Source organism: Colletes latitarsis, chromosome 7 (assembly GCF_051014445.1).
Source record: "Colletes latitarsis isolate SP2378_abdomen chromosome 7, iyColLati1, whole genome shotgun sequence".
Classification (NCBI taxonomy): domain Eukaryota; kingdom Metazoa; phylum Arthropoda; class Insecta; order Hymenoptera; family Colletidae; genus Colletes; species Colletes latitarsis.
The window spans coordinates 7,660,137-7,782,032 of record NC_135140.1 but is presented as its reverse complement, the minus strand read 5'-3'; the positions used below and the strand labels follow the sequence as shown (position 1 = coordinate 7,782,032).

General features: G+C 43.0%; 1 protein-coding gene across 4 annotated transcripts; it reads left to right on the top strand.

Moving 5' to 3' along the window:
* Nucleotides 1–260: 260 nt before the first annotated feature.
* On the top strand, nucleotides 261–113,485 carry Dll (homeotic protein distal-less). 4 transcript variants are annotated; one of them, XM_076767649.1, is made up of 5 exons: nucleotides 261–1,851; nucleotides 11,907–12,130; nucleotides 105,989–106,160; nucleotides 108,222–108,534; nucleotides 109,838–113,485. In XM_076767649.1, the coding sequence occupies exons 1-5, from the start codon at nucleotides 1,371–1,373 to the stop codon at nucleotides 109,854–109,856; spliced, it is 1,209 nt and encodes a 402-aa protein (XP_076623764.1). In that variant the 5' UTR covers nucleotides 261–1,370; the 3' UTR covers nucleotides 109,857–113,485. The 4 variants fall into 4 exon arrangements, with proteins under 4 accessions (XP_076623764.1, XP_076623761.1, XP_076623762.1 ...); XM_076767646.1 differs by having other exon boundaries at nucleotides 11,889–12,130; XM_076767647.1 differs by having other exon boundaries at nucleotides 261–1,866.
* Nucleotides 113,486–121,896: the final 8,411 nt, after the last annotated feature.

Below are 121,896 nucleotides of genomic sequence, written 5' to 3'. Positions count from 1 at the left end.
CCGAGGGCGTCAGGAAAACGTGGGCGTGGTCGTAAACGGTGACCGCCCACGCGGACACCATAATGGCCTCCGCACGACCAATGAGTCGGCTCGACGTCACGGGCGCGCGGTGGGGATAAGCGAGGCGCGCCAATCGGACGGCGTTGTAACGGCCGCGAGAGGCGTGGTCTCCTGTGGCGCCACCGCGGCGATTTTCAGAAACCGCGCACCGGGCTCCGGGGAGAGGCTCTGGCTTCATTATGTATCATTATACCGGTCCGCGCCGCGCGGTGTGCACTGCAGTTACTGGGCCAGGCGCGCGTGTGTGCTCTTCTCTCTTCCTCGTCGTCCGATCTCGTCCGTTCTTCTTTGCTTCTTCTTCTTCTTCTTTCTCTCTACGCTGGCCGGGCGCATCGTCGCGGCCGTTCTCGTCGTCACCAGGTCGGGCATCCACGATGCTCCATCGCGAATAATCACCGCGACGCGCGTGTAAAAAGCACTTGCTGGTTGCTGATCGAGCGTGCGCGCGCGCGCACGCGTGTGTCATCGGCGACGTGCAATTAAATCAGGGCTACGCAGTTCTCGCGAGTGTGCTGTCACCAGTGGCCACCGACAGATTATCGGTTCCCGTCGGAGAAGCTGGACCGACTCCGATTGTCCAGGATCGATCAGCCGCGTACCAACGGTCAGTGCCGCGACCGTGGCGCGTATCCGTCGACGGGACGTCATCCGCGGGCCAAAACAGTGACGGCGACGTTCCCATCGGGGATCGGGAAGAAGACCGGTCAGTGAAAAGAACCGGTACGCGTCGATGGACAGTTCGATATCGTCCAGCGACGTACGAAGCTACTCGTGGCTGACTATTCTGTGCGGTTGTCGAGCAACGATCCTTGGATTCCCGTCGCGAACAGCTACGCGGGTGAAGTGCTTAGTGATCTGACAATAGCAAACTCGAACTCGAACGAGAAGGAATTCAGAAACAGTGAACACGTGTGATCGTGTGGATGATCGTACGTCTATCCCGACAGTGATACATCCAGGACGAACGAGAGGACTAGTCCCGCAACGATCGGACAAATCTTCGTGAATCAAATGTCGACCGTTCGCATCTCCAAGTCCAGGACGCCGTGCCCGTAGTCAGTATCCACGGTCGACCAGCGTGAAATAGAGGCCCCAAGATTCGGGCCCCGTACGGTATTCGCGCGACGGCGGCGGCGGCGACGACGTCGTCGGCGAGTTTGTCCGCGAGAACCGTGGGCTGTGGCGGCGGCATCGACGTCGCGACTAAGGTGGAGCGTCCGGGCAGCACGACGACGCTCAACTTCACGGACCTGGGGAGCCCATTCGGGGCGGGCGACCCCTGTCCGTCCAGCACCCCGACCCCGAACAGCATGTCGGGCGGCGGTGGACCGTCGGGCGGCGGCGGTGGTGGTGCTGGCGGCGGTGGAGGCGGCGGCGGCGGTTCCGACATGGAGCAGCATCTTCATCACACGGGCCTGGGCTCGGTGACACCAGGACCCCAGGGTGGAAACGGCGGCGACAGCACCGCGTCCAGCACCCCGGTATCCCAGAGCGGCAAGTCTGCGTTCATCGAGCTGCAGCACAATAACCTGTACAATCCCGCCAGCCTGCGCGGCGGTTACCCCGGCGGCCACAACGTCCCCGGTGCCCATCAGTTCTCGCACCAGGTCGGCGCGCTGGGCCATCAGACGTCCGGGCCCGGCAGCGGGAACCAGCAGCACGCAGAGGCAGGATTCCCCAGTCCCAGGTCCGCGCTAGCCGGATATCCGTTCGCGCCCATGCACCAGCACAACGCCTACGGATATCACTTGGGATCGTACGCGCCCCAGTGCCCCTCGCCGCCCAAGGACGGTGAGTACCCTAACTGTATGTATTCGCAGCCTTTTTTATTCCTATTCTATTATAGACGATAATTAACCTAGATCCCGGGATCGAAATCGCCAGTTCGCCGCTTCCGTTCGGCCGTCTTTTACGGCTCGATAAGTTCGATAAGCAAAGACCAACGATCGGACTTGGAACGACCTTCCCTCTAGCCGACGTTTCGATCCCCTGCTTTGGATCGTCTTTTACATAAGTCGCTCTAGGTTCGAGAACAAGTTTAATAAGATCGTCCGGGGTTAATTGCTTTCGCGCGGGGAAGATGATAAGAATGAGTCCAGGCGATCGAAGTGTATAGCTTGACTGGCTTGTGTCATCCGATATCGGTTAAACGTAATTAGACTGTGGAAGGACGATCGACTTTAATCGAGTCCAAGGATCTTATTTGGCTCGAGCGAAGGATCGAGAAATTCGGAGTATATCGAGTGGAAGCAGTGTTCAGTGATTTCGAGGGCCCGGGAATCGTCGAAGAGTCTACGATGAAGTTCTGTGTGACTTTTGTTTACGGATATCGTAAATGACGTGAAATTTTTGACAATGTTTCGGTTCCTCTATGTTGTGCGTGTTTTTCAACGATGGGGATTCACCCTAGGCTCTTCGAAACATTAGTTTGTAAGGCGAAAAAAAATCGAGAAACCGTCGTGCCAGCTCTACTTTCGCGTACCGCTCGAAGTTACGAAGAATGCACTTAAGCAATGTTCGCTATGCGGTAGAAATTTATCTTCTCATTCATAAAATGCATTTTTATGATAGTAATAGCGTTAGTCATTAGTTTATGCAACATGGAATCCTGACCAACGATGAACTAATCTTTTGCAAATATTCTGATCAGTAAATACTCGTAGAGGTCTTCGACAATATTCTTAATTTACTTTTAAACATTCTGCCAGATATTGACAGAATTTGTGCAATTCACCTTGTAGTGCTGGTTATACCTAATCAAACGTCTCCGTTCGCCAGTGAATTTTAATCCAAATGGTCAGTTCTTCCACAACTTCTTCAATCAAAGAATCCTTTGTAATCAGAAATAAATCCAAAACTCTCAAGACTCTTTTCTAAAATTCCGAGACCATACTTGCAATGTTTCGTGGATCGAAATAATTTGTAAAAATAATCTGACGTTCGTACAGCGTCAAGCAACAAATACGTAGCAGTTATTTAATGGAGACACGATAGAGAAGTTGCTGTAAATAAGCATAAACATTGAAATGTCATAGGGAGTACAACTCGCGTAATCAACGTGTTTCATCCTTGTCTTCTTCGAACGACGATCTGTTTCACAAGTAATTATTCAGGAAGTCGTTTTTAAAGCCTGTGGAAAGTGTAGTAGAACCGAGTTACCATAAAACTGTTGCTACAGAGTAGGAACAACTAAATAGTATCTCGTTTGCCAAGGATGCGTCCGCGCACAATGGTGGAAAATGACTGTTTTAGGTACTCTCGCAGAAAGGAAAATTGTTACGGAACGCGTTAGCTGGTGTTCCCTTGTAGAAACAGTTTTACGATTTCTTCCTTTTCCTAGGTTTTGCTCGTATTTTTTGATCGATTTCTCGAATAATTCCGAAACGGGTAGTGGTTCGAAAAAGATAGAATTGCTCTTGATGTTCAGAACTTTGGTCGTGTTTATTATAACTCTCATATCGCATCTAAACTGAATAACATGGCGAAGTATTAGGGGGTAACATATTTTTAGATTTAAATAAAATTGTTTAATATTTTTATGTGCAAGTTTAGGGTCTCTCAGAAATCTATCTACAAACTTTCTTAGGGATTGTGTGGCCCAGGTTGAGAACCACTAGAATTTTGTTATATTTTGAAATGGATTAAAGAAGTAATGTATCTTTTAGTATTATCCTATGCTATGTTAACAATTTTTCAAGTGTATAGTGAGACAGAATTCCCAAGGAGTAGCTGAGATGTGTAATTATGAAATTGTAAAAGTAAATTTGATCATAACTGACGGTGAGATTAAATATTTGAGAGCTTATTTATGCTCGTTTAAAATGAGCTCCGTGCCAGTGAATAACATCAGTGATTGCTTGGACAATTTGCTCCACGCGTTTCCGCCATCTTGTAAGAATACCGCATTTTCATGGTTACTCTTACCAACGTTTAGTTTCCTTTAAAATTCCAATGTGCTTTGGTAGTACGTATAAATAAATATGATCCAACATTTTCATTTATTTTGAATTTCCCTGATGCAAAAAGTTTCTCAAAACCATTGAAATTCTTGAGCAGCAAAGAGTTAGTCTGAAGGAACGATTAGCGAAGAAGAAGAAATAAATTCTGTTATCTCTGAAGAAAGAATTAATGCAGGCGAAACTAATTATGACAGTGATTATGGAGATGTAAGCATTATTCATGCTTCTCTTACACTATTTTACATGGTAATGGACTACTTTTCGTAATAATTCATTACGTTCGTTATCAGAATATGATTCAAAGTAAATAATGATTTATATAACAGTGATGTTTGTAATTTATTACGAGTATTTGGACACTATATGCCAGACGCTATAAGATAATAACGCGATTCTATTGTAATTCACGCGCAAGTAATTACATCTCTCTACTGTATGTATACAATTCAACATTTTCTCTGTAATTTTTTATTATCAAATCTCAATGTTTGGAAGATGGTCACCGAAAACGTTCGATACGGTTCCCTTTGCTCGACTGTTTCTCGCAATTTTGTCAACATCGATCGCGTAAGAAACCGTCGGTGTTGTCTTGTGGTGGAATTCGTCAAGTGACACGCGGCCTTCCAATGCCAAAAGGTTCTCCACCCCTGGTCTATGCTGATTCCTTACCGCGGCTGTTCTAGAAAAAAAGGAACGAAAACGGAAGAGGGAATCTAGAGTAGCAGGTAGTGGTCGGTCGACGGCCTGCCCGCGGACGGGCACAATAACGCCGGGAAGCGGAATAAGATATACGGGCTAGGAAAGAGAATCCTCTCAGGGACCCGAAAAAGTCCCGCAAAGCGGCTAACGAACGAAACAAAAAGCCCCCGGCTGAACGAGAACAGTCGCGGGCTGGCCGTGTCCTCGAGAGGCGCTTCCAGATACATTCAGTCCGCCAGATACGCGACTGTTCTTCTTTTCTTCCGTTGCTTCTTCCAACCTACTCTTGGAATCGCATTAGCGCGACGGATCGCGACTTTTCTTTCGTGCGTGAAATCGCTAGTCAGGCTAATTATCGTTTCTCGTTTACCAGGCGGTCTTCCTTCGCGTCGATCATCCAGCCTCGAGGATGTATCCCTCCGCAATACATATTATTTTGTTTTGGAATCAGTTTAATTTTTTCAAACATATACCAGAATTCTAACACCTTGCACTGCCTTCAGAGGGTTGGTTTTTAGTTTCTAAATTGTTTTACGTACGAACAAATTAAGGTAGCGTCAGACTAATTATCGTTATCCCTTGGCGTAAAATTTCCCTTCTCAATACGAATTATTTTATTAAAAATAAATGCCTCGATTCTTTCCAAAATATAACGGAATTCTAACGCCTTGTACTGCCTTCAGAAGGTTGGTTTTTAGTTTCTAAATTGTTTTACGTACGAACAAATTAAGGTAGCGTCAGACTAATTATCGTTATCCCTTGGCGTAAAATTTCCCTTCTCAATACGAATTATTTTATTAAAAATAAATGCCTCGATTCTTTCCAAAATATAACGGAATTCTAACGCCTTGTACTGCCTTCAGAAGGTTGGTTTTTAGTTTCTAAATTGTTTTACGTACGAACAAATTAAGGTAGCGTCAGACTAATTATCGTTATCCCTTGGCGTAAAATTTCCCTTCTCAATACGAATTATTTTATTAAAAATAAATGCCTCGATTCTTTCCAAAATATAACGGAATTCTAACGCCTTGTACTGCCTTCAGAAGGTTGGTTTTTAGTTTCTAAATTGTTTTACGTACGAACAAATTAAGGTAGCGTCAGACTAATTATCGTTATCCCTTGGCGTAAAATTTCCCTTCTCAATACGAATTATTTTGTTAAAAATAAATGCCTCGATTTTGTTCAAAATATAATGGAATTCTAACGCCTTACACTGTCTTCGTTGGTGTTCAGTTTCAAAATTGTTTCGAAGAAATTAAGGTAACGAGTTACCAGTCAGGCTGATAAACGTTTCTCGGGTTGCTACAGACTTTTGCCTAGCGTTGAACTTCCAGAACGAAGCATCGATCGGGTTCAAGACTTGCTGACCTTAACAGAAAAAGAGTATCGCTTCTCGATGTCCGATTAAAATCAGTGACTCGAGCGTTTTCCGTCGACATTATGACTCCCGTCGTTGATATCGCGCCGGTTTCCTTGATCGGGCCGTCATCCTCGACACGGTCGCGTAGATGAACGGGATTCGCGATACGAAAGAGCAGCGAGGAAAGAACAAATTGATCCGTATTTGCATGTTTCGAAGGATCCTCCGTCGGCTGGCGACAGTCCCGCGAACCCTTAGCGTCGCGTAAATTAATAATGAACGCGGAGTTTTTCTTCCTCTCCACCTGTCTCCTGCTCTTGGGAACGTCTAGGGTCCGGCGTCTTTGCATTATGAAAACCATTTGCTGGACGGAACCACCCCCTTGCGCGGTTAGAACCGCAAGAGCATCGGTTATAGGCAATCCCGAGGCCAGCAAGCTTGTCGAAATTACCAAGGAAAAAGGAAGAGAATGTCGAGCACGGGAAAGGGTTCGTCCTTACGCGAACGGTTCTCCCTTCGTCGAAGAATCTTGCAAACGGTCGTGTCCCCTCTGCACTCTCGGTGATATTTTCTTTTTCTCCCGTACGGCGATTTGAAAAGTTCTCTCGCCGTTTGAACAATCATGTGCTATCGAAGGGTTGCGATCGCGTTTTGATGCGTTCGTGATCGTCGGGACACGGTCCTCCGGATAGATTACAGGTCATTTTCTTTAACCGATATAACAATTTATCCGCGTTCGGTTTTCATAAATCATCGCGCGGACCAGGAAAGGGTTCTTGAAACATTGAACTGTGAAGAAAAGAACATCCTCGGGCGCCATTTTGGTATTGATATTGTACATATCCTACAGACTGGAATTCTGGGATATTATAAAATCATAATAATTCATAGAAATTACCATTTCGTCCAAATTGTAAGCATCCATTTTATTTTAACGTTGTCGTTTTCTATCGTTAGGAAATTTAATTGTAAAGTTATAACTCGGGTCATTTGAATCGGACGATGGTGCAACTATTACAATTTTAATTTTTTTGTGATTTTAAAACATTCGTTGTCAAATATATTTCGTGAATAATTGTCTATAAAACTTTAGACAAATCTAATGCAGTTTTCCCATCGCATGTCAATTTAGAACGTATTTCTTCCCCTCGTGACACAACGCCAACGACTCTTTTAATCTTCTTCGCGTTTCCCAGAGAGCTTTCAATACCAAACAATCGTGGTGTGGACACGTGTCACAACTTGACCTGGGAAAGTTTAAGTAATTTAACACTTGAATATTTGACAGGTGCACGAACGCTAGGTACACAAACTTACTCGTATATTTATTTTATTCTAAGATAACGTTGTGCAATAATAAACAACTGTTTATCCGATCAAATAAACGAATCAGATTTTGCCCGTCTCTGATTTCCATTTGCTATTGTTTCTCCGTTATCGTTTCAATTAATCGTAACATTGTTAATAATAAATTCATGCAATGGTTTCGCGCGGGCAATAAATTGCAAGAATCCAACAACGACACGATTCAATTAGATCCAATTAGCGTGTCGAGGTTCGGCGCTGTTGTTTCTGGGTGACGGCGACACGCTGATGAAGGCGATTGGATTAATTAAATAATAAATATCGTTTTGGAATCACGATCGAGCTAATTACCAAGGAGCACGCTATTGTTTGCACATCCTCCTCGCGGTATGGGCATCGGCTGTTCCGTTATTCGTGACTTTGTGAATTTCCAACGTGCCTAGAAGAGTTTATAAATGTTTCGATTAAAATTATACTTTTTCTTCGCGGAGTACCCAGTGGCTTGGTCTCAGTTTTCGAAGACAAAACGGCGCGTAGAAGTCGTTATTTAGTCGGGTCTGAAAGCACAAATGACACGGTCTACTGTGTAATGAGCTTCACGCGTGTTTCGAATTATATTTGCTGAAAAATTCAAGCAGTCCAAACGTGTTCGGTGCTACCGAGATCCATTCCAGGCGCTTCTCGGTCGACGATGCCCAAATACAGCGGTCTCCTCGATTGTTGAACGCGCATAGGCGACAAATGGACCAGCCATTAACATTGTTGCGTTTAGTCCAGCCTTGTTCCCGTCATCGGCCAAGAACGGTCCCTGACGTTTCAAGGAGCCACGAACCAGAATCCAATTAGCCAGGGGGTGCCTCGTACTTTTACCGAGTTCTACATTAGTCACCGACCTGCCGGCTACGGAACCAGAGAGGCCAAATTAATCCGGAACGGTTCAAAGACAATGGCGCCTTCTCGAGTCTCGGGGCAGCCGCCGGGTTAGGGTGATGGATTAGGTATTAAACGGTTGTTTTCACAAGGATTAGGAGCGCCGAGCCGTAGCACTCCCGTACCAGGGATCGGGCTAGATCCCGACGGGAGGGCCTTGGACCTCGGGGATGATGGTGACGACGACGACTAGAAGCCAGGGTTCTCGAGGATTTGCGCGGAAGTCGTGTTTTCTCCGGCGTAGATACATCCGTAGATATCGTGCGGTTCTCGCTGAACCGGATCCTGGGAATTCGTTCGTCCCCCAGCTGACAATGAGAAAAGTAGGGTTCGAACGCTCGTCACGCAAAGTGCACCGTGTGCTGCTCCGCAGGCCACGACGATAAACTGTTCGTCCGACTCTTGCTTTTTCCTCGCGTTTCGCGGAACTTCGCGTCCCCGCCGACGAATTCCTGCTTTTCTGGTCCTCCCCCTCCTCCTCTCCCCCCTCCTACGGGGCGAGTCGCGGAATCGCGGGAACGCTTCAGAAAAGTTTTTTCACCGACACCGAACGTTCGTAAAATTAGACTGGACCACGCGTACAGCGATGATTCTTTGAATGAACCCCAGACGTGATTCGTAAGTTGAACCTTTCTATCCCTCATGGAGTCAGTGAAGGACGACATTTAAAGAACGATACGAACTGGAAGGCGATGATTCGTGGAAGAGACAATGCTTGATTTCTCATATTGTACTCTTTTTTGGTTGTCGACTATGGTTGTCGGTAAAAGATAGAGGCGATTTCAAGAGTCAAGGATATCGTTGTGTTTAAATATCTGGCGTCGAATTTCGCCTGCGATGTACGATAGATGAATATGTCAACCCTGGAGCAGTGTTTACTTTAGGAATCATTACTGAATTAGATATATTTTTGTAACTACTTTCTACCGCAACAGTTAAACTTGAAATGTTTCATAACGAGTGCAAATGCGAATCTCCCCGATAGAGAAATTACAAGGTTTTCTAATGCGTAAACATGTTTATGAAATAATCTGTAAAGTATCGAAAATACGTATTACCGATTTACTAGTCGATCCATATGGTGTCCAGTGGTTGACCGCTTGCAAGAAGCGCCGTTTCACATTATATTTAAGGATTAAAACCTACAATTTAGCGAAGAAAGGAGCTTTCTTGATTTTTATTTCGTCATAAAGCGATCCCTTTGCGTCGCTGGTACCGTGATGTCGGCGGATATAGGTCAATAAATTGCTACCTGTCGGAGCGATTATTCGCGGGAATAATCGGTTGGATCGATTTCGTGCACGCGCGAATCGCGCGACTTCGAAAACAGGATGGTGAACGTACGACGCGCACAAAGGGAGCCCAAGAACGCACCGTCGTTCGCAAATGACCCGTGTGAATTACGGTAAAGTAGTAGGTTCAGGCGGTCGAGCTGTTTTCAGCGACTGCTTTGCATACTGTTGCTGCGTTCGACGACTATAACCTCTTACCAGTCGCGAACGGTGGCAAGAAAAATTGTATATCGTTAAACACGGCACCTTCTACCGGAGAACGCTGCTCGAGGGTTTATGTACTTCTGTCGGTCGGAGTTGCATCAAACGCTGTGATTAGGTGCGCTCGGACTGTTCGTAATCAATGGCAGCGCGGTAGTAAATTCATTGTATCGAGCGTGATTGGTGATAACAGGGCAATTCGCGTCAATCTAACGATACATATTTCTCTTCGTCGTTTCCTTCGTTCGCGATTTATAGGTGTAATGTCGATGCGCACGTTTTTCTCAAACGTCCAGTCGGAGACAGAGAAATATATTAACTTCTTTTGCTTATCGATCTATCCGATACATTTATTAATAGGGGTGAAAAAGACGTTTGAATTTTACTCGCGGCGTACGAGCATTCGTCATTCGAACAGTACCAGCCCTACTTTTTGCCAGATACCCAATGACATCACTTCGAAAAACGATAAACAAACGACGACCAACGTTTATCGCGGCCACCTAGAAAGCATCGTCACGCGACAGGTCTAATATATTCGACGATGCGATACGCGAGGAAAGGGTGAAATCGTTTCATCGACCCAGAGGACACCGGTAACCTTAACGATCAAAACGAAGCTAGGTCTCGTCCATTTTTAAGGGTATAAATGAAAATTCCACGGTGTCGGGTCGCGATCGATCTTGAAAATCGTTGATCTACGGGTCAGGCCTCCACGTCCCCCTTTTCCCCCACACTTGAATGCCGGTGACATGGGTAGCAATAAATCACGAGAATCATACGGCGTATGCACGTATGCATGTCCGGCCGTTCGCCATAAATTACGTTAATTAATAGTCACGCTTATTATCACACAGCGAAAGGTTCCGCGGGCAGAGGCGCAGCCCCGGTGTTACGTTACGCGGATAATTTCGAGTTTCGTCGTCGACATCTCACTCCTGCGGACCAACAAAATCCCCACCCACCCCTTATGCCACGCCTAGCGTCACGATTTATGGTGGATTTTCTCGCGTTTCCTTGAAAATAACAACGGGTCCCCGACCGTCGGGAAATGACAAGGCAGCCTGTTTGGATTTCTAAATGACTATGTTACGTTCAAGGATTCACACCGCACCGCGTTACGGCTACATTGTAATTAGGGTATAAACATAATGGCGCGATCGCGTCGACGATAGCGTCGCCGGCTGGCACGATGCGTTTACTCAGTCAGCGCGTAATTATTTTAACATTAATTTATAACAATTTCTTTTTTTTTCTTTTATTTGCTATTCTACTTTAATTAATTACGCCGTAGTTAGCGCCACGATATTGTTCGCGGCGATAGGGATCGGCCGGCGAATTACGCGGGTTCAACGATGATTTATCGCCTCGAACGTCTTGTCCTGGTGAGTTCGATGCTTCGCCGGTCCTGGCGTACGTTCCGCCCTTGCTTCGTTTAATTTTATTTATTTAGCAATTTATTTCGTTCGCGAAGAAAAAACTAGCACACGCAAGAATTAGTATTAATGCACGCGATTATAATTCAACGCGTCCCTCAACTTATATACTTCAGATTTCATTGTTTCATTGTACATTGTTGGCTTTTTCGAAAATACCAGTGTTTTTCGAACGATCTTAAATCCACAATAGATTTTAAATGGTCCAAACAGTGGCCATCTGGTGAGTGTTAGACACACGGAACACTTGCTTTGACCTTTCGAGTCCGATGACCGTACAATATCGATCTGAGAATCTTTGCGCTTGGTTGGCAGTTTCTAGTATATTTTTAGATTCATGGATCAAGCTTTAACGTTTAATACAGTAGTTATCTTTTCTGATATAACTTCTTTAAGAATAAGTAGAAATTAGTCAGAAAGTTGTACCCTGAAATTTGAGAGAGCTTAAAAACGAAAGAATATAAAAAATATTTCGACTAATTTTAGCGTGTAGATTCACTCTGATGTATTTGTAGATTCTGCGGCATCCGGTCTCCACGTCGATAGGTGAGGTTTCCGTTCGCGTCGCGCCGGTGGTCAGGTTTCAGTTGCATTTCTCTTTAGTTCGTACGCCACCGGTGACGAGGACTCTGAAAGTTGATGTTAGGGTGGTGCATGTTCGCAGACCTCTCGCCGCTGGGCGACAAGGGCGGCAGCCTCGTCGACGAGCTCGGCGGCGGCGGCGGTGGTTCCCTGAGGAACGGCAAGGGCAAGAAGATGAGGAAACCGCGAACGATCTACAGCAGTCTGCAGCTGCAGCAGCTCAACAGGCGGTTCCAGAGGACGCAGTACCTGGCGCTGCCAGAGAGAGCTGAGCTCGCGGCGAGCCTGGGACTCACGCAAACGCAGGTCAGTCTCGTTTCTTTCCGTTCTTTTCCTGTGATCGATTCGCGCGAACCGCTGGCCAACCCTCTCGAACGATGTTCTCACGTGCAACGAACGAAATTCATGCAACGCTCAGATATATACCGGACTCGTCACGCGAATCAATGCGAGCACGTCGTTCCGTGACTCCTTGCGCTCCGGAGTTTATTGTATTCGCGCGGTTATCGCGGTAATTAGGCTTTGTTCGCGGTGAAAATTTTATGCGGTTTATGGTAACGGGAGTATCGCTGAAAAATCGCTCGAGCGAACAGCGATCACTTCAGGGGTTGAGGAGTGTGGCGAAAAAGATCTCGCGATACTTTGCTGTAACTACGTGAAAATTGGAGTACAATGGAACTTTGTTTACTCCAATTTCTTTGTTACATTTACTTTGTTTACCATCTGTTTATCGCTCTCCTGTTGGTGGCTTTGCGTTGGGAAATTTAGATTTAAAAAATATTGAAATTATTTAAGTATATTATATTTAATCGTAGTTCGTCTCGTTGGAACGAGCGAGACATTTAACGCTCAGGTGGTCTGGTGATACGTCGATCACGTAACTGGTATCATCGGGTCATTACGACCTACAGGGAAAGCGACGAATAGTGCATATTATCGATGAACATAGAAATATCAACCACGAAGCAGTGGCATAAATTTTGATACCGCGTTGTAACTGTGATTCGTGCAACAGGACGAAAGTCTAGATAAATTATTTTTGCACGTTTTCTACTATTACGTGTTAATAAATGGAACATTATACATCTCCCAAGCGTATGAAATACTGTCGACTGGTCTCGATACTCTGGTCAGATACATATAAACTAACCTTAAGCAACTCAATTATTTTTGTACCGAAAACGTACTACGTATCACGAAGAATTACGTACCTCTCGAGCACACGACACGTACATGTAAATATAACTTTGATAAATTATTCTACATAGCCTGTAGATGCCACGATAGGACTTGATTCCTTTGGTTTGTAATACTGAATAGTGCGCGACAAAGTTTTAACAGTTACTGGACAGGCCTCCAAATCGGAAATAGAGGACGTTCGTAGGAAAAGGTCGCAACGAGGTTCGCGAAATGTTTGAAAGGTCACACGGAGTCTCGCGTTCACCCCTGTCGGGTGAACCCACGAGGAGATCCTGTTGCACGGACGGTCCGGCGTAACAGGACCCTCGATGGACGGCATCTGTCAGCATTATCGGCACAAATGACTTTACTAAATCACCGATCCGCCACGCCCTGGACATCGGGGATAGGGTTGCCGGTAGCGTCCAGCAGTGTACGAGGAAAGGAGAACCCAACGGGAGAGACTAACGAGACGCTCGTAAATATTCCGCGGACTGTTTCAGGCTTTTCACGACCGACGACTGGTTCGCGCGATCGTCGGAAGACTTTCCGCTAATTACCCCTGACTGGTTTCCAATTAACGATTTATTAGGCCGTGCGGGGGAACCGCGGTCAAAAGCTAATTGGGCACTGGTCGTCCAGGAGCCATGAATTTCTCGCGAATAGTCCCACGGTTTCCAATTAACGATTTATTAGACTGTAATCGTGCCTCTGAGTTAATTGGAGCGAACCTCAGCAGGACCGCGAATCCTCATCTCGGTCTCGTGCGTTGACGATTTATCGAGAAGCTCGGGGATCACGATCACCGAAGGGGCCAATTACGCGTTCGGTCGTCTTATTCAATTGTTCGTTGTCGACGAAGCACGAAATCTGGAGCACGACTTGGAAAAATATGATTTTTACAATAGGTCAGGGAACCCTTAGGGTGATCTTACGCGTTGGTGTGGATAGAATGGAATCGAATATTGTTAAGTTTATATTTAGACTACTTTGCTAACAGACGAGCTTGAATGCAAATAGACAAGCTGAAAAAAGTTCTTAGAAAAAGTTTACTGATCCTAGATGTTGTTAGAGAAAGGACTCTATGGAAAAAATGGCGCTAGTAGTGCCATCGATGGTGATGGAGATTGATTTAACCGCTCGCGACCCCTCGATCCCGAAGACGTCAAAAGGCTAAAGGCTTTCTCATAGGTACGCGCTTGGTGGTACGTAACCGAGTATCGCGTAATCACGGGATAACTGGCTGTCGTGGCTTGTTGATGTCGTCGCAGGGGGTCCCGGACCGGATAATTTCATTAGTCTGAGCACCGCGGGAGTCGGTCCCCCTTCTCCCCATTGAGAGAATCGAGTCGCAACGCAAGCTGATGAGTAATCGCACCATCGCGTCAGGTTGTTTGCAAAATAACCACGTTCTCTCGTTGATTTTGAAAAGAGCATCCGGGGCAACTGTGATAGATCTGCATACACTCCGTTCGCGAACGCTCGTTAACCCTAGGAGGGCGCCACAGCCTCGACACGATTATATCCTCAGCAACTCCTAGTCTACGTACACGAGATATTTCTCAAATTATCAATCCCACCGAGAGGTTACCAGCGTTTACATTATCTCTTCAATTAGTATTCGGGCCACAGTTTTCTCAGAATTAGTTGATTGATCCATTAATTGATCCATAGGGGTCCATCTTTTACTGACAATTGTCAATATCGTCGATATCCCTGAAAACAAGACGAACGTCCGCGTTTTTTTTTTCTTTTCACCGCGGGGTAGTTGTTGGGCAAACCCAGAATCCGTGGAGATTTCGCGCAACACGTTCGACGGTTATTCCCCGCGCGTATCGAAGGTCCGTGGTAACGCGGCGAGTCGCATGGAAGCTAGCGGCCGGCGCATCTCTCCAGGGTGCAGCGTGCATAATCTGTAATCGGCCAATCAAGGCGTTCGAGCAAGCGCCTCTGCCTGCACTGTTGGCCCAGCTACCGTCGCATCGGGTTTCTTGTCATCGCCAGCAACATGGCGCCTGCAGCCTTCAGACTCTTCCATCTTCCCTTTGGTCGGTGGGTCTCCTCCTCCCGCTTCGGTGGCCGTCGGTTCTTCGCTCTCTCTTTCCCTTTCTGTCTCTGTTTCGCCAGCGTCTTCTTACCCGTGAGCGTCCGCGTCCCTCTCTCTTCGTTACCCCTGGCGTTCAGACTTCTCCACGGAAAACGACGAAGACGAGGGTTGAAGGAACGAGAGTAGTGAGGCCACGCATCTCTTTTTCTTCGGGGCTTCAATTTGAGGACGCGGTGGCTTATAGCGTTTCGTGCCGCCGCTGTACGCGAACGAGGGGAACAGAGGGGGCGCAGGGTGGGACAGGGAACGGGGGTAGGGCAGCGGAAAAGGGGAGGGGGAGGGGACAAGAAAGACAGGGCGTACTTGTGCACGCGAAGTGCACACCGTTGCGAACCGTCTCGCGTGTACGTGCAAGGGGGATAGACACGTAGAACGCGGACACGTAGGTACCCAACAGAGACCGTCTGCGCGTTCCTGCCACGTACCTTGGGCGTGGTGGTTCCTTTTTCTTCGTCTTCGCCGACCAACGTGGCCGATCTCTCCTCATTGGCCCCGGGAATGCCAACGCGTCGAAACGAGATTCGAAAGTCGCGCAGGAGGGAAGCGGACACGCGAAGTGAATTCGAAATCTGAATCCTCGACCAACCACCGTCGCCCGAAACCGTTTCTCCGGGTCTCAGGCTCCGGGTTCTGCTCGGGTTAGGGTTAGGGTGAACGCTCCCCAAGGGTTCTGGATGTTGTGTCGCCAGGAGTCCGCTTGGAACTCGGTTCCTCGCTTAATTTCTATTTTTTACAATTCTCAAGACAGTCACTAGGGTTAAGACACCCGTTCACGAGCGTAATATTAAAATTTCAAAAAATTTACATGCAAGGATTTCCAAAGCTGACGGTGGATCCGACACTCTTTGACTTCCACCCTAATTTCACGTAAATGTAATTTAAAAAATTCTATTACATTTATCGAGCCCCAAATAACTCTAGGCGTCTGGAGAATATTTTCTTACCTGAATAGCATGGTGTATGAAGGGGTTAAGGATTAAAACCACTGTTCTGCTCTTGTTCCCCAACGTTGACGTCGTCGCGTAAATCGAAACAAACCCGGTCTCGGATTCTTCGTGTCTCGTTATTTATTATTGACAACGACGAAGGAGAAAGACCTACGCCTAACATCCCGTGTCGTCATTGGCGAACGATCGAATCGACCTATCCTCTTTGACATCGATCAGTTAACTCCTATGGTCCGGGAATAAGATAATGCTGTCACTCAAGGGGCGACACATAAAACCGTTCATCGATCGTGGTGCGACGCCTTTCGCTGCGTTTATCTGCAGGGCTCTATAACTGCAAACGCGAGAATACGAGCAAGATTTTTACCATCTTACTAAACGTTACTCTCGTACTCACTGGACACAAATATTTATAGAATTTCTCTAAATCAATTCTTAACGATTCCAAGTATAGACAACTTTTATTATTTAATAAGACGTTTCGGTCTCTTCGGGGTTCACAGTGTTCCTGATTCCGTTTGTTCATAAATTTTTGAAATCGTTTTACTAGGTCAGAACATTAGAATATGCTTCGGTGAACTTGTTCGCTCGGCCCTTCGAGGTCTGTATCGACGTAGAAACTCGGTGTTCAGGGACACGAATAAACCGTAACGGAACATCGTCTTATGCAATACTTTTTCTACCAGCATAGACATCTTCGGCGTCTCTCAAACGCGACTAATAAGTAGCTCGTATCACGCAGCGAATCGCGAATCAAGGTCTCGCTGATGAAGCACGCAATGGATCGTGCTCGATCCGTGGAAAAGCTAACCGTCGCGACGCGTCGTCCTCGTGGAAACTCACCATGCAGGGCAGATCAGCGCGTAGATTACCGAGTTAGGCAAATTTTATTCGCGAACAATGCACAAAAGTTTCAGATTCGTTCGTAAATTAGAAGCCATTTTTTCGAAGGAGACGTCTTTAGTTTCTGTTTTGTTAATTCTGTTTTCTTGGTCGTGAAAATAATTTTTTAATTTAATCCAATGGCCGTGATCTTCGCGCACGAACAGGGAAGAAGGTAAAAAAGGAAAGCGTTGACGAAAAACTACTAGCTAGAGAACAGTGGTAACGATCGACGGTGAGATCGAAGAGATCGATAGAATCGACCTCACTATGGGGAAAGAAACGAATTGGCCCAAATCACGTTCCGTTATGGTTCATTCGCATCCCTGAGTTGCGAGTTTTGACTACTTAGACCTAGAAAGGCAAATAGATTTATTAAAGAACGAAGTAACGTCTTGATCGATCTATTGGATCTGAAATCATTTAAACAATTTATAAACAATCGATACAAGGTTAAATTACAATGCGTGTATCTGAGTATCTTGATTCCAAGCATCGACGCGTAAACACATTAGAAACATAAAATGTCGTTTTTTTCTATCGTGCACTTTTTGCTGCAAGTGTCATTTAATGACAGTCGATGGCAAGAACTGACCCAAGACTATATTTTTCTCCTCGGACTGCTTACTAGTGACGTGTTGTTGACTACTGGTGAAGCTATCTTATTTACAAAATGGAATACTGTAGCCAAACTTTCGGGAAACATTCCTTACATCTAGATTATATTTTTTCCAGTCACTGCATCGATACTATTCTTTCGATTTTAATTTCTCAGTGTAAGAGAAACCTTTATACAAACCACATTCAGCGTCTAAGTTCCATGAACTCTGTCAGAGCTACCCCGTCTCTAACAAAGAGAACTATCAAACGAAACTTAGCACAAATTAAAAACCCTAGTGTATTTTATTTTTCCTACTTTTCGATTTTAAGGGGGAAAACTTCCCTCGTATCAGACTCAGTCATTTTATTTCCAATCATATCCGCAACTAAGCTACTCTACATTCTCCATATTCTTGTCGACGATATCGAATTTTTTTCAACCAAAACCTGTTTCTCTTCTCGAATTAGAATTAGAACACTTAGAGGGATGATTTCTCGAGAGCAACGGCGATATACGCCGTAATTCTCAGTATCAACGAATACAAAGTCCGATAGTGTGCAGTAGTCGCTTGTAAGTTACTCTTTGTACCGTGAAGCAAGAAACGGTTAGGAAAAATGTTATTGCCAGCATTATAGTATTTTTTCCCCTTTTCCTGGCTACCGCCACGTAACACCGGATCACTTGCGAAACGCTCGGTCGCGGCAGACGTCGATCCGCGTACAACCGTGCGTACGTACATACTTGTCCCTCCGCCCCGTATCTCCGCCATTCCCTAGCTTTCCGCTCGTTTATCTGCGTCCATTTATCTGACTATCGCTGGCGTCGCCCGTGCACATGCCGCCGGTGCTACTTCACCGAGCCTTTCGTCCCGCGATCGGACCAGATGAACTAGATAACGAAGTCAGTTTCTCGCCGCTGCGACAATGAATCGGCTAATTAACGCGCACAGGATCCAATTGAGGAAGCGGGAATTCAACGGGAGCAACTTCACGCTTGGAATAAGAAAAATTAAGACCTCGAGCATGTGCAGCATGTTCGACGATTTTTCAATGATTCGATCCATCCACTCTGATATAGGCGATATTTTTCGTGCTCGCCGCCAGAGAGCTACGCTCATTTTGTACTTATCTCGCAAGTGCTAGATCGTTCACCTGTTTTTATATATATGTACATTCTTCGAATAAGCATCGACTGTTCCGTTGTCTAAGGTCCAGGAAAATGCTCCCCTTTTCTTTAAATAAAGTATAAAAAAGAATTTACAGTATTGAAATAAAGCGAGGCTTCTATGTTGGGTATTAGAAGTAGAATGATGTTTTAAATATTTTCACAAATTTCCCAGAGCGATATACACAATGTAGAAATTAAAATTATGATTGGCGCGTAACAAAATGGCGGCCAATCCTCCTGCTCTCTCTCTTGCTTCTTCCTGCAATAGCAATCACAATACACACATATATTTAATATTTATTTATTTTGTGTGTTTGATAATATAGTTCGTAGCGTTGAATATTAGCGAAGTCCTGATCGAAACGTCGCGCGCGATTCGCATGGATTCTTGAATCGAGGGTGCGAACTTGGCTGGGGTGTGAATTTTTCATCCGATCGCGACCTTATCCGGCAAGCGTTGCCACCCTGACGGCGTTATCAGATTCAACGTGGATTCGAGTTGTGGCCGAGGCACTCCAACGTCGGGTACAGGTTTTGTAGGTTAGATGTATTAGATAATGGGCCCGGTCTCCAGTCGCGGAACAATGGCTCGAATATAATTGATGATTCTGGTGGATGGAGCTGTGTGTATGAATCATTAGGCGAACGCCGCTGGTTCGTGGCTGGGTTAGGCGACGGCCGCGCGTGAAAGTGGTACGCCAAGTTCGAGTGTCGGTCGCATTGTTCCGGGTATTAACGGCCATGTTAATATCGTGATTACTTTTCTCGGTGATGGGAATTAATATGCATTTGTTCGACGCAGAAAGAGGGAGTGAAAGGGTTCGTGAAACCGAAAAAATTAACAGAAACGCGCCTTCACGGAACAAGATTTAACTTTCTCATTATTAGAGAAGACGGAGAAAATGTAACTTCAGTTTTCTCGAAGATTTATTTATGTGGAACCAATTTATCGTCGGGTTTCGAACAAGGTACACAGAGGGCGGGTTTTGATACCCGGTTTACTGCACACACGTATCGGTAGTACTTAGAAAATATCAAATTCACAACAAAGTATAGAGGCTGACAGTAATCGACGCTAAGTGCTGAGTATTGAATTACAGTGACTTGACAGCAAGGACGTTTTTGATTGACTGAGGATCATAAAGTGTTTCTGTAGACTGATTGCTTCATTGCACCCTAGAAATAATAGCCTAATAGCGCAATACACGTGAATGCCAATTTACACGCCCTAAACTAAACTGTAACTAAACACTGTAGTGTACATAGCACTGGGAATATTATTCTTGGCGCATTCGTTTAATTTTAAGTACTCAGTACTTAGCACCAATTTGTTACGTTGTAATTCGGTCTAGTTTACCCCCGCTCGAATCTAATAATAAATGGGAATCTCGAAACGTGGTATAGAGTCTACAATCAACGATGAGGATTTTGAGGGACCGTGTAAAATAAAAATAAAAATATTCGCCGTGTGAAAGTCGTAAATATTATTTGCAAGAATCCGAACCGTCCAAGCTCAGAGTCGCTTGAAACGCAATGGAAGACGCGCGATTCGCTTCAAAGCACTGGAGTAGCACTCGATACGAAAAAGCCTTCTATCGCTGGTCGAAGTAGAGCGATTAGCCGGTTCTTTCTTTGCTTCCACGTTTCCACGTCCACTCTGATCTTTCTCTCTCTCTCCCTCTTTCCTATTCTGGCTTTCTCTCTCTCGAGTTCTCTAGTCGACCGAACCAGCATCGAACACCAGCTTATCGTACTATTATCTCATCGACGCGTTGGTCGGCGGTTTCGTGCGTGTCGAGATAGGGATGTGTCCGAGGCGGCTTTACTCCTGTCTCCGTGTGTCAGCGGAAACATCCGTGAGCTCGTCGCAGAGAAGGCTCTCCCGGTATTATCGACGCGGGGCCAATAAAACTAATAGACGTTCGACCGACATGTCGCTATCGGGTCGTATCTGTCCGAACGACGTCCACCCGGCTGCAAATGGGAAAGTTTCGTAGCACGCGAGCCGCGGCATGGCACGACTTATTATTCCGCGACCGTTCGTGAGCCCACGTGCGCGCCCTTGCGTATTTTCGTGCATCCAGAACCCGCGATCCTCGTAAATCCACCGCGATATTATTTTACTCAATTTTATTCCTCTCGTTAACCTTGTCAACCTTGTACGTACTTCCTTAACCCTTATCTCGTTTGATAAATTGGAGTCAACGATAACGAGGAGCGAGTTACATACACAGAGTGCATATATCCTACTGTAGGGAGATTGAAAGAAATTCCAGCGACGTCAAAGGAGAACGTCATTCGTATCTCAGATAGACCAGATTTTGCTCTGAGAAAAGACCCTCGTTGTACTGTATCGAGAGTAATTCCAGAAGTTCTTACGAGCCTATTCATCCGAATATATGACACCGCCATTGTTACGTTGACGTTAATAATAAACAGTATCACCTATTGGCCGGTGACTGGCTTGTTTCGCAGACACACGTTCGCTTTGACCGATAAGCGTCGTTTTCTGTGGGTCTTGCCTGACCGCGGGCGTCATGGGGGCGGCGCTAGTGTTTCACGTCATATTTCTCTTCCGAGGACCTTACAGTATCGGAAGAATACGAAAAACAAGATTAATTTTTGCATTTAAAAACGCAAAATACTGTAGTGTTTACATTTCTCAGAAAATAGTTTATATCGTTCATTTTTCTGTCAATCTGTACTCTATATATAATGTTTATCGAAAGCAAATAACCGTGATTTTTTTTTTTTACATTCAATTACTAGGTTCGATCTTTCGAGTCGCCGAGTCTATAGAGAATGTTTTATTTTCGTTCAGGGTGTTCTATCGCATGTCTGTAACGACACGACGAAACTTTCCCTCGGATTCGACGAAAGTTGTCGTGTACGATGCGACGTGCCAGAGGATTGATGCTTCCGTTGTCTAAATAGGCTGTGTTGTCGTAGCAATCATGCGTCCTTTGGTTCGGTGTGTGCTTTCCTTCGCTAGGGCACGTAAACGTTCCCGTTCGATCGATGCTCGATTTTGTTTATACGCTCCAGCTGTTCCGTCGAATAGTACTACCCTTGGCACAGTGACATCTAGCACGAAAGAGTCAATTAATATTCGACATTGAACCGACAAAATACTTTGAACCGGTGTTTTCAAACGAAACGTGGAATCGATTGTGAGTCTCAACCGGTGGTGAGCAATTAAAATTTATCTTGCATTATCCTCGTCGACGAAACTACTTTGAGCTAGTTAGTAGGTTGTTGTCGGTCGAGTGTTCGACGTTCCTAGGCTTTGATCCGCGAATTTCGCGCTTAGTTATCAGCCGGTATCGTACGGCGCGCCCGTTAATATTTTACGTCGCGTTTCGCCGACCATTTTTTTGCGATCGTACGCCGCGGAAACGCATTCAGCCGTTCGCTGATAAAAAAGTGTATCCAGTAATACTAGTTTTTCCCGTTGACTACGAAACTTTACGTCGGGCGCACTGTTTCTCCGAGTTATTTCACGCGTGTCTCACGCGCTTGACGTAATTACGTTGCGCGCTATGCGTTCTTCGCGGATGAAAAATAGAGAATGTAATTAACAGTGTCCAATGCGGCGAATAATAAAATCGCAGAAATATTATCGATTCCTACACAGGGCTCGCGTATCCATGGAATAATTGGTTACTCCTTTTTTTTAAACGTCGCCGGTAACCGCCGACTTTTATTAATCTTTTTAATCTTTTCTCATTCGACTTTCACGGTTCTATCAAAACTCTCGGCCGTAACCAGCGTTTTTGCGTCTCGGTGCAATTACCAACACGGCGAATTGCGGTGAATTTTTTTGAGCCAGTTTCCGCCGATAAGGAGAACTCCGGGAGGCTCGTGCTCGAAGCACGAATTATTCGATCATCAATGTTATGGATTTTGCGGTTTCCAGGCCCGTCACGGAGCCCACCGACGTTCGTGACGTCGGTAGTTTCGTCTAAATTGAGTAAACGCAACACGACGTTCAATTTAAATCTTCTTATCGTCACGGAGAACGCGGCCGGCGCGCGTAATTGGCGTTTTCAATCAGTCCGGCCCAATGGAAACTTCGTCGCCATCGAAATCTGTGGCTACGATTTCCTTCGAACGGAACGAAAATGTGTCAATTACGATCCCGATGAATGGTAAAATTTATCAAACCTTTCGGGGCTGAAATTTCTTTTATTTCTATAAAATAATTCTTGCAAAATAAAATTTTTCTTGGTTCGTATTGGGACGCTAATTGAAAATCTTTATTCGCTCTGATTTATCTCCTACCCGGAGTCTCTGTTACTTTCAGTCCCGGTCTCTCCTATCCGGTAAAAACAAAAAAGAAAAAGAAATCGTAGCGAACCGTCCAAGAGTTTTCCAAGCGAGAGAAAGGAAAAGGGAGGAAAAAGAACGGCGGGAACTCGTCTTTCCTTTATATCGAAGTCAGCCTAGGTGTCCTCCTAGCGGCTCTCTCTTTCGCTCCTTTCCGTTGGTCGGCGCTCGAAGAAACGGAGGAGACCGATAATTATTTTCACGCAACGGCGTGTGCATGTACCTGCATCGAGAGATCCTGGCGTGCCTCGCGGGACCTCCCACAGTGTCTCAAATGCCAATAATTACCGGCAGACGAGTTCGATGTTTGCAGAAACACCGTGGCCGTCGCGATTCTTCGCGTACACGACGCGAAAACACCGCCACCGTGTCGATGGAATAAGGGGGCGCCATCAAGACCCGGGAAGGAGGGGGTTCTTTTTATTGGTTCTCACGTGGCGTGTATACTCCGCGATCTCTCCGAGTCGACGCGCGTCTTCGAAGGATCGTTTTTTGCGCCGGACACGATATATTCACGATGCCGCCCGAACAACCCCGGAGGATCTCTTCTCGGAAGCGATGCAACGATTGCCGAAGACACACAAACGTTGAAAGTTCCACCGAAAGCTCGGTGCGTTCGCGAAGGAACGAAACAGAAGGATTCGATGGTTTCGTAATCAAAATAAAATAAAACAAATATAATTCAAAACTGGAATTCGAAGGATCTTCTTTTACTCGTCTTCGTATTTAGAAAAGGAACGGAGGAGACACTTGTACAAGTTTCAGAGGATCGGAGGTTCTCGGGGATCGGAGAAATTTTCAGGTACATTTGCCTGCGATAATCGAAGAGGTTCTATCCGTGGCAGGAGACGAAGGCTAAGGCAGTCCTTGAGTGGAGAACCACGGCAGAGACGAAAAGAATTCGCGCAAAACAGGCTCGAGGGGTTTCGACCGGCAGAAGCGCGCCCTCTTCCTTCCTCCCTCGTGCGAGGAATCCCTGCACCGAGAAGGGAACGAAAGCCTCCTCCCGTTCCCCGCCTTCTTCGAAGATCTTTCAGGAAGATCACCGGCGGCGCAATGCGTTTCGTCTGTGGCGCGCGCTTGCACCTGACCAACTTTATGGTAAGGGACTAAAGAAAGCTACGATACCGAGGATGATCACGGCCCGTAGTCTGTGGGGTACCATATAGTTCTGACAGGCATAGAGAAAGAGGAGAAAAGTGTAGGTGGCGGTGAACGTGGAAGGAGAGGAAGGAAAGAGAGAAAGAGAGAGAGAAAACGATAGAGTACCTTCCGCGATGGTAGGAATGGGTCAGCCATGGCTGAGCCAGGTTGGGGTACACACACATTATTTCAATGTTGGCAGTAATGCCTGTTATTAAGCGATGATAATGATTGGTATTATCGCGGGTTGGGAGCAGGACTGGTAGCAGCGGATATAAATCATCCTTACTTCCTTCTTGCTTGGCAGTGGCTGGGCTCCGCGAGAGAGCTCACCTCCATGCCAAGAAGCTGTAAATAACCTGGCGAGTTGCAGCGGCGTTGCTTGCCACCAGGAGGTAAAGGAAAGGCTTCCTCTACGAGCGCTTTGTGTCGGTGAATCGGTCTTAGATAGGTCGTAGTTAGGTCTCGACGTTCTCTTCCTACCGTGCTACCCTGCCTTGGACTTTCCCTCGTCGAAGCTATCGGGCCAGGAGACTTCCGTTCGCCTCTCTCGGCCGCGTTACGCATCTCGTTAGCGCTCCGCCTGTCGCGTTAACCACACGCCATCCAATGTTTGCCCGAATCTTTGGTTACACTTTTACTAGAAACGTAACATTGATTGCTCGTCGAAATGGAACAAAGCGTACAGCAATCATTCTTAAAATGAACACGTGATTCGTAAGTTGAACATTTCTATTCCTCCCAGTCGAGAGTAACCCCCTTGGAGCTAGTGCAAAGACATTTAAAACACAGTGTAGAATTTCACTTCTACTCCGTAAGAAAGATGAACTTACCAACCCCGGAGTGTCGTTCACTTTAAAAATTGTTACTGCATATAGAAACTATGAAAGGTACCTCCAGTCGCCTTAAGAATGTTTGAATTATTTTCACTACTGGAATCTGACGTAATTTCTTTGATATATTCGTTATTTGATCGCGCGAACTTCTTGCGTTTTGTTTCGAAAAATTGCCAACCAAAGATATAGATTAGCGTCGTGGATGAATTCTCGGCTTGTTACCGGGGGAAAATATCGGTCTTATAGCGAGTGACTACTGTAGTACGTTCCTGGTCTCGGTTCGAGGGGTTGAATCGCGTTTCCCACGAGCGTGGATGCAACCTTCGCAACGTCCCGCCTCGTCTCCGTCTCGCTTTCCCTTCGTGGGTCGATCTTTTTCTTCCTTCTCGCGTTTTCTTCCCCGTCCTGCTTCCACCGTTCGTCTTCCGCTTCGTTCGTCGTCTTTCTCGCTCTTCTCGTAAATCATCGTTCGGCGCCGACGATCGAATTCACGATACCCGCGACCCTCGATTCCTAGAACGACGCGCAACGTCCGGGCGTGTGGAGTTTCGAAGTTTCATCAAGCTCGCGTCTGCGATGGTCCACCTTCGATTCCCTCACGAACGACCCACGTGTGTTCGTGGCTCTCTTAATATTACGACTTAATAATTCCTCCGTGTATCGAGTTGCTGAAAGTTTGTTTCAAACTCTCTCGAACGTACAGTGTCTTTAGTTTGTGCAGCAAAGTTAGAAAATGAGAAATGCAGATTAGCTTCACGACTATTTTTAAAAATCTTGACTGAGGGCCGACCTACGCGTGTGCGTGGACGGCTCCTCGCTTGTCTAGGTTGGCTCAGATTGTACTGCGAGCTGGAAGAATCTCGTGCAACGTAGACTAACGGTAAGGTCGAAGGGGTGCAGAGGGGCCCGCGTCCAGGCACGCCCACGCGTATCTCGATCTAATAAATCCAACATTTCGCCGGTAAATCCGAACCCTCTGCCGTGGCAGTCGCGCACGATCGAGGTGAAATTGGAGAGGATCTAAGAATTCGAGGAAGAAGGAACCACCCAAATTCGACGGGCTATCGTGTCCTCAGAAAAGGGTGGATTTGTCTTGCTTATGAAACGACAGGAACTATCAAACAATACGATACGTTGCTATTTCAATTGTGGGAAAAATTCCAATTTGTCAAATTTTGGTGTTTTCGTTCTACAATCGTAGATGACGAAGTTAAGGTTTAAGATAAATGACATTTGTTGCAAACGAATGTTGTTTTTTTAAAACACGAGTTCAACGACCTACGACACGGTATTAAGATACGAGGCGAAGTGACCTGTTCAAGGTTCATCTCATCGATAAGTTGAAGGTCGGAACTCTGGTTACCTACTGCGAAGAATAATTGCACAGGATGTACTTTCAAGGTCACTTTATTGCGCGTTTAATACCTTGAATGGCATTGTTGCACTCGTTTGAAAGATGCTATTACCCTGCAGAATGACAAGTGTAATGTTCCATTCAAATGAACGAAGTCGACCTCGAAATTTTTTCGATCTTTTACCGCAGTCGTGAAAATTTGGAGCACAAAGATATAGATAACATAACGGGTGGATACTTTTTAAAAACTACTCTATTTTGTCAAAGTTAAAAGAAATGATTAATGGAAACGCTAAGAGGTTAGATTGTGAAAACTTTCATTAAACTTATCTTCTTAAACTATTACATGAATTTAGATATGAAAAGTGCAACTATTTACGAACGACGACTTTTACAATTTAATAATTATTATTAGATGCGTATGCACGTGTAAATTATGGAACTTGGACAAGGTAAAAATTACATGAAAATCTACCAAACTATAAAAATATCCATACCTGAGAAAATCTCTACCTTGTCCTAGTTCCATAATTTACACATATATTTACATCCATAATAATCGTGAAATAATAGCAATTACCTTTTATAGATAGAATCAACTGTCTGCAGAATGTTTTTTTTTATGCTACGCAATAGTCTAAGAAGATAATAATGTAGGCGATGTACATTCTGCGTCAGTGTCAACCGTGTAACTGATTCTCACAATTTTCATATCGATTATCAAATATTTAACGAAATATAAAAAATGTTTTGGACTCTAAAACATTTGATATTAAGGGGAGGAGGAGGGGTTGGTTTCCCTCGTCGTTAGTTTGTCTATGCCCGAAGCATTCGCGTCTCGTGCACGAACCCAGGAGACATCGGTGAAAGAAAGCTCGAGGGGCGACCGGATCTCGTGACGAGAGAACTATAATTTAGCGAGATTTCTTTCTACCCCGAAGCTCCGCGACCTACGTGCCCGAACCTCTCGGCTTCGTCTCGGTCTCGAGCTACCTCGCAACACTCTCTCGCCGAACGGATTCCGCGAAACCGGACGGCATCGCTCGACGGAAGAGGGGAAGTGGAGGATACTCTCGCGAGGACTCGCGCGTTTTGCGATCCGGTAACGAGGCGTCCCAGTTCGAAAACTCTCGCGATTCGCACGCGAGCGTGCGAGTATCGGTCCCAGTTGCTGGTATCACCACCGTTTTACGACTTCTCGGAAGTGCATCGCGCCGTGAAGAAAGAAGGAACGTCACGGTGGCGGCGAGCGAGGAAGGAAAAGGAGAAGATAGTTTCGTGCTGAGTCCGATGGGAATAGCCCAGGGAAGGTTTAACGATCAAATTATGAAGAAAACGCTTGTCTCTTGCGATCCCTCGCGACCCGCGGGCCTAGGCTCTGCGTTCTTCGTGAAATATCGACAAACGCAGCCGCCATTAAGGGGGGAAACCACTGTGACGGCTGAAAATAAAAGCAATTTTCAAGAATTTTTTGGGGGTAACTTTGAAACATTTTCTAATAAATGTTTAATGTTTTTGAAAAGTAAATTTCTTGAACTATTTTCTGTACAAATTTCGTATAAAAATAGTTATTATTATAGACGTAATAATAATATAAAAAATAATTTGGAAATAATCGGGGTCATTGGATTTAAAATACATTTGTAGCCTATAGTGGTATGTTTAAGGCTTAAAAACAGATCACTTTCCTCCAATAATAACAACAATGATAATGTTTTAAATGAGTCATCAGGTATCGTAATTAGTATACGTTTGCCAAGATTACAGTAATTTGTCTCAGCCTCTGTCGAAGTTGACTCTCGGATAATATAACGTCAACTGACCATTCGTTGTCACGATTTATTGCGTGCTCCGAAATTCTACGTTGTTGGACCACCCTGAGTCTCCATGGACTCCCAGAGCCACCGACGCCAACGGCTACGAAATTCCTATAACACACGCCGACCAACCGCGTCCAACATGAACGTCTACCGCATGGACGCATAATTCCGCGAGTGTTTGGTCTCAAAAGGTTTACAATACGTTAAATATAGCTTTTAATAAGGTTTATGAATGATTTAGCGTTAGTCAACGAGGGTTAAGTAGCTAAAGGGTGAACAGAGGTGTCCAAGTTTGTTTGACCGTGTGCACAATCTTTGCTCGAGGCAAGGAAAAGCGTTCCCCAGATTCGGAAAATTATCTCATCGGTTCCCAATTGTAAATGGCGTCCCGAACACCTAAGTGAGCAGGCGGGTTTCGAATAGCAACATCGGTGGTGCTCCAAAGTGACGGTGCAGTAGCCACGAAAAGGTTCGTGGCGCGCGGGGTTACCGAACTCCCGGGGACCTCGGGCAAAAACCCGGGAATTTGCAAAAATGAACAATTATAGGAATCCAGAGTAGTCGTCCCGGGTGCCCCTTCCCGTCCACCGTCGTCCTTTTCTCGGTCCCGCTGTCTCCCTCCATCAGCCGCGACCGTTCTACTCCCGCGGCAACCGCCAGGACGGGCGGGGGGAGGACGTATGCGCGGGTCGTTTGAAGTGGCACCGTCCCCGCGCTTTAGCTTTCTCGGTTTCTTACCGTCGCCTTCTTCTTCTTCTTCTTCTTCTTCTTCCTCCTCGACCTGCCGTCTCTCTGCCTCGCGCACCACGACAGCCGCGCACAGCTCACCGGTCAGCCCTTTCGGTATTCGTTTGTTTCATGGCGGCTCCCTTCGTGTCTCCCGTCCTTCTTCCTGCGATCCTTGCCCCCCTCACGCCCTCGTCGCTGAGCCACGATCCTCGGGGCCTTCGGTGCGCCTTCCTCCTATTGCATCGGGGCCCTATGTACCGCATAGTTGCGGCATTGCTCCTCGGGCAGGGCCTCGTTTTACAACCTTGTCCAGGCTTCTCGGGGAGGTACGGACCTCCGTAGGTGTTCACCCGCTCTGTGACAATGGGTATACGCCGCTGGATAGACCAGGGACGGGGTAGCTGAGAGGTCTCTTCACATATTTTGTCAATTACAATGCCCGACATGGGACGCAGTTGGCTCAAACGTACACGGTTGCGTAAAACGTCGCATTGGAACTGCTGAAAATGTCAATAAAGATGGTTAACGACATCTATTTTCTATCTAAATCGAAGCAAAGCTTCGTTAGCACATTGACTACCACGTGTGTAACACGATTTTTCACTGAGAAGCTAAAAAAAATAAATCCAGATAGGACTCTTGGATTTTAACGAAGCTGTACGAATGTTTTATGACAAATTGTGGTAGTTTCCAATTACGTTCAAAGTGTTAAGAAGAATACAAGGATGACACCAGTTCTGTTTACGCAAATAAAGTTAAGTCGTTTCGTTCGTCCCTGTTCACGTTTGGGAAAAGTTTCCGTCTCCATTCACGGCGGTAGCGCGTCGTCGAGGTTACGACAGGGTGGGATGAAGACGTTGTTTTGGAAGGGGTTGCATTTTTGTCGCGAAAACGTCCGCGATCGCAGCTGTCTCCGTCGCGGCCGCGTGCAGGTGCGTTATTATGTAATCCAGGTTACGTGACGTTTTATTTTTACTGTGAGAATTTCCGCGAGGCGAGGCACGACCTTGATTGACAAGCTATATCGATTCAATTTATCGGCTTAGGCACGCTGTTCTCTTTCGTCGCTTCGACGATAAGAAATAAATTAAGTCGAATACCGGAGGAAGTCCGCGTCGGCTGTTTCGCGTAAATTTATGCGTTTCCATTGAATTTATTCCTCGATCTTCCGATAGGCTCATCGGCCTCGAGTCTCTCCCGGAAGGAACGACGTTAATTGAACGAAAAAACGCGGTATTCATGAACGCGACCGCGAAGATGTCACGTTGTCGAGACGGAGGGGGGAAAAAGGGGAATCGCGAGGGAAAGACGCGCATCTGCGGTCGGACGATGAAGTTGCGTCGCGTACGGACATCTTCATTCGCTTTTTCGCCCACTTTTTCTCCTCTTCGTGGAGTCAAGGGTGGAATAACAACTACGGACGCGTCACAGGTTCACTGACTATCCGCTGCCGCGATTATAATCTCGACCGATGTCTGCCTCCATTGCGTCTTACACAATCGATGGAAGATCGAGATCGACGCTAGAAATCTGAAACTTATTTCTCGATGTTTCGTTAATTAATGATTCAGGAGTCGCTGGTTAAATTCCATTAAATTTTTAAACGTGCATCAAATTCGAGTTTATGAACAAGTATTACCAAATAGCCTCCAAAAAAATTGTTCTTGCGTGTTGTAAGCGTGGTTCGATGAAACTTTGTCTTCGGAATAACAAGTTCCGGGTTTGTAAACAGTAGAAATGAGGAAAACTCACCGAGGTGCAGAACCGTTCAGCATCGTATAAGTTTGTGTGATATAGACATCGAACAAAGTAAAAATAAGAAAAAAAGCCGAGGAACGTGTCGTTAGATTCCCGAATGGAGACGACAAATGCGTCGAGCGGCGCATTCAACCGTCACCCCGTCCCCCTGCATCGATTATTCATTCGCTACATTGTAAAAATCGTACGGATCTCGGATCGAGGCGGGCAAAGACACGTGGGTTCGTCCAGGCCGCCGTAGAAGCCGAACAGGCAACCGAACGACCGCTTCATTTCGTATTCAGGCTGCGCATGCGCCAGTTGTCACCGCTGACACATCGTTCGTCAATCCGTTTCTGCACACAAAGCTGCGGAAGAATAAAAAGGACGCGCGGCATGGGCGCACCCCGAACTACGTCTCAATCGGCATCGATCGAACCGATCGACGACGTCTTATTCTTTGCCCAACGACCAGCACGATTTCACGAGGATTGCCTTGAACGGAACTGGCCAAAATTTAAATTTAAATAGAAAATTCTAGACGCAGTATAACCTCGATTATTGCACGAAAATGAGACTCGGTATATGCAACGATCGATGTTCGCGTAATAATCTAGGTAGTCAACGATGGTGTGTAGCTTTTTTAGAATTAGGGTTCTAAAGACACAAATTCACAAACCTACCAGTGATTTGTAGGACTTGGGGGAGGCTACAGACGTGCACGATTTCGAGAGCTAGGCAAAATTCCTATTTAAATAGAAAATTCTAGATGCAGTATAACTTCGATTATTGCACGAAAATGGGGCTCGGTATATGCAACGATCGACGTTCGTGTAATAATCAAGTTTAACTATGGTCTGTAGCTTTTTTAGACTTGACGGGACCCCAAAGATACAAATTCACAGTGATCGATGAAAGAAAAGTAGAAACAATAAATCACATCTACGTTATTAGAGATGGAAGCGTGAGGAGATGGATATAAGAGACTTATAGGAGCCCAGAGACGTAACGATTTTTCATAGGATAATTTGTACAACTGTTGATACAACTCCTTGAACGATAATTGCAGTATGTGGGGTTGTTGTGCAACCTGTAGTACGACTCGCGTTGAATGGTAGTATGGTGCTGTTATACGATTACGACTGCAATTTGCTGTACTGCTCATCGTAGAATAAATCGTTGCTTCTACGCAGAGATTCTCATATCTTGATGATTAGAACAAAATATAAATTCTTTAATGTAGGGATTATACTTCAGTAAAATGAATAAATTTCTGGGGCATCGTTTTCATCGACGTAAATGTGAAACTTTAATCGAATAAGCCTACAATTGAAAGTTAGAACGATTTGAAAGACCGTAGATTGTGTACCACCCACGTTGGAGTTTACTCAACCTTTTTCGTATCAAAGTTCTAGGGTTAATCGCCTCAAAGAAAAAAGGGTACGGGTACTCTTAAGCGCTAGACGGAGTTAAAAGGAAAAGTCCTCGCCATTTTCTCGAATCATTCGTATTCTCTAGTCACGCGGAGAGCATCAATAAACGATCATTTCCGTGGACGACAGTCGACGAGCAGAAACGCCAAAGCAGACGAGCGTCGGTTAAAAACACAACTGGCAATAATGATCGTCCACCTGCCAAGACCTCTCGATCGTTTGCTATAGTTTCCTCGAATCTTCTTTGTCCCTGGTTGCTTCGTTATAGATATCGTTAACGATCATTTTCACTCGAGACGTTTGACGAGCGACCGTCGAGTCTGACGAGTGTCACTTAAGAACCCTGCTGGTCGCAATTATTGTCCGTCTGTTGCACCGTTCGATGGCGATGCAGCCACTCGTTTCGAACGGAGGTTGCTGCGACTGGAAGTGCCGAAAAAAAGAGTGATTTTAATGCGCTGTCGGAGTCGAGCAGCTTCGGTGCAGCGATGGTATCTCGAACAGCTGCCGTTTCGTTGCGTTGTTCTCGAACGACCGGTCACGGGGTCCCGCTGCTTTTTTATGCAATCTCTAACTCTCATTTGCCGTTTCATGAAAGATGTAACACGTTGATGCGCGCCTTACTATCTCTCTAAGTAAGAAGGTAGAGGTCGGAGTGGATCGCCTTGGAGCCAGAGAAGCGCCCCGCCCACCGTCTCGTCTTTGCTTCGAGCCCTTTGCCGTTTTGTACTCTTCCTCCAAAACCGTAGGATCGGGCCCCGCACGTTAAGCCAGCCTCACGCCACGAAAAAATCCTCCTGAATCGTCTCGTATAGCTCGCGAGGGCGTTAAGCAGTCTCTATCGAAAACACAACTTTCAAATTTTCCGTTTAAACTCCTCGATTTTGATTTTTCTATATAATCGAGAAGAATAGGGTTCAGAAATATATATTACCTGATGTGATATTGTAGGTTAAACACATTTTTTGTGGTTTAAAAGGGTTGAAATGTCGATTGTAATTGGAAATATCGGGTTTCACGATTGACAAATTGAACACCATTAGCATGGTTCTTAAGGAATGATCGATAAACACAGAAGCGATATCGCGGTAATGATACAAATTGCTTGAAAGTGGCGTACATTAAAATGGTACCGTTTGGCACGAAGGTGTTAATAGTTAGGGTGTAAAGACGATTTCTTTAACTTGGAACGCGATTCAATCGTTTCGCAGAAAAATTGTGTACGTACGACTCGACTGGAAAAAGTACCCGAGAGTGACTGTAGCGACTAATCGATTATAGGAATCGAGAAAAAGTGATTCAGCGAGGGGTAGTCTTCGGAAATATGCGGTCACCAATATACGAATGTTATTTATTTATTGTTCGTTATTCGAGATCTTTATCTACAGATTTTGTGGCGATAGTCGTTTGCCAGCGACATTGTCGACGATTCGATTTGCCTCCAAGTGTCGCGTGTAAGTCAGGCTTAATGCCTCGCCGCCTTTACACCCTCCGTATCATACCACTCGCGTTTCGGAGCGCGTAAACCACACCACGAACCGACCGTGATTCCATTCAATGCAAGATCCCGGCGGAGTCTATCAGATGTGCCCTTTGTCGATCGATCTCCTTTGTAGATCGCGGTGTGGTGGTATCGCGTTACCCCTCGAGAGCCATAACCGGACCGTAATGCTTGGAACACGTAGCCCTAATTTGTACGTTCAACTCGGTAGTCTAAATATCGCAAATTACAAACGATTTCTTCTTTTAATGATTCGATTCATACTTCGAATTAATAATGCAATAATCGACTCGCCCCAAATGTTTTAACGCGAGGCCGTTTCGATACATATAGCGGACCCTTTCCTAATAGAAAATATTTTAATACAATTATTTGATATGCTACTATTATAAATACACACCGTTAAGCATTTATCCGAAGGTGCTTTCATGATCAAAATTCTCATTCAAGTACAAATTTTTAACAACGAATGTAGTTATATATGTAGCACGTCTAAATTAAAATTGTTCATAAAAAAAATAATTTACTAATTGAATAAAAATAGAATATTCTACTACGAATTAACAAAGGTTTAATCGTTCTATTGAATAAACATCCCCAATAAATTATTATAAGGTCTTATAGATCGTGTATTATTCGAATAAAATTCGATAAATTTAACCTGTGCAGAATGTATTGTAGAGAAACGTGTACTTGGTTGAATTTACGGTATCGTGAGCGCAGATTCAATTAAGAGCCGGTACCGTTCAGTGTCTTTAAATAGCTCGTTGTTTTGTTAATAGTCGTTGACGGTGAAATTACGACACAATCCGCGACGCGCCGTGGAAACAAAAATCGTAATCGCGCATATTACGGTCGAGCATCGAGATCTCGGCATCGGTTTCACGGATCGTTAATTTCGTCGTTACGACACGAGACCGGTAATGGTCGCGTGCAAAAACATCTGACCGCGGGAACCGTTTAATTTGGAATAATTTTCCGGTGTCGCTTACTTTCATCGGGAAGTCGTGAAAAAAAGGGCGGGGAATTAAAACACAAAACGATTTCACAGATCCTTAACCCAGACCTAATTCAGGATCTCAGTCTACCGCGGTTCGCTCTGTTCTTCATTAGAGTGCACCGTTCTTTCAAATTGGGTATAGTTTACAGTCTAGAAAGATTCTTCATACTGTTCGATGCTTCTCTTTAGATTTAAAAAATTCTGCAGGTTTCTGGAAAGGTCAGAGTTTAACCTTAACTCTATGACTGCCACGTGTTTGAGAGGATTTTTTACTGTGGAACGAAAACAATTAATTTTCAAGTTGAAACGTTAAAGGGGTTAAATTTAATTTTCAAAAAACTACAGAATACACTTAATATGCAAAAACATAAAAAATTCTTAAGGTAAGATACAAATTATTATGTTTAGGGGTTGAGACAACCCTCTAGAAATTTCCATAAAGATCATCAATCTACTAATTATACGTTTCTGACTAGTTCCAAATATAAAGTTGACCAGTTTTCCCCTTTGTTTTGAAAAAATTCAAGGTGGAAAATATCTACCCTAATATCCGCCTTCTTCTCACGCATGCAACAGCAGAAAGGAGTAAAAACCACCCGTTGATAACGGATAAACGCGACGTTATCAAACGTCACGGAACAGTCACTTGAACTTCATCGAGCGGTAGCGTTATAGTCGCGGTACTTCCGTGACGGAAACGTCGAGAAAGGTGTTTCAACGGGCCTCGTACGTGTCTTTCTATCGACTCTGTTCGCACAGAGAACGTCGGGCGATGTCAGCGATAGGGGATGACGTCGAGGGTTCTAGTCTCGCTCGATTTGGATTCCGTACGACGATCAAACGTACGGCCAGCGGGGCGGTTATACGCGCGGCGAGCTGTCCGGCAATTTAAATCGCAAACTTTTTCTCGACAACGGCCGCGATAACAACGGGGATCGATGAGCCACTCTGCTGACGATTAGAACTTTCTTTCATTACAAACCCTTCTGCGAGCGACGCGAGCAACGACAGCGAAACGAGGGTCCCCGGATTCTTTGTTATTATTAACTCATGCCGTGCTAGGTAGGTCGATACACCTACCACTCCAGAGTTAAGTGCCGACCTCTCGGTGGCTGACGGTGGAAACTTATACGCGGGTGACATCAATCCGTGCAAACCCTCGCGAGTAATACAATCGAACATTCCTCGATAGTCGGGATTAGCCGTACGAGTCCTGTTTTTATGACTGCAAAGGACGTACAGCGGACGAAACGAATTTTTCATTACTCGATTTACGACGTAGACGTACCACAGGTGCATCGATCTTCCCCTACTTTGACGCGGCTATATGCACCACCGCGGGGTATAGTTATTGTTGTACCGGATCAAGTTTGAATCTTTGTTCGGTTGTTGCTTTATTTCGTACCTTCGACTGGTGTTGCCTCCACTATGCTCGTGGATACAGCTGTTTGGTTGCACACGGTTGGTGCGCGATGCAACAGTTACGGCGATAGTACCATGATAGAGAGAGAGCTAGAAAAACATTCACAAAGGCAGGATGCCGCTGCACCACGGTATGCCGACCACGAACCTACGAACCCCGGCGACCTAGCTTTCATATCTGGCCTCACCTGCATAATTCACATCGAGTCCTTACGGATATACGTAACAGACTACATATATAAAAGGAACTAGTAGCTTCTGGCCCGTGAACAATGGAATAGTCCAAGTTACCCTCCAGTTCTAATGCACTATTCGCTCATATAAAATTAATTTTTAGCCAACGCATTTGTTCATCTTTCCCTGACTTTTATTATATCTACTCTTTCTAAATTTTTAATTCTTCTATTTATTACACCTTCAGGCTTGTAGACTTCGTATCTTCCTCAATTTTGCGAATAACCTTTCCAAACACAGCCATTGGTGGCACCCGTGTACGCCTGGCATGATATGTCTGTGAGACAATATATTGCATTCATCGACGATGGTGTCTTCTATTACTATTGTTTCCCGTTTCTATCTCTTGGAGTCTCGTTAAAAAATAACGTTGTTGAACAAGTCTTTTCTTCGTATCGTCAACTCCGTAACCCCCTGGAGCAAACCACCATTGGTTTGCAACACATATAAGAGGTTAAGTCTGTCGTCTGGTGGTCTTGCTTTGTACAATACCGTCCATTACACCTGGGAATCGATACCATTGGACTGATTCCCTAGCCGTGAGAAATGACTATCAGCGAGTTTCACGAAATTCCTACTTTCTAACCAGTAGTTTCTTTCTGCGTTTGATAAAGAAGAATTTGCTCTTCTTGGCCGCGGTCGCCGCCGCCGTTATCCCCCAAGGCAATTTCGCTGTTTTGTCAAGGCGGGCACGACAGGTTGTACGCGGGGCCCCTCGAGGAATCCTTCCTTCCTCTCACAGTGGCTTGTGTCTCCCTCTCTCGTTTCGCCGCCCCTCTATCCTTCTATCGTTCTCTCTTCGAGTCACGGGATTAGCGTAGCGGAACCGTAGAAACATACGGCGGCTGTGGGAAATAATGACAAGGGGCCCCGCGCCTCGGTGCTCGCGCGCACTCGTTCGTTCGCTCGTTCGTCGGTCCCAACGGGCTCGACGAACAGATCCGGAAACGGACGGGAAAATTTTTCATCGCTAAATCGCCTCGGTGTCCTCGCGCGTTCGATCGTACTCACCCGGCCAGGCCCGACTTCCGGTCGGGTCAATCGAAAGATGGCTCCAAAACCGTGAAGGGTCCCCCGAACCGTGAAGCCTCGACCCAAAAACAGGTACGCGATTTCTGGGAAACGGAATGGGACCGGAAGGGCCCCGCTCTGTTTTATCGACCGACACTGAAACAATATTCGTTTCCGACGATATACAGTAATGATTCTTAAAATGAACACGCGTTTCGTAAGTTGAACATTTCTATCCCTTCCAACCGGTAGGATCCCCCTTGGAGCCAGCGAAGCGTCATGGTGTCACCTGAAGAATCATTGTTGTCGAGTGATTCGAAATCCCCTCGCGCGCGAAGAACTTTCGGCAATACGCGTTGCAGTGCGCGATATTGGATTACAGCGGGTATAAATATTCATAGGTGGTTGGGTCCAAGGTGTAGGTGAGCGCGGGAGAAGGCGAGGTTAGGAACTCTCGTGAAAGAGAGACGAAATCGGGGAAGAGAAGAGGGAATCGGATGGATGAATAAGATAAGCGTATAAGAACGAACGCGTCGAGGAAAGGGGAGAGAGAAGGGGGGGCAGGGCGGAGAAGAGGGCCTTGGAACAATGAGCTAAAGAGAAATAGCATGGGAGGAGGCAGAGAGGAAATGAGGGACAAAAAGAGAGAACGAGCGAGCAATATTAACGGGAAGTTTAATCGTCGGCTGGTCCGGGCTGTCAGCTCGGACGCACGCCGGGTCAGTCGGGCCCCTGAGGTCAATTAGTGCTGCTCAACACTCTTCTTTCGTTCTGACCTCCAAAAACAAAAGCAACTGCGTCGCGTCTCGTGCAGTTACATCCTCCTATTAAAAATCTGTCGATCCTCCTGTACTCGTTTCTAGCAGGTTACCTAGGTTTCGATCGTCTCGTCGAAAGTCACTTTCTGTCGATAGAAATTATCCAGTACTCTCAAACGTTCTCGGTGTTTCTTATTTTTTCCTGCAACACTATCAAGCTTAACAGTATCCTCAAAAACAGTACCTCCCTCGAAAACGTTCGCGAGCCCACGAACATTAACGAGGAGATCACTGTAAATCGATGTCCTTGCAAATACCTACGAGCTGCATATTTAGCGCAAGGATCGTTAACCGAGAACTTGGCACGAGTTACAAATAACTCGAAGTCGGTTATTAAGAGTCGTCTCGAGCGATTAGATCAGGTACCAAGTGCATCCTTCTCTTTCGATTGCTCCGAGAAACGAGCGCTGGCCTTTCCCTTCTAAACGGTGCTTTCTGCGCGCAGATTGAAAGCTGAATGTAAAAGTTATCGCGATCCAACCTGATGGAAAACCGAACGTAAGACGCACAGCAATTACGTCCGAGGCTGAACTATCGCGTTAATTGCGTTCACGCCTCGCGAGCATCTTTTCCTGGGATTCCCGTTCAGCCGGTACGGCACACCCTTCCAGTTGGACTCCGATCGTTCTCGCGACAGACAGTCGATCGCGAAGCATCGCGCGAGATTTTCCCTCCCCTCCCCGCGACCGTTATTAAATCCTCGAGTTGTCGTTTTGCGCGTTCGCCGGGCAAAGAAGCCAGAGGAGAAGACTGCGCGGGGAAAAGGGTCGTCGAGGATGAAAGAGAAGGAAAGAGTTTTCAGAGAAGTTGCGCGGCCGTCTGTTCCTCGCCGCGGTCGCGGGGAAAGGAAACGAGGATAATGGTTGCGTCTACCTGATTAAGAAAAAGGGAGACGAGAGACGACGAGTGAGAGAGATAGACCATTAGCGTGGAGTCAACGGCTTGGCGAGCGTGGAGAGAGATGGGGATTTTTTTCTCTCGGAACCTTTCCCGGTCTTCCGGTTACAAACGAGGGATCGCCGCGGCGGCGGAATCGAAGGCTGCGGCAGATCGAGAACCAACGGAGGAATAATGGGAAATCTCGCGGGTGAAAAAGGAAAGGTGGGAGTGGTAGCTAACCCAATTACACGTGGAAAGTAGCTGCGGTCGGCCGTGTTTCTTCTGTTACACGTGCAACTATGTTAACCACACTCCTTTGTAGTAGGCCTTCTTTCGATAAAGGTAAATCCTCGAAAACAGGGTGGTTATTCGAGTAATAGTCTCTCTTTCATAAGTATTTACTCAGAATTGAGTAAAACGTTCGTGGTCTCAAGAAAATCACACAAAAGGATTCTCTGACCACGCATGGGTAACCTTAGGTTGGGCTAAGTGTTGATCTTCAGAGACCTTCGCGTAAGGTGGTCACCTACTTGAGAATCCTAGAGGGTGAGTCAAATTGTCAGGGAACCTAAAGAAATTGGCCTACTAATTGTATACCTAAATATTGACCCATTAGAGGTATCTAGATTTCGTGAGTAAATAAGTGTTTGAATGGGTTCGTGGTACAAGCCATCTACCTCTTTTGGGCTACATTGATCATTCCATTTTCTCAAGGTATCTGAAAACATTTCTAGATATTCGATGCACCTCTCTTTCCTGTAACCTGAAGAAATTAGCTTACTAATTGCAATCCTAAACATTGACTCATTAGAGATAAATATATAGATTTTGTGAATATACAGGGCGTTCGGCCATACGCGGGAAAAATTTTAATGGGAAATCAAGAAAATTAATTTCTTGACTGAGGTTTCTTGACTTTTGTTAAAAAGTTATTAAAAAATTTAACTAAAAAATTTCAAATCATTCTGAAAAAATAACTTTGGTTGCAGGGATCAATTACAATAATTTTTGGTGAATACACATACCTCCTCAATCTTACCCACATGTCGAGAAAAAAAATTGGGTAAGTGCTGTTTCAGCGAAAAAAAAATTTTTCAAATCGTTCTAAAAAAATTATTCTCGGTTCCAGGGATCGATTACAATCATGTTTGGTCATTACACATACCCTCGAAATCGTAACCATTTTCGAGAAAAAAATTCCTTACCGAAAATCTAATTTCTGGCCAGAAATGTTACCCCGAAATATCATGCGAATCTTTAAAATGTCATAACTCCTGATCGGATTGGACGATTTTAATGTTTAAAAAAGCAAACTACTCGTATTTTGATGGAGAATATGTGGAAATTGCAAAAATATTCGAAAAGTTGATGCTTGACCCCGCAAAATGAGAAAAACCCCATAAAAATGGTCTATTTTTCAAACGACCATAACTCCTACAATAGTGAATATATTTCAATGAAACTTTTTTCTGAAGTAGTGCTCATGAGTACCTACAAAAAAGTATTAGACAACTTTTCTGTAGGGCGTCAAACAAAATTACTAAAAATGAAAAATGAATTTTTAAGAAAAATCGACAGGGGGTAGGTGCCTAATTTTTTCGGCGAAATTAAAAAATTTCATATCGTTCTAAAAAAATTATTTTTAGCTGCTTGGGTCAATTACAACCATTTTTGGTTAATAGACATACCCCTGAAATCCTATCCACTTTTGAGAAAAAAATTCGAGTAGATGTGAAATTTTTCGACGAAATTAAAAAATTTTAAATCGTTCTAAAAAAATTATTTTCAGTTTCAGGGGTCAATTTCAATCATTTTTGGTGAATAAACTTACCCCCGAATTCCTACGCACTTTCGAGAAAAAAAATTCCTGACCGAAAATATAATCTGGGGCCTGAAATGGTTCCTCGAAATTTCATGTGAATCTTTAAAACATCATAACTTCTGAACAGATTGAAGGATTTTAATGATTCTAAATTCAAACATACATCCACTTCTTTTGGGTTCCAATGGTCATTCTGTTTTTCGCAAATTATCCCAAGAAATTTCTAGATACGATGCACCCCTCTTTAATGAGTCTCGTCCTCCTCATCTTGGGGAACTCACAGGGTAATTATTGGGTGTCGGACGATGTTGTTCGAGAAACGCAAAAGTTTGGAAGGAACCGGACAACTTGACGTCGTGTTGCCAAAGAACGTAGACCTTGTGCCCGGAGTATTTGACGCGAGGGAGGGAAATATCTATTAAGTGGACACTTATCTCGTAACCAAGATGGCGGCGCGTGTCTTCCCGAATAATAAAAATCGAAAGACGTAAAACGAGCGTGTAACTGGCACTCGCGAGGCATCGTTGCGGGCGCGCGCGTGCACGTAACCACTGCAACTGCACACATGTTGCGGCACCTTCATGGCCTTCGGGCGTCATTCACTCGCAGCGGCCCGAGAGCCGCCGGTTGCCATCCACTTTCATTATACGTGTGCGAGCCCGCGCGAGCGCACGCCTTTAATTACATTTTTGCTACGCAACTGGCAAGACAGATAGATAGACGGAGAAAGATAGTGAAAGAAGCGGCGCGAGGGCACACAGGAAAGACCACAGAGATCCTGAGAATCGTCGGATGAAGAGACGGTTCAACGGAGGGCAGCGTAATGTCGTTATCATTAGAAAAATCGACGCCTCACCTCATTTATCATCCCGCTGGTGAAAATCGAACGATTCACCGGCTTCGTTCGAGCGAACGCCACCGGAGGATCCGAGTTATGAAAATTCGAGATTAATGCGGCGTAATTGAATATAGTTTGAGCGACAGTGTCGCTGAGATAATACGGATTCGCGAAAGATAAAGAATGATAAAAAGAAGACGAGCGGCAAAGGAATAGCGAATCGCGGAAGGCCAGTTAGCCTCGCAGCCGTCCGCGATGCTAATAGATTTCCCGAGACACTCATACAGCACTTAATGCATTCCCAGTCATTAATAATCGTTCGCATGGGCCCCGTTGTGTTAAACGCTCGTTAAGCCCGGCTAGAAGCCTTTAAAGAAACCGTCGAATTAATTCATGTAATTTACAATCCTAGCGTGCCACCGGCACGCAACTCCCGGCGACGATGCTACGAAGAGTTATAATCATTAAGGATTTCGCATTTTTGTCAAACCGTTACGCCCGTCTCTTTTCTCCCTTATCGTTCGTATATCCTCGCATTAGAGCCACTGTCGAATACGGGAATTCTATAATACGATTACCGATCGCCGTACCAAAAGTCACCGGACCGGAAACTCGGAAGTTTACGGTACGGGTTGGACGTAATCCGACGCGTTAATTACTCTTCCAACTTGCAGCGTTAATTCCGAGGTCGAAGGTGCAGCAAACGAGCGTGGACGATACGAGAAAACGAGTCGACCGAGCGACGATCGTGTCTGTTCTCGTTAGCGACCGAACGTATCGTCGGCGCTGCGATCTGCCGAGGACCGATACGATCGGGGCGTTGAATTCAACGTGTTTGTCGCTGCTCCAATTTTCTAGGTTAATTCTATGCAAAGAGGCGTGTATCCAACAGGTTCCAGGATCGGTGAATCGATATGTTTGCCTTTGCATCTATCGCTTAGTTCCGTATACGTAAAGTCGAAATTGTTCGATTAAAATATTTCGATCCGAAAATGTACGCTGAAGAATTTCAGCCGGGGATAGCGTTTGAAGCCGATCGAGTATCAATCGCGTGTCGATGTCGATTAAAGAATCAGTCGGTCGCCATAAATAATTAATCAACCTATCAGTCCAGGTTCCGCGTCACGAGCCGGTACACGCGCATCGCTGTGCCCACACAGAGTTCGATTTTGCGCCGTTTCAAGGCCAACGCTGTTCGCGAGGTGTTCTCGCGTTGGATCCCCGCGATCCTGGACTAATCGCGAGCGACCGTTGTCGCTCCATTGATTGCTGTTTACATGTGGCCGTAAACAAGCCATTACGCAATCCCCCGTGAGTACACTCTCATACATAATTTACAAGCACGCCACCACTGTCCTCCTCGTCTCCCTCCCCGTGGCTGCGGCGTTCTCCGTTTCGAGGATGAGCACAATGTGGCGTGCGTCGTTGTCTCCTCGAAGACCCCCGGTGCCCGATCGTTTGTCTTACCCTCGAGACGGGTTTATGGTACCGCGGGTGTTCCGCTGCCACCGTTTCGTCCCTTCGCGTGACTCTCGATTTTTCTCCGTTTCCTTTCAGCGGCTATTCCGAGCGCGGGAAAGCCGCTGCTTTCATGCTTTCTACGATTCTAACCGGTCGTTACACCTCCCGGGGCTTTCCAATTAGGATCGAACCGATCGAGTGCCACTCCAAACCGCTGTACCTATTTAGTTATATGTATATTTTTCTGCTCCTTGAGAAACTTCTTTTTTCTTATATTTCACGATCTATTATTATCATTACTTTAGTACAAATGGAATTAGTATGCAAGGAGAAAAAAAAGTAAAAATTATACAAGAGAAAATATTATCGCTTACAAAATTTAGTGTTTGCTTGCGTCTGTTTCGAGAATGGTTTCGAAAATTCCATAAAAGTGGCGAAAGACGAGACAGAATGTCGCGAATTGTTGGGCGCGAGCGGCACCGTTTGACCAGCGATCTGTTTCAGCGAAAAGTTGCAAAGGGGCCTCGCTCGCGCGGCCCTGAGGTGCTGCCCACCTGACGTCACGCACCTGTTCTCTCTTTCTCTCTTTCTCCTCGACTGCGTCCCGAGAACTCAGCCAGCATCGGGCCCATTATAAGGCCCCGTAGGTTTTCTCTCGTAGCGGCGATTTCATGCCGCGAGATTCGCGCCTCGTACGAGTTGCGGCGCCTCCTTTCGTCCCACTTTTTACCCCGTCCAACGCGTCGATCAATCAGAGTCATCGTTCGAACTTCCGTGGGACGCGAAACGTCCGATGCCGTTTTTTGGCATCGATATCCGACCCCCTGAATCTCGCGAGGGGGCATCGAGTCCCGCTTTCCAATGGTAATTTACTCCGATCGACCGCTTTGCAATCTTTTGCAAGTCAAAATGTCGCTCGTACGTAGTTGTGAGCTTTTCAGAAATAATTCTGTAGATGTACGTTTCTGCAAATAATCGAAATAGTTAATAGATTTTATTATTTTGGACGATGGAAAGAGTTGGTATGGATCCACTATGTTTACTGTTTGTATGACAGGTAGACAAGATTGTACTTGACACTAGAACTACCGAAGTAGTCAAAATTCGTAATTTCTCAAAAAAATTGTGTGCAATTTACTTGTCTAATTTTTGGATACAAGTAAATACATCATAATTGTCAGTAATTTTAGAGTTAATAGAGTAGATTAACCATACACAATAGGTGCCACAATTATTATTTCTTATCTTCTACTGCCACCATGTAATAATCGAGATTTCACTGTAATTAATATTTACCCAATACTAAACCTTTGTTACGAAAGATTGAAAGCACTCAAAACACCACAATTAGAATTGCCTTAGGTTATCGTAGATTCATGCCTATCGACGCGCGTCGTTTAAAAAATGGGTGCACACTAACAGATTAAGGAACTTAATCGTAATGAAAATGAGGTACCTCCCGCGCGAAAGAATAAACATAGACCTGAATAGCGTCAGGGACGATTCTTTCGCATGTGTCCGGGGCGAAAGGATTGCATATAGCCGGACACTACTGAGAATCGCTGGGCGAGATGCAACCGTTCCAAACGGAACGTCTCTGCCGCTCGAGGTCGTTCCCGAGCCGCGGGATGACGACATCGGCATTTCGAGCAAACGACAGAAACGAAGGCAACAATAACGTGGAACGAGAGGTGGCGCGTGTTACGTAAGATTCCGCTGCGGATGCGACGCGTCAGAGGCTCCCTCGAGCGTGGCCGTTCATCTTTCCTCCGCGCTCCGAGCTGCCACAGAAGCCAGAGAGGTTTCCTTCCCATCGACCAGATAGAACCGTCGTCCACGAGTAAGAATTTTCCTTTTTGGTCGTTCGCCAAACGGGCCCCGGCGATAGTCACGCTCATCTTCCCGCGGCGACCTTCGATCCGTCTTCCTGCTTCGTCGTTTCTTGTTCTTTCGCGTTGCCCGCGATGAAAAGGGCGCTCGCGGTCTTTCCAGTTACGCGAAAAATGCGGCTTTACGATGCTCCCGTGGCATTCGAACGATCCATCGGCCTCGCTCGCCGCGCTCTGGTCATTACGACGAGCACACCTATACACCACCGCGATCGAAGGAGGCGCGCGTCGGCATCTGGGCAGCGCAATCGCCGTGTACGACGCGTTCCTGGGCCTGCACGGAACAGCCGGGGAGGTTCTCGACGAACCGATGCTTGAAAATATAGTCATTTACGCGAGACGCACAAAGAACACCGGCTCCGGCGATCTCGTCGATCGCTGGTATCGGAAGATTGATGGGACTCTCGGTGGTTCGCTACGAAATGAGACTACGGTAATGATTCGTAAAATAAACAGCGCACCGGGGGTTGGCACGTTCATTTTTCGTAGAATTTAATTAAAGAAATGTTCAATTTACGAATCGTGTCGAACGGTAGAGGTTCATTTTACGAATCATTACTGTCAAGGTGTGCCTTTCATACTACAAATTGTTGTATCGTACGAATTGAATTGTCGTATAAACTTGACAAAACCAAAATCTCTAACGAATGATTTGTTGTTCCAAAGATGGAACCTTTGAACCAACATGTGCCATTCGAAAAGTACCATTATTTGCGGTGGCGTCGTCCAGGCGAAATACTTTATCACGCTCGGCGTAATTCCGAGCAATTATGCCTGGAGCGACGGTTGTTTCGCGCGGCGCTTCGAAACGCACACGCGCTTACGCGCCGCCTGCGACAAAAGGGGAAGAAAAGAGGCTAAAAGGGAGAGAAGCGGAGTAATAGCGATCGGTAGCTAGGAGGGGAGATGGAGAACGCAGAACCACCTGTAGCTGGTCTGTACTCTGGTGCCCTTTCACGGTTCCCCAGGAAACGCGAAGTCGTTAATAACGACGCGGACTTTCGCGCGTTACGCGTCCGTAAATTAGCCGAGTGATAATGATTCGATCTAATGTGTTTGCGTTATTCGGCCAACGCGAGGCCGCGAAAGAAGACAATTCTTTTCTTTTCCCGCAACGCATTCGTGCCAGGGACTTGGTACACGTTTCGTAACACGACTGAAAAACGTACTATTGTTATTTATTTGTTTTTCGTGAAGATAATAATAATTTATCGTACGGGTAACCCTGTCAGAGTACACAAATAATACAGTACAGAATAATAAATCGATAAGAATTATAAATCGTATGGTTTATATAATACGGTTAACGAGTCTTTTAAATTTTAAAGAAAGAATTTGTTGTGCAGATTCTGGTTAGTGGGTCAGAATTTACATATTTATAAGTATAAATCAGAGGTACATAGATATTTAGAGATTGATATCTTTATCTCCTCTGATTAAATAGTCGACTAATTTTTATTTTTATATCGTTACTTAACTCCTTATCCGACCATGTATGCGTAAAAGTAATTTAGACCTCAAAGCAGATGTGGATGCATATGCATGTTTTAATAGGGCAAGATTAAAATAATAGGACGTAGGTTATTTGTTTCGTCTTTTAAGAATTTTGCATATTTTACCAGTATCGTGACCATTTTTCATATATTTTGCATAAATGTGCATATATTTGCATGTATACATATATATTGCAACCGTGTATTATACACGTATCAATAAGTTTAGGTGGTATGTGTGGTATTTGCGTGATGTGTTTGGCATGTGTTACGCAGTGCGTGTGGTATTTCTGCCGTGGTATATGTGTATGGTATTTATACGAAGTGTGTCATAAAATGCTCGTTGCGTGATACGAGTTATAAATTATGTGATGGTGTATGATAAAAAAAGGCACAATAAAAGGAGATAAAAAGGGAAATCAGGAAAAGAAGGCTAACTTAATGCGCGGCAAATTCATTACGACTTAACAAGTTCGTACTTGCTTGTTTTTTTATTCTACGATCTATTGTATGTCTGTCGTTTTGCCTTCCTATTTCTCGGAGTCCCAACGTATCGCATCGTAAAATGCACAAATAGACAGAGACGTCGGTGATAACTAACAAAATCATGTTATAGAAATAAAAACAATAGCATCGCTATCATAAATCATAAATTGTATGGGTATTAGTATGGGTATAATAAATATAAATCATAAATTGTATGGGTATAAGAGACTAAAATAGTAATGGGGAATATAAAATGATTTCAATGTGACCAATAAATTGCAGATTTTATCGCACGATTCCTAGAACTTGTTATGCGGGTTGGTTGTTAAAATATAGGAATTATCTAATTATTTGGTTTACCAACCTTACCCTTTATGTAATTATACAGTGAGAAAGCAGTATAGTTGTTAGGAAACTATCATATTTATCACTCTATCGCCTCGTTCCTTTGCGCGGCTTTTCACAAAATATTGTAACTCGCTCGGTTTTAAAAACATTGTGAATTTAGAGATCGCGCGAAAACGCGGTCCGGAAAGGATTCGGTTGGCGACTCAATAGAGAATGAAGTCGGTTCGAGCAGCGCTGTGCAATGAAAAGCTTAGCGTGGAAAAATCGGCCAGTTTTTCTGCCCGCAAAAGAAGCTTGCTTTGGAATAATTGTGATTGAGGAACGTGGAACAATGCGGCAGCATTGTGTGCGGTATGAATTCCGCGATGACGGGAGTCCGGGAACGCTCAGAATTCATCGAATGATAGACAGCTAGAAGAACGGGTGCAGCCCGTTTCAGGGAGGATACAGAATGCCAGTCATACGCTGCTGACGTGACGATCAACGTCAACGACTTATTAGCGCGGTCGTTGCTACCACGAAAAGCAATTGGCCTCGTCGATGACGGAAAATCGTCGTTCTGTATCGTCCTGTGCACCTTTTTTATTTACTTTTGATCCGTGTAGTATACGAAAGCATTAAATTGAGAGGATTTTGAGGATTTTGTCCCACAATGCGTGATAAAGAATAAACCGTCAACAGCTCCAGGAGTTTACTCGACGAGGCTGACGCACCGTCCTCTTGAATTTTCATTTCACGCGGATCGTCTACATAAATGTGTTTTTCCAGCGCTAAAGAATCTCGACAAAAACGGGAGCGAACGTGTATCGCTAATGCCACCGCACGTGGGGGGAAAAAAGCGGAGTAACGATCATCGTTAAGGACAGGGTCTCGACGTCGGCGGATCTTAAAGCCACCGGCGCAGAAACGAGCCACGAAGGACAGGTTGCATTCGATTTTCTAAAATCTGAACGATCGTGCCACTCGGAATCATTCCGGAGCCGATGAATCAGCGGATTCTTCGGTCATTTGCGATTCAATTAAAGTCTTCGAGTCTCCGTCTGACGCTGGTGTCGCGCAGAATCTGCCAAGAAACGGAAAAAAATTTGAGAGAATAGTAGACGACACGTTGCTTTTAAATTAGTTTGATTTTTTAAATACTATTTTACTCGTGTAAAATTTCTCTGTAAAATCTAGTTAACATTCTTTTCTAAACGCGTATAAATGTCGAATATGTTCGGTAAATGGTGATACGAGGTATAGTTATGAGAATGTAAATAAGAAACACAGGATAAAGTTTCTTCGAGCGACGCTTTGTTTTCAAGAAAATTGATTTCGAAAATTCTTGGGATACGGATTGTTACTTCTGTCTGTGTTAGTATTCTTAGATATTAAACAAGGTATGGTATTATCTACTTTTCGTAATCCTACCGTCTGTTAGCTAGTTAGAACCAATTGAAACAAATAATACCGTGGCAACATCATCTGCGCTTACAAACGACCAACACAAGTAGAAATATCCAGTAATGGACAGACACGTTAGACGAGTCGTACTTGGTCGCGCGCTACCTGGTGAATTTTCATTGTTATTTATTAAGGAAGAAAGACTCGCATAAAATAGTTTATTCTACAGTTTCGATTCATTTTTTCGCGCAGAATAACTATATCGTTACTCGTACAATCGGAATAATCAATAAACGTAAAAGGATAATCATTTTTTTCAACGATTTAATCCTTAAATGAAAATATAAAATTTAAATACGAAGTTTCGTTGAAATCGTACAGACATACGCATTTGTATTTTTTTAATTTAATTTGACAATTAACCGGAACAAATTTTGCACACAACTTAGAATAAAAATTTAATAGTGGCGTAAAATACTTACTTTAATGTATTCTTGAAGGATTTCAAAGAAGGAATTAAAATTCTTGTAATAATTATTGGCAAAGGAAACAATACGATTAATTGGACCACGGGAGCCATACGTACTTTTATAAGTTAGACAGCGGAAAATTGGATTTCTCTTAAAGTATATATTATGAGGTGATTAATGATCTTAAAAAGAAAAATCAAATCTACTATTCTGCGTTCCTCCAGTGTTGTCATGTTAAGAACGTTGAATATCGGAATCTGGTCGAGATCTAAATTGAATATATTACTATATACTTCGTACGATGCAAATCTTGGAATTTTGTGTTGTACTCTCTCCAATGTTACTTCATGCTTAGAGTATGTAGGCCACCAAATAGAAGCGTACTCTAAACGAGAACTAACGTTTCATACGGTAGTTAAATAGCGTGGATATTTTCGATATCGTTTCTGAAACATTCCTGACCAAACGCAGGACCCGTCTAAGCGATACGTCCATAAATGCTTCGTGTTTTTATTCCAGGAAAATTTATATTTATTTGGTTCACACGATCTTTATCTTTACCCGTCTCTTCGTTATTTAATTCATGCACGTATCGTACGCGTTTACGGATTTTTATAATTGATTGAGAGGAAAGGAAGATAGAAAATTCCGAAAAGCAAGGGAAGAAAAATCCAGAAAACACAATCGCTAGTTCCGCTGCGTTGCCTCGGTCGACGGAGCACGAAAAACCGCGCTGTCCGCGTTAACGAACCGTCGACGACGATTCGTCAGATTTCCGCGAAACGATGGATACGCAACAGTCACGCGGCTTCCTTTTCCAATCTATTCACGCGTACCAGCGGTCGTCTCCTTTGTGTGCAAGTACGTACGCGGCACTGTTGCTCCAAGAAGAAGAAATTACGTAAGCGATTCCCCACTTACAACCGAGATGTCGACGTCTATCCTTCTGTCCTCCGTCGTTTCCATAGCGCTCACGTTCCTCTTTGCCTCTGTCGTCGAACACGCTGATGACGACGGTCCCGGCGACACGCAGCAGTACAGGTTGCGTAAGAACCGCGACCGACGAGGACGCTTCGGCGCATCCGGCCCTTTCAGACGGGACATAGGAAGGTCCGGAAGTCCTTTGACTATCCGTCGATCGTTCGAGCAAGTCGGTTGGTCAACGGGAATTAGTGCCATTCGAGCCACTGTTTCGCTTTTTGACCAAGTCTAGGTCTCTGGGTCTCGGGAACAGCCACTGAAAATTGTCTGCCATTTTTGTTTCGCGTAAACGCGCGCTCTATTTCATCCTCGCCCAAAGTCACGGCCATTTTTCTGCTCCGGTGATTCTTAATCGCAACGCGTTTAACACTAAATTTATGAAAGCCATATTTAATGTTGCAGAATTCACAAATATCATTTGTTAGCAATTTATATTGAAATTAATGTTGATTTTTATGTAAGTGATAAATCTTAATTTTGTTTAAACTTGCGGAGGGTAACAGCGGTCCCAATAATCGACTTAAGGGTTAACAAAAATATGTGCAACCAATGTTCGTAAATCTAGTGTTAAAAACGCAGACATCGAGTATAAAATTATTTAATATAAAATGAAACACATCCGTATCATTAATAATTAGTTTATAGGTTATTGTGCAAAGCTGGAAAGATACGTTTCCCATTTTTTCTCTGACATAGAATAGGTTTATTATTGGTTCGGTTAACAATAAACGTCCACCGAAAATGTGTCTGCGTATAGGTGCGAATAATCTACTGCGGCCAATCGAACCCGCGTTCCGTCCGCCATCCTTTCCGCTGCGCACAGTACGCGGAGGCCCCTGAGGCTGAGGCCTCATTAGCTTCGAGTTTCAGTTCGAGTAACGCCGGTTTTAATGTATATTTTCTTGGAAAAGAAAGTCTTAGAAAACTTCTCGAAAGGATAGTTCTTATCGTAGATCTCGCCGTGAGTTTTGCATGCAACGCGTTCGTCCATTGGTGTTCGCTGGCTCTCGAGCATCGTTGACAGAAAAAATCGAAACAACGTGAAAATACGTCACTCGAGGAGATCATTTAACACTCTGACTGCCACGTATGGACAGGATTTTCCACTATGGATCCAGAATAATTAATTCATAAGCTGAGACACTGAGGGAAATAAATTGGAATAGTTACAAAAATAAATATCGAAACAAATTTTAGTCTTTCAGAGAATTGTACGGTATGATGGAATTAGGTGGAATTGTTTCTATCGTAAAAGTTGGAGGGAGGAAGAAGATCTGGATTAATTAGGCATTTATCAGCTTCCACGCGCGAACAAACTCACGTGGACGGGATATCGGCTATGCAATTCCTTGCGCCAGGAAATTAATGCGATTCTGAACTCACGCGAACGCATCCGACGATCGATCCATGAACACGTATCGCCGATGGCGCAATCCTCGTCGATTCTGATTAATCACAGCATTACAATTAATGAGCGGCATTCCGACTTTTTCCCCATTTCCGCGCCTCTACCTCTCGACCGCGGACGTCCTTCTTTTTTTCCTAATCGTGTAACATAGTTTTACGATTTAATTATTCATGGACGTCGCGACGACGAGCGATCGTACTATTTTACCATACATGTTGATAATTAATCACGATGAGACGGATGCGACACGTGTTTCGACGTCGTTTGTCAGACGTAAGACTGGGGTAACATTTTTATTCGTTAAAGTTCTATTTTATTTTTATTTTTTTCGATCTTATTTGTTGAATTAAAGACGAAGAGAAAGTAGTTTAAGCAGAGTGAGAAGTCAATGTTCCAGCCTACGAGGTTGTTTTTCAGTCGTAAAATTATATGATTTCACTAAAAACAAGAAACGAAAATGTAGTATTGTTAATCGATGATCCGATTATGGATTACTATACTTGAATAGAATTTTGTTCATTCGTGTCAGGTGAAACTGTTTGCCAGTATTCGTTTGGTTCCTCCACGTGCTGCGATTTCGATCGAGCCGCGCGATTTCAAGGTTCTCCAAATAGATCGTTAGGGGGGGGGGGGGAGGTAAAGTGTGTTAAACAGTAGCAGCGTGCGGTTCGTTCCTCGGTCAGTGTGGTTAATTTTACGCCGATTAAAGTCGCGTGTAATTAATATGGAAAGGTAAACACGGCCCCAGGTATCTTCGAGTCTGATCGACAGAGCTTCCAATGATAATCGCACGAACACGGCGTGCGTTTTCAAGTGGAAAGTCGATTACAAGCGACTCCGTAAAACCGATTTCTCATTTAACCAGGATCCTACCAGAATGTAATTTTAAATTATATGGCCAGTCTGAAAATAAATTCATACATTATTATAATTTCATCGAGTCGTAAATTTCACTTGTTATTAAATTATAAAATACCAACATCTACTCTTCAATTATAATTTCTTAATGTTTAGAACTTTGGTTCGATAAAATAATTTTGCACAAATTTTCTGACGTGCAATTAAAAAAGTGTGGACGCTTGGACACGTAATCATTCTTCGATTTCTTCATTTCCGGGATTGTTCTAATTTATTTGATCGTCCGGATTAGTGGTTGCTTTTAATATTTGGTCCTTCCCGGAAAAAGTTCGCCGATCTTCGATGAAGACCTAAAGAGTAGGGTTAACAAGATCCCACAATAACGGATGAACGAAATTATGCTAACGAAAGCAACGAGGATTACGATACACTCGGCGTTGAGCAGCATCCTCTTCCTGGATGGTTTCGTGGTAGCGATTCTAGGATGATCCCTTTCTAGTCGACTCGATCGCTCGAACGAAACGGAAATTTCGTATCTGGCGGCGCGGCAGGCCAGCATAAATCGCGTTCACCGGCTAATTAAACCGTTGGCTATCGCGACGATTAATCGGTCGTCGTTTCCTCCTGGATGCTGCCGGGGCACCGGTTCCTTCCCTCCACACCTATCCACCCGTTTCTTTCGCTCGTGCAACCTTTTTTGCCTAGAAGAATCAGCTTTTATAATTACAAATATTTATTTACGGGTTACTGTCGCGCCGCGGGACTCGCGAAATGACTCAATTAATTTGCAAAAAGGATTCTTGTAAAATTCCACTTGACTCGATATTTCTCGCGTTAACACCGTGATACATCGATGCCCAAAGATAAAACATCGCGTCGCGCGTTATCAGATGTGCAAAACAACCATTACCGTTGCTCGTATCAATCGAACCGATACACGACTCGAGAGTGTAGATCGATAGATCTCCGTAATTCCATCGAACACGGGCGACACAAATTTCTTCCCCTCCCTCCCTCCCGTTCCCTCCGGTTCTCCACGAAGCAGTTCGATTGGCAACGGTGCATAGTGCAGTATGCAACGACGCAGACCGCGACGGTCGAGGGTAAAAAAAGGCCGGGCATTACACGCGTAGAAGGCGAGCAGAGATTAAAGATAAGAGCAGCAAGAGGTGAAACGCATAAATAACGACGCCTGGAACCGGCGATATCGATCTGTTTCGACGGATACCGATTGGTAACACAGGGTCGATTGAGCGGCACTGATCTAACCAATCCGCGGTGCCACGCGTATAAATCAGAACGGGCTGCAGCTTGGCGGCGTGTGTCGGTATCTTTTCCAGAATGCGGCGGATTTCTTCGCTGGCTCCGATGCTCGAGAGGTCGCGCATAAATATTCAGTCTCGACAAGCCCGGTACACATGTACGCGTCCAGAGCGCGGTAACCTGGCCAGAAGATCGCACCGCTTTTACCTCTTGGCCACTTCTGCGCCTCTATACGGACGAGCCACGTGTGCGGATGCACTTGTATGCACCTTAGGTTCCGCTCTGGTCGATACCGGCCGTTATGCGCGTCTGCTTTCGTCTCTTACGTTCGTTTTAGACGGAGAGAACGATTCGCTCGTATAATAGCCAACCAGCAAAACAAACACGCGCCAATTTTTATTCATCGAGTAGCCGGAAAAATCGTGCTCGTTCAAGTTTTTGATCTGAATAAGAATAAGAGACTCAAGAACATTTCGACGATCTCGTGAATGTTTATTTTATACTTCTGAGATGGATTCTACGCAAGAAAATAAGGATAGAAGTTCCTGCTTCACCTTGTTGAACTAATTCTACTCGACTGTTGATGAACCCAGTATCTGACATTTAATCTTGTATTTTGATTCTGTAAACGCTTCCTGTGAACGTTAACTAGGTGTCTGATTATTGAAATACAGTTACTCCCACACGTATTCGTACACTATAATGGTGATTCACGGTAAATGAAAGAAAACTTGTTTCTTGCGAATTGAATGTTTTTGAATCTTGTACGAGTCCATTTTTTCATACAGTGAGATATTTAAGGTTTTATGTTTGAATTTTAGAAAGGAAACTTGTTAATGGTTAAATATATTTCCTCGTCGCTAAATACACATGCTTCTCCATTTTCTTTCCAATTTAAAAATTAAATAAAATTAAATAAACTAAAATTTCTACTGTGAAATATTTAAGGACGATTGAATCACGTTGGACACATCGCTTCTCGTCTGATCATCGAAGTTAAGCTGCGTTGATCGCAACCAGTGCTAGAATAAGTACTTTTTTCAAATAAAGTAAAAAACAAAAGAAAACTACTTCGTAAATGGAGAAGTAATACAGTTATAATAAACAACATTTGGTAAAAATAAATCAGAAAAAATTTATAAGAAACAAGTTTCAGTTTCATTTATAGCGAATCACCATTATAGTGTATGAATACGATTAGAAGTAACTGTACGTCGTGTGTGAAAATGGGTAGTTTCTGTCTAGTGTTTATTATTATAAATAATATCTCGACAAGCAAAAATGTCAAGCCAATGATAGGACTTCAGGCTCACGTCATTTTGAAAACACATTGCGAAAGTAAATAAATATAATGTGTTCAAGAAGAAACTATAATTTGAATAGGGTCAAATAGGAACTTTGGTTATTGTTTTCCTTGTGTAGAATCCATCTCAGTGAACTGCATGTCGGAAGCCAGACAAAGATAGGTGGCAATTTTTCAGGGCGCATCTGCGTTGCGTAATTCGCGGGAAACTAGCCGTTAGTTTGGCACGTACTAGATCACTCGAGCGCGACGCTCTGATTTATATCCGCGGATCGAATCGATCGGCGGTGCTCAATCGGTTCGAGCCGTGTTCTAATCAGCTCCATCCAGGACCATATTAGATCGCTATCGAACGACCGCCGCGCCGGTGCAATTTACACGTTTTCCTCGCTGCCATTCTCTTTCTCTTTCCGTCCTCCCCGCTTGCGTATCGCTCGTACGATTCTTGTCTTTCGTCGAATTTGTAGAGACTCGATTTTCTACACACGGTGACCCGTGATCCGTTGTATAACCGGAGATAACTCGATACCATTTCCAAAAATGAGTCGAAATAGAATAGAATTCTTGAGATAATTGCGAATTCCAAGCGAACAAGAAAGGTTTCTTAATATAAAAATGTATGAAATAATACCAAAAGCGAACAATTGACGAAAAAGAATAAAAGAACTCTAATATTAAAAAGGGTTCTGAAAATTACAAAGCAAGATTAGAAGACGTCAAAGGAAAACTTGTCATAGTATTATGAAACTAGAATAAAAGGATTACTTTAATACAAACGTGAAAAATAAAAGTATTTAACATAGCATGATGTATTTACAAATCACTTTTTGAAAACGTGTGTTCAAAAGTGTCTTTTCTTTGCAGGTATGTTGGAAGCCAAGACATCTGTAATAGTACAACCGAGGGGAACCACCATCCAAGAACTAGTTCTTGAACAATTTCAAAGGTAGCGGTTGACTTTTAATTAGCATTCAGTTTCACTCTATATCCGAAGACTGAAATTATTATCCTGCGATTTTTCTTCGCGCTGCCCCGACACCAAAATTTGTTATACAAATCGTCAGATACTCGAACGAAATTTAAATTTATTCGCGAATTATAATCTTCCTCGTCCAAACACATTTCTGACGTACGTTAGTTTTCAGCCATAAAGCCAACTCTACTGCCGTCCCGTTCGATACAACGTCATCGAGACGTTAAATCGATACACTTCCGTCACTATAGTCATACTTTCTTCAACCTACTCGGTGCGAAGCGTGCTCGTAGAATTCATAAAAATAGATCACCTTGCGAACCGAGTCCTCGATTCACCGCGACCGGTGGAAACAGAACTCTCGACCGTCCGTCCGAAGCATAGAAATCGTATCGGAGGATCGTGAATCCGGCGAACTTCACCGTGGTACCGTTTTCCAAGCGGTGATTTTTACGGCGTTCCCGAGAAAATTGCGCGGGAACCCTTGGACCATTGTGATCCTCTTCCGTTGGTGAAAGCCACTTTGGTCCCGTCAAGTGGCGAAAGCCTTCGGTGTCCCGCCTACGTTCCGTTGGCTACACGGAAATTCCTTTTCTACTTCGTTGCAACTTCGGTTCGGGCTCGCGTTCGAACGCGTCCTCTATCGTGTTCCGATCAATTTTCTCCACCCTGCCGGCGCATCGTCGCGCGGAAACCATTTTGACCGTCTTACGAGCGCGTCCCGCGCGGTTAACTAGCCTTTTAAAACGATAATTACGTCAGAGAGGTACGGTTAACCGATAATTTCTCGCGATGGTCTTATTCCCGTTTCTAGAACGCTGATACCGGTCGTACGCGACGAAAGTAAAAGGTACTCTGGTTCTTCGGTACGATGTTTCCAAAGTGTCTTCAAACTATTAAATGGGATAATGCATCTATTTAACGCCTTGCAAACTTATCTGCTTTTATTAAATTTCTCAATCTATACCCAAATATCTAAATATGTTAAATATTTTGGCGAGTGTATCCTGTTAAAATTGCGGTCGAGACTCGACATTTTCACTCAAAGAGTTAGCAGAAGGAATAAAATTTTTCACCGTTCTATCCAAAAGATCGTACAAAATTTAATACGACTTGATTTTTCTTTTTTTTATTTATTTTTCCTTTAGAATTACAACAGGCTTAGAGGGAGCCTTCCAGTAATTTTGATAAATGAGGTAATGTCGTGAGCAGGTAAAACTCTCAGCAGAGTCTCTTTTCTTCCTCCGTTGACTTCCTTGTAGAGGTTATTGGTCAGTCATTAGATCGTTTGGTTTAGTTCTTTTAAGTCTTCTTGTATTATCACTGAGTAGTTCGTTTGTCAGTTCGTTGGGGTGTGATTGCAGTCTATTTTTGTGCGATTTGGCATACTGTTTTATGTAGTGCATAATTTATGTTTAGATCTTTGTGTAGACTTTCGTTGGTGACGGACCATGCAGCTGTAATTGTTCTAAAAGCTTTGTTGCGAAAGCGTTGAATTATATCTATGTGAAATTGTTTACGTCCAGATAGGTATTATTGCTGTTTTTAGTAACAGTTTATTGTTCAATGATAACGGAGATATATACCCGAGTAGTCAGGTCATTTTTCGTAATTTAATGTCCACTTGTTTCCTTTTGATTGTAAGGTGCAATTTCCAGGCTAATCTTCTATCTAGGTGCATTCCCAAGTATTTCTATATATTCTATTCATCTGTGAAGATAACATGTGCTGATTTATTTGAATTTTCGAGCCCAGGATGCTATTTCAGTTAGATTTTTCTGCAATAATTCCGTAGCTTAGGATGGTTCCATGTGTGTTGCCAAAAGGGCTGTTGCGAATGTTGCTAGTTGTACTCTGCTAAGTTCAGGGATATCGGCAGTATATATTACGTATAGTACGGGTCCCAGGACGCTGCCTCGGGGGACACCTGCTTGTATATTTTTTATGTTGGTCGTTGTATTTCATTCTAAAATGCCGTTCGTGAAGAATTTGAACAGTTTGTAGTAATTATGTGGTAGATTAGACTTGAGTGTATATAATAGCCCTATATGCCATACTTGATATTATGCTGTATGCTATATACGACTTGAGATGCACATATTCCCATCAGCCTCTTCCATCGAAAAAAGATAACACTGTGTTATTTTTAAAAAATATTCCGTCAAAGCAACGAAAGCGCTCAGATTACGGTGAAACTGTCGGCCTGGACGAGTGGCGACAGTGTAATCGGGAGGAGGCTCGGTACCTTGGACGCGATTAAGTAATAAAACGCTAAACAGCGGATCGACAGCGTGTTTAGCAGGAAATAAGTGCGTGCAAATTGCCTGGCGACTCGTTTCGCGCGAACGAGAAACGCGGTTTGCTTCGGGACGACCAGGAAGGTAACGGAGCCGAGTATTATGGAGATCCAACGTATAGCGGGCAGCGGTTTAACGAGCAGTTCACGGGTGCTCGGTTAATTATGCGCTGCCAATAACACGACGAGTTTACGTTTCTGATCAACGGCTCAATAGGCGAGAATTCCTTGCGCGTCGCCACGAAATCGCGAACCGCTGGACCAGTTTCTTAAGCACGTTTTCACGGAACACCGTGTGAACTGGGTTCAATTTCGCGGCGGTTAGAGTCGTCATTAGAATCCTTGAGCATAACCAGGATACAGTTCTTTGTTCGAAGATAAATATTTTACTATCTTTTGAGTTGGAAATATGTTCCATTTAGCTTCGATACTGTCAAACATACCGAAAGTTTGAGGAAAAAGGGCAGAAAATCGTAAATCATTCTCATAGACTTATTTCTGCGCATAGATTTTGGCGTTTACGACCATGGAAGTATGTTGAATCGTTTTTGAGGATTTGATATCGTCGAACGGACCCAAAATTATGGAAAGTTCGACGAAGAAGATTTATTTCTGCGTATAGATTTTGGCGATTACGTGCACGTAAGAATGCATAAAATAAGTTAAGAATTATAGGTACGCGTGCTCGGTGTTCCTGAACAGGTTAACGGGAGAGGAAAGTGTGGGCTGAAGTATATTCGCTCGAGTAAGTAAAATATGAAGAAAGGCACGTGACGTGCACGAGTTATTGTCTTCTGGGCGGAACAGGAACACGAAGTCTCCTTGAAAAGGGGCCGCGTGGACAGGAATCGATTCTCGTCACCTAATAATGGCGGTTTTTGCACATTTGCGCCCTAATAGAAAATTAGTATCGTCTTACCGCGGCGGTTTTTGGAAGCGGCGAGCCCGCAGGACTGCGCCTAAACACGAAAAGCGGATAGCAGTATATAACGTCTATAGGTATATGGGATGTGCTGAGCTACGCCCACGATGGTCCTGCCAGTGTTTCTCAATGCACCAGGATATCAACGACCCGGCGCCTCTCACGGCCCCAAGAAAACATTCTCACGGGACGGTGTATTCTTCCAAAATTAGTGAACTCACAATCCATGTTTTGGGAAAAATATTTCTCGTTACATTTCATTGCTTTCCAAACTCGTTTCATCATTTTAAAGGAATCGTGAATTTCGTAATTGCAGAGTCGAGGAGTTTGTTTCATTCTTCGAGAACAAAATGCTCATTTCAGTACCTTGAATTATTTTTTAGTCGTTGTACGGTCGAATATTCTTATTAATTCGCGTAGATCCACGTTGCAAGGATAGAATAATTCTTTCTTCGAGAATGAGGTACTGGGTATTTCTGGATCGCCAAGTCGAGAAGAAAATGAATAAATTGTTAATAACTTACTTCTTCGAGGGATACTAGATATTTGCGAAATTCGTAGCGTCCTTATTTATTCCAAAATTGAATATTAATTCGGTGGTTACGAGGTGACGCGAACCGGAGAGCGTTAAGTACCACTGTGCCGTCCATGAATTCTAAAGGAGGGAGGGGTGTAGCGGGGAGAAGCTTGATGCACAGCCTGATTTTTGGCAAGGAGGAACCTCCTCCTTCGTCATCGGTACGAGTTTTAATGCGTTTTACGGCCCAGGCTAAAAACCCATTAAGAGCCCGTCGGCGGATGGGAGGACAAATGTCCCCTCCCCCTCGTGGCGTGGACGCGCTGAAAATTATTTCCTCCTCGTTTCGCAACAATGAGACTTTGCGGTTCCGCGGTGCCGCGAGCGCACGCGGGTTCGCGGAGGTTCGTGCGTCCCGACGAATCGACGTCGCGTGTTAATCGTCGTTCGAGGAGTTAATTTCTGCCAAGGACTCCGACGAGCGCGGCCGCCGGAACCCGACGGTCGAATCAACGAGGATCGCAGTCGCGGACGAACGGAAACGCAATTTATCGACGACAAAAGCGGGGCAACCGAATATTTCGGCAACAGTTGGCGACTGACGAATTAGTGGCTCGCAACTGGCTGCGTGCCGGCTGGTGCCCGCACTTTTCGTCCTCCCCGTGGAAATCGTTGCGTGTCCACCTTTCGCTCAAGTTTACGGTCAAAGGTGGACGTAATTTTATTCCGTCGAACTCTGTTCGTTCGATGTTTATTCTTCAACGCGTTGACCAAAAACCGTAATATACATTCTACGAGACAAAATTTGTCTTAGTACTAATTTTTGTTGCTTCGAGGTTGTCGCTTGAGGATTAATTTTCTAGTCGTGTATGAATGGGCATGGCAGTCAAAGTATTAACGTATCCTCGTACTATATCTAAAACGATATTAGTTTTAGAATTGTATTTTATTGTTAGTAGACTGCGAACCTTTACACAAATTCGTATTTTTATTAATAGGATTAATGAAATGGGAGTTTTGTAGAGGGTTGTCTCAACCCCTAAATACAATAATTCGTATCGTACATGCAAGTGCATTCTGTAGCTTTGTTAGAATTAAAATTTCCCATAAATGCATAAACATCCATAGTCTAATTACAAGTAAATATGTGTTAGGAATCGCTAGTAGCTTTTAAACGAAAGTCAGTATTCGTTGTCGTTGAAGGTACCAAATTCAAAATGGCGAATATATCGCTAGAATGCATTTTTTTCGGTATCTCGAAACTCGATATCAACGAGGATGAAAAGAATCGATTCGCTGAAGTCGTTCGACGAGGAAAATTGATTCCTTGCTATCGACTGGACACGCTTGAAACGCTCGCGTTTGACCGTGGCGTGACCCACATAGTAATGCGCGATATTAAACGTAAAATTTTATCCTCCGTGACGCGTACTTACCGGCGATCCAGATACGTGGGAAGCTGTGCACGACACGCGTAGGAAGTGCGTGTTACCCACGCATATGACACGTATAATGTACTCTTGCGTCGCGCTAGAAGATAGATCTGCCATGCTCCTTCGCTCGAAGAAGCGTACCCAGCCATAGTTAACCCTCCTTTCCTTTTCATTTTGAAAATTTAAATCGTTTAAAAATCCACGAAACGATCAACTCTACGCTATTAATATTTTATTTAAATAAAATATATCTCGAGAGGGTTACGTTTAACCCTCTCGAAGACAAAAATAACGAAGTTTGTAATTTTCGTTTAGGCATTGTTTGTTCGTAAATACAAGAGATACGTTTCAGGCCATTCCGATCTAATTGCGACGTTTAAAAGCTGTTATCGTCGCGTCACGCGTTCCCTTTCGTACGTGCCGTTTTCCATTTTTTTTTTCTTTTCTCCTCATTTTTTGCTGCCAGCCATTTTGAAGTCGATTAACATCCAGCGATAACGCGAGCCCGCGAAAAGTGAAAACTCACGTGGCCGACAGACGGCCTCGAAACGCGCCTAAACGTTCGCTGAAACGTAATCGCGAGATAGAGGGAAACGGCGCGCGTTCGAAATTTTCACGCGATAATGAAGAACGTTTCGCGAAACGAAATGACCAGTCTATACGCGTTCGAGATGCAACAAATTAATAATTAGATGCACACGATCGAGTGGCACACTAAACGTATGCAAATTACAACGATTATGCATGTTAAGCCTGCACTTGCCTGCGCGGGCATAATCAATCTTCCAACGGCTAACGTTTCCGTATCTCGGTGGAATCAATCATCCCGCGACAGAACGAAAATTCGACAACCTCGAGGTTTAACTTTTGAATGGGTTTATTGAATAACCTCCGGTTAGGCATTTCAGACACTGGCGTATGGTCTACTGGATTTCGTGGATCTCTCGACCTACTTATCGTAAGCATTATTATTTGCTTCGATCTTTCGATAAGTTGCGAGGAAATATAAGTTTCTTGATGCGAATCATTTTGCTATAATTTCATAAACATAGCTATTCCACGAAATTGATATGCATTTATGATATTTAAATAACGTTAAAATTATGTTACTTAACATATCCAAGCGGTAAAATATTTATTTGAAATTTAAATGGAATATTTATTTTGCGGTAGTATCTGCGAAATTTATTGCTAAAATAATAATTTTGGATCATATTTATTGTCTATTTAATGTTTCGCATGATTTAGATTAAATGTAAACGTTTATTTGTCATTGCTTATGTGAAATACTTATTTGTTTCAATTTCCTATAATGGCGAGTGATAGTAATTAATTCGACCGTGTTTAATACGCGAAAGTGTATAAGAAATGGGAGTTATTACAATAATTAGACAGAAAAAGCGTTTCAATTACCGTTAATTTTCCAGTTAAATTACTTGAATATCTTTGAATAAATCTTTGTTTATATACTTATTTAATTCCAACCGTTACTCGCTATTCGCAGTGATCGTCTGTATCGAATAGGATATTATCTGATAATTATACAAAAGTAGGCAACCATTCGCGTTGTATGTCGTATAAGTATTTATTTATTATATAAAGGACGTAAATATTTTGACACAAGAATTTCTGTAAAGTCTAGCATTCCGTTTTGGGTCTAACAAATAACAATATTGTTTGATAGACATACCTCTGAATAAATATTATTTTATAAATTTTACATAAATATGAAATAATTTCTAATTCATGCATTTTAAACACTTGAATGTCGACCGTAAATTTTGAAAATTTTATTCATCTGGTTCTGCAAAGAAAATTTTATTTTGACCGCTTTGACAAATATAAAAAAAATATTTCCTTTGCATGTTACGTCCGGTTACGGGCCCTACTACAGGGGCCCTTGCTTGCATCTGTTTACGGGCCCCATCAAAGTAGATCCCTTGCGTTCTCCTATTTTTGCGGTATGGCAGTTACCAAACCGAACCGTAACTACTACAATTTTACTCGAATAATAATCAACAGAACAAACGTATAAAAGTTTAATCGCGTCGTTGACGATAAAATGTATCTTTCGTCGTCGTGAAATATTTCGTTCGTTGACTAAAATTTTAATTGTCGATCCACGCGAGAATTTTGTCCGCGGACTCGCGGATTGTCAGAATCGTAGGATCGCAGGATCTTCGGGGTCCCGGAGCGATCGAGGCCGCGATTTCTCCGCGTCGCAGGAGAGTCACCCATCGTCAGCGCGAACCCGAGCGGTTTTTTGTCGGTAGAAAAATGAACGAAAGGCAGCCACCGTTCGCCGCTAGTGTTGTCGGATGCTGTCGTCGTTCATTACGGGCAAAATCCGCGCTTTCTGCACGCGCGTACACCGCTGAACGCTCGTTGCACGTATTTACTAACCTGGCGTTTTCTCCGCGCGGGCACCGGTGTCCGTGTACCGTAAACAAGTTTTATCCATCCGCCGGGGTAAAATAAATAAATGGCGCTCGTGATGCAGTCCCGGGGCCCGGTTGCCTTCCTCTCGAGCGGCGCATACCGGGTGTTCACATCCGTGAAAACAGGCTTCGTAAATATGCACGTTTTATGCATCAATACCGGAGCGTTCGCCCATGCTCCTTCCCCTCCCCCCTTTTCCCCTCCCCCTCTCGCTCAGTTTTGTATAACTGTCTCGCTCCGACGTACTTTTCCTTCTCTGTTTTCCCCTCGCGTGCACAGCTTAAGGGAAAGAGATGCTCGTACGGGGTGGGAAGGGATTCAGCGTTCATGTATAATTCACGAGACGCGTATACGCGGTTTTCACGTTGTACAATCGATGAATGATAGCGCAGTTTTGTTTAAACAATCTCTCGAAAGCGACGATTCGAGACTGGAGCTTTTGGGGGCTTCCGACTAATCGTGGAATCTTTTTTGTTCTATCGAAATTGGTATTGTTGAAAATAATTTTGATACAAGTGACTTTTAGTTTGTTGGTCTCACGTATAAACAACGAAGGAGACTGAATAGTTGAAATAATTAATGAGTGCATGTTTTAGCAAATGAACGATGAATAACGCGTGGAAACAGCTCTGCTAACATAATTTAACCTTATTTCAGTTAATCGTTTCGGTGACCTGTATCATTTTGAAATGAGCAAGATTGAGTACGACAAATGGAGTACAAATGAACTAATGTAAGAAGAACGTCATTAAACAGTATAAACATTAGGCATAAGAAATGTAGGGATTAAGTAAAACAAAAAAGATATATTTTTATATTGCGTATGTTTAATATTCATACTACTTAATGATGTTCTTGCGTTAGTTTTACACTCCATTTGTCGTACTTAATCTTACTCGTGCCATAATTACAGGTTAATGTTACAGTAAATGATCCCGATCCAGGACCGAAACTTTTAACAAAAATAAAGTTTAATTATGATGGAACTATTTTGTCAAGTTATTTATCGTTCCCTGGGCAGTAATAATTTCGTTATAATAATTGATAACCAATCTAGTCTGAGCAAGATTTATTAAAACGTCCTCGTTTACTTTCCTGTCGGTCTATGAAGAAACCATAATTTAAAAGAGAATTAAGCTAAAATCATTTTGTGAATGAAATGAAGTATGTGCAAGTAAAGCATCGGAGTTTGAACTAACAATAGTCTATGCCATATATCTAAACAAACTTACGAAAACATAATAATTGTGTATCGATACAAAAATAAAATAATTGTTATGTGTACCTACATAGTATGTATTTCCTTTATTCCTATAAAGATAGCTCGAGCTACAATTACTGCGAATTATAATCATTACATAGTCTGCTATCAACTAAATAAGCATATTAATTTAGTAATAAGTAATTTAGTAATGCTAAACATGTTAACATAATCTTAAGTATTTGAACGCTTTGGTGATTCAAATATTCGGTGAACATAATTCGAATACAGTATGGCCTCGTTTAACTCCAAACCGTGTAAACGCTGTTTCATTATTGCATGCTTTTTACGCTTCTTAACTCAATAATTAGCCGATGACAAAATGTGTGGGATATTCAAATACATTATCAGGATCTTTATTATTCAAATAGCGCTAATACACCAATGTTTACTTATTCGAAGAAAAATATTTAAAGTTCGTTCGTAGCGTTTGTATACCTATTGACGTTAAAGCATCAAAACTTTTTTTGTCACAAATTACTTCTAAAAATAAACGAAGGGAACGCGATACAAATCACAAGAAAAATTTCCTTTATCGGGCGCGAAACGTTTTATTGCTTTCCAATAATGTACTAAAACGTTGACTAGCACGTCGCTCAAATGTGGATGACACGTAAAATCCACAGGGGACAGTGTCACAGGAATACGGATGACTCACATTTTACCATGTCACGAAATATATTATTAAGTATGATATTTCTGATAGGTTGTGGTTGCCATATTTACGTAGAATTTTTCGGAGAACATGGCATTATATACCCGGAGAAAATAAAAAAAACCGTCCCTCCGTCCAATTCGCTTGTTTTGCCCCTCTATCGCATTTTATTTTCGAAAAAATAAGGTTATTACTGCCAGATCAGTTGCTTTGGTCAAAACAATAACTGCTATCGATGGTCAAATCTGGACAGTTTTCATTCAGAACGGCCAGTCGAATGTTTCAACTTTAAGTCGACCTTCGACAGAGTCCAAGCAGAATAATCGACCCTTCCAAGTTCTAATTATCATCGATTTAGGGTTATGAGTGCCAGAGCAATTGCTTTGGTCGGAGCTGCTAACCAGAGTTTCACAAGTATAACGCGTAACAGTCGACCCAATCATGGAGCACTGGATAGATCTTTCGTCGATCTTAAACGGCTGCTTCACACTTCCTGTTTCTAATTATCGCGGAGTTAGCCTGGTAACTGTAGAAACAATTACATCAAGGTAATGGCTACTGTCCATCATCAGAGCCTCGCGAGCATAACAGCTGACGATCGAACTGAATTTAAAGTTGTTAGCAGGCCTCTGGTCTTAATTGGAGTACACTTTATTATCATTATTCATTTATTCGAAACCCTTTAATACAAAACACAAAATAAAAATTATGCAAGAGAAAATATAATCGCTTATAAAATTTAGTAAACTAATTACAATACGTTTAGTACAATAGATTCATAAGTTATTAGAAATATTTGTTCGTACGCGGTTGTTGCTCGAGTTAAACGGTTGAATATAAACGAATAATTCGTCCCGATGCCGCGAAAATTATTATCAGCCATCGAACGAATATATTCGCGCGGGACTTTCATTATCGCCGCCCTCAAATCTTCGTTTCCTCTTCTTCGCGTATTTTTTTTTTCCTTTTCGGTGTGTTACTACGGCCTCGCTCGATAACTATTCATAAGCGAAATTACGCTGGATGACGTTATATCAGTTTCGTGGTAACCGTGTTTCTGTCAAAGTGTCGACAAGCCACTTAAAACGGTCTCTCTCTCTCTCTCTTTTCGCCGGTCTCTCCTCCGAGAACCGGTGCGCAAAATGTGAGAGTAAACTAGATATTAATGCGGCGTCGTAGCACGTCGAGGGGGAGTGGACCATTATGAATTACTCGGGCATGTATATGTATGAGTAACGGCCTATGCATATTCATAAAATAATCTCTTGACCCCGCGAGATCGGAGGCAGATTGCGAGCCGGCGTGCGAAAAGGTATCGCGCGAGGAAAACCGCGACGTCGCCATATTGGCACCGAATCCCCAAACGCTGATCAAAGTTCTATTTTCAAACTTACACGATAAGCTGACAAACGGTTTTCGCTGGTCTCTGGACACAACATTTCTAGGTTTACAGTCGCCAATGAGCTTTCTCGTCTGGTCCGTTTACTCTAAAATTATATTTTCTGCTTTCAAAAGAATGTAAATTGCACGTTGCACATAAACTTATATACATATATTGCTTGACAAAGAAATTGATTATTAGTTTGCGATCTTCGGTATGATAAATTTCAAGCTTGATTGGATCATTGAAAAAATAATAAAAATAATGTTTGAAATTTTATGAGCGTGGAATCACACTATTAGAAGGAAAACGGCAAAAGGTGTTGGACCAAAATGGCCAGTATATAATTAAATAAAATATTTATATATTACAAGAAAATTGTTCCTTTTCTGAACAACCCAATACATGTCCCAAAAGGGGGGGGGGGGCATGCGACATAAAATAAAATAACAGTACTTCTATTAGTTTACGGTCTTCCTCGGTATGATAAATTTCAAGCCTGATTGGATCATTGAAAAAATAGTAAAAATAATTTTTTCCCTCGAGTGTTTGTAGAAAATTTTAAAGCTGCACTTTCTGAGTCCCGTTGATTGTGGGTGGCCACGAGCCACGTAAAGTAAGAAACGAAGAGACAGACGTAGAATCCACGCTCGAACCGCGGCAAGGGACTTTTCCCGTACCTCGCGGCACAAATCGCTTTTCTTAACTCAATTACAATGCCGGTGGCTTTAATGACGCCCGTAATTACAGCGGCAATGTCAAAGTTAATTAAAGTTGTCGGATCGCTATCTGGCTTTCATGCCGATTCCGTTCAGCGCCGTTCTTACAAGCGGCCCAGACTTCGCGCGAACTTCGCTCAAACGTCGCCGAAAAAAGAGGAAAGTTTTCGGGTGCCGCGAATGGCACCGGATTCCCTCGACCGATTCCCTTTTAGGGATTCCAAACTTCACCCGTTCCGCGACGATAAAAGGTGGGAATGTCACCGTAGAGGCACGCGTGCAAAAGAGAAAACTCGAAAATTCTCTTTTGCGAGAGAAATCAGTGATTGTCCACCAGCGAAGGGTGTTTCGTAAAAATTAAAAATTAAAAATCGTTTTACTTTTACCTGGTCTTGTACGAATCAAGGATAAGTGTCCACGCGGTGCACGTTCCTTGGCAATATCGAGCAACTCATGAATATTAATAAAGGTTTATTACGACGTTACGGCCATCAGGTTGGACGGCCCTCCTGGAGTATAAGAAAACCTTTTAAAATAATACGTACAGGTAGCGCGTAAGTTTCTAATCTAAGATAAAGGACGCGGAAGGAAATATTATAACAATTAAATTCACGATTACGTAACGGAGATATTAACGTGAATTAATGGTTAAATTTTTAAACGAGTAAAAACTTAAAATCACAAAAGAATTAACCGCGTTAACTTTTGGTCCCTTCGTTGGTGCTAGTTGCGACACCGCGTGGAGTGGAGCGTAACATTAAATTAATGTGCGCAGTGAATACAAAAATCGTATTATCTCATGAAACATTTTATTTAATTCTTAAACGACCGCTCGGGGTCCATCAGTGACCCCAGCCTCATTACTTCGTTAATAATTCGTTGACTTAATTGAATTGATACTCACTGTTTTAGGGCAATCCTCTCTTTTAACCCCTTGAATCCTACGCCGTGGTTTCTAAGTCGTGTCGAATTACTTGAAATTAAATAATTTAGGTCCGGGGTCGATGAAAGAACTCGTACAGTGCTTCGCGTATTTAACAAATTTACTTTTCACAACTTCAGCGAATTGAAAGATTTAAGAACCTAAAGAACTTGTCTATGCTTTAGGAAACACGCTCGAAAGTAATTTTAAATTATTTAACTACAGCCACTCTCACTCGTGTTCCTATAAATGAAGAAAAAAACTTATTTAAATATATTAATCCATTTTTTTGTGCATTGAGATATTTAAGAGTTATGTTTGAATAAATTAAAAACAAACTTGTCGACGGTCGTGCCATGTTGGACAGTTTGTCAAGTTCGTGTCTAATCAACAAATGGCAGATATGAACCTGAAGTATAGGTTTTCAAATAAAATAAAATAAAAAACAAAACAAAATTATTCCGTAAATGGAGAAGTATAACACAGTTGTAATAAATAACATTTGATAATAATAAATAGAAAGAATTAATAAAAAGCAAGTTTCATTTCCATTAATAGTGAATCGCCAATTATAATGTACGAACACGAGTGGGAGTATCTGTATTTATTCCAAGTAAATAACCTTAAACATACGTTGACAATTATTGGATAACAAAAGTATTTGAAAATGCATAGCCGACGAAAAACAGCAGGTGTGCCCAAGAATTTCGATGCGACGGCATTGTACATACATACGTTCGAAATGTTATAACATTCAACGGACAGTTATCGAATCAACAGATGGGAGATCGATCGAAGGCCTCCGGTTCGAGTCTCCCCAAGGATTTAATTGAGTAATAGATTTAAATGTGAACCGTGAGAAAACTTATAATAAGTATAACGTGTCGAAAGGTTAAAAGTTGACTTGACAGTATTTGCTGGAAATCGTGTGCAATCGTTTCGCATTAACATTAAACCTTACCAAGAAGAGAGACACGAAAAACGTTTGAAATGTCAACGAGTCGAAGTACATGTTTGACGCTCGTTGATTCCTAATAAAGAATGGACAATTATTTATTCATGTATTAATATAGAAGAACGGGATCTTCGATATGCAAAAAAAGGTGAATAAAATATAGTTCGCGTGTGTATTGTATAGATATAGTTTGTCGGACAACCATGCAGTTTTTGTGTTACCAGTTCCGCCAGATACCTAGTTAATATATTTTATTTCTGTACCTATGTGCAAGAGAACCGACCTCGTTCTACTATAATTACATTCTACCTTCAACGCTGGGATTTATGCTTGACTTCTTTTGTCGAGAGGAATAATACGATTATTCTATTAATAAATAATTATTCGATGGTCGAGTCTTTGGTCGTTTATTGATGCAGTTATTTTTGGTTGAGGAACTCTCTTTTCAACAAGTTGAAATAACCCAGTACCTTGCAAGCGTTCCTATATTATTTCAAATGTTTTCCAGCTTGACATACGTTTATTAAGAAAACGTTTCAAGTACAGGTGTCTAGCCAAAACGACGTTACAATCGCTAAGACTGTTAAGCACATGCGTCAAATGCAGGTCTGCCATTGCTGCATTTCTGTGGAAATTATCAGTGGAACTGTATTAGATACGTTAGACGAGTTTTTACCTAGACAATAGACAGAAGTGATTCATTAAATATTATGAAAATGTCTACGATCCGTTAGTAAAGGCGCACACTAGTTATAAAGCTTAGAATTGGAGAATTATTAACATTAAAAATACCTTTGAATTGAAAATAATTTCAAATAGGGTAAATTCTTAAACGAACTGTTCTCGTTAATTTTCCGCACCGAATTCATTATCAGGCTCTTTATTTGCAAATGACGACTACACTTTCAGATAGGCGAAAAAATATTTATTCCTCGTGTGATTACGTTGTTATCATCTCATAACTTATTCGACATGTCTGTTGTTTCAAATAAATCGGTATTACGATTATTTTTGTACAAACCTTGCGGAAAATAAATATCGTAAAATGTTATCTGCTAGAGATATTTGTGGGGTAGCAAACATATTTATTTAAATTTCCAAGTTTTTGCCCGTCACTCTTAAAGTGTTTCGTTTTTTAATATCAAGAGAGATAATTATTGCATTTTGGTGGATCACCCTATATATAACGATTATCATCGTGCACATTGCTATCGCAATGGTAAAATAAACCAACGGAAAAAGTACTCTGAGGGTAATTAGCAATTGAATAAATGATCTCGCGCTTCTACCATCTACCTTACGTACATATCGTTGAGCGTATAATAAATAAATGTAAAACATACGTTTCTATCGATGCAAGACGGTTACAAAGGACACGCTGTTTACTATTTTGAGAAAACAGATTAAAATTTCTTTTCTTGGAAGACTGATTTCATGGTTTGTCGGGGGACAACGAGCCGCGCGTGTTGATTGAATCACGAATCGATCGCTGTTCCGATCGTCTCGAATTCCGAATGGAGCGTGCTCGTTTGCATCGCGCGACGGTATCAATGAACGCGAATCGCGAATCGCGCGTCGCTCGCGCGTGTACGGAGGCGCGCGCGCGCGCGAAACGAGCGACGGTCGGTACGATTTTAATCGACAGGTCGTAACGAAGCGGCCTCATTAGCCGGTTGCCCCTTACGACTTTGATAATTACCGGTGCGCAACCGGCCGCGAAATATACAGGGTGTATCCTAACATGTGGGACATTTCGACAAAACAACCAAACAAATTCATTTTGCGTTAAAAAAACACGATGATCTCACAGACCACCGTCGATGCCAACAATAGATCGAAGAACAATATATTCGAACAGAAAAGCTGGAAATAAATTCTCCTACTGTCGTAACATACAATCGAACTCATTTCTTGCACCTGTTTTCTTTAAATTAACCACTATCAAACGTTACAATTTTTTAATAGAAATAGGAATCGTCAATCTTACATAAACTTACGATTTAATGATTCGATATAAATCTTAAGGCACTACTATAGGTATTTCACTATACAGGGTGTTCGGCTGACTCTGGAAAAAATTGTAATGGGAGATTCTAGAGGCCAAAATAAGATGAAGATCAATAATATCAATTTCTTGATTGAGTCTTCGTTAAACAGTTATTAAAAAAATAAATTAAATTTCAAATCATTCTAAAAAAATTATTTTCGGTCGCGGGGATCAATTACAATCATTTTTGGTGAATACACATACCCCCGAAATCTCACGCACTTTCGAGAAAAAAATTCGAGTAGAGGCTGAAATTTTTCGGCGAAATTAAAAAATTTCAAATCGTTCTAAAAAAATTATTTTCAGTTGCAGGGGTCATTTTCAATCATTTTTGGTGAATAAACATACCCCCGAATTCCTACGCACTTTCGAGAAAAAAATTCTTTACCGAAAATATAATTTCTGGCCAGAAATGCTTCCTCGAAATTTCATGCGAATCTTTAAAACGTTATAACTTCTGAACGGATTGGACGATTTTAATGTTTAAAAAAGCAAACTACTCGTATTTTGATGGAGAATATGTAGAAATTGCAAAAATATTCGAAAAATTAATGCTTGATCCGCGAAAATGAGAAAAACACCATAAAAATGGTCTAATTATTAAACAACCATAACTCCTGCAATAGTGAATATATTTTAATGAAACTTTTTTCTGAGATAGAGCTCATGGATACCTACAAAAAAGTATTAGACAATTTTTCTGTAGGGCGTCAAACAAAATTATTAAAAATCAAAAACGACTTTTTAAAAAAAATCGACAGGGGGTAGGTGCCTAAATTTTTCGACGAAAAAGAAAAATTTCAAATCGTTCTGGAAAAATTATTTTCGGTTGCGGGGGTCAATTATAATCATTTTTGGTGAATAGACATACCCTCGAAATCCTAACCATTTTCGAGAAAAAAATTTGAGTAGATATAGAAAACCGACAAAATTAAAAAATTTTAAATCGTTCTGAAAAAATTATTTTTGTTTGCGGGGGTTAATCGCAATCATTTTTGGTGAATACACCTACCCCCGATATCATCCTACGTACGTTGAAGAAAAAAATTCTTTACTGAAAATATACTGTGTAGCCGGAAATGTTTCTATAACTTTTTAACGAAACCTTTGTCAACAAATTAGTATTCCTGAGTTTCGTCTTATGTTTGCCTTTAGAATCTCCCATTAAAATTTTTTGTTCGGCCAATCCCAGATGTGGCTGAACACCCTGCATACTAATATACATGCCTCAAAAGGGAGCATGCAACATAAAATAAAATAAATACAAAAAAACGTTACAGTTATAGATTTATAGTTTTAAATAGATTTTGAAGAATTTCATATCGCGATAAAAAAATACAAGGATCTCATAAAGCATCGTCGATACCAAGAATCGCTCGAAGATCGATATGTACATTCGAACAGAAAAGAGTGGAACTTAATTTTTCTGCCATCATAACGTATAATCGAACTCATTTCTTGCACCGTTTTCTTCATACTAAACAGTATCAAACACAGTTTGACCTACAGTTATGGACCTACAGTTTTAAATAGATTCTGAATCATTGACGGTAGCAATATACGAAATGTGTGCGTAGTCACTCGTTCGAGCATCAATCACGTTCAATTAGACGTTGATCAATAATGATGGGGTCAATCCAATAACATACTCATTAATTCAAATATATATATATATTGATTTCCAAGTAATCCGTTGTGGTATAAAACAGGTATGGAAATAAGTTGTTAGCATTATTACGCGATGCGATTTAAGTATAATTGCGACCTCATTAAGACAGCAACTTTGTTAACATAGAGATTCTTGGAGTAACTTCGAGTATACCTTTACGCAAATTACCGTTCAAATATATTAAATTATTTCTCAGTTCCAGAATCCAAACCTACTTATATTTTTACTAAATCTTTTGCAATCTTTCTGTGCGTGTTAGCTTGCTCCGAATTGTTGTTTTTCTCAAAATCTTAAAGAGCTCTGCTATTTTTTTAGCCATATACTGCGCTTACGCGAGAAGTTGGCTAGCGGGACGGCGCAGGGGACAGAGGAGTACTTCTCTTGCTCCACTTAGCCCCACTTTCGTCCTATGACGCATCGTCGTTTCAGTCAATAGCGTCGATACGCGACTACACCGGGGATCTAAAACTCAATCAGACCCACATTCCTCTCGCGAGTCAACTTCTCACCGACACACAGTGCATTCGGAACGAGCAAAATTACGCCAGAAACGATCAGTTGCAAAGAAGGAGCGTGTTATTAAGAGAGTCGCGTTGATGCTACATAGGGGAGGTGAGAAACCGGGGGAAAAAAGTAGAAAACCGACGGTACCGCTGCTCCTACAGGATGCAGCCGCGTTTTATAGTCCTGCGAAACGGCAGGAAGGGTTGGTGAGCCTCGATTTTACGCCCCTCGGATGTATCGGCGCGTTCGTTTCCAGTTGCCAGACGTTAGAAGTCCTTGGATACCTTTACTGGCCCTCGGTCGCTAAGTTACGGGGGAAAGTTTATGGTTTCTGTGCGCCGTGAAGTCTCCGTACTCGGTCGACGCCGCCCATTCCGCTCCTCCAGTGCGATACGGTCAGCGTTTCGACGCAGAAGACACCCGATCGCCGTTAGAGGAGGCCTGCTCGAGCGCGAGCGAGCACAGCTCGTGAAAAGTAGCCTGGAAACGAGCGACTCGTGCATCCGCTGCCGCGCACGATGGAATTAACGAGCCACGGATGCGGTCTGCACGCTCGGAATTGCATCTTCGGGGTATGTTTTTTCCCTTCGACTGCTTAACCGCCGACAGAGAGAGAACGAAACGTCGGCGGACCCTGTGGCTAGATCCTAGTGTCCGCGGAGGCTTCTGTTCCCTCAGCGACAACCATCTTTTTCAAAATCGTTATACGTCTTTATTATCGCATGTAAACATAAAACAAATGGCAAGGACGAGTGAATCGAGCAATCGGGAGCTCTACGACTAGTGCATCAAATAGAAGTGGTTCCAACCCTTATGGTACTCTGTTCGTAAGAGATTGAATCAAAACGGTTGGAGAACAGACATTTCAGAAATGCAAGAAAGTATCGACCTACTGTTATTAGTTAGTACTGTGTAAATTAATTTGGTCGCTATGTATGAAAATCAGGACACCATGATGGATCGGAGCGAGGCAACCGTGTGCTCCATACCGTAAAGGTTTCGACCCATCGATGGCTATTGGAACACCATACAGCTCCAGTCATCGTGTTCTCTTTTTTCCTGCGCGATCGTTCCATGCTCCGATTGGCCAGAACGCGATACCTCCGTGTCACGGTGAAATTAAGCGTGCTTTTAACGCAGCCCCGCGTTTGAGGAACCCCCTCGACCGGCTCTCGCCCTACCGACAATCGATCCTCGTCCAATACCGTCGAGCTAACCAGTCCCCGACGACAACAAAGCATGGCGTATGGATCCGCCGCGCTACTCCATTGCTCTCAGCATCGACTGACTTCACTTACTTGGTTATTCGGTATTTTTCGAGGAATACCCCAATTGTTCTTGTCGCATACTACACTTTTGGGCCTTTGTTTCATCCCTTTGAACCGAATTACCACCATTATAAAAGCATACCGAAACAAAATTGAAGGGGTTCCCCTTGTTAGAACTCTGAAAGAGGAAGATCTGGACGATTCTTAAAATGTTATTAGGTTAATTTATAATCATTTGACCTCGTTTTCCGTTTAGCTGTAGAAGTTTTACTCTTTTTCGTTGAAAGGTCAACGACCTCCGTACCCACAGTTCACTGAATTTTTCTTCCGTAAGCTGCTACCTTGTACGCTGTAGAAATTAATTAGAGACATTACACGTTCCGAGCCACGCAATGGATATTATTCGAAGCACAGTTCTTTTCTCAGAAATCGTTACGATCTACTGTTAAGACGTGTCGCAGATTTGTTATTAATACCAGCAAGCCTGTGTTTCGAAGTTGAATTTAAGTACTCTGAATCATAAACGGTTCCGGCTGTAGTCGCGAAAAAATTACGATCGAAGGAGAGTCTACCCTCGGGTCGTTAATGGGTAAATAGATAAGTTGTTATTACGTTCGATTTACATTTATAATGTTACGCGAAGGGACAGTGGAGCCCCTGAAGAAACGTGAAAAAAAGCTACGTAGCAGGCTACTCCTCCGGCTAAATTAAGTACCAATAAATTATGAAAAAAGCAAACGCGCGACCACGGTCACAGCTCGACAATCCAATTACGAAAGACAATAAATTCGAAGCATCCAGTGTGCGACCAAGAACGGATACGCACGCTCACACGCTCCGGGCTCGCAGACGAATGGCCGGGGTGGCAGAACGAATTTAATGCCACGTCGTCGGACACGCTGGCCGCTTTCCCCGGGAGAGACAGAGGTTCGGGAACTGTTTCGTGGTAGGCAGGACCTACCCTTCCGGACGACAGACGACGAACGGACGGGACCCGCGGGCATTGATGCGTGCGAAAAAGCGCGCGCATGTCCGCCGCAGCCCGCCGTCCGAGCGGTCGGGGCATTAGGGAAATATTCAAATGGACCTGCGAAGGCCCATTGTTATTCTACCGTGAAAACGGCCGACGTTGTTACCTTTTATTAGTGTAATTTGTCCTATTAACCACCGTTTCCCCGGCCCGCCACCTTATAACGGCTTTCCACTGTGCCGCGCGCCGGGGAATCTGATGCGATCCTGCCCCACGGACCGATTTAATCTCTTTCCTGGCCAACTTCACGCAGCAATCCACTCATAGACCCCGACTATATAATAACATTTTTTAAATGCACACGATCTTTACTAGTGTTCGTAAAAAGTATTTCCAAAATACTGATATAACTCGTAAAGAGCGTGAATCGTGACTACCAATTTCCAAGCACTTTTTTGAATCCCTCATTTTGCAAACATGTGTCGTGTATATCAAACAATCCCATTCCAAGTCAAACATTGAGTAAATCATAACTTCCAATTCTCAAGCGTTTTTTGGAATCCTTCATTTTGCAAACATGTGTCCTCTACATCAAATAATTCCATTTCTTATCAAACGCTGAGTTGTGGGAACTCTGTCCCCCGTGGTTCGATGGGAATTATTCCTAGCGTGTATCAAGCGTCTCTGCGTGGATCATGGCAAACTACTCGAACGGACGAGGGCCCACGCCTCGATGAAAGTTCTCCATGGTGTGTGACTCACCGATCGAGATTAATGAACGTGCGCCGTGCAGGCGCCGGGAAAACGACGCTTCTTAAGGTCGTCGTACATTGTTCCGCGCGAAAATCGTGCCTTTACGAGTTGAGTTTAACGAGCATTCTGGTTCCCGTGCGCGCGGGAAATCCTTCGTCGTCCTGTTACGAGAAACTCACGGTTATCCGGACCGTTTGACTCGGTCGAATACGAGGATCGATAACCGGCTACGTTCTCGCAAAAATCTGACCCACTTCTCTTAACCTTGCGTCACGCTTTCCACCTGCCTCGCACCGACTCGGCGAAATGCACGCGAAATCGTCGCTGCCCCGAGGAGCAATTTTTTAAACAAGGTATCCTACAGTATTCCCACGTTTAGTGACGAAAACTCGGGTCCGCTTAGAGTAAATCGATGTATCAAATTCTATTTCCGGCCAAAGACTACCATCACCTTAATGTTTCGGGGCTCTCCTCCACAAAATATACTCAATTCTCAGAATGGACTTCCGTAATATAGGGAAAGGTAGCTCTTATGTTTCGCGTTTTCAATAGGGTTTGTCGAACCCTTTGGTTTCCGTGAATCGAGGAAAAAGGCTGGAGGAAAGGGAAAGGACTCGCGTCCTGATGCATCGAGGCAAAGGCGGGTGCACGTAAATACACATGCACGGCGCATCATAGTTAGCCACGGTGATCGTACGCCGCGATACGATCTCCTGCCTCCTTCCTCCTCGCCACCTACTCTTCTTCTTCTTCCTTCTTCTCCTTCATCCTCGTTCTCTTCTTTGCGCCTCCGCGACTAGGGGGAGATTGCGTAACATCACCTTGCCGTTAAACGTGAAACAATGCTCTCGCGCGAGACAGCGCGAGGTGGCGCAGATACGCGATCTCACCGGTGCTTGACTCCTGAAGCGGAGTACCGAATACGGGGACCGTTCTTCAGCTCTTTTCACGAGCAACCTTAATGATTTACGCGCCACGACCATCCTCCGATTACTCTGCCATTGTCCATTTTCATAGTGCCAAGATGTCACCTTCTTTTCCAAGAGTATAACGTTCCTAATCGACAGGGGTAGTTTTCTACACACTGACTAAAATAAAGTTTACCACTCCAAAAATTCTTTCACTCGAAAGTTGACAGCAATTTTGTTTGTATATGATATTGGCAGTGGTCAGAACAGAAGTGTTTTGTCACCCCCAGCCTTTCCTTTGTCGTACCCATGTTTTACAATCTAAATCTAATAATTTTCTTGAAATGACAGTAAAAAATATTCAACAAAATGGCCCCACCCTCTGCCAAAAAACAAGATTCTTTTCCTTTCCCTCTAACTCTATTTCTCTTTTGTTTCAGGTAAGTCACGAAAATTAGACGTAGGCAAACCCACAGCTAATTTCCAAAGAAATTCCTCGTTACAGGTATTTATCGTAATTATTCGTAGTTATCTCGTAAGTATGGGGGCTTCTTCCCTATAATCTTTGGTTCTGTACAACTTCTCTTTCTACTAATTTGTCTGTTATCGAATCAGTTCTTGTGTAATTATAGTACTGTTTGCATTATAAATTCGTATTGTTCGCGTTACGAATCGCTTCATCTTCTATTCTAATAGGCGAAGTATAGTCCCGGTTCTAGTTTACGGTGAAATCTTCGTAACTGCAATTTCTCGAGGACCGTGCAGGAGCTTCGGTCATCGTACCTCGATTCCAATTTTCGAACGATGATTCAAGAGATTATTTTCGAAACTGAGGAAAACGTGTATTTTCACTACGGACTCTGTTATTATCGCCGAGGAATGCGGCTAGTGAAGTAATCATGCTTAATTACAAAATATGTGGGACGTACGCCAAGAGCCCAATTAAATAAGGAATTATGAAAATGAGACGTTATGCCCACTAAAGGAGACGATAAGATGCATCGAACACGAAGCATGGGGTTTCAAAACATAATATGTTGTATTAATTATATTTGAATTTTCCGCTCGTAAACGATGTTTACAAATACTCGTGAGAAAACGCGAGCACTTTGCATTTCGTAATTTCCACGGTTCGAACGACTCCGCGTTCAGAAGTTTATAGTTACGATATTATCAAATTGAATACAAGACATTTTAAATTGAAAGATACACTGGAAATATTTGCATATTTTTCAACGTGCGTTTTTCAGAGACGATGAATTCAAAAAATAGAGAAATAACGTTTAGTAAACTCGAGAGATTTCCATTCGAGCGTCGTTGCAGTTGCGATCACGAGGGTCGTTCGAAAAAATTCCGATTAGAAATCGAACGTGTTTCGTCAGCGACATCCGTGAGCGAGGCGATATTTCATTTTCCTAGGTACCTCCCGGTCGCCCTCCATCTCTCATTTGCCCCATTGTTTTCATCGTGTAGGCTCAATGGAATCAGCAAACAATTTATTACGCCTACGCCCGGGGCGCATCTATACCCTTATCAACGATCGCTCGTTGCTCCTTGGGAGCGACTGCTCCTTCAACTCGGCCCTCCGAGGAACAAACGGTCGACTCGCGACTTCGGGCGACGAGTAAATCCTTCCTCTCTCGCGCGAGTTCCCCGCGAGTGCGTGCGTGCGTAAAACGCCCGCGTGTAAGTACGCTGGCCGCTCTCGCGGATCCGTTACGCGAACGAAGGGAAACAAAAACGGGTGGAGGGGAAAAAATTGGCCGCGTTTACAGTCCGGGAAAAGCCCGGAATAATTTCATGAAACGATGCTCGCGAAAATCGCGAGTCCATTCGAGCGATACGTATCGACTACTCATCCACACGTGCGTGCAATTGGCTTCGGTAAAAAGAACTCGGATAAACAGAGGCCTATGAAAAAACAAAAATTATAATTGGGATACTTGTAGGATTTTTTAAACCGTTTCTAGCTGAATTTTAGTCCAGAATAAATTACAAATGGTGTTATCGTGTTCTTATCGATGAAATTATAATTGAATTGAAATTAAAATTATTTTTAGGTAAATTTTAACACTGGATATATTACAAACGGTGTTATTGTTTTCTTAGCAACTTCGATTTTCGTCGATGAACATCGAAATTGAGAATTTAGGTATGCGGTTGAAGGCCTCTCCTCTCGTGAAGTCAGAAACGATTGTGGTTCGATTTCTTCGCGCGGGAGACTTCAATGCACGCACAAGCGACGACGTTTCAGACTCGTGGTTCCAGTATGTCCTCGTAGAGCTCGAGCGTTTATCGTATGGATTTTATTATAGTTTTCAATAATTACAAAAAGAAATTCTTGTTTTTATTTACAAAACTGGATTGTTCACAGTATTGTTAAATAAAATGATTATTGACGTCGTTCGTGCAGACTTTAGTAGATAACTGATTATGTGACACTTTTTATTACCAAACACTCGTTTCTCTAACACATAGAGATTTTCTTTCATAGAGATTATTTGTACATATAATTGTTACAATTATTGACAAAATTATCCTGTATTCGTGGCTGAATTTGCAACTTTGGTGGGCTATCCCCAGTGGTAAACACGTGTAACAGTATTAACGTTGTTCTCTCGCGACCAAGGGTGCATTTAAGGGGCGAAGGGGTTGATTTATGAGCTCTGTAAGTAAGAAAGACTGGAGAAAACCATCTTAGAAGAAAGGTATCGCTAGAGTCAGGGGGTAGATTCAAGTCGACGATGTTCGTTAAAGGTTCGCGTCCTTTTGGGATCCCGCGAAAATGGAGGCGTTGGCCTGTTTGGACGTTTCGCCAACCGGACCGGTGGCGAGCAAGCAAATCTTGGGGCAGCGGTAACTTGGGGAACGCGAAACGGTACGCTGGTGTGCGCACCGTGCGTGCATGCACGGCCGCGCGAGTGTTCATGCACACGGCAGCAGATTTCTAGGGCGATAAAGTCCTGCGAGCGAGGAAGTCATGTTCCGTAACTATCTGAATGTACGGTCTCGCGGTTTTCGTGTGCGCACCCACTCGAAGGCCTTTACCGAAGACGCGAGCGAGCGAGCAGGCTGGCCTGGCAAGATCGTGCGAGCGTCGCGAGGAGGACGACATTTTCCACGAGAACGAGTCGGGACTTGCCAACCTGCCCGGGTAAAAGCGTAAAATTACCAGCGGTCCGGATAAAATTACCCTCCCCCTCCGACTCTCTCAACGTCCTCCTTCGATATCCAGCAACCGTTCAAAAATGTGGACCGCTTCGAATCGTTTTCGATCATCTTCTTCCGTGCTCGAGAGACATTAATTTTTTATTTATTTATTTATCTATTTATGGGTTTGTGCACCCTTCGATATAATATAGTTGCATAATATGGGTAAAAGTCTCATTAATTGTGTATGTTATCAGATACATTCCTTTTTAAAGGAATACAAAGAATCGCTAAAGAAATCCAGACCCTGGCTAAACAAGTTAGCTTGGACAAGAATACGATTAATACAATTATTGTATGTATAATGTCGTTTAAATGTTGGAATATAGATAATTGTAAAATTTCAGGACAATTTACATAGTTATTCATGATTTTATAAATAAATAACATATCATATATAGTTCTACGTTGTTCACGCGTAGGAAACTTTAATCTCGACAGAATTCGGTCATAGTGATGGCAAGTAACTGGAATGGGACTACCCAGTATATAAGAGTCGATGCGTAAGAATTTGTGGTGAATTCTTTATGAAAGAATTTATGAAAGAAGGTGAATTCTTATAGTGAAATATTGAATGGCATTGTATTTGTACGAACAGTGTTTTTCTAGTAGAATGCACAGAGTGTTTGTTTTCAAATACGATCCGATTAGCTCTTCTTTACGCAAGGTGGCAGTTTTAAACAAATTTCTCGAGGCAAAAGTTGTTTCCTTCCAAAGATTGTTAAATTTATATGTAAATTGTTGATGTAACAAAGGGATCTTCTCTGGTTTTTGCGTTTGAAAGGTGTACGGAGGACTGGTCTACGCGAGGAACGGCCCGATAGAGATAATTTCATACGCGAGTGCTCGCGAACGCGGCGTTCCGCGTCCATCGGACGTTCCCCCGGCACCGCAACATCTTTCGACGAGCGTTCCCCGCTGGTAAAAAACTTTATATCGTTTTACAAGAGACGGTACCGCTGAAAGCTGCGGTCTCTCGTCGCTCGGGATGCGTGCACCCGGCGAACCGCGCGTGCATAATTTACCGTTCCGACGTCCGTAGAATCCCCGGCACGAAAATGGAATAGGGTCGGTTGTAAATTTTCGTTTAACGAGCCGGGATTTTTCTGGCCGCGAAGCATCGATCAGATATCATCAAAATTCATAAGCCTGCGGGGCTCACGCGCGGCCGATAATCACGCCGCCGCCGATAAGAATCGAAGCGCCTCGGTCGCGTTTCAGCCAGGAATCCCGGGGCCGAATAAAACCAAACCGAGCCGCGGTATTTAATCCGCGATTTTATCGCGACGCTCTAAAAATCACCGCGAAACCTTCGTGCGGATAAAACAACAACGGTAATGATTCCTTAAATGAACGCGTGATTCGTAAGTTGAACGTTCTCCATCTGGACTTAGCTTAATAGACGGCATTCATTTGACGAATCATTACTATATAATCAGGTCAATAATCGAATACTCGAATTTAAGTGGATTATTGGGGCCGCTGCAAGTTTAACTAATAGTTATTTAATATATGTCAATGTAATTATTTGAAAATTTATGTACACTTCTATTAATTCATTTTATTTTAAATACTTTAAAAGAAAGCTGATTTCCATTTATCAATTTGGTAAAAATCAGCATTGAGTAAAATAATTCAGTTGAGATTGAGAGTCCACCTAAGGGTTAAAAAAATAATATCACAAGACAAACAACACGGTTTTGAATCGTATAAAATTAATTAATGTTTTGGGGGATTTGGTCGACCGCCATTGTTTTTCCAACGCGATCGAATGGAAACTCGGATCTATATCGAGACGTCGCGAATGCTAACGAAGACCAGGGATTTCCCCAGCAGAGATCACGGGATACATGCTGATCCACGACCGCGCGATAAGGTTTTATCTCGGTTCGCGTCACGCTTCGAGGTTAGAATACCGCATGGACGCGCTCGCGAGCGCGATATAATGCATATTCTGGCCGTGGCAAGGGAGCCCAATTCATCATCCAGCGGTCAAGACGAGATGTCACTTCGTCGCTGCGGTCCTCGCCAGCCTCCTTGTTATTTATTACTGTAAACACAAGCGACCAAGTCGAGTTTTTGCCACGTGACGCGTCGCGGTCGTCGATTTACATACGCACCGGCATCTGTTGCATCGCGGTTAGATCGCTAGAGTAGATTAATCTTTTGCGTATCGCGAGGCGAAGAGAACATGGTATTCGAAAGGTGCGACTTTTGAACCCGTATTCATTGATTATTCATCCCAGTTGAACGTTTCGCTGTCCGACACCGGAGTCTAGAAACGCGGCGATTCTCTGTACTTTTGTTATATTCTGAGTAAAATTGTCTTGTAACTATTGGAATTGTGGGACTATGGGTTTCATGATTGAATTAAACAACAATATTTAATTGTAGAGTATTCAGTTCGTAATGCGAAGATAGATCTATTCGATCTGAAATCGGTTTCTAAACTGTGCAGTTCACCCGTTGAAGAAAGGTGAGAGTGGCTAAAATAAGAAAGAAATTTTAGACATATACAGTCGTCACTGGAAATGATTTTTATAAAAATTCCGGTCGTCATGAACCGATCAAGTTTCGAACCATCGTCCGTTTAAAAAAAAATTCTTTCAGCTTATCCGTTCCAATCAAATTTATTTAATCGTCGTCAGATAGTCTCGACGTTTAGTTTTTAACGGGGCATCGCAATAGAGCGGTATCTCGAATCTCTTTGCCTCAGATATGCGTTCTATCTTGCGATCGGTTCTACCCTCCGCTTTTTGCGACCTCATTTCCTGACGAACGTCATCCGCAGTTTCATCTTGCGTTGATACGCCGCGTAGATTGACAACGAGCGATAGCAGATATTTCAAGGCGTTTAAAAATTTCCGAGCGCGTTTTTTCCCCGGAGTTTGCAATACGATTTCACCCGGTGACCTCATTCCATCGTCGTTCTCTTCCATCCGTGCAACGTGACTTTATTAAAATTCTTTTCTATCGAACGTTGCTCAGCCTTTACTAAGTTTCATTACAAATTGACTGATTTTCGTTCTATAACACTCAACGTCAGTGTTTTTTGTACTATGAGAAGTGTATATGGCGTTGATGGAAGTATTTAAGTTTAGTAAATGGGGTCCTCCGTGTCAATGACTTCATTTGTTTATAGTATGTAGATAGGAATCGAGAGAGTTCGATTTCGACAGCAGAAAGTCACTCTGCATCGAACTCTGGTCGAGAGTAGTCACTTATGGTTTTTACGCTCACGTTTTTATGTTTTTTTATGTTAAATAGTTATAGTAATACTAAATAATATAGTTTATAAAGTTACGTTTAAAGACCACACGCCTGTGACCATCCCTGACATCCTTACAGTACATTGTATCCACTGATACGTGCTGGGTCAGATATTTTGGTCAGCCATCGCGAGGCCTCTGATTATTCCTGTCCATAGTTCTTTTACCATAGTACCAGCATCTTTTCCATCTTAAGTTCCTTTCTTCAGTGACGATTATCGTCCGCAGATTTTCGAAAAAAGGCTATCGACTCGCGTTCGAGGGAAAAGAAACGATTCCAGGCGTTTCAGTTTCTCCGGACTCCCAGCGCGTAACGGCCGTGTTCCTGATAAAAGAAAACTGTTCGAGCCGGCTCGTTTATCAGTCACTGCACCGATATCTCAATCTGCTTTCTTTTTTCCGCTTTGGTTCGCCGTCGAACGTGTCCAGAAACGGGAGACGCGCGAGCTCGAAAGCGGGGTGCTCCGGGGCAGCCTGATACGCATATGGATAGGGCTAGGTCATTCGCCACCATACGCCGAGCACTGTACATGGGCGGCACGTTACTCCCAGGTTCCCGATTTCCGTAAAAGTCCAGAAACGCTCTAGCAGCCCATCGGTGCGCGCACCGTGAGCGCGCTTCAAATGGCGTTTACTGTTTCCACGAACGAGAAATAAAGGGAGGCCAACCGACCGGTCGACCTATCGCGGCCTGCCCAGCGCATTACAACGTGTCATTTACATCTTAATCCATCCACCGGCGTCCCTCTAAAGTCTAGACGCCGACGGAGACGCCGCTGATCGCGTTACTCGCGGCGTCCAACGCTGGGACCGTCTCAAAGTCCTCTGGCTAAATTCGAAGACTTTGAAGGTACACGTTTCACTTACACGGGGGAGACCCCAACTGTGACGCTCGATGGAATGCAGATTTCTAACTATACGTTCGAAATATTCGAGTTACTTACGATTATCGGTATTTTAGAAATAAATTTGGTTATTTGAGTTAAGGTACGTTTCAAGTTCTAACACATCAGCGAGATTATTATTCGAAATTGTATTTGGATTTGACACGCAGTATATTGGATGATCTCGTCAAAGGGGAAACTTTTTTGCTGGCCTTCCTAACGCCAGAAACACTCCTACACTCTAACGTCCAAGCTCGTGTGGATACAAAGTTCCGAGTGGTCCATGATGCTCTGCCAAAACGGGTTTCTTATTCATCCACATGCGATCCGCGTTAATGATCCTTTCAAGATTCTCCGGATCGTTCTTACACTTGCGAGAATACCAGTAATGGTGCCAATTTTTCACGGCCAGAGAGAGAGTATTTACCCTTTTCTCCTCGCAGGAGTTTTCCTTTCATTTTCCGGATTTCTCGCAATGACGCGTCTCTTTTCGATTTTTCTAAAAGTTTTGCAATTGGAGAATCCTCTTCTCCCGAGACTAATTATCGATGAGAAAACTCTCTACGCAGCATCGCGAGAAAGAGTCCTTTCACTCGTGTATACGGGAGCAGGGAACATGAGTGCCCATGCAACTGTCAGCGCGCAGACTTTGCTGCGTGCCTGTGTCAAAGAGCTTTTAATGTCGATAGCGATTATCGAGAGTAAAATTCTCGAGAAGACTAGTTGCATTAACACGTTCCCAGCGGAGACGGTAGATTTATCTTCTCGCGTTTGACCCGTCGGTAGAGCTAAATTGACTTCGCTTACTATGCATTTATTTTGTTCGCCTTGTCTTAGGGATCTATTTGCCTTCCAATATCAATCTTCTCCGGAACTTGCGTCAAATTTCAATTAAAACAACCTGGAACTGTTCCCCTAAGAAAAGATATGAATAGTTTAAAAAATGAGTATTCGAATTTGCAGGCGATCGCCGTGTCGCAAGAACTATACACGACGTCTTTTCAACCGAATGAGAATCGAACTAGCGATTGCCAGTCGACCGACGCCTTTCGCTACAGTGTGATGTTGAACAGTGCTCTCGTTTGTGCACCAATCTACCGAGAAAGTGAAAAGGAAAAAGGCTGTGTACAGTGATAGGTCGAAAGGAAAGTTCCTTTTGTTACGCGCTGAATTATCAAATGGCCTCGAATGTTACTCGCCTTACTTCTTGCCATCTGCGTTAGGGATACAAGAAAACTTGGATTATTTCAAAGATTTTCGAGATACTATTCTACTTGCGACGCAGGTAGTCGTGGAATTAATAATCCACGATAGTTGCATAAATAATTCTGTACAATCCTCACGTCCATGGCCCCCATTAGTGACACATTGTCCACTGTAGACATTGCAGACGATCGATCGTGTCACCTGGTAGTCAATCGCTAAGTTTGATATGGACCATTTTGGAGAGCAAAGTCTCGCCCAAAGTTGTCGAAGAAAAGAGACGGGTGGGTGTAGGAAGGAGGATGGAGAGGATATTTTTCTCGAAGGAACGCATCGCGAACGGAGCGGCGAGGACGAGCGAGCAGCAACCGAGGCTCATTTTTCTACGCGCAACTGCAATTTAAACGTAGTCAGAACGCGAATGTAAACGTGACCGTGGCTTAGTGGGACGCTGACCACGGCGTAGGAACGACCCAGGGGACGAGGATCTACACCTCGATGAGCACAGCACGACATTCTCCTTGCCCCTTGCCTCTCTGTTCCCGGTGGTCTCCATCGTTTTCTTCCTCCGCGGCTCGCTACCAAGAAGAAGGTCCCTTCTCTCTTCGTCTCGTTCTCGCTGGCTCCTTGTCCCTCTTCGGTTCTTCTTCCCCTCTTTCTTGCCCGAACGTTTCTTTCTCGCTCGCCTGTCCTGTCTCCGCTCATCGTCCTCGAGCGCGTCCACCACGATTGTCCGGTAAACCATGGTGCGAACCGCTCACCGTGACGAAGGTATCCACCTACAAACGAGGACTTATTCCGAGAGAGCAGCCCGTGGAAACTCGCGTATACGGACATGGGAATCGACCCGGGACCGCTTGCCTCCGTCGTTTTATCGTTGATTATGCCAATGACAGACCACCCGAAACAGAGGGGCTCAAGTCGTTGACCACGGGCTCCTCGATTTCCTAACCCATTACCTCTTCCTCGGTGAAGTTTCTCTTTTCTGGTGACAGCTATTTAGCCGCTCGCAACATTGTAACTACGCTCGATTCTCTTACCGAGCTCTCTTATCCTTTGAAACTTTTTACCGGTTAACCCCGGGAAAGAAACAGCGAATTTTAAACAGGATAACAGATAGGGTCAATTATTATTAACTTAATAGGTGTCTAATAATGGCGTAGCATCACGGGTTGTCATGAGGGAATATTTTTTCAGAGGACAGTGTCAATTTCAATACTGTCGAAAGCATATACACTCACTCCCACTCGTATTCGTAAGAGAACTTGTTTCCCTATGGATGTTCTCCATTTATTTTTACCAAATGTTTTTGTTATACTGTAATTTTACTTCGATTTACAAAGTAGTTTCTATTATTTATTTTTTTTTAATATCAATGGGCACAGAAATGTCTAGAGAGGTATAATATAAACAATACACAATAATGATAATATGTCAAGAATACGGTTCCCAAAGTGGTCACCCATCCTAGTACCGGTCGCGGCCAACGCAGCTTAACGATAAATCATTCGACATTTCTCCGCAGAATTCAACGTCGAAACAATTAGTCAGTACCATAAAGAAGTGAAAAAAAAGAAATGAATTTCTTATAAATTCTTTCCATTTATTTTTACTAAATGTTTGTTTATTACAACTGTGTACATTTACGAAGTAGTTTCGTCTTGTCCTGTCTTGTTTAATTCGTTTTACTTTCACTTAAGTTTATATCATTTTAATTGATTTTAGTTGATTTTATTTTAATTTTTATTCAAAAAGAGCAATCATCCATTTTATTATTAGTACTGATCACAGCCAACACAGCTTAATGCTGGTAATCAGACGAGAATCGGTGTCCAACGTGGCACGATCGATAAATCATATTTCTAATTTATTCAAACTTAGCCCTCAATTATCTCAATGTACGAAGAAACGAAATTACATATTTAAACAAATTTCTTTTTCATTTAGCGAAGTGAATCACCATTATAGTGTACGAATACGAGTGGTAGTAATCATACGTGTTAAAAATTTGTATAACAGCGGTGGTCTGAAGAATTTTCGACGTCCCCGGGAGAGATTGGTCCCAAGTTTCTCCGACATCCTGTAGAACGGGAGGTTTCGGAGAAAGTTGTGGAAGCTCGGTATACCTAATCGGGATCTCATTTTGTGGAACGGCAGTCCTGACGCCGGATATTATTCTTTTGCCGCGATCTAACGAGGTTGAGCGAGCAAGGAGGTACCCGAAGAGGATGGCGCGAAGCGATGCGAGGCACGCTGGAAGTCAGGATCGGTTCCTATGCATGCGATTGCATGCGGATGAATAGGGCCTTTGTGTCTTGCGAACGACAGCCAGTACGATATACAATAACGGTTCCCTAAGATTTCTCACGTAATGCAGGATCTTCTAGCCGAGAGATGTGGCTCAACGTTCGCTCCGATCTGCATCTAACATTTTATCATAAAGCTACGTAAACGACTAACGGGACCGCGTCCATCCTCGCGTCCTCTTGAACTTTGTCCAAGACCCCGATGTTCCGCAATTAGACTTCGTTAAAATTATCTTTCCCTTCGATGGAGCAATATTCGATCGGTTTAACCTGAACCGCTCCAATAACGTCGTCGATCGAAGATTCTCGTCCATGTCGGTAACTTCCTCGTGCCTGAAAACTCTGTGCCATCGTTACTATGCGTCGTCAGTATTTCTAAACATTGTGTCATCTGGGCCCTACGACGTCTGGAGACTTTTGCAATCATTTTTACCTGAAGAACACGTTCGACTTTTAAGTGTTAGGGAAATAAAATTCACTTGTTCTAATTCTTACATTTCAGTATTATATTTGTTAAATATTCAAAGCACACAGGGTGTCGTTTAACCCCTTGACGTACGATTTAATTCGAAATACAATTTTGTTTAAATTTTTTCGTACGAGGAATGGCCACGAAAAAGAATAGATTCGTTTTACGAATAGCTCGTGAATGTGAAAATGTGTTGATTTTAATTAATAAATCTCGATGACGAGTGAGTAGTCTCATGATTGTGAAACTTGACATCAAGGACTTGTGACGAGTCAGACTCGTCATTATATGGCAAGGGGTTAACAGAGAACCAATTCGTCCAAGGCTCCGTAGCTAGTGTTTCCTTAATACGTATGGGTGATTTTTCACTAAAGAGCTAAACAAAATTAATTCTCAAGATTAAATGTTAATGAAAATAAATGCCTAGTTAGGAGACAGTAAAAATAAGTTCTACGACAAATTGTGGGTACGTTAGTTTCCAATCGTATTATATTGGAAATGGATGAAGAAAACAGTACTCTTTTGTAACTTTAAAAGTGAAACATTACTCAACGGTTCGGAAGGACGTCTTGACTCTGTTGAAACTAAACGAGAAGTGAGGTGACGCTTCCCCAAAAAGAAAATCTGACGTCCACATAAAGAAAAAGAAACCATTGCCTGCGCCATGTTTATTTCCCTGGCCCTCGATGACAAACAGTCTCAAGCCCTGAGACCTGATGGTGCCAATACGGTCTTCGTATGCAGACAATGCAAATTTCTCATTGTTAGATTCAGTTTTGCCAATGATTATTTATTAATAATCGAACAGTATAGAAACAAAGTTTCGTTTTCGTGGACGATTCGAGGGGTTTGGTCTCTGAGCCAACGCGTTAAATGAAACTTGTGCTTTCCGTCGGAAGGTAAAGAGCAACTAAACGAAACTTTATCAGAACAAAAGTAGAATTACAGGGGAATCGCAAACACGCGGATGTCGAGTTTTCAGCGAGTAATTGTAAATCGAAAAGCTATCGAACGGTCGGTTGTGGAAGCGTGCAGAATCCCTTTTTGTGAATTCGGATCGAGCAGCAGCTATCGATGCACGGTGTAACCGACGGGGCTTGGTCGTCCGCGGCGGCTGGAACGAGAAACGGAAAAAAGAGAAGAGAGGAAAAGGCCAGGAGAGAATGCATCGGTACGCGGTGATGTAACGGCGTTATGAATATGTACAAAATAACAAATGGTCCCAGTACAAAGGAGCGGTGACGGGGTACGCGTGTGTACCGCTTTGCCGCGCTCGTATTCCGGCTGTCACAGCACCGTGTCACCGTTGTAGCGCGCTACGTGATCGCCGTGTAAAACAGTGTTTCGATTTCCAGCCATTTTTCGTCGTCTCGATACCGCGTCGCGAGCCACGGATACGCGGGGACGCCGTAATAACGATCGCGATAATCGTGTTTCCGATTAAGATTCCCTCGACCGACAAACAAACGACGGGCACGTGCTCCATTGTGATCGTCGCTAGCAACAAAATACTTCTCGCGACCCTAATTAAAAAAGAAAAACACCGACGCGCTCAGACGCGACAATGAGATTGGATCGTACGATAATAGGTCGAACGATTCCAAACACTTGTTTCTGGTCATCGTCGTTTTCTTGAGCAACTACCCCCTTTGGACTTTCCAATTCTAAATATATTTCTTCTTACGAGCAAGTTTGGCAAGGTTTGTCGAACGTTGGTTGTCACTTCTACAGGGAAAATGCACATTGTATAACAAATTATTACTGACAGCCACTATTAAAATTATTCGAAGTTATTATTTCTTTTTACGACTAAGTGTACTGCTGTTTGGCAAGGTGTGTCGAACGATAGACTGTCACATCTCCAGGGAAAGTTTTCATTGTATGGGAAATTATTGCCGATGGCCGCCATTAAAATTATTTGAAGTTATTAATTCTTCTTACAACCAAGTCTACTGCTGTTTGGTAAGGTTTGTCGAACGATAGGCTGTTACTTCTGCGGGGAAAGTTTTCATTGTATGAGAAATTATTGCCAATAGCCGCCATTAAAATTGAAATATAAATTAAGATGACAGAAGAGATGTGCTAACATTACCACAGTTCGCTGTCAGACTAAAATACATTTCAGACAATAGTAAACTGCATAACCTAAAATTTGTCTTAGTACTTATTTTCTTAATCTGGCTTTACGAATTCTATTCAAATGTACTTCCTTTAACGTTCCAACTTGAGAATTGTTTTCCATAACGAGTAGTCCCGTCACCCGTGTATGTTAAGTGAACGACGCCGTGACCGGTCCCATTTTCACTATGAAAATCTTGTCGACCCACTGGTCCGCATGCGTGAAACTCACGTTGGACGAAAAAAAAAAGGAAGGATAGAAAAGCAACGATGAATAACAAAGCGCGAGCGACGGGGCCGTTGCACCACTGGGGAATTTCGTTGTTGTTAAGGTGGCACTGCGCATCACCGATGCCAGGCAGGAAGTGGGAATCGCCGAAGCAGCGAGGGGGACGGCGCGGGAGAGTGGTGAGGGGCACGGGGCATAGGGGAACCCGACGTTGCATTGTGGGAGTGAGCGGGCGAGCGAAATAAAAAAAAAAGAGGCATTATAGCATTATGCGAACGAACGGGGCCCTAGTGACGCATTTACACGGCTGTTATTATCCCCCCCTCCCCCCTCTCTGTTGGGTAGGAAACGTAGGTATCTACGATACCTGCTCGCATGCTCGACCAGACGACCGAGTTAGGAAATCGCGACATATGTCGTCCGTTCGCGTATACATTTGAATACATTAACACCTTGTGGACCGGTCCCGGTGTTGCACGCGTTGCAGCACGTGTCGCGGAATCTTGAGACCAGAAGCTGAAACTACGTAATATTCGTTGGAAAAGGAGTCGAATTTACTGGCCTCGTTCAGCGTCTTTGACCTTCAAAAAATCGTGAATCCTGTATTTAGATGAAAACAACGATTTCACCGTAGTTGCTGGCTCTCGACGAGCGACAAAGGACCATTAAACAGGCTCGTTTCGTCGGGTGCGCGTTTAGAATTCGCGAACGTTTCGCGTGGTGGTTCCTCTCGCCTCTCCATCGATTCCCGGGGCCGCCGTTGCTGATTGCTGGCCGTCGAAAAACCCTTCAGCGATTTGTTCGGGCGGCCGTCGTCCGGTACCGATGACGGATTAGTTTGTTACGGCTTTCGGCTTACGGAGGGCGCAGGTAGGCCGTACCGATACGCGTGATTATTTATTGTGCGGACAGATTGGATCATTCAGAACACGCCGACGGGGGTCCCTTTCTGTACGCCCGGGGATCGACCCGCCACGGGAATATAACTCGATCCAACGAGCGATACGCCACTGCGATATAACCTCCAATTTTGTGTCAGCGACGGGTCTGCACGCGGCCTGGATAGGTTGGAGGGGCGAATCGTGATGATTGGTGAAATAATTCGCGGCTGTATTTCCTACTGTGATTTCGAGCGCTGTTGCGTAACAGCGGGGACTCGAAGGGAGGATCGAGACTCGTGTCTGACACGCCGATGATGCTGAAAGCTTAATTGCGACCGCAGATACGACGATTTAGCCATTAACCGATGGGGTGAAGTCGGTCGACTCCGTGAATAGGCTAACCATGGGGGGCGAAGAAAGATCGCCGGAACCGTACGCTTTAATTTGTGATTTTTTTTTTTAAACAGTTTTCTTTTTTTAATAAACATATATTTTCGTAAAATGTTAGACCCTTTTCAGGAAGAATCAATGTTGCATGTGGAAACATGTGCTCGTATCCTCGATTCGCGTGGGTGTCGTCCCCAGGATCTCCCCTCGGAAAGTGTGGATACGGGGCACGTGTATCTACATGCAACTTTAATTAGTCTCGAAGAGGCTGACCGTGACATTGATTTTATGGAAACATACGATTACTAGGAAATTATTATCTATCACCGAAAACACGCTACTTTTATCAAAAGTATTCTCTGCCCTCTATACAAAAATTGTAATTTTGTCGAATATCACTTAGAGCATTTTTCTCTTGAAACTTTCTGTTTATAATAAAATTTGTTATTTGGGAATTTTTGGTATCGCCGAATCCAAGTACAGGTGAACATTTTATCGAAATTACTCGTGACAGAGAATAAAAATTTCAGATTAATAAACCTACTACTACCAAACTTTAAACGTACACAATTTTAAGTTGCTTCCTTACAACCGCGTCTTAAGGAGGTATTCTTGGCTGGAATTTAAAAAAATCAATCTTATTCTATTGCACTCTCTTAAAGTACATATCGTTGAAAATATGTGTGCAATAGGATTCATTTTAATTCGTAATATTGACAAAGTTACCACATTTTTTGGACTGGTGTGTACGATATTTCAAGTTCTACTTCACCGATTGACTTCAAATTTGCACAGAATCTTCAACAGACGTGCCATTATCGCATAAACCACGGGTGTTTAAAAAATGTTTATTCTTTCATACTTTTTAAACATGTTATGGACTCACAAAAACCAAAAAGAAACAATATTATAACTTCAAAGTGCCGTCATTTTTTTAATTATCAAGATTTTTAATTTCCGGTGCTTCACTTCCTATTCATATTCATACAAAACAAGATGCCATTTTGTTTTTTTGCTTCAGATTAAAGGAACGGTCGGAATCATGCACACCAGCCAGACACTTTTTCTTTATAATACTTTCGTTAACAAAACACAGTTCAATTGTGATTATTTTTTGTTTACAAAAATAATTTGTATTTTTTAAATGTCAGTAAATATGTGTGCCACAATCGATACACAAAAAGTTTTATAGTTTCTTTTAAGAAAAAAGCTGATGACATCACATTCTAGACAAGAATACACCCTTAATACCGAAATAATTCGCAGTAAATTAATGATATTCCCGCAGCGATCGAAACGGGCTAAATAGTTATTTTTAAAGTTTAGAAAGCTGCTGCAAGAACGTAATAACAGTATGATAAATTAGCTCCTATGGTTGCCGTGCAATTCGCGTCCGTATAAGCTCGTGTAGGTTGGACGGCGCGTAAACTGGTTTGCCGATGCGCTTCATTCGAAAACAAAGTAATTATATGTAGATAAACATCGTAGCCGGTGGTCAAACGGAGTGTGTTAAAAACGTGGAACAATGTCAGGCATCGGCCTTATCAATGTTGGAGAAATTATAGCGTCCAGCCATCGTTCTATTGGTTTCATATCGCGTTATTGCTCACGCAGCCGGTCGCCATTAGAGTAATTGCGTTTAATTGTCCAGCTCCCGTTCCGATTATTCGAGGTATGAGATACAGCTAATCCGTTAATGGAATAGATAACCTTCTCGCGGTGCGAAGTCTGTCGAAAAACCATTACATGACACGATTCGTAGTTTTTATTTATCGAGAGGTTTTTTCAACATTTTTTTTTCGTCAAATGGGAATAAGAAATTTACTTCCAATGCTTATTTTATTTTATTTTTTTTTCAGATTTTTTGCATTATCTTCCACCGATAAAATATTGCGATAGATCACGTGCACTAAAGAAAAGAAGTTACTACTCCGAAGGTCTTGAAATTGGGATTTTTCGAAATTGTATATTTTTTTAAGAAGTTTATTAAGGCATGGTACTACACAAATCTCGAAACAAAACAAATGAAATGAAACGTGACTGTTTGCTAGCGATGCTTCCAATTATTTCGAGCAGAGGAGCGTTTTAATCAGACGAAACAAAAATTCCCCGTTTTTGCATCAGCATTCGCCATAATCTTTCGAAGCCTCCGAAAGTTTTATCGTCCGTGCTTGGCGCTGTCGTAACTAGGTTGTAACTACAGTTAACAGAGCCGCGTTGAAGCGTAGTGGCGCTATCGGCGAGTATTATCAAGTCAAGGACTACATTTTCGCGAGCACCAATTACGGCATCCACGGCTCACATACATCACTCGATAAAAGCAGCGACGAATATCGGTCAACCGAAGCTAGGGAAAGGCCAAAGCTTCGCATATCCCTTCGACCCGTTCTCCAAGATATTAATCTTACTAATATCGCCTGGAACGTTCGTTTCGAATATTTGTTGCTTCGTGCTGAAATATCGTACACGTTAGGCGTGTACCAACCCCTGTCATCGATTAATTCATTTTCCGATTAATCTCAATCGCAAAATAAGTTGTGTTTTTTTCGAGTACTTAAAAAAATTCCATAAGTTATATTGTTGTTAAAGATCCCATGAGATTTGGAAACTTCAAACCGCGAATTAAACGATAAAAGGTAGGGTTTTAGTATCTTGTAGCTCGCAACGACAGGGTTTAACGCTGCGCTGGGCTCCGTAAGTAGATAGTGAATCAAGATCGTCTATGATCAGACGCGAGCTCTCGAAATACGGTTCACCTGCGTACACAGTAGAATGAAGCAAACATGAGCGACTTGGAGGATTAAGCGATGGAATTATTATTTCTGCATGAAACGTAGATAAAGTAATACTTTACAGTATAATTTATTTTTCACTATATACAGACTAAAATACAAAAATTGGATATTTCTTTCCTATTTGTTTCTAATTTCAAATGCACAAAGGTTCGTCGATGAATTCTAATTTACGAACAAGCATTTTCAGAACAAATACAGTGATCCCTCGTTAACTTTTGCTGACTCGAGTCTGTGACGCGAACGTTATCGAGGGAGGTGCTTGGAAATTATCTTTTATTATCTTTGTTAAGATTGATCGCATTACAGTGGAAAATAAATGAAATATCGAATATTTCTTTCTTCTAAAAGTACTAAAATCCTTTAGAAATCAAAGTACATAGTTTTCTTCGCAAATTTTAAACAGCAAAGTCTCACATTTTTAATAATGTTACGCCATCAACACACGTTCACTAACGATCATCGGTGTTTGTTTATTCTTTTGTATCGCGTTTTTAATTGCTTCGTATCTATTTATTTTTAAACTTCGTTTTTCACGTTTTCGAAGTCTAGCGAATCTTATACGTACGAACGTTTAACGAATCGGTGGGGGATGACTTCGCTAACGATATCGAGGGAAAGGGTGCAACGAACGTTAGCGAGTGACCACTGTGGCTCGAATTACGTTGTAATTTCGTGCGTGTTGGCGCGAAGGAACTCCATCGAGCAGCTGGCCAGGTGAATCTCGGTGTCTCGAAACGACGGGAGCGTTTTCATTTAGACGTAGATTATTCCTAGATGCCTCTCATAAATATTAAACAGGCCGCGCTCTCGGATTCACGCAGGCGAAACGTTGGCGTAATTTTTTACTCTGAAACCTTGTCCCGGCTGCTGCTGTACCCCTCGTCTTCCTCCCCCTCCGACGCCTCACGCCCCTTCACCCTGCGGCGACGATCTGTCGCTCATTGAGTATGCATCGTCGATATCGACAGCGGGGGCTGTTACCAGCCCCGCCGGGAGCTACGTCGGAAGCCGTTGCTGGTCCCAGCGACCCAGCGACACGATCCTCCTCGTTTTCTTCTTTGTTTTTCATCCTAAATGTCGTAGAAAACCGACCACCGGCTCGCACAGCCTCGCGGCGCGCCAAAGAGAAATGGCTCGATTAATGCTAGAACTACCCAACCAGTCAAAATTACCCATTCCTAATTTTTAATAAACTTCGAACAAAATTTAGTCGCCTGAATTTTTAAAAATTTATCGTAATTTTCTATAAGAGAACGAGTAAACGCTTATTTTCATTTCATTATACATTTCTTCGCATATTTATCATTTTAATTTCTTTGGTACAAATAAATACACCAGCATTGTCGGTAGTTCTACTGCAAATCTGGGCAAATTTCATTTGATATAAAAATAAGAAATAATTATTTGAAATACTTTATTTTAGATCTTTATTTGAAAATAGGAATAACGTCGAGGCTTTATTTTAAATTGGTCAAAAGAAATAATCCTGAAAATAATCAACAAAAAGGTGTTGTCCTATGAAATCATTATGACAATTTGCTTTGAGTGCATCTAATATTGTTGCGAAAGAAAATAAAAACAGTCAACAAAATTATAAACCAACCGCAGAATTGATAATCAGAACACAATTTTGAAAATCCAAATATTGAAGTTTATTTATAAAATAAAATAACATGTTATTTGAAATAATATTTCAAATAGTGTTATTTCAGAAGTACTCAGGTCTGTCCTAATGTAATAAACCAGACATTGTGGCCATTCGTCGTGGCTGAAAAAGAAACGTAACATCAAATCCCAGATGCTCTTCTTCTGGAGTTTACGGAATAATTTCGAATTTTATTTTAAGTCGATCGAAAACGAAGTCTATGCTGCAAATTTTTAATTTTGTTCGATGAGCAGCGAACGATAAGTTATTCGTTATTTAAATAAGAATTTTGGAGGGAAAGAGATAACGGGGCAGCCTGCCACCGTGTCTTTCCAGTGGCCATCGGCGTTTATGCCCGGTCCGCACACGTCTTCTTCCGCCGCTTCTTCATCATCGCTCGCTTCTGCGTTCGCCTCGTGTGCTTATGTATTCCGTCGCAAGGCGGTGCTGACTCGTCACGCGAATTTGCATACATTTCGAACCACGGGCCGTGCGTTTTTTACCTGAATTCTCGTCGGTTGCCGTCTAGCCGCGGATGTCCCTTCGTGCGGCTAGACCGATCGCGATAATCGATGCCTCCCCCCAGGGAACGCAGTCTCGAATTCTATGTTATGCATTATATAGAGAAATATCGTAAAATTTTCTTGGAATAATAGACAACAGATACACCCAACTACGGTCGTACTCAACGTATCGTAGATTGAGAAACGTCGATGAAGCTTGCCTAATCTCCGGTTCCACGACTTCGACTCGCGTTCGTCTTTAGTTCTGAGCCCTTTCACGTTTCCTACAAATTTCAGTATCCAACGGTGTGTCGTGACTGCATCCAATATCGTACTATACACTCCCACTCGTTCGCCAATTAGAATTGAACCGAATTCATCTCGTGAGAAAGGAAGAGGCCAGGCGGCAGAATCTCACAGACCTCAATTTAAAATGCATCTCATACTCGACTGGTATAGTTCAACAAGTTTAACAAGAGCCCCGAGGTAGTGGCTCGAGCGTAGATAAATGATTGGCAAGGATGAGCCCGGACGATTAGACTATCGCCTAGGCTTATAGCCTGGCTGGGCAAGTCTGATACTGTTTAAAGTATGTAAGACTATGGAAGCGAGACAACAGCCGGCGTCGAAACGAGTACAGTCGTTTCTTTCAACTCGTTCAACTATACTTAGGTCCAAATACGAACTCTTCGTCCGTAGAATTATCTTATATTGTTAGTGCAAGCGAATAGCAAAGACCTTCGACGGGTCCGTACCGAATGAGTTGCTTAATATTGATAAATCATAATATTTCTATCCTTGCGGACACGAAACGTACGAATCGATGCGTTGCCGAGAAGTCGCATGCCTTTAGGGAGTTTTAAAGTCTTTTCGTCGATTGTCGCGATAAATTAGGGTAACGTTCGCCGTTTATCGCGGTATTGCTTTCCTTAAAATCAATCAAAAGTGTGCTCCAGCAATCTCAGAAAATTGTAGCCATTACGTTTTTCATGGATTGACCGACTTTGCCTTACTTGGAGGAGCCTCGCTAGGGCGACGCCATTACATAGACCGTAGTTTGAAAGAGTGCTTAATACAGATCCGAAGTATCGTCGACTGCCCTAAAATTTAGTTTGCTAACTTCCACGGAGCTTCGAAGACTTTTTAAAACAAAAGTGGGACCATTGTTCGACTTGTTTTCTCTATCTTAATTATTTGCATAGCATTGTAACTTTGAGGTTAGATAGTAAGGTATCTCCTCTGTGTAAGTACATATTGTACGTTTCATCGAATGAACTGACGCACCATTCTTTTAATCCGCAAGTTTAAAATAATAATAGTTTATTATTATCCATTAGTTCATTTTTTAAATGCTTTAAAGAAGAGTTGATTTCCATTTACCAATTTGATAAGAATCAACGTTAACTAAAATAATTCAATCGAGATTGAGAGCCCACTTAAGGGTTAAGTAACACCCCAGTCGAGTGAGATTATTATTTTAATATTTATTTTTCAAATGCTTTATTTCGATAATGTCCAAAGCTTTTTTGTCCTTGTTTTCTATTTGGTGGTAGTGGAGGCCTTACGGTCAAGAATCTGCACCTGCGCGCGTTCGTATGACAAGGGGACGCCGACGTTTCGCGGTCGAAAAAACCGACGTAACTCGCGAGTCAGCATCGCGGACAAAAGCGTACCATCGGCAGCGGCGTCGTATCCCGTGTCACGTTGGTTGTAAATATCAATAAACAAAGCCGTGGTGCTGGCGGATGCCCGAGACTCCGCCGCGGGGCTAAATAAACCACGGCGAGATGAGGTTTTAGCGCTGGGCCCTTTGTCGGGCGCCATCTACTCGGCGCAACCGCGGTCGAGTTTTTCAGCGAGCAATTAGAAAGAGATTTATTTGCGCCGGCACGCCGGGCGCACGCTCGCCAATAAGACCCAGCCAAGAGAGAAGGGTAAACCCCCGCGGTACTGCAGCGCCTGCTTATTTTTCGGCCGTAACCGCCGCCATTTTACACGGACTAAATATATTTTATTCGATCTGCAAACGTTCTTTAGTCTACGTTTCATTCGTTGATTCATTTGTATGTTAGAACCCACCTGGAACGCTCTGGCCTACCCTCCTCTTTCATTTAAAAAAATTAGGAACAAGGTGAACGATTATTGTAGTTGCTTATAAGAGGGCAGTCTCATGTAAACATCGCAAAATTTAACCATCTTCATTAATTTTTACACAAACACAAACGCTAGAATTTTGACTTTTAGAAACAGCAGATGTCTCTTGACCCTGTTGTAAACTTCTTGAAATAGCAATTTCTGAGCTATGCAAGGTATAAGGTAAAAGCTATGCAACAACTTAGCCAAGATTCTGTCGAACAAATACTATATAAGAAGTTTCATTCATAAATTTATTTATAAATTAACACCCACCTAGAAATCTAGTATCTCTTCCATATAAGCAACCTAGAACAAATACTATACTTACGAGAAGAACCACCAACATTCGTGACGAGAAATTCGTGCGTTAAATGGAGTCGTGATATTTATAGAGTACGTAGAAATAGTGAAGTTTGTGGCGTTCGAAAAGGTAAATTTGTGGAAAGGAGGTAGAACGTATGTTCTGGGAGTCATCGATACGTGTCTAGACGTGGCCTAACCCGTACGTCGTGCATACCAGGCGGCCCTCGACGGGATGTGCTTGCACGCAAGCCTCGCGAGAGCGTTCGGCGGGCCGATTCGCCGTACGAAACGTGAAACAATGCCGGGCGGTGAGCCGATGCGTTTCTTTCGAGGTTAGACGGACCCGCACTGCGGTTTTAATGAACTCGTTTTGACGTGACGACGCCCCGCTCGTTCACCTCCTCCCCTCGTCCTGTCGTAGCTCACCTCTGCTTCGCGGCTCTAGCACCGCGTCCCCACCTCCCCCGACTTAGTTAATTAAAGTAACCGTAAGGTTTTTGATTGACGCCCGAGGCGTAAAAAGTCGCCGACGCGCGAACGCCTCGGCACCCGGGGGTCCCGACGGCATACGATTACGCAACGCCGGAAACGAGGGTTGACGAGCGGGACATACGTCACGATACGCGTCTTCTCCTTGTGTCCGTCAACCGCGACCTGGGGAACGAACCATTCGTCGAATAAACGCGCTCGAATCGGTACTGGTGTCCAAATTCTACCTCGATTAAAACCTGGATCGTCCATTTCTAGTAGAAGCTTTGGATGGTTGAGGTGTTTCTCACACATAATCAAACATTTGCAAACCAGAAAGTCTCAACCACGATCTGAGGAACAAGCCACTCATAGAATAATCGCGTTCGAATTGGTACTGGTGTTCAAATTCTACCTTGATTTGAATCTGGATCATTCATTTCTAGTACAAGTTTCGAATGTTCGAGATTTTCCTCGATATAATCAAACATTTACAAACCAGAAAGTCTCAACCACAATCTAAGGAACGAACCATTCGTAGAAACTCTTGCTCGAATCGATACTCGTGTCTAAATTCTACCTTGGTTTGAACCTGGATCGTCCATTTTTAGTAGAAGTTTCGGACGCTCGAGGTTTTTCTCACACAAAATCAAACATTTGCAAACCTGAAAGTCTCATCCATGATCTGGAGAACGAACCATTCGTGGAATAATCGCGCTTGAATCGGCAACAATCGTGGACGCCAAAACAGTTTTCGAACTCTGAAACATTGAAAATGTTTCATTGTGTTACATTGTAATATTCTTATAACAAACAGTATCATATAAACGAGGATCTGCAGGAAAGTTTGCACTCGTGCAGAGAACGAAAAGATTATAGTCTCTTATTATCATTTTATCTGTATTTATATATGTGTAACTTTGTCTATATTAGTAAACAAACGTATACATACACATACAAACGTGGACACGCAAGAAAAGTTGCGTGTATAATTGATCAACGATTGAACTTTGCACAGAACTTTACTGATTTCCGGTAGGACACTGAAGCTATCTTGACTTTTTTAAATTCTAGTAGAGATCGGATCGAGTGTCTGGGAAACAAACGCATAACACGAATAGATTTCCAATACGAAGAAGACAGACATGTTTGCGTTTGACAAACACAGAAGAAATGCACGCGATGGCGCTGGAGAACTGTTCTGTCGTTGTACGTAAACTTTTTATAAGAGGCGATCACTTTTTACAAAGGAAATGTCTCAATCGTACTAAATCTACCACAGACGAAGATAATGCTATATGATTATCGAGTCACTTTCGAGATAAACCTTTGAATACAGGTTAGGTCTCTGGTTATATTTTATCTGTATAATAATCGTGTATATACGTAGGCGTAATAAAGACGCTTAGTAATAATATTAGTAATAATAACATGCCAGGTGAAAGTATAGGTAAAATCATAGAAAGGTATAAGTACCGACCATTAAAAATGCCACTAAATGCACGGATTACGAATTACATGTGGATCCCGACATTTGCAATTTCTCGAGTGGTTAATTGCTGATTGCGAACAAGATCGTAGAGTCTAAATAATAAATAAATTCTGCTACCGTCGTACAAAACTTTATTACGGCATTTTTAGTCGCAAGAATTTACGCTACGAAATTATCAAAATTAACGTTTAAAACTTTTCCGAAAAAATTTAGTAAATATTTTTTGTGCAGGGGAAATGTATTTGCAACATGTAGCTCTCGAATATTAAATAATATCACGATTCAACATTTGAAACTAAATATTGGCAATTAGAAGAGAATTACAAAAGGCAGAACATTATGTCGCATAAAATGGACTACATATTGATCAGTTTGCAAATACCTAATATTACGCATCACGTTGCGTTTCAAATATTGTTATATCGCCTGTCCGTTCAGCCTACTATTACAGCATCGCGCTATAATGGTATACCTTTAATGTCTTTTTCCTACAGAATGCAATTAAAAGCGAGATTATGCATCATCATTCGTTTCGATACCGTCCGTAGTATCGAAAGGAATTAGCGATAATATTTAAGAATGTCAAGGTGATCTCGCGCTTTAAACGAAAACTTATTATTAAAGTTAATTCTATACACGACTATTCCCCTGTCCAATTATCGAGTTCCAGACGTTGACTCGGTTCTGATCTTTCATTTACGATACATTCGATCTACGAATCCAGGTTTAGAAATTTTACCATTTTAAAAATATAAGTGGTGGAAATCCGCAGAGTCGTAAGACTCGGTGCTTCCCAGTCGACAATGGCGGATGGAAAGAAAACGCAATTTGCGCCGATTTCCCTTAAAAAGCCGAGCGAACAGTGTTCTTCCTCTTCCTGCAATTCTTCAGAAGCGGGGTAAGAGCGTCGTTTATTTAGTCCGCGTAAAACACGAACGTTCCTCCCGTCTGTTTCTCTCGCTCGGCAGCGCCTAGCCTCTATGAGGCAAGGTTACGTAAGATTGAGCAGCACGTCACGTGCACGCGGCGTATGTATAGATCGCGAAGACACAAAAAAATACCGCATGTGCAATCCTAACAGCGGCACACGCGCATTAGTATCCGCTGCAGGCCGTACCCGCCGTTGTATGCAGCGTGTAGGCAGAGACAGGCAAAAGAAACGACAGTTACGAAACGAGCAGTTCCTTCTTCTTCTTCTTCGTCTCCATTTTTTCCCCCATTTCATCGACCTGCTAGCGCCTTGGCGATGATACGACGCGTTACGTCGGACACCGCCGGTCCAACCAAACGATCGAACCTCGCGATGTATTGCTTGCAGCGACAAAGATTGCATCTGACACCGCTCGACGAGTCGTTAATTTTAGTAGGGGAGACCTAGAATCGGGGCTAGAAGTTCCGATTTTGTGAAAACATAAAAAATAACTAGGAAATAATGTAATTACTTTTTTCACTCTTGTCTAATTTATTGTTAAATTTATTATATTTTAAGATTTTCAGATCAAGTTTAATATATTGCAATAGAAACTTCTTACCCCGTTGTGGGGCAAGTTGTTATCGCTCTGGGGCAAGTTGTTACTAAGAAATAAGTGTTACTTTCTAATGAGACATTTCATTCTCTGTTGAAGTAAAATACAATTTTATTAATAAGGTTTGCTATTAACTTTGGGTTAACACAAATGTATATGTCAATTGTCAACTAATTAATGATTAACTCAAACAAACTTTAATAAAAAGAAAGAATAATCAACGAAAACTGATGAGTCCTTCGTAGGAATTATTTAACTGTTATATCACACGTCTTTATCGTCCGGAAACGCTTTTTATTCTGTTCTTTTCTTTTCTTTCTTTCTTATATTCCTCTTTTCAAACGTTCTGGTGTCCAGACAAACAACTCGACTAACTTCAAAGGCCACATCCAAACTCACCCTGAAGTATAACAAAATCGTTAATGAAGTCAAATAATGCTAAAGAACATTACTGAATTATTGGCTATTTTCAAATAATGTATTAATAACTTTATAAATATATACGATGACAAAGTAAAAGCTGATCAAAAGTGTAGTATACAGAGTGTTCGGCCACCCCTGGGAAAAATTTTAATGGGAGATTCTAGAGGCCAAAACAAGACGAAAATCAAGAATATCAATTTCTTGAATGAGCTTTCGTTAAAAAGTTATCCAAAAATTAAATGAAAATGTTTCAAATCATTCTGGAAAAATTATTTTTGGTTACAGGGGTCAATTACAATCATTTTTAGTGAATACACATACCCCCGAAATCCTAATCAGTTTCGAGAAAAAAATTCGAGTAGGTGTGAAATTTTTCGACAAAATTAAAAAATTTCAAACCGTTCTAAAAAAATTATTTTCAGTTGCAGGGGTCATTTTCAATCATTTTTGGTGAATAAACATACCCCCGAATTCCTACGCACTTTCGAGAAAAAAACTCTTTACCGAAAATATAATTTCTGGCCAGAAATGTTACCCCGAAATTTCATGCGAATCTTTAAACTGTCATAACTCCTGAACCGATTGGACGATTTTAATGTTTAAAAAAGCAAACTACTCGTATTTTGATGGAGAATATGTAGAAATTGCAAAAATATTCGAAAAGTTGTTCCTTGACCCCGCAAAATGAGAAAAACCCCATAAAAATGGTCCAATTTTAAAACGACCATAACTCCTACAATAGTAAATATATTTCAGTGAAACTTTTTTCTGAAGTAGAGCCCATGGGTACCTACAAAAAAGTATTAGACAACTTTTCTGTAGGACATCAAACAAAATTATTAAAAATCAAAAACGAATTTTTAAGAAAAATCGACAGGGGGAAGGTGCCTAAATTTTTCGACGAAAAAAAAAATTTCAAATCGTTCTGGAAAAATTATTTTTAGCTGCTTGGGTCAATTACAATTATTTTTGGTCATTAGACATACCCTTGAAATCCTACGTACTTGCGAGAAAAAAATTCATTACCGACAATATAATGTGTGACCATAAATGTTGCCCCGCAATTTTATTCGTATGTTTAAAAAATCATAACTTTTGGATGGATTGGACGATTTTAATGATTCAAAATGCAAACAATGCGCAGCTGTTCGCAGATTACCATTCTTCTGGCAAAACTTTAAATGTTAATAACTTTTTAACGAAGCCTCAATCAATAAATTGGTATTCTTGATTTTCGTTTTGTTTCGGCCTCTAGAATCTCCCATTCAAATTTTTCCCAGGGATGGCCGAACACCCTGTATATTTATCTGAAAAGCTTCCATAATGGAAAAGTTTATAAAACTTCATTAGAACATGTAAAAATTGCTAATAAGCGAACAGTGTTTCAGAGAATAGTTAAGGTAGAAACGTGTGCCACAAAATCTCTTTACTTTCGACGAAGCACAGTAGCTTATGAGTGCATAAATGAAAAAAGAATGTTGCTACAATGTTTCTCAGATATTCAGCTACCTCAAACAGCAAAAATATTGTAGTTTATATCAAATTTAAAAAGCATCTTATGTCCAGCTTTTCGGGGTAAATACCCCACTGTGGAACAACTTACCTCCGGAACTTCTAGCCCTGGTCTCCCCTACACCTTTATCGAGACTTCGTATCATCGACGGAAGAATGCCTCCCATTCTGTTCACGTTACAAATAATATTATGATCAACTACCAACGCTAGAAGGAGTTCTTCGATTATTTATTTTGAACGTAATTTTCTCGCGTATCTCACTGAAAGCTCGATTCAACATTTGGCGTTCGAGGATCGCGTGATTCGGAACACATGGGAGTACGTTTACACGCGGGCCAAAAGGTTTGCCACTCTTAAATACGCAAGGACTAGTGAAATGACCTGATATGTGTCGAACGAACAAGCATGTATCATTACACGGTACGTGTGTACCCCGCAGAAACTTTTATTTCGGAGACTGTAATTACCGGATGTTTGACGGACGGAAGGACGGCGGCAGAGACAGTGAAAATTGCTGGCTTTCCACGTCTCTCGAACTACGTCAAATAGTACATCAACCCGACCGACGGACTACCTCCCTCCGCCCCTCTCGTACCCCCTCTGTTCGTTCCTGGGCAATAGCTACTGACAACTCGCGAAACGAGTTTCACCTGACCGGGCGTTCTTTCGATTTTTGTTGCAGGTGAAAATCTGGTTCCAGAACAGAAGGAGTAAGTACAAGAAGATGATGAAGGCTGCCCAGCAAGGCGGCGGTGGCGGCGGTGGGCAGCACGGCAGTCTTCTAGCCGGTGGGACCGCTCTACCCGGAGGACCATCCCCTCAACCGGGCCAACCCGGAAGTCTCATGCAAGGAGGTACTAGTCGCTTTATAATCGCTTTATGAATAATATCGAACGCCCGACCGGGATCCACGGAGATCCGTTAAGCTCCGTTTTCACGCGATACAAAGCTGCGTCTTCACGCATCGAGCGGCAGATGTTGCAATAGATGCGATTCCTTTCGACCGTAAACTAAAAAATACATGAAACATAGCCGCGGTTATCTCGGGAGAATGTATTTTTCCTCGGTAAAAATAATTTAGAATCGTAGAAACGTGCCTTTGAAAGTAAAAATTGATCGTTGCGAGATACGAAAAATCGTGAAAACTTAAATACAGCATTGTCGTGACGTTACAATTGCAGACGTCGCGTTAAACCAACTGTGAACGGTCGTTGCGAAATCCTGTCTCGCGTCACGTGAAAACGGATCTTAAGAAACCCTGACTGGTGACATTGGCTCCCAGAAAACGCGCCCGCACCCCGTCGTATCGCGAAGTGTACAAGGTAATAATTATCCCGCGTCGTTTCGGAGATAGACACGCCCGCGATATGCTTTTAATTACATCGAAAGTATCATGGTGATCGATCGATCAAGAGTCTCGTAATCTAGAACGGGGAAAGAATTTTCCATTTTGTAAAATATTGACCGAAAAAATGAGCTCTTGGGCTGTCTATGATTAATGGACGCCGGGATTCCGAGAATGAAAGATACCGAGGCATTTGAGGCGTTTTGATCCTTAGGCACAAGCGTATCAAGTCGGAAGGTATAAATCAATTAGAGAGATCGAATCTTAACGCCACCGACGTAGAACCGTTCGACAACCTTGTCGATCCACATCTCAGGATTGACCTCGTGATACGACTGGTTGCTTCGTTGAAGCTCGCAACGAGTTATCGACGCGTGGCCGTTCATCGGAGCTTCCTAGTCACGGTGACTTTCAAAAGAGTCCTTGGAATCATGCTTTCGACCAGCAATCTTCCCGAAAAAGTCCCGTGGAAAATTAGCAAAATATAAATCTCGCGAACGATCCCGTATCAACCCCTGGACGTACGATTTAGTTACAGCAAAATTTCAAACTCATTTTGTTTAACCCTTAAGTGGATTATTGGAGCCGCCTTCCGCAAGTTTAAACTAATCATAGATTATAGACACGATGTCAATAAAAGACACGACTCTTTATTAAACACAAATGACAACTTCAACGTTTTATCCGCTTTTCTTGTAGTTCTGTTGATGGACCAGGAATAGTATTTTCTTCAACAGCACTTATAATACGCTTTATTGTTTTACTACGTATATTCTCATATATTTGAGATTGATAGATAAAATTACTAAATAAATTCTTTATAATTAATCATTCTTTTGGTCAACCTGTTGAAAGACCGCTCTCTCATGCATTTTGATGGGCCTGAAATATGTTATAAAGATATTTTTGACAACTTTTTCCTATACGTGTAGGTGATCGAATTCAGTGTAATGATACCCAAAGTTTTTTGCAAGCATCTTGGAATATAAAGTCGATCATTTATTATATGTAGGTATAGTATATGTAGTTATTTTACTTAATGTTGATATTTACCAAACTGATAAATGGAAATCAATTATCCTTTAAAGCATTTAGAAAACAATGAACTAATGGAGGATTGCATAAATTTTCAAATAATTACATTGACATATATTAAACAATTATTATTTCCAACGGTCCCAATAATCCACTTAAGGGTTAAATGTTTTAAAGAAACGTTGATTTCCATTTACCAATTTGTTAAAAATCAACATTAAGTAAAATAATTCAGATTGAGAGTCCACTTAAGGGTTAAATTTGTTACGCTAAAGAACGAACGTTGATTTTAATGTATTAGGCTTCGTCGCTCGTTACGAAACCTGGTGCAAAGAACTAATAAGAAGACTAACTAATCGAAAACGGTACAATATTTTTCGAAGTCAGTGTACCGTGAAGGGGTTAAAGGCTCGCACTATCTCGATGGAAGATGCGTATCGCGTAGAGGCAACCCAAAAATACATTCCGCGGCGTCAGTGGAAAGATAAGGGAGTATCTGGAGGATCGATCTCGAACGTTCTCCGTTACGTTTCAGGAGGCGGAAGTTCCGTGTCGGGCAGTCCGACGACGGGCTACCTCGGAGGCATGGGCGGTGGTGCAGGGGGTCACACCCCCGGTAGTTCTAGCCCCGGAAGCGAGATGTCGCCTCAGCACAACGAGAGCCCACCCGCGCCCTCCTGGCCGGGCGAGATGAAGCACCATCCGCATCCTCACGCGCCGCCACACACCCACCACCACCCCCACACGCCGGGACACCATCCACCGCCGCCGCCGCCACCGCCACATCACGCGAGTTACATGCCACAGTACTCCTGGTACCAGGCGGATCCTAATCCCGGACTACTCACGTAAGTCTCGCTTCTGGACCATTCGATCAATCGGGGGACATTGAATTTTCACCGTTTCGCCAAGCTTTAGAATATTTCTCAAAATATTGCTGGGCTGGAATTCGTAGTATAACCCAGCAAGGAGTGATTCTATGTGAGAATATAAGAAAACAATTTGGTATAACATTTTTCTATCCGGAGCTTCGTTTTTGAGAAAATCGACGATTTAGTTGTTCGTTCTTCTACCGCGGTTGTTGTCGTCCGTGATAGTGTTTACGTTATTAACACTTTAGACGTAAACGCTCGCTTCTTCGATACTTGGCATGTCCTGCCTTGTGTTTACGTTAGAGTGGGAACGAAACGAACACGAATCAGAGGATTATTTCTCGACAGTATTCTACGAGATCTCTAAACGTAAAGTCGTATTCCGGGTCCTGTTCAGATTTAGATCGTTGTTATTTGAGCGTGTTATATCGCTTTGCAATCATTCCATAAGAAAGAACAATGGTCAGGAAATAAAGAAGTCTTCCAAGAGTTGATACATAGTGAAGGTAATAGTGACAGTGAAATTTCATCTTATGAAAAATGTTTATTAAATAGTTGAAAAATGTTATACTAAATTTTCTCCTCATTTGTTCACATAGAATCACCCCTCACACGGTTGTACTACGAATTCCAGTCCACTCTGTATAAAAAAAATCTTATTTAGTACTAGGACGTTAGGGCGGTGTTTTCTTTTCGATGAAGTCGAGGACTCAAGCTTGGTGAAACTGGGCTAAAAAAGAGTTCGGTATTTTCTGCATCGTCTATGCCAATGACGAGCAAACTACGGCCCGCTGCACATTTCTAAACAATAGTATACAAATTTTCAATTTCGATTTAGTTTTAAAAAAAATTCGTTTGAGGATGTGTTCTTCAAACACTCAAACACTCCTGACAAAGTTTGCCCATCACTAGTGTACATAATACGTGGATAATCGACCACCATATAAAGTAACGGGGGCAGAGACGCGTCTTTGTTTCTAGTGTCTAAACTTAGAAAATGTAATTTTCCTAAAATACTACTCGAATTCCATAGTATTTATCAAGCTCGACACTTTCGAAAAATATAACATAAGAATTCTTTTCGTAAAGAGGAATATCTGTACTTGGTATTCCATAATGAAAACAGTGTAACGTCTCAATCGATAGACATAAAGTTTATTACGATCGAAGGAAGCCAAGAAATCGGTCAGTAACGTCTCTGCCCCTCGATTATTTACATATCCCTCGGTGGCTCCGAGGGTTGGGTTTTAATCGGTCGTTCGTCTGTCGTATTTTTCAGGGTGTGGCCGGCGGTTTAACGAAGATGTCCTTCGAGCTGTGTTCAGGAGGAACCGTTTCTTCGTAGCGCCGCGGACGCGCCAGCGGCCCAGCCCCAAAGTGTGAATACGTGTAGCACCTGTCGCGATGGAATTCGCGTTCGATGTTAATATTGTTTCTATTCGTTTAACAAGGGAGGCCGGCCGGTCTCCCATGCGGCCCGTCCGTCGAAGTGAAAGATTAATCGCGACGTCGTGACACGTGTCCGCTAGGGAACTAATAACGATAATAGTAATTTTAGCCTCGCGCGACGGAGCACGCGAGAACGAACGAAACTCGCGGCTCGTTTCCCGAAGGATCAAACGCCGACGGAGAGCAAAAATGACTCCCGGTCGACGGCATCGACGGAAACGAGGAGCGTCGACCACGATTCGCGCGAGACAAACCCCTCCTCTCCCACCACCCCGGAGACGCCGGAAGATCTCGTTCCCCTACCTAGACGTTGCAATCTTTTCGTCCGTCCTCGCGATGGAACCAGGACACGCTCTATGCTGCCTCTTTTCTCGCGATCGAGTACAAATTCAACGAATACAAAATCGATCTTAAGTGGATTTTTAATCGCACGACCGACGGTCACGCTAAGAAACGTAAACAACGGGTCGATCGATGGCAAGGAACGAGGCAGCATCGCTAGAACTCGAACGATCGCGAACGATTACGCACTCCAGCGGGACAATCTCCTTCGTTAAATGTCAAGATGGCGGTCGGTCTCTCGAAACCCCGGCGAACGATTATCCGGAGAGGACGAAGGATATTTTCGCCACCTAGCCCTGCTACCCCGGGGGTCCGTCACGAGACCCGCGTCCCCCCGTCCCCGTTTGCCTTGGTAAATGTCAATCGTCGACGACGTTGGATCGGGTCGATCCCTCGCGACAGTTGCCCAATGGCTGACCCACTTCGCGCTGGAAGCTGGATCTACGCGGATCGAACGACGACGAAACGAGCGCCACGGAGAGGCGGAGAACGGAAAAGGGTAACGCGAACACGAACACGAACACGGGGGGCGACGAGTGGGGGACGCCATTGCATAAACTTCGTCGAGCCGTTCCTCGAGGCGGTCGAGGCGGGCAACGAAATCCTAATGACATTTTCGTGAGTCGAATGATCTCGGCGATCACGGTGGCGCGACGTAATCACCAGGTCCCCCCTGTTCGGATGGGGCAATCGACGCGGGGACCCAACTCCGAAATGGAGACGCGCGCGAATCGCACGGGAGGAGTGGACACACGATTCGTAACACGTTCGCACAGGTAGCTTTCTTCGCGGAGTTTCGTATATTTCAAAGGGTACGGCGAGGTACCATAATTATTCGTGGTCGCTTTTTTTTATAGCAGTCAACATCGGGGACTACGCCAACGCCCGGGGGCTCCGTTGTTTTCAACCAAGATTTAGTCCAGTTTCATAGATTTTCATTTCTAAAATATTTCAATTGCCAAACGCTTTTGGACTCGTAGATCGAGATTCCGATATAGTCCTCTGGTTCAAGACAGAATTTTTTTCTCTGGTTGACCATAACGAGAGCATTTTGATTCGAGTTTCATAGATTTTCATTTCTAAAATATTTAAATTGTCAAAAGTTTCTGAATTCATAGATTATAGTCCACTGGTTCAAGACAGAATTTTTCCACCTGGCTGACCATCGAGAACATTTCGCTTTATATCTTTATAATTGTTTCACCAGTGGATTCGGTGAGGATTTTCCGCTGAAAATGAGTACAAACACGATCAGATTCGAATCAATTGTTCAAATCGCGTGTTGAACGAAAAATTTTTGAATTTCGAAAATAGAAGTGTCTCTAAATAGGGTCTTGTTTGGGCTTGTTTTAATTGGGAAAACATCGTCGATCCATCGATGATACTCTCATAGAGATATAATGAAAAAATTGTTCTGAAAAAAGTCGTCGTCAAAGGAGGGACATACATTTTTGTTACATATGGAAAGGTAAAATTATTAAATTTTTATTTTTCCGCTTATCATACGACTGCGAGTCATTGTCTTCAATTTATTTCAAGAAATATCTTAAAGGCACATCTTTTTCAACGTCCCCTTATTTTTTATCACACTTAGCGTCGCTCAGGATTTTCATTATTTGTGAAAGAATTGAGTTTTTGTTAACAAGCAGGTTAAATTGTTTCAAATTTGCCAACATCTGGCTAGAATTGTTGCGTTGGTCTACGAGTTATCGCGGAAACTAAATTAAAATACACTAATTTTGTCTGTGGAAACGATAAAACGTTTCCAGAAGTTGATAGTTTGAAAGAACATTGTCGCAAGAACTTGTACATATTTTTCAGTTTTGTTTGAACGATGGCATGAAATTTCGATCCACGTGCCAACTGTTCCTTTATTATCTCGCAAGGCTAAAATATATCGTGCGTGCAATGTGTAATTATGTTGAATATTCTGCAAAACTGTAGAACGCGACACCTGTTAACATTGAAAATTCTAATACTCTTTTTGATTCGATAGTCGATCCGTTACAGAGAAAAATGGAAAAACTGTATTAAAATCATTGGGAAGCAAATGGTTTACTTCGTTCAGTAAAGTCACTAACACTTTTTGATTAAAAAAGCAAGTTACATATATATATTTTTTAATTTTTTTTCGCAAAGTGTCAACTAGTATTACACTATTAATATTCTTATACGCGTAAGACATATAGAAATAGAGGTAAAATTGCTTCCACTCTGTTTTGAAATGTGTTAACTTCGATATACTAAACGAATCGTTTAAAGAGATTGAATTCACGAAGAACTTTCGATCGAATTTCGAATGTAGAAATATTCTTCGTGTCCACTGCCTCGCTAATCTGACTGGAACAAAGGTTTCGATTGAAGAAGTAATAATTGCCCACTGTAGCTTTCATAATTCATAATTTTGTTCTTTCAAGATCGACGTAAGAGTGTCCCAAACGTACCTATTTCGTTGAAATCGATTAAGTTTCAAACGAATCGCTTCTCTGCATCGTAAGGAACTGTGCACGAACCTGAGAACCTATAAGAAAGATTTTACAAACTATAATTACTGGTTTCCAAGCATGCTACTGGGTATCTGCGCAAACGTCAAATCGGTCAGTTGCGGCATGGTACACATTTGCATACATTTCAGGAGTTATTTCCTTAACCGCGTCTCTTCTATTTCTTCATGTAAGTCGCGTAGTAACACTTTCTCTTCGGAGACGAACGCAAGATTCTGTGGATTGTTTTGCTTCGAATACGCAACCTGTGGGATGCGTTTCAAAATGATAAATTCCTATGCCCCAGAAACATTAACGAACGGATTCGGTGTCCCGTTGTGCTCTAAAAAGGAATTTCAACGCATTTAACATAAATGTTGTTGTAAATAGTCGTTCGAAAATTACCTTATATCGTCAAAATTAATAATCGTCGTTTCTATTTAAATTCTTTCAATGAAAAAAAAGTTGATTGAACTCTCTATTGCATAATGTACAATTTGAATGCATTATTTGAATCTAAATTCTAACATGGAATTATTTTTCTCATTCAAAGAATACAGACTTTTCTCAGTAATAGATGGGTGGCATAATAAAAATGAATATACAATGTTTTCGGTACCGAAGAGTCGAGAAGACTGCCTCTGGGTGGAATTCACATTTACCGATCAGGATGAAAGTACAATTTATGGACGAAAAAATATTCCCTCGCATCGTGAACATCACTCAGAGGCGTTCTTTATAGCTTCTTGCAGTACATTCGTGCATGTGCACCGTTGTCCTTGAAAATGGCCAGTAACAGAAGCCATAAACGCAAGAATTTACTGTTCGATAATCGTATAACAGTGTTGCACTATCGTATGCTTCACAATTATCGTTCAAACAGTAGTATCAATTATAATTGTACAAATTATTACGCACGAAATCTCTATAAAGTTTAATTCAATGGCTTTTCTTTTTCGAGCAAAATGGCGCCCGTTGCGTCAGAAGCGCCACGCTGTCGCAAAGGAATGCACTCGATTTCAAAATGGTGGCAAAAAAGCGCAGATATCGTTGTTCTGGAAATTATGTTTCGCTTTGGTAATCGTTAAACAAATTAACTTTCGAAACGTGCAATATTTTCTGGGTCTAATGATAGTCGAGTGGCGAATGAGTTAGGATAAAATTCCGTTTGGGGCACGCATCATCCACTATGGAGCGCTCCGGGGTATCCGTGAAACCTTTCGTGTTTTACGTTGTTTTTACTGTTTTCCCGTCGGCCATGCTGCGTCACCTTTGCCATCTTGCATCCCGCGAGCGTCAGCTAGCTTTCAAAGAGACGCCACGAAACCGCAAAAAAGACGGTTGCGGTTTGCGACCACGGGAAACTGGGAGGGCCAGCGAGCCCCACCGCTGACCCAAATCCTTCAGCGTGTCGGTGCAACAATGGTCGTCTCATGAGAACGCGGTCTCGCACGGTCCCTCCACTTCCTGATTCTGCCCTCTTTCACGAAACCCGCGGAAACTAAGTACATCTAAAGGATTCCTTTCGAAAGGACGTTCTTTCTCGACCGGAATCACCATTTTCTAAACGAGCTTCAGAAATTGGTCTGCATTCGTTTAACAACCGGAGTCACAGAGTCAGAGACACAGATGACGAAACGACAATTTACTCGTCACGTTTTCTCGATAGAACAATCCGCTGTCCCTTATCCCATATTTTTATCCAGATTGAGATTTTACCATTCACGGTACGATTGGATCGTTTACAATAATTTTGTGCCCATTAAGATCGAAGAGGTTAAACATTGCGAGGGTATACAATTTTTTTTATTATTTTTTTCTGTGGAAAGAGACCTTCGTAAATGTCGTTCTATAGAACTGTTTGAACGATAATTATAAATTTTGTAACCCATTGTGAAATTTCGAGATACATTTTTGAACATTGTCGAGGATCGACAAAGTTGCGTTCCGGTGCTTCCCCCAAGTTCTATCAAAATGATGGAGCACTCCGTGGTAGGTAGGCCCAGGAATTAAAGAATTAACTAGGGGATGACGAGTACCCAATCGAGTTCTTATTTAACTCTCTATAGCCCAAATTATACGAACACCAATAACGTGGTGTAAATTGAATAATAAATTTTAGCAAATACCACCCTTCAAGTGGTACCCAATACAAAAAATCATTCGATCCTACTTTAACAAAATTTTAGAGTGGGGTAAATGTTTGTTGATTTATAAAAACAGAAGCTGTGTTTCTACAGTATATTCTGACTGGAAATTAAATTGGGCTTCGAAAACGTAGATGACGGGGTGTCAGAGGATTAACTCGTGGAAGGTGGAGAACGAAGGACAATGATCGATCGTTCGCACGGAATAGATCCGGGATTCCCGGCTCGCGGAGAACGTTCCAACTTCCAGCGCGACGATGACGACGATGATTCCTCGGTGTACGCTAATAAGTGCCGTTAGATCCGACCGCAGAGCTCGAGAGGCGCGGAACGACCTCGGGCAAAGAGACGGGTCGCGTTTTAGATTCGGTGCAATAAAGAACTGCGCGCGTGTATAATTTAAGACGAAGCTCCCTCAGTTCCTAAATTGCGCGCAGAGCGCGAGCGAATTACGAAAAGAGCGTAAAACGACGCAGCTGGACGAAAGTGTTGCTAGCGTGTGCCGTTGAACGTCCACGGAACCGTTATCCCGCGAGTTTATTTCCCCGTTCGAAGGTTCCGGCGAGGGCAAAACAGGAGGGGAAGAAAAAGAGGAACGAAAAAGAGACGTAAGGTTGTCGACAAACGTCTCCAACGGTCCGCAATTTTCTGTCGTTGACGAATCAAACGACGCCTGAGGACGCGTTCGCTTCGTTCGGCTACGTCACGCTTTCGTCGGGTCGTTGAACAGAGACGGGCGAAATTTTACTCGAAAATGAGCGAACAGAAACACGGACTACGGTGGAGCGTCGATCGATAAAAATGTTAGTTTTGGAAGTGGTTGGTTGTTGGAGGAAACTACCGAGACATGTGTTTTTCTTTCATGTATGCAATTGACAAATTTTGATGCTTCTCGAATACTCGACCTTACAACCCGAAAATAATTTCCACCGTACGCGACGTCTGTTCGATCGGTTTTTGATTCGACGATTTTAATTCTTATTTATCGTGGAACGATTCGTTTGAAATTTTTGTCCAAAGAATTTTGTCCGTCCCGTGGTCCCGGAAGACTCGACCCTTTGCATTCGTAGAACTCTGAAAATTGGAGCGTGTTCTCGCAAAATTTGTGAACTCGATTTAAGCTTTGTTCGAACGAGCATCGAGCGGGGTGCAAAGGGTTAACGCGATGGCGTACGCGGAACGAGCGAACGCACCGTTTCGAAGAGACGACAAAAAAATAAATGAAAATGAAAAAAATGGAGAGAAAGAGTCCGTAGAGTTTACTAGCGTTACTAGTCTCGGTGCAAGCCACGGGGATCGATCCGAGAGCACCGTGGACAGGGCGATCGTACCCCCGAACGCGTGTACATATTGCACCGGGCCCCCTCCTCCTCCTCACCCTCCCCCAAATCCCACCCTTAGCACGTAAGCCGTAAATGAAGAAATTTGTGTAAAATACGATATTGTGATAAGAGTGTAAAGAAATGGGAACGAAAGAGAGCGAGAGAAAGAGCGCGAAAGAGAGCGAGAGAGAGAGAGAGAGAGAGAGAGAAGCCAGAAATCGTCTATATACATATAGGTTAACAACACGGCAGATCCCAATTTATCAATTTTATCGAGTACCCTTGTACGAATATAGATATTACGAGGACTAAAATACCTTAATTATGATTACTATTGTATAAAATATGAATAATAACTAATTAATTCAATTTAAACGACGATCGTTCCGCCTTATTCTCCCATCCCTCGCCCTCTTCCGTTCCGTCGTGAAGCTTTCCGACAAATAGTTGCCGTTTCGCGCTTACCGGTCAATTATCGAATCATTTAAGACCGCCAAACGGACGCGCAGTGTCCTGATGGTAGGTTCCAGTTCCTTTTTTTTTCTCCTTTTCTCTTTGTTCAGCGGCAGCGGACACCACCTGCCGTTCTAGAGTCAGCGTACGCATGCTCTACTTTTATGGATAACTGTACTCCTATCTCGCTTAAAGCGAAGCTACCGACTATCCCACGTCTTGCTGAATGTCTACCCGGTGTCTTGGAAAAGTCATATCCGCGGGAAGCTCGCGGGAGACAAAGCGTACGACTTTCTAGCATCGGCGCGACGCATTGTTTAAGATCGATTCCGCTCCCATCGACGAACCGTAAGTATCGTACGCTGTAAGTGAAGAAAATTTTAATTTGTACTCGCGTCCGTGTACCTTTCGATTTAAAAAAAAATTGATAACCGTTTTTACGGTGATCCTCTCGGAAGCTCCCGTTTCGTTGGATCTTTCAGGGGCTGGTTGCGGGCCCCGTTGAGAATCCCTGTCCCACTCGACCGACGCCATCAAGAATCGATTATCGCTGATCCAAATGTCTGCTGACTTCGTAATGCGCGGCCGTTACCACTTCTGGCCGACGGTAATAACCGTGACAGAGCTTAATAAGGCGATTATCTATCCGGAGCGATTAAATCGTTCGTTTATCTGGATATTGATTTTTCGCGAGACAAAGAGCCACTCTTTTTCCCGACAAAAGCAGCCATGTTCGGGCTCTCGGTCGTTCGCTACGCGCGACTACGCCTGCCCGTCCGTGCGGGACCATCGGCAGAAAAAGGTGTACCGATGTTCCCGATGAATGCAGGCGTGCGCGTCTCGCCGCGGTTTCCAAACGTAAACTTATACTCGGTGAAAAGGGAAAAAAAGGTAAGCGGAGCAACGCAGACCCGACGAGATAGAGACAGAGACAGAGAGAACACGACAATGCAGCGGCACAAAGTCTCACAAGACGCACGGGAAACCTCCTTGCAAACGGGGGACAAAAACTTATAATGGACACAATGGTCGATGGATCTCGGCTGGAAGGCGCCGCTATTCATACCGCTATACCTTCCAAAAGATTATGTCGAGTAGATGTTTGCCGCTTTTCCAACGTCCTGGGGAATGCTACGGCGTCGGAACGGTTCGACGTTGTCTAGGAATTCGACCCTTTATCGCGAAACACAGGGAAACGGTAATTATTCGTAAGATGAACGTCGCTCTTTCGTGGCTCCAAGTCGGATCTCTCCACTTGGGAACGATGGAAATGTTCAACTTACGAATCACGTGTTCATTTTAAGAATCATCACTGATTTCCACTCTTCTTATTGGTAGACATGGCCCATATAAAAATTTTGTTAAGCTACGCCTGGAGGAATAGAAATGCTCAACTTACGAATCACGTGTTCATTTTAAGAATCATCACTTCCATCGACCTTCGCGATTTGTAAATTCTTCTTATGGGTAGATATGGCGAGTATAAAAGTTTGTAAAATTGAACAAACAGAATTTTTAGATTCGTTCTAAGACTAGATTTAGCCTTCAGCTTCATTTGCCTGAACGTCAGTTTAAAATATTCACTTATGGATTCTAATTTATGAATTTCTTTACAAATGAAACATAAATGAAAGTTAGAAATATAGCCCAACTTTTGTAATCATTTTCAGTGAAACCAGTTTTACTATTTGTCGTAACGAGAAAGAGGTATTTTATCGTTAAATTTGCATACAATAATCTGGTAGAAGAATGAACCAAAAATGTCCATTTAATGTGGGCTCGTGAATCAACCCTGAACAGAACGTAATTTTCTGTGCCAGTTAGTCGATGCTGACTTTCGTTCGTCAAACGTTGTTCTAATCTCAAGGACGGGCAACATTATTATATACCAGTTACGTCAGATGCTGCTATTACTTATCGTGTTTGCGTTTTTGCAATTGTTTTCATGAAGTTTCTTACTATCAATCATACTGCGATATTATAAATGCGTAAAGATGACCTTTACTTGTGCACATCGTCCGAAGGCTAAAAAGAAGTCACTCACGTTGCTCCAAGTAGAAAGTTACAATAGTTGCTTCGATAAATGGTCTGAATCGAATATGTATTCGTGTTTAATTATAACAATATTAATCATAATTGGAAAATTGTTCAGTCTCCAGACATTCTAATCGTTCGATTAGTATCAGTCGTAAAAGATTGACGCGTACCGATTACAGGGACATAGATATACATTAAAGGAATGTTTAGAATTTAATACTTGTACATTTTTGCAATACAGTAATCCCAACAGTAACAGAATCAACAAACGTTAAACAGTTCTCTCTTTCTCCTTCACTCTCAGTATTTCTCACTTTTGCAATGCGATCGAACCTGAAAAAGATAAGAATCGACAATTCCTAGAATAGTACACCTCCTTTGATAACGTTCGCAAGTGAACATTAACGAGGGATCACTGTATATCGTAGAAAAATTAAAACTATCAAGAAACAGTGTTTTTAGAGAGCAAAACAATATTACGATTTTAAAGTATTTCAAACCAATCCCGAAATAATACTTCCCTCGATAACGTTCGCGAGTGAACATTAACGAGGGATCACTGTATATCGTAGAAAAATTAAAACTATCAAGAAACAGTGTTTTCAAAGAGCAAAACAATATTACGATTCTGAACCAATTTTGATAAATGCGTTGTATAATTGGAAAAGGAGCCGATATCTTGCATTATTATTTTCGACCTGTGCACGCGGTATCGACAAACCAGTAGAATCAGGTTTAACAAGTTGCTCGATACGTCGCACGCATGCAACATTATCTCATTATGTAAAAGACCACGGTTGATAGATTCTTCTTACACACATCTAGATCGCTATCTTTCCGAAAGATCGGATCTACATCGCTGCAAGGAAATATCGAGATTTGCATTTTGCTAAAATCTTCCAGCTAAAGTCATTAACGACACTGAAATTGCATATTCCAAAGTACAAGCTTTGCATATACAAAGTAAGTTTTTTTATTTTTTTTTTTTAAACAAAATTGAAGAATCTTTTAACCGTCATAAGAAGGTGTTTAAAAAAAAAATGGACGCGTCAGATCGCGTTCCAGACGAATCTCCGAGCCGCATATATAAAGCCTCGTTTAATTCAACTTCCTTCAACATCCCCTATTCTATTAGCCGCCCCCCCCCCCTCCCTTAATTGCGTTCCCGAAGATGAGATCCGAATCTTTGCCGGAGAACAAACAGGAGGCGAGCAGAGAGAATTAAACTATTAAAGTGCTCGAGAAGTTAAGTATCGCGCGTCGCGATCATCTTAGTCGGGCCACGAGTACGTAGGTGAGGAGAAGAACGCGCGGACTTCGTGTAGTTTCCCTCTTATCGTAGTTTGCGATCGTGCCACGACCCGGCCAACCGGGGTTGCTCGACTTCGACCAATTAGCATTTAACCCACATCGGATTTCGCCTCGGCCCGGAACCGAATTTGTCCGTGAGACCATCCCGCTCGCGAACAGAGTTACGTCGATCTAAGATAGCGCTTACACTCGCGCGCCAGACGCGATGAAAATTCATTTAAAACGAAAGCGAGCTCATCCTATGGTTCGATCGTTTCTCTCAATTTTTTCCAATTCTAATTTTTCTTTTCGTTTCTTTTTCTTAATCTCGATTTTCCGACTTTCGCGTTCTCTGAATCTAGCTCTCGTGAACTCTCTACGCTCCTTTTGTGGAACAATGACGTTAGAGTTTTACTTTCAACAAAGAACGGAGTGCCTTAATAGGGTCACAGACGTAACGATTTATTCTACGAGTCGAGTGTCAATGATAGTAATATGGCATTCAAGATGGCCGGATTGCACAACGCTGTACAGTTTCGAACGGTGGTATCGACGATAGTTGTAGAAATTCTTAGAAAGTACGGAAGGCAGATAAGAGAAAGGCAAAGAAAGTTTGAGAACATCTTTGCCATGAATAAAGAAAGAAGAATCGATGCTGAGAGGGTGAATCTGTAACTTAAAAGCGACGTTTCGAATAAAATTTACTCGAATGCGAAAAAAAGGTATCCTCGCGAGTGGTCGTTTCTGAGTTAATCGCGTGGACACCCTGTACGTGTACACGTATTCGTAGACGTATTGTAGAGCAGGAAAGGGAATTAGTATCGTGCAAGGGGTCAGGAAGAGCGAGCCTCGGCCTCGTAAGACGGCGGACGATATCGAATAAACAAACGAACGAGTGGGAGTGCGGAGGAAGTGGCGGATATTAAGGTCTTCGTGACGGAACTTGGCTCGTATTATAGCGAGCTAAGTGAGGAGGCCTCCTCGTCTGGTCGAACTAATTCTATTACTTCGTCCCTTCCTTCCACCGCCGTGCGCGACGTTCTATCTACCGTGGATCATCGTTAGACGGGAGCCTCTTTCGGTCGCCGTCGCTAGATTGTCTTTGGGACGGCACAGTTCCGTGACGGCCGGTGACAAGTGCCTGATAAATGTGTCCTTCGGTTCAATCGCCGTGCCCCGATATTCCCCAAAGGGTGGTTTAAAGTCTTTGCTAAATACCAGAACCACAAGGAATCGATACTATTCACTAATTCGTCGAGTTACAGCAATGATTCTTTAAATGAACTCCTGACGTGACTCGTAAGTTGAACGTTTCTGTCCTTACCAACTGGATAAATCCCCTTTGGAACCAACAAAGCGTGTAGGACGAAATTTAAAAAGCGTAGTTTAGTTTTAGTTTTTCTTTATTCGGTGCTTAGTCACTTTACATCTAGTACTATAACACCATGTATCTGGTTTAACATTTTCTCTAAACTCTTATAAAAACCTCGCATAGTCACATAAAGATTATCTTAAAAATTATTATATAAAGAATACAAAATACAACAGTGTAAAAATGTATTAAAAGGCGGTGTAGTAATGATTCTTAAAATGAATTCCAGACGTGACTCGTAAGTTGAACGTTCCCTCTCAACTGAATAAATTCCGCTTGGAGTCAACGAAACGTGAAAGACGAAATGTAAAAAGCGGTGCAGTAATGATTCTTTAAATGAACTCCAGACGTGCTTCGTAAGTCGAACGTTTCTATCCCTCCCAACCAGCGAAGCGTGAAAGACATTTAAAAAACGGTACGAGTTACTTTGCACATAGTATCCA

What these genes read in the sequence shown, in the direction of transcription:
- Dll (XM_076767646.1), top strand. Translation starts at nt 1,371, where the DNA reads ATGTCGGGCGGCGGTGGACCGTCGGGCGGCGGCGGTGGTGGTGCTGGC. An exon ending in CCCCTCGCCGCCCAAGGACG is followed by an intron (nt 1,852 to 11,888) that starts GTGAGTACCCTA and finishes AGTTGATGTTAG; the next exon opens with GGTGGTGCATGTTCGCAGAC. An exon ending in TGGGACTCACGCAAACGCAG is followed by an intron (nt 12,131 to 105,988) that starts GTCAGTCTCGTT and finishes TTTTTGTTGCAG; the next exon opens with GTGAAAATCTGGTTCCAGAA.